We start from the raw sequence: 123,412 nt of genomic DNA, 5'->3' as shown, positions 1-123,412 counted from the left end.
CACCCACACACACACACACAAATAGAAGCAGCCACATCTTGCACGTGTTTCGTACCGTTGCTCCGCATCGGGGTGAAGTGGAGACGCATAGCGACACTGCTTGACCATGCCCACTCTTGAGCACGTTCTCGCGCATCACCCGACCGCAGGGGCACCAGCAACACGCCCGCGTGCGGCTGAAAATGAGCGCTTCCAGAGTACCGGTCCACACACTTGGACCTACACGGAGACGCGGCCACGGCGCACCGTCCTCCTCGTCTCTCTCCCCTTTTCCTTCTGTCCCCCGGTGTAGACGAGCCTCTTGCGGGGATGCAGGTGGAGTGCTCGCTATTAACAAGGGATGACGGTGCACGTGGCCAGCGCGCACACCAGCTCAGACTTACTATCTAACGATTGTTCCGTACGGTTGCTCATCACCCACGCGTGGTGGATCAGTTTTCCCGAGTTACATTGGTGAATAAGGATTGTCATCAATGGTGGTGTGCAACAATGGCGCGTGACTCCAGGGCGGGAGCTGCTCCGCCTTCACCCCGCAAGCTCTAGGATCATGTGTTGAACCGCGTATGAGGGATGGGTGTGCCCTCCGCAGCCTGCCACGTTCCGGCCAGGAGGTGCACCCCCGCCTTCCCCCTCCCCCCCCTCCCCTCTGCATGGGGGCTGCGCGCATGGGAGCAGCGAGTGTGCCACCGCGGTCATGTCAGTGCCGTTAAGTAGTATGTGCTTCAGTGTTCAGACTCGTCTTCCAATTGTAAATGTTGTGTACATCTTAGCAGACTCATCATACCGACCGCCCTTTCCCTCGTTTTTTTTTCTACTGCGCGCTTCCACTCGTTCGCACCAGCACCGTCTTCCCCCCACCAAACACATACACACACACACACACACACACACACACACACACACCATCCCACGCTTCCCGAGCTCACGCACGCCGCGCACACTCAGCTGTTCTTTCTCGATTGTTGGTTCAGTTCGCGTGTCACTCAGGTCGTGTGAATCAGCGTGTCGCGATGCGAATAGAAAGATCATCAGCGTGGCGCACTGGCGCGCGCAGCGGCAATGCCGCTGCCCTCCTCGTGCGTGTCTCGCCGCCCTCCCACGTACGCCAGCTGCGCGTGGGGGTGGTGGTGCTGGTCGCCGTGCTGACCCGGCCGCGCGTACGCTTCAGAGCGTTTTTGAGTAACAGTAGAGGATATGCACACCAATGCACGTTGTCCGCAGAGTACGCGGCGCACGCGAGGCGCACCGCGCAGGTCGGCAGTCAATTCCAAAGCGTACGTCATCACATGCGCATGCGCGGCCCCAAGACGCACACCACCAACCCCCACACCCACACACACACACACAAATAGAAGCAGCCACATCTTGCACGTGTTTCGTACCGTTGCTCCGCATCGGGGTGAAGTGGAGACGCATAGCGACACTGCTTGACCATGCCCACTCTTGAGCACGTTCTCGCGCATCACCCGACCGCAGGGGCACCAGCAACACGCCCGCGTGCGGCTGAAAATGAGCGCTTCCAGAGTACCGGTCCACACACTTGGACCTACACGGAGACGCGGCCACGGCGCACCGTCCTCCTCGTCTCTCTCCCCTTTTCCTTCTGTCCCCCGGTGTAGACGAGCCTCTTGCGGGGATGCAGGTGGAGTGCTCGCTATTAACAAGGGATGACGGTGCACGTGGCCAGCGCGCACACCAGCTCAGACTTACTATCTAACGATTGTTCCGTACGGTTGCTCATCACCCACGCGTGGTGGATCAGTTTTCCCGAGTTACATTGGTGAATAAGGATTGTCATCAATGGTGGTGTGCAACAATGGCGCGTGACTCCAGGGCGGGAGCTGCTCCGCCTTCACCCCGCAAGCTCTAGGATCATGTGTTGAACCGCGTATGAGGGATGGGTGTGCCCTCCGCAGCCTGCCACGTTCCGGCCAGGAGGTGCACCCCCGCCTTCCCCCTCCCCCCCCCTCCTCTCTGCATGGGGGCTGCGCGCATGGGAGCAGCGAGTGTGCCACCGCGGTCATGTCAGTGCCGTTAAGTAGTATGTGCTTCAGTGTTCAGACTCGTCTTCCAATTGTAAATGTTGTGTACATCTTAGCAGACTCATCATACCGACCGCCCTTTCCCTCGTTTTTTTTTCTACTGCGCGCTTCCACTCGTTCGCACCAGCACCGTCTTCCCCCCACCAAACACATACACACACACACACACACACACACACACACACACACACCATCCCACGCTTCCCGAGCTCACGCACGCCGCGCACACTCAGCTGTTCTTTCTCGATTGTTGGTTCAGTTCGCGTGTCACTCAGGTCGTGTGAATCAGCGTGTCGCGATGCGAATAGAAAGATCATCAGCGTGGCGCACTGGCGCGCGCAGCAGCAATGCCGCTGCCCTCCTCGTGCGTGTCTCGCCGCCCTCCCACGTACGCCAGCTGCGCGTGGGGGTGGTGGTGCTGGTCGCCGTGCTGACCCGGCCGCGCGTACGCTTCAGAGCGTTTTTGAGTAACAGTAGAGGATATGCACACCAATGCACGTTGTCCGCAGAGTACGCGGCGCACGCGAGGCGCACCGCGCAGGTCGGCAGTCAATTCCAAAGCGTACGTCATCACATGCGCATGCGCGGCCCCAAGACGCACACCACCAACCCCCACACCCACACACACACACACAAATAGAAGCAGCCACATCTTGCACGTGTTTCGTACCGTTGCTCCGCATCGGGGTGAAGTGGAGACGCATAGCGACACTGCTTGACCATGCCCACTCTTGAGCACGTTCTCGCGCATCACCCGACCGCAGGGGCACCAGCAACACGCCCGCGTGCGGCTTGAAAATGAGCGCTTCCAGAGTACCGGTCCACACACTTGGACCTACACGGAGACGCGGCCACGGCGCACCGTCCTCCTCGTCTCTCTCCCCTTTTCCTTCTGTCCCCCGGTGTAGACGAGCCTCTTGCGGGGATGCAGGTGGAGTGCTCGCTATTAACAAGGGATGACGGTGCACGTGGCCAGCGCGCACACCAGCTCAGACTTACTATCTAACGATTGTTCCGTACGGTTGCTCATCACCCACGCGTGGTGGATCAGTTTTCCCGAGTTACATTGGTGAATAAGGATTGTCATCAATGGTGGTGTGCAACAATGGCGCGTGACTCCAGGGCGGGAGCTGCTCCGCCTTCACCCCGCAAGCTCTAGGATCATGTGTTGAACCGCGTATGAGGGATGGGTGTGCCCTCCGCAGCCTGCCACGTTCCGGCCACGAGGTGCACCCCCGCCTTCCCCCTCCCCCTCCCCTCTGCATGGGGGCTGCGCGCATGGGAGCAGCGAGTGTGCCACCGCGGTCATGTCAGTGCCGTTAAGTAGTATGTGCTTCAGTGTTCAGACTCGTCTTCCAATTGTAAATGTTGTGTACATCTTAGCAGACTCATCATACCGACCGCCCTTTCCCTCGTTTTTTTTTCTACTGCGCGCTTCCACTCGTTCGCACCAGCACCGTCTTCCCCCCACCAAACACATACACACACACACACACACACACACCATCCCACGCTTCCCGAGCTCACGCACGCCGCGCACACTCAGCTGTTCTTTCTCGATTGTTGGTTCAGTTCGCGTGTCACTCAGGTCGTGTGAATCAGCGTGTCGCGATGCGAATAGAAAGATCATCAGCGTGGCGCACTGGCGCGCGCAGCGGCAATGCCGCTGCCCTCCTCGTGCGTGTCTCGCCGCCCTCCCACGTACGCCAGCTGCGCGTGGGGGTGGTGGTGCTGGTCGCCGTGCTGACCCGGCCGCGCGTACGCTTCAGAGCGTTTTTGAGTAACAGTAGAGGATATGCACACCAATGCACGTTGTCCGCAGAGTACGCGGCGCACGCGAGGCGCACCGCGCAGGTCGGCAGTCAATTCCAAAGCGTACGTCATCACATGCGCATGCGCGGCCCCAAGACGCACACCACCAACCCCCACACCCACACACACACACACAAATAGAAGCAGCCACATCTTGCACGTGTTTCGTACCGTTGCTCCGCATCGGGGTGAAGTGGAGACGCATAGCGACACTGCTTGACCATGCCCACTCTTGAGCACGTTCTCGCGCATCACCCGACCGCAGGGGCACCAGCAACACGCCCGCGTGCGGCTTGAAAATGAGCGCTTCCAGAGTACCGGTCCACACACTTGGACCTACACGGAGACGCGGCCACGGCGCACCGTCCTCCTCGTCTCTCTCCCCTTTTCCTTCTGTCCCCGGTGTAGACGAGCCTCTTGCGGGGATGCAGGTGGAGTGCTCGCTATTAACAAGGGATGACGGTGCACGTGGCCAGCGCGCACACCAGCTCAGACTTACTATCTAACGATTGTTCCGTACGGTTGCTCATCACCCACGCGTGGTGGATCAGTTTTCCCGAGTTACATTGGTGAATAAGGATTGTCATCAATGGTGGTGTGCAACAATGGCGCGTGACTCCAGGGCGGGAGCTGCTCCGCCTTCACCCCGCAAGCTCTAGGATCATGTGTTGAACCGCGTATGAGGGATGGGTGTGCCCTCCGCAGCCTGCCACGTTCCGGCCACGAGGTGCACCCCCGCCTTCCCCTCCCCCTCCCCTCTGCATGGGGGCTGCGCGCATGGGAGCAGCGAGTGTGCCACCGCGGTCATGTCAGTGCCGTTAAGTAGTATGTGCTTCAGTGTTCAGACTCGTCTTCCAATTGTAAATGTTGTGTACATCTTAGCAGACTCATCATACCGACCGCCCTTTCCCTCGTTTTTTTTTCTACTGCGCGCTTCCACTCGTTCGCACCAGCACCGTCTTCCCCCCACCAAACACATACACACACACACACACACACACACACCATCCCACGCTTCCCGAGCTCACGCACGCCGCGCACACTCAGCTGTTCTTTCTCGATTGTTGGTTCAGTTCGCGTGTCACTCAGGTCGTGTGAATCAGCGTGTCGCGATGCGAATAGAAAGATCATCAGCGTGGCGCACTGGCGCGCGCAGCAGCAATGCCGCTGCCCTCCTCGTGCGTGTCTCGCCGCCCTCCCACGTACGCCAGCTGCGCGTGGGGGTGGTGGTGCTGGTCGCCGTGCTGACCCGGCCGCGCGTACGCTTCAGAGCGTTTTTGAGTAACAGTAGAGGATATGCACACCAATGCACGTTGTCCGCAGAGTACGCGGCGCACGCGAGGCGCACCGCGCAGGTCGGCAGTCAATTCCAAAGCGTACGTCATCACATGCGCATGCGCGGCCCCAAGACGCACACCACCAACCCCCACACCCACACACACACACACAAATAGAAGCAGCCACATCTTGCACGTGTTTCGTACCGTTGCTCCGCATCGGGGTGAAGTGGAGACGCATAGCGACACTGCTTGACCATGCCCACTCTTGAGCACGTTCTCGCGCATCACCCGACCGCAGGGGCACCAGCAACACGCCCGCGTGCGGCTTGAAAATGAGCGCTTCCAGAGTACCGGTCCACACACTTGGACCTACACGGAGACGCGGCCACGGCGCACCGTCCTCCTCGTCTCTCTCCCCTTTTCCTTCTGTCCCCCGGTGTAGACGAGCCTCTTGCGGGGATGCAGGTGGAGTGCTCGCTATTAACAAGGGATGACGCTGCACGTGGCCAGCGCGCACACCAGCTCAGACTTACTATCTAACGATTGTTCCGTACGGTTGCTCATCACCCACGCGTGGTGGATCAGTTTTCCCGAGTTACATTGGTGAATAAGGATTGTCATCAATGGTGGTGTGCAACAATGGCGCGTGACTCCAGGGCGGGAGCTGCTCCGCCTTCACCCCGCAAGCTCTAGGATCATGTGTTGAACCGCGTATGAGGGATGGGTGTGCCCTCCGCAGCCTGCCACGTTCCGGCCACGAGGTGCACCCCCGCCTTCCCCTCCCCCTCCCCTCTGCATGGGGGCTGCGCGCATGGGAGCAGCGAGTGTGCCACCGCGGTCATGTCAGTGCCGTTAAGTAGTATGTGCTTCAGTGTTCAGACTCGTCTTCCAATTGTAAATGTTGTGTACATCTTAGCAGACTCATCATACCGACCGCCCTTTCCCTCGTTTTTTTTTCTACTGCGCGCTTCCACTCGTTCGCACCAGCACCGTCTTCCCCCCACCAAACACATACACACACACACACACACACACACACACACACCATCCCACGCTTCCCGAGCTCACGCACGCCGCGCACACTCAGCTGTTCTTTCTCGATGGTTGGTTCAGTTCGCGTGTCACTCAGGTCGTGTGAATCAGCGTGTCGCGATGCGAATAGAAAGATCATCAGCGTGGCGCACTGGCGCGCGCAGCAGCAATGCCGCTGCCCTCCTCGTGCGTGTCTCGCCGCCCTCCCACGTACGCCAGCTGCGCGTGGGGGTGGTGGTGCTGGTCGCCGTGCTGACCCGGCCGCGCGTACGCTTCAGAGCGTTTTTGAGTAACAGTAGAGGATATGCACACCAATGCACGTTGTCCGCAGAGTACGCGGCGCACGCGAGGCGCACCGCGCAGGTCGGCAGTCAATTCCAAAGCGTACGTCATCACATGCGCATGCGCGGCCCCAAGACGCACACCACCAACCCCCCACACCCACACACACACACACAAATAGAAGCAGCCACATCTTGCACGTGTTTCGTACCGTTGCTCCGCATCGGGGTGAAGTGGAGACGCATAGCGACACTGCTTGACCATGCCCACTCTTGAGCACGTTCTCGCGCATCACCCGACCGCAGGGGCACCAGCAACACGCCCGCGTGCGGCTTGAAAATGAGCGCTTCCAGAGTACCGGTCCACACACTTGGACCTACACGGAGACGCGGCCACGGCGCACCGTCCTCCTCGTCTCTCTCCCCTTTTCCTTCTGTCCCCCGGTGTAGACGAGCCTCTTGCGGGGATGCAGGTGGAGTGCTCGCTATTAACAAGGGATGACGCTGCACGTGGCCAGCGCGCACACCAGCTCAGACTTACTATCTAACGATTGTTTCGTAGATTCTTGTTCGCTTCAGCAGCTGTCCTGAGGGTTCTGTGCGGAGAGTGGTGCTTCTCTGACGGAGGTAGGGATGATTTCGATGTGCGCAAGGCCGAAAACTCTGCAGCCGCGCGCTGGTGGACAAGGGTGGAGCCTGGAAAAGCGTAGGTGATTGAGGATTCATAGTGGTATAGTTAGAGGCGTTTGCATAGAACGGGTTTGCATGAAATGGTTGGGCGCGGAGCATGAGGGAGAGGGGGAAGTACGCTAGGGGCTTGAGGCTTTATATCCGGTGCACAACACTTTAGTTAGCGGCCCCCCTGGTGAAGAATACCTGTTACTGCGGGTACGTTTTTTTTCTGCAGAGGGGGTATCCCCTACGGCGCCCCCCCCTCCCTCCATCCCATCCCCCCTCCCCCCGTGTGGGGCAGGCCATGTCATTTCTGTTTTTTTTTCCTTCCGACCCCTGTCACGGAGAGGGAGGTGTTTCTGCTTCTCTCGGTGTTTCGAGAGGGTGTGAGGTCATTCTTGCGGTCTGTCCCAGGCGATTGCTTTTCCTCGTGCTTGCTGCGGTGTTCCCAGTAGGTATACGTACATTGGGGGAAGAGCAAAAAAAAATAATGGGGGAATCGTGCGGGGCGCATTACTATTTTTTTTTTCGTGAATGCCACAAAGGAGCGAGGGTAAAGAACATGGAGAAGCGGAGATAACGCACAGGCTCATGCGAAAATGGATTGGCAATCAGAGACATCCCCCCCAAAAAAAAAAATCACACACCAGGCATGTGTCAGGGGTGTTGTGGTGAGCTTTTTGAGTGAGGAGAGCCAATGACCAAGTCATTTCTCCGCTATACAAAAAAAGAAGAAAGCAGAAACTATAGTGGAGTGCACAAGCCTGGGCAAAAAGATGGACGAGTGAGGTTGGCCCCCCCCCCACCCTTGCGGTGTGGTCGCAACCCATTTTTCTTCTTCGCATTTGCTAGCAAAAGGCGTGCGATACCCGCGGCTGCATGCAACTCAGTGTGAATGCAGTGTATAAATCCGAAGTCTCTGCATTTGTGAATGAGGACGAGGGTCTTACTGACGAACATGTCTTTTCCTTCTTGCAGGTCTGTGATCTGCCCTGTTCCTACTTTTTTTTTGATATCATCGAGATGAGAGACTGGTCGACTAGTGCCGATGGGACCCGCCGAGGAGGAGGAGGCCGCTCGTGCGACCCCAAGACTTACCGTGACGCTGGTTTAATGTGTCAGCGGAGGCCGCTGATAAGTGGTGCGCTGTCTTGGTTCGTCAACGCATATCATCTAACCCTTCGTGTGTTTCCCGACATGTTGGCTTTTCGCGGGCATGAACGCCATGAGATGCGGCTAACCGGGGCCCTCTTCCTCGAGTGCCCGCCTCTGCACTTGTTTTGCAGCTTGTCGAAAATAAAATGATGGCGGCCTCTCAGTGCGTGGACGTGTACAGGATGAGATCCAGCACCTTGTGCGAGTATCCCGTTTCGTTGTCGTACCACGACACGAGTTTCACAAAGTTGTTGTTGAGCGATATACCGGCCTTGGCGTCAAAGACAGACGTTAGCGTCACACCATTGAAGTCCGTCGACACGACCTCATCGTCTGTGTAGCCAAGGATGCCTTTCAGTTCGCCTTCGGCAGCTCCTTTGATAGCAGCACAGATGTCTTTGTAACTCGCCGGCTTCTCCAAACGCACAGTCAGGTCCACGACCGACACGTTGGGCGTCGGGACGCGGAAGGCCATGCCAGTGAGCTTGCCGTTCAGTGCCGGGTACACTTTGCCGACCGCCTTAGCGGCACCTGTGGAGGAGGGGATGATATTCTGTGCCGCGCCCCGGCCACCGCGCCAGTCCTTTAATGAGGGCCCATCCACTGTTTTTTGTGTTGCCGTCGTCGCGTGCACGGTGGTCATGAGACCCTCAACAATACCATACTTCTCGTTCACCACCTTCGCCAGCGGGGCAAGGCAGTTCGTTGTGCATGATGCATTCGAGACGATGGGCTGCCCTTTGTACGTCGTGTGGTTCACCCCCATCACAAACATTGGTGTGTCGTCCTTTGGTGGTCCCGTCATGACGACACGCTTTGCCCCTGCTTTGATGTGCTTCTGCGCGGTCTCCTGCGTGAGGAACAGACCGGTGGACTCCACCACCACCTCAACACCGATGTCATCCCATTTGAGGTTTTCCGGGTCACGCTCACTCGTTACACGAATGATCTTGCCGTTTACCACGAGCGCACCATCTTTTACCTCCACAGCGCCGTCAAAGCGGCCGTGCGTCGAGTCGTACTTGAGCATATATGCCATGTACTCCGCATCCAGCAAGTCGTTGATGCCCACAATCTCAATGTCGTTGCGCCCTTGCGCCGCCCGAAAGACGACGCGGCCGATGCGGCCGAAGCCGTTGATTCCGACCTTGACCATTACTGCGCACTTATTTTTGATTTGATGCAAAAAAAAAAAGCGATTACAAAAAGAGTTCGGGGTGGGGTGGGGGGTGATTGGACCGGGGGTGAAGCAGTAGGTCAAAAGGTGTAGGCTTAGAGTCAATGCACAGCGCTTTGAATTGGGGATGAGAAAAGACTAGAGGTGTGTATGTGTGTGTGTTTCGTGGTGGTGGGAGGGTGAGGGGGTGGGAGGGTGAGGGGGGGAGGGAATTCCTGCTCGAGGACAAGGGAAAAGGAGGGGGTACGTTTCAAGAACGCGTCATACACACACACACACACACACACACAGACTTTTGCGCGTGGGCGAAACGCATTGGAGAGGTGTCGTATTAAAGGTGCGATGATCAAGCACGCGCGAAGACCCAAAGGGAGGGAGAGAGGGGTAGTGCAGTTCCTCTCCCACCATTTTTCTTTTGGTATTCGCATCGGGGGTTGTGTGTCTCACGAATGATCCACACACCCGTTTTGTCTTTTTTTCCCTCCCCCAGTTGTTTGTCCATCTCAAGATATTTCACGTTTGCTTTAGTAACAAGTGCACATGTCTCAGACAAGTCGAAGTACATATTTTTTTTTCACCTAACGCCCCCCCTCCCTCCCTCCTTGCTCTCTCCCTCAGCGCACTCCAGCCTTCTCCAGTCCTCCTGTGTTGCACCCATCCGGGCTCTTATTTCTGTGGCAGCTGCCTCTCCCCGAAAGCATGCGTGAGCAAGTGGGGGTGTAGATGTGAAGCGCAGAGAGGTGAGAGGGGGGGGGTCTGCACCTCTACTAGAGGAAAGAAAAAGAATACAGAGATACACAACAGAGTTTTCAGAGAGCGCCATCTGGAAACGACCAACAACCAACAACCACGAAAGGGAAAAAAAAGCTCAAGAAAGACTGAAATATATATATATATATATATATATGTATGCGCCACACACAGTGTAAAAGTTCTTCTTCTGGGTAGAGGGAAGGGGGGGGGGCAAGCAAGATGGCGACGCTGTGGGAGGGAGAAAAGCGGTGATGTGCTTACTTTATCGGTTTTGTTCACGCTCACACAGGTACGGACACACTGCACACGCACCCACTCATTTCCCCGCAGACGCGGCCTTCTGTGCTCCCCCCTCTCTCATCCCACCGTAATCACTCGATCGCTGGATGCTATGGAGTTTTTAGTTCATGAGGAGGCATCACTCACAGCTACTTTGAGATACCCTTCTCGCTCTGCCGCTTTGTGGCAACATCATTCTCGGGCGAGTGCAGCCGGGCCCCAACACACTCGGTCTCCTTGACACCACTTCAAGTGCCTGGAACTCCACCAAGCCCGTCCTTCCTCCTCCTCTGTCTTGGCGCACTAAGCCCCCCACAGCCAATATGGATGGCAGGCAGAGGTGCCCGGGAAGGGGGGAGGGGGGGGGGGGAGAGAAGAGAGAGCAGACGAAGAGGTATACGAATTTATATAGCCGTCACGATGCTCGGAGAAAGGGTTGCATCAATACAGGGATACCATTCGTGTACGCGCAGAGCAACGAGACCACTCGAAGAACGAGAAATCGACAGGCACGCAATCAGAAAGAAATGCTTCCATATTCCACATAAAAAAAAGGGGTTTTGTGCAGATGTATATGTGTAGATACAAAAATGAAAAGACGTACAACAAAACTGGATGAAAATATTGGACGGACTTACACATCGGGACGGACACGGAAGAGATGCCCCGAGGGGCAGCCTGTATCCCTCTTGCACTTATTTCCTCGCGTGTGTGTGTCTTGGGGGGGGGGGGGAGGGGGGGGGGAAGGGGGTTAATCTACGTGATTGCTGGTGAAGTATGTGTTCATATAGGTGCTTACTCTTCTGCGCACCGGCGGTGCACCACCGGAAGGGGGTGGGGGGGGGGGGGGTAAAGTACGCTGGTGTGATGTGCAGGTTTTTCGTCTTGAAATTTGAGGATGTCTCTTGTGACTTTCTTGATATCATTTATTTTGTTTTTTTTTGCCCTGACCTCAGACACCTGCGCTTCCTTCGTTCCCCCCCCCCCTCCCCCCGCCCGCGCCCACCAAGACGTTTTGACACCAACTTTTATTCTCTACTTGCTGTGGCGCGTGCAGAAAGCGGTCAAGCGCTCTAGAGCCTCTTCAATCACCTTGCGTTCACGCACGAAGCTGATCCGGAAAAAGCCGGGCATCTGCATGTATGTTCCCGGCACCACCTGCACGTTCTCCTCGTCCTCAAGCGCCAGATTAAATTCGACGTCGGTCGTGATGTCCTTGAATGCGTCAAAGTGGAGTTTCACCATGATGTACAATGCGCCCTGCGGTTCGTTGCATGACAGGCCGTGGCACTTGCGCACACCCTCAGCGAACAGCTTCGCGTTCTCCTCCAGCTCCCTCATGTTTCGGGCGTAGTACTCCTTGGTGGTCTTTAGAAGAATGTCTGGCATGCAGTGTTGGGCAAGGGCGTTGGGCCCGAGAGTGTGCATGGAAAGGTTCTGCATGCCCTTGAGCACACCCGTCGCGTAGCCCTCGGGGTCCACGAGCAACACCCACCCCACTCGCCACCCGGGCAACATGAAGTTCTTGGCCAGACCACAGATGATAAAGCGCGGCACAGGGGATTTGAACTGCGCCACCGAAGTAAAGACCTCACCCTTGAAGACCATACCGCAATATATTTCATCAGCGACGATGGGTAGCTTCAGTTCCTCGCAAAACTTCATGATAGCCTCGATGTGCTCGCGGCTCCAGTTGCTGCCGCATGGATTCGAGGGGTTGGTCAGTAATATGGCCCTGGTACGGTCATCAACGTGGCTGCGCGCCTCCTCCAGGTTGACCTCCCAGTTGCGGTCCGGCATCAGGTTGTAGTACCGCTTCTCGATACCAAAGAGATCACAACAGAACGAGTAGGCAGGGAATCCTGGTGCTGGGATGAGCAGGTTGTCGCCCTCATCACAGAGCGCCGTAATGGTGTTGACGATGGCCTCGGCGCCACCAGTGGTCAGGACGACGTTCTCGCCTTTACAGGCTTCGGGGTTCTCTGATGCGAAGTTTGTCGCCCACCACTCCGCCACCGCACTGCACGCCGCCACATTGCCCCACGAGCGCTGGTACGAGTATTTGGTTGGCATATGCGTGTACCCACAGAACGCATTTACAGCCACATCGGTGGTTTTGAAGTTTCCATCGAAGGTCGGGTCGCCGATGGAAAGCTTCAGCTGTGCCTTGTCCTTGCACTTGGACTGACGCATGGAGGCCATGATCATTTCATTCGTACCAGCCAGCGACAGCGCTGACGCGGGGTACTCGCACGGTGGGTGAACATCCGTCATGATGCCGAGTTTGCACGGACAAAGGGCGTGGGGCAAGTGAGGAAGCACGGCGGAAGCAAAGGAGACGAGTGAGCCAGCGGGAATGCTTGACAAACAACAAGAGGAGGAGGAGGAGAACGCGGTGCTATGGAGGGCAAGTCGCAAAATATTCAATCACGCGATGCACACGTTTTGGTGGTGCGTGACTGAATATGTTACACACGGGTCTTGATGATAAGGCACGGATTCTCACAGATGAATATGCAGAGGGGAGACGGGGGGGGGGGGGGACGGGGGCAAGCTCTCGATAACTCAGACAGACGGCGGGGTGGGTGTTAAAAGACGCTAGAAGACTTTGATCGCTGTGCTTCTCGTGTGCATGCGTGAGTGGGTGTGCGTGCGTGCCCGAAAAAACCAAAGAGATGAAAGACCAGAAGAGGAGGAAGGGGCAGTGATAGAGCAGTTGGGTGCGCAGAACAGAGAAAAGTGGACACCACGTGGGGTCTTCCGTGACCGCACCGCTGAAGAAAGGTGGGGGGGGGCCCTAGCCTCGCCTGCGACATGAGTCACTCTGCGATCCGACGCGTGTGTGTGTGTGTGTGATTCCGCTTTGCAGACATCGCGGCTCTCGCCGCAATCACGACCAGAGATGTCCCCCCGTGCCCACCTGGACAAAAGTCTACTGCAAATACACCATGTTTGTCGTCAACGAAAGAAGCTTGGAGAGAGTCCGAATAAGGGAGGAGGAGGAGGTCAGACAAGCCCAAGGAAGAGCGGGATCCAACAGGTAAGATACAAGAAAATGTTTGGGTGGCTACCACGCAGAGAGTAAAGAGGGGCATCACCAACGCCTTTAGTTCTCTGTCGCTGCAGTTGGTCTGCGTTGCATCCAGCGTAGCAGACGAGTTGCCCAAGGTACAGGACACGCGATCAGGAGTGGGTAGACGATGGTTGACGCCCAGGCCGACGTGTAGCAGTAGCTCTCCTGTCCTCGGCATATGGCATTCACACAGCAGATCGCCGCCTTTTCCAGCTCGGCGTTGCGCTTTTGCACGACTTGGATGTAGGAGTCGCTGTAGGCCGACGCCGACCACTTCCGCGCACCGGTGCCGCCATCTCCGTCACGCTCGAGGCTTTCTGGCGATGAGGATTGCGTTGTTGGCGATGGCACCCGCACAACAGTTGTCATGCCGGACGAGCTCGACAACGGAGAGCTCATCAATGTCGATGCACTGTGCTGGATTTCGTTCAAGTAAAGAAGCGTCGTCCGAACCTCTCGTGGCAGTCGCGGTGGAGGAGAGGTCGCCGCAACCATCTTTTTTTTTCCTGACGCCGCGATACTCACACCGTCAGTCATGTACTCGTTCCGCTGCTGGGCAATCCACTCTCTCATCGAGTAGTGCATGCCTACCATGCCCCACTGCGACGCCGCGTACTCTGGGCTGTGTGGGGAGAGAGAGTAGCTGGCGGAGGCAGAGACAACGTTCACAACCTGGGCGTAGTCGTCACGTCGCTGCGTCGCCTTGAGTAACCCCCCGGCATTCGAAGAAAAGTCCCGCGCGAGTAACAGCGGTAAGAGCTGCCGCACCACCATGAGCGGAGAGAGCAGGTTGGTCTGAATGACGCGCTCTGCAGAATCGTCGGTGCGACCACTGAGCCCCTTGAGAGGGTACATGTGAGCAGCGTTTACGATTATGTCAACCGGGCCGTCTAGCTCCTTGACGGCACGTTGCACCTGCAGTCGCGAGGTCACATCCACAGCGATGCAAACAAAAAATCGACTATGAAGCGAATCGGCAACGCGGTCATCATCCTGCACGCTCGCGGAATCAAGGTGGTCAACTCTTTCTGTGGTCTTGAGAACCTTTGACTGCAATTCTTGCAGTTTTATTTTGCTGTAGTCCCACGCAATGACACGCGCGCCGCGTGCGTAGAGCTGCAGGCAGAGATGCCGTCCTATATCGCTGCAGGCCCCCGTAACCACCACGGTTGACCCGCTTATCTGGCGGGGGCGGTACATGAAGAAAGAAGCAATCGACCATACCATCCACAGCATCCCACAAATGAAGATGAGGAGAATCATCCTCAAACCTGGCCGGAGAGAGGGGGTGGGGTGGAGACGTGGGTGTATGAGTGAGTGCGCACTACCGCTTGATGTACCCTGCTGCTGCTGCACCAGTAGCTGGACCTCTCGGTTACTTTTAGGGGGCCCTCGGTTCTGTGTAGGTTGCGCCTCCTCTGTCTGCCTTGTGTGTGTGTGTGTGTGTGCGCGCGCCTGTCACATGTGGGCTGGGAAAGGCGATGGGAGGGGGGGAGGGAAACAGTGAGATTGTGTGAATCAGAGGGAGAGAGTGGAAGTTAAAAGGGTAGAGAAATATAAGCAAAGCCGTCAGAGTGTAAAGACGGGGGGTGGATGGCATGCGCGCCGGCGTCGAGAGAATCCTTCAACGCAGCATCACTAGAAGACGCCACCAAAAGTCATGGCGCTTACCTACATACTTGGAGATATGGGGCTCGCTGCTTGCGTGTTGATCTTGCGGTGGTCAAAGCTTCATGGTGAGAATAGAGGGGCACCTTGGAAAGCGAGGAGGAGGGAAGGGGGAGGCAGAAGAAAAGTGGAGCGACAACGCAGAAGTTGTGTGTGCGTTTGTGTGTGGGTGTTGAGGCAAAGCGAAGATGTGGCGCAACAGCCCTCTATATTTCGCTGAGCAAACGCTTCACGAGCGTTCTCTTTCTCATCTTGTGCACCATCATGTGCGCTCCAAGAAAAAAAAAAGAAGCTCTGCAAATAGGCGCGCCATAAAGAAGTATTGGCGTCCCTCCTAAGTAGATAGTTTGCTGATGAACTCCCGTGAGGCGAGATCGGCGGCGCGGATCGGCTCCGGTATCCTATGGCGCAGCATTGTGATGACCAAAGCAGTGGCAACGGCAAATCCGATGCAGTGGCCTGGTGAAACGTAGATGCACTTCTTTACACTCCCCAGATGGCCGAGTACGGCGTAGCCGTATAGCTGAGGTGGAAACGATACACCCTCCAGTGGCATCAGACGAGGGAGAGCGGAGCTGCACGGTGCTCCCTCGCTTGGGGTCTCTAACGCTGCCTCCACCGCACCCCGCGTCAGTCCATCAACCTGGGGCATCTTCTTCGAGCACCCTATCGTTGGAATGTCCAGCGCAAGACCGAGATGCGTTGCCAGTCCACACCTACGGGGGTGCAGCACCCCGTTGCCGTCCACAACAAGAAGCTGGGGCATCGTCTGCGTCGCCAGCAACTCTGCTCGCACTGAATTGAAGAGCTCACAAACGGGCTGAACCTCGCGGAAGGCGAGATATCCAGACACGTATGGCTCTTTCAGTGTGCACCTGTGCATGTACACCTTGACGCGCTCCATAGATGGATAGCGCAGGATGGCTAGGCAGGCAACTCCGTCGTCCGTGTTGGGGATAAAAGAAATGTCAACTCCACCAACAAACGTAAGCGTCGGCAGCTGCCGGCCGACCGCAGAGTTGGACAGAGCAGCAGAGCTTTGCTGAGTCATGTCGAAGCGGAGTTGACACTGCAAAGCCTCCCGAGGGGAAATGAAACTTGATTGGGAGCACTTTATCGAGTCGGCATCGGGCGTCTTGCTTCTGGCCCCCGAGTCCGTCTTCGGGACTGGGGCCAAGACAGCCTCCAGATCTGGCAAAGTAAAGCGCCGATGCACGAAAGCATGATCCGGAGCTGCTCCCCCGTTGGATTGCGCATCTAGCTTTACTCCACTGCTGCCGTGTGTACTGATGTAGGGGCGGTAGTAGTATTCTGTGCTCGGTACATCAGCCATCAGTGCCATGCGGAGTTGCTCCTCCTCCCACACCGCCCTCCTCTCGTCACTGATCTGTGCAGGAGCGGCTGAGCCGCCATGTCCTTGCTGCGAATGTATTTGCGAAGCGATTTTGCTCTCCATTCATTTGGTTGCACGCAGCGTCCCGCCAATCCGAGCGAGCAACTAAGTGTGGATGTTTACGTGTACATGTGTGTACCCGTGTTAGTACGTGTGTGTGGGGGGGGAATAAAAGAGTTGTGAATGACAGACATGGGACGCAAGGACACATCAGCTGCAGTATGTGTTTCTTTTTGTGTGCGCTTGTATTCTTGAGAGCAAGGGGGAAGAGGAATCGGCGGAGACAAGGGGGGGGGTCTTCTAACCCTCCCCCCTCCTCCTCGAAGCAAGTGCAGTATTTTATTGTCGCTCCGAGCCCCCCCCCAAAAAAAAAGCTTCCATGGAGACCTTTTCGTTGGACAAGGATACGCAAGCATCTTGCCATGTACTCCCCTCCTCCTCCCCTGCTGCGAGGAAAGGGCTTTTATCACGAAAACTGGACCCGCTTCTGCACCGCCGATCCCCTTTCCCACCTTTTGTTGATTTCATTTACTTGCGTTTTTTTTCTTTGCTCGTGCGCATGAACACTCCGTTTCCATGATGCATAAAAAAAAACATTTGCATATAAAATAAATATAAACAAATGTATATAAAAATATATACTCCCCCCCTCCTTGCACGCACGCAAACGGCGAGATGTGTCGATCGGTATCCGGCCTGTGCGTTCCCCCTACAACACGTCTATATGGGCATGCTCCAGCAGAAGTGTTGACTCCACACACCGCTGTGGTCTCTCAAGGTCCACCAGTTCGTGCGATGCGGTGGGTAGACACGGGGATGCAGCAATACACTACCAGAGTTGGTTCGCCAAGACCCCTCTACCTTCAGCGTCCTCTCCCCCCCCCCCCTCCTATTCACCTCTCGTTCTCACGTCGCCACGCGGTGTTTTCCTCCGTGCGGTTCACAACCTCTCCACCAGCAGTTCGGCCCAACCCAGTTAGATACACTTGGGTCACCCTGAGATCTTGCCTTTAGTTACCCCTTCAACGTAGGCACAGCCCCCTCCCCCCCCTCACTTCGCCATCACCTATGGCTAAGGTGTGGGCCCCTCTCACCGGAGGAGGCGGGTCAACATGTTGCAAGGGAAACGAAATGACAAAGGGCACAATAAAGAATTCACACGGTTTTGGTGGAAGAACGCCCACTCGCGTACCCTCTCCCCATAAAACACTGCAAACCGCCGACACATTCGGCAGAGAAGACACAGTAAGGAGGAGGGGGTGGGAGGGAGGGAGGGGTGAACAGTGCAATGAAAGCGAGCAGTCACTCTCATTCTCCTTCATCGCCGCTGTTGGCTTCCCTTATACGGGCCACAGGTACAGCGTGCCTCGACCACACACACACCAACACAGACTCTACTAGTGGCAGTAGTAGACAGGTGCCAATAAAACGGGTCGCATGCGATAGTTTCTGGATGCCGTAGGTCGCCTCTATCCACCCTTTGCTTATCCGCACTCAACAACCTCTACTCGTGAAGATTCTCCTCGAGGGTAGCGCTCCCTCTGTCGTTCCTTCCCCAGGAATCGCATCACATGCGCCTAAAAACCTTGCACATTGACACACACACACACACAAAAAAAAAATAGTACAGGATACGTCCCCCTCCCCCCCCTCCCTCCCCCCTCTTCTCAGCACACAGGGCTGCGTTTTAGCCCTTTTCCCCATCCTCCTCTTCGTGCTCACAGACCCTGCCATGCCTCACTGCCCACGTATACGAGAGAAGGGCACGAGGAGGAACACCATCGCTACTAACAGCCGTGGCATGTAGGTCCGGGAGTAGGGGGGAGGGGGGGGGGAGGGGGGCCACATAGGCACAAGAAGTCGTTAAAAAAAAAGCTGAAAAAAATAGACGTGACGTTTTGTTTACTTCTTTGATGTTCCAAGATGGACACAAAAAACGGTTTATGTTCGTGTATGTGTGATCCGAGTGTGCAGACACTTGAAGAAACCATAATGGAACCAATAGAGAGACACACACACACACTTTTTAAAAAAAAAAATCAGAACAGAGTATTCGTTGTTGTTTCACCTCCGTTGCAGAGGCGAATGTGTATGTGTGTGTGTGTGGGGGGGGGGGGGGGAAGGAAAAAAACTGCTGTATTTCTGCGAAGGCGGCAAAGCACGACGGCCTTTATGAGCGCTCATCAGCACAGTGGAGAGAGACACCCCCGCGCTTCACACGATGGTGCCCCCATTCTCGAGCACATAGCTACCTAAATAGTGCCTCGGCTTTACAGGGAAGGTGCCCCTCCTCCTCCCTCCCCCTCCTCTCCGCAGCGTCGCGTCGTGCTTTCTTCGGACTGACTTCAAGGGCATGAGCGGCATGGTCAGTACATATCCGCACCTCCTGCTCGTGCCCCCCCCCCCTGGTCACAATACGCCCTTGCCGTTTCACAAGTGTGATTTGGTCGGCGCTACACGGTCTGTCGCGATGGAGCGTTGGCTACCAAATCCAAGGCAGCCCAGCAGGTTGATGTTCACATTGCGCACCTGGCGAAGAAACGTGGTGCGGCTCAAGAGCTCGAAGTTCCGCTCCATCGAGTGCTCCTTCAAGCGAGCCCGAAGCCTGATCACGTTCTCCGGTCTATCGAAGTAGAAGCTATTCGCGACGATGCTGTCACCCATCAGTACACAAGTTAGGGGCAAGAACTGCATGGTCGTCTCCGCCGCAAGACCCATCAGGTTCTTGTAGAGGCGATCCATGGCGGCGACGGCGGCCGGGTCGCCGCCATCCTTGGCGAGCTTGGCCACCTCCGGCGCGGATTTGAGTGGGGCAGACGCCTTCGGGCCCTCTTTTTCGTACGCATAGTTGAACTCCAGCCCGCTGCCGTTCGATGCCGCCTCCCAGATTGGAGCGACGGTCGAGTCCAGGCTGCCCGGCACGCGGGCCTTGGATGCCATGTACCCCGCAAGCGCCTGCACGTACTTGGAGTCCTCGTTGGCGCACCACGTCATGGAGAGAGAGCCACATTCCAAGGCTAGCACAGAATAACTGTCCGAGACACCCGTGTAGTGGATTAGGGAGGACCCGACACCTGTGCCAGGGGCCACGACCATGCAGCGTCCGCGACCAATGGTACTGCCAGCAGGCTTACCGTCAGACAGCGCGTCCCACTGAGTACCTTTCCACATGACCTTGAAGTACTTGGAGAGGAGGCCCGCGTTGCTCAGCGCCAGAACGCCATAGGCCCCAGCCTCCAGATCGTTTAGAAGTGTACTGCGGCCCTTTGGAAACAGCTCAACCGGGTAGTCCGCTAGCCTCGCAATGCCATTTAAGTTGTTGAATGGGCCCGCGAACTCCCCGTTAGTGACTGGTCCCGGCACACTGACGGCACCGGACGCAACACGACTCAGGAAGGCGGTGGCTCCGACAGAGAGGCCCGCCTTCAGGTGCTGCAGTACCTGATCGAAGAACTCGACCAGCTGACGCACATCCTTCTTCGTAACCGTGAAGCGCACGTAGACGATACGCAGACCCCTGAACAATTCATTCTTTGCGGCTTGAGCGAAGCCGACGCGCGCGTTTGTACCGCCAACATCGCACACTACGTAGATGGGACCGGTGGACCAGGAGATGTCGCACTTGATGGTCGGAGCCAGCTGCTCGAGGGCGACTTCCACGGTAAATGACATTTCATTGAGCAACTATACGCAAGGGAGGGGAAATGCGTGTGCGTGTGTGTGCGTGTGTCTGTGGAGAGGGGCAGCCGAATCCCGGTGGCTGGGCAGCTCTCTCGTGGCCCGTTCCCGATTCAAGTATTTTGTTGTCCTGGCAAACTGCAGTTGGGGGGGGGGGGGGGAGGGGCAAAACGAAAGGTGGGGCGCAACGGGATCGTTTTATGCTTGTGTAAGGTGTGTACAAACTGTGTAGGAGCAATTATATATACGTATATATATATATTGAAATAAAGACGACGACCGAGCAGGGCGTTGCTTCGCCTAGCGCAGATGGGAGAGCGAGCACGTTCCTGGGGCGTATCGTTGCCAGGTGCGTGGATACACACCGCAAGAAGCGATCCGTAAATGCAAAACATTTGAAAACAGCACGACACGACCCCGCAAATGCGGCAAATCATCGGAGCCACATCGGCAATGGAAAGAAGGGAAGGAAGGATGCGAGTAGGTGAGAATGTAAAGATATGGTGACCACGTGTAGACAGGGATGACCGTGCGCAAAAGTCCGCCCACTGCCGCCCCCCCCACTACCTTTCTCCCCCATGCAGAAAAGGAGTGTCGAACATCCGTAGGGAAAGTGGAGGAGGCTTTGAAGTGAGAACACGAGCAAGAGGGATAGAGATGGCAGCTACTTACCCTTCTTTGCTTGCGAACACGATTCCGGGAGGCGGTTGCAACCGCCAGGGAGTTGCTGCTTCATCTGGCAGGTGGCGTTGGGGACAAGATTGGGGGCTCAAAGGAAAGACGCCAAGTCCCGAGATCGGCTCCTCGAGGGTGCTCTGAACCTTTCTTCAGCCTGAAGTTAACACTGTGAGCCCTATGCACGGGGAGAGGAGTGGGTGGGTAGGAGGGAAGAGGAGGGGGGGGGGAAGGGGAGGAGGAGGCCACTACGAGTCTACTTGGTTTCCTTCCACACCAAGCTACCACGCAAATACCTAACATGCTCGGAGAAGAGTTCATTTGGACTTTATGGGGGAGCATACACGTGCAGGGACGAGGATTGGAAAAGAAAAACGCACCGATATTTTCTTTTGCTTTATTGGATGCACCGACACAAAAGTGGGAGCACCAGAGACGTCTCGACTATGCAGACACAAAACAAGGACCATCGTCCTTCTCCTTCCTTTTCAAGCTACCAAAAAAAAAATGAGGGAGGAGAGAATCCACACGGACAGCCTAGCAACACACACATCCACACATCCCCACCCACCCTACACACACACACACACACACTCCCACACGCACCGACGTACCATGTACCATCAAAGACAACCCGCTACCTTCCGCAACCATCAGTGCAATCACCACCACCCACCGTTAGACCTTTTTGATGCCCAACGTTGGATTCGGGAAGCCCATTCTCTTTGTCGAGGTGGAGGAGTACAAATTGTGAAACTTTTTCTTCATGCCCTTCGTCGACATCAAGCCAGGCACAGTGGGGTTCTTGATGGACCGCTCCACATCGGCCCTGTAGGACGGGGCATTGCGGTGCATCTCGATAGACATGTTATCTGGCGCGTATAGGTGACTCTGCTGCTTGTGCTCACTGGTCACGCCGCCACCTCCAGAACTAGCAGTGGAGCGGCGGTGCTGGTGGAGCTCCTCCAAACCCTTGAAGTACTGTCGAATCCGATCTGTTTGCACCCAATTGTATGCGAAGTGCTCCATGGTGTGCTTCGTCGAGTAGGTGGTTGGGTCGTAGTTCTCTTGGTACGCCTTGGGGCGGAAGCTCTGTGAGCGGAACCAGAAGGGATTGCCAAAACGAGGGTACAGGCCGATGCGGATTGCCTGAGCCTTGGCGACGCGCAGTTTTGCCACCGCCTCGGGGTTGAGAGGCATAATATCCTGCGGGTACATGTGGCCTGTGCGAGTGAGGAACCGCGAGATGGTGGCTGGGTTCTTGTAGTTGAGCTTCATGTAAACATCCGGCGCCGGTCTCTGAAATCCCTGTGGGTCCTTGTCTTCAATGTCAAAAGGCTGGGCATTGCGGAACTGCTGGATGGCAATGTCGCCTACGGTGTCACCCATCCGCCAGCGCGTCAGGTTCGTAAAGAGTTGCTCATCGGGGAAGCGATGATAGTGCAGCTGGACCTGCTGACCGAACAACCATCCTTCACGCCCGCGCTTGCGACCGCGGTATGCCGGCTTTTCCTGCGGCGTTGTATGAAACGGCTGCGTATCCTCCTTGGTGAGCAGGTTGAGATACTCGCTCCAGGGCTGGCGGCATATAGCGAACTGTGACATGGCTGTCGCGTATACAGGCGCGTTGCGCGCCGAAGCGGGAATGCGGTTCATTTTATCCAAGTTCAGAATAAAGTATAAATAAACGAGTTGACGGGCGCACTTCCCACGGCCAGTCGTGAGTGCGTTGTCTGCGCGTTCCCTTCTTCAGCAGCACGGCAGCGAATAGACACACACACACACACAGAGAGAAATAGTCTCAGGCAGCCCTCTGACGGCTTGCACGCATTCCGCAGGACCCTTCGTCTTTCACATAACAAGCATGTACAACGGAAGAAAAGAAGGGGGAGGTGTAAACAAGGAGTGGTGTGTGTGTGTGTGTGTGGTGTGTGTGTGTGGAGGGAGGGGGGGGGGAGGGGGGAGGGGAGGAGTTAAAAGCGGAAGCATAAAAAGATGAGGAGAGCGCGCGATTCAGAACTCGAAAACAAAAGTGGAAAGGCGCCAGAAGCCCCTTCCAGCTGTTCACGTGCGAAATGTGGAGATCGACGGGGAGGGGAGGGGGGGGCGTGCGCCTCGCGTCCGTCGACTTTTTCGTCGTTGCCGCAAAAATACGGCGGTGTGCGTGCAGAGTTGCATTACATTAGTGTGGTCTGCCCCCGCCTTTTGTGTCTGTGTGTGTGTGTGTGTATGCGCATATCAGCACGGCGCAAATCATGGGAATGAGCAGCAATTAGCCATACGCATGACCACCGCTGATAGGGATGAATGACATCCTTTGTTGCCCCCCCCCCCCGGCGTCGCTAGAGGGGTAGGGAGGCAGGCAGATGAGAGATGAGGTGCAGCAGCAGCAGCAATGTTGGCGGTGGTAGTAGTAGAAGCGAGGGGCAATCGGGGGAGGAGGGGGGACATGGACACACGCACGCAAAAGAAAAAGAGAGAAAATCTTTACTGAGCAGCGAGGACAACGATCGCAGAAAAGAAAAAAAAACGTTGTGGTGGTGGTGCAGGAGGTGCCTTCGAGTACAGCTAAACGCGCTACACAGACCCCACACAGCCCACTTGACCAAGAAAAGGACTTCCTTGACGCTAGCGGCCGGCACACTCTCACTCCCTTTGCCCACACGACGTATTGGTTGCCGCTTCTTTCACCTTTTCCAAGCGCGGTAATGTGTTGCGGCCACCGCCAGCGGCCTCTTCCTCTCCCGTCGCCGCCGCCGCTGACGCTTCTTCTTCTTGAGTGCCGTGTAAGGCGCAATGGAGAGGCACTTCAAATTCCTTACATGGGCTTCCTGCCTGACCGCTCGCGATGCAGCCTTCGCTCACCATCTCGGCGCCTGATCCAGGTGCGACTGGATCACCGCCGCACTGGACGTCTTCACTGGCATCACTCGTCGCCGCCGCTAGTGTAGCATCATCTCTGAAGTCATCTTGTCCTCCTCCCCCTTGAACCAAATCCAAACACCGCTGCCGCTCTTGATTAGTTGCCTGTGCCAGTGAGTTTGTGAGTCTCTCCATCACCTTTTCTTGCCAACGCTGACCCTCAAGAAGCGCCACCACCGCAGCGTCGGCGCACTGCTGCGTGGCCTCTGCTTCTTGCTGGGCCAGCCAGCGCATCAGAGAGTCGTTCTCTTCAAAGTACGGAAGACTTGCGTTGTAAATCTGCAGTAGCCGAGAGGAGTAGCTAAGAAGCCAGAGAGCCACCCCCAACACGGCGCCGCCAATCATGCTCCACAGGTAAACTATTTTGATCTGCTGCATGATTCTACGTAGCCCGACAAGCGGGGCTAGCAAGTTCGATTGCCACGCAGAGACGACACTCAAGAAAGAAGTTGCGTATTCCACTAAAGGAGTAGCGGCTCCTGTCGGAGATTCGCCAGATGGCCACCATACGCACGACGACACCCACGCCTGCACCTGCGATAGCGAGAGCATCCAGCGCTGAAGCACGTGCCACAGCACCGTGTCCACCCACACATGCATGGTTAGCAGACCCAGGATCAACAGACACGCCACTGCTCCGCATGCCCCGACAGTCCACAGCAGGGTAGCGTTGATACCGCGCTGGGCAGCGTCGGACCAAATGAGTGCCTCCACCACTCGGGCGTTATCAAGCCACGAGAGATGGGCGCAACAATGCGATGCGATCTGGCGAGCGCGTAGGCGCGGTAAGGTGGTCGCGCGCACCAGCCTCATCAGCATCCGCCACGCAACGAGGAAGAGGAGGACTCGCAGAAAGACCCATGCAGTGAGCTGGACGGAAGCGGTGGGAAAAATGGACCTCGCCTCACTAACAGCAGTTGTACGTCGCCAGACGAATTCTTCCAGCGGTCCATAAACGCTTTCGTAGTAACGGGTGAGGACCTCCACCGCGATAGCGTGACGACCCGCTTCATGTTTGCAAGTCAGGTGCTCCTGCGCAACCTTGAGCCACTGTGCTAGTGAGCTCAGAAAGACAAGAACGGATTCGTAAGACGGTGGTTGCGACGCTGTCGCAGTGGTGTGCCCATTCTCTTGCATTCGCGCTGAGCCCAGCAGATGAGTATCAGTTAGATAAGTTTTCTTTACGTTCGCCGGCTATGGGGGTATAAATGGGCTGATAGGTGCATTGGACCATCACACCATGACACGTACTGGTTGATGTTTGTGTGTGAACGATTATCGGTTCGTGAACTCAGCGCTGCCTGCACACTCAGAAGCACTGCAGCATACAAGAGCCGGCCCGTAGGTAGGTGAGAAGGTCTAATCTGACCTTTGTAGGGAGGAGGGAAACACAGATAAGGGAGTTCAAACATCATCCTTCTATATGCAGCAGTGGAGGGGAAAAAAAAGCAAAAAAAAAAAGAGCCCGTCGTTGTCCACGGCGGTGCGTGGATATCGTGCACCCCTCCGAAACTTCCCCCTTTTTTTCGGGGGAGAGGGAGGGAAGGGGAAATAGTCTCAGAGCAGCTGGGCCGCCTACTCCTTTCATGTATAGAATGAGTGACGGAGATAGAAAAGGGTGTCGTGCGTGCTTTTATGGGGACGCATTCACCTGGAGGAGGGGAGAGGGGGGGAAAACACCCTACCTGTGTATACATATATATATATATATGTACATATGTATGTATACCCACGTGTGTGTGTGTGTGTGTGTGTGGACTAACACGGATGCGACACTTCATGATTCCCGTCACCCCCACCTCTCCCTTCCTGTAAAAGCGGTTCTATTTCACTCAACTCCGCAGAGAGGGGCTCGATGGATATGAGGAGGGAAGGAAAAAAAAATATTAAGTAGTTGTCTCCACGGGGTGTCATTCGTTCCCCTTAGGAGCAAAACAAGCGAGTGCGTATGCACGCACGTACACACACACACACACACAGCCGCAGCCTATCCGCTTCTGTTGCACGGCGGCTGATATCCCCCCTCCGCCGATTAGGACGAGCCGCCTGTGCTGTCGGATCGGAGCCACGCGGTTCACTGGCTCTGGCTATCTTTTCCCGTCCCCTCCTTCCGATGCGTGCTGTGCGATCGACGCCAGACAGGGCTTTTTTTTTTGAGGGGAGGGAGGTGGAATGGTAAATTGGGTGCCTTCAACGAAATGGGCTACGCTCAGTGCCCTCGTCGAGGGCAGGGGCAGTGACACCCAACCATGCCGCTCATAGGGGATCGTGTGCCGGCGTACGACAGGTGACCAGTCTTTTGTTGCATGCAGGTGCTGTCAGTTCCCCTAGCATCTGGCAGCTTTATCAAAGCGATCGTTCCCCATTATAATTCGGAAGGAACAGAGACAGACTGTTGGCTCGAGGACATGAGCCCTTTCATGGATCGTACGACGGCGCCCTGCATTCTGGCAGAGGCCTGCGCATCGAGCGCCATCGAACGCGAGAGAGAATCTGCACCATCATCTGCAATGTCGTTGCAGCGCATCGGTTGCTCGAGTTGACCACACAGTAGTTCAGGTCAGATTATATCGGTCTACGATAATCGCAGAGCACTGCGGCCAGTGCTCATCTGATGTGTGTCTGTGCTTGCCTCCCCCCCCCCCCCCCCCAACACTCACACCGTTTCCTTTAGAGCGAGTAAAGAAGTTCAAAAAAGGGGGAGAGCTGTTGTTCGCATGCCGCTTGATATCATCTCGTCTGGAGACTCTGCCCGCAGTGGCGCGTTGGCGTGCACGTGACAACCTTTTTCATGGAGAGAGCGAGGGTCGGGGGAAGTGAAATTACAAACGGGTCGATAACTGCCTACGCTCGTGTAGAGGAAGCTGCCGCAATGGTGTCAGAACACCGTGATTCTGCCAGTGCACACACCGCGGTGAGCATGCTCAGCATCCCACCTCGCATGATACCGGGAGAGAGCAGCGGGGCGGCGCGGCAGTCCTGTTAGGAGGTCTCTGCTGTCTACAGACGTCAAGAGATCCACCAAGTCTGCAGTTGCATCGGCGTGAGAGCGTTCAAGAGCATTCCAGGAGCCGTGGCTAGCGGAGCTGTTGTTCCTTGAAAAAAAAAAGAAACCAGGGAGGATTCTTTCACGGAAACTCTTTACAGGAGCAGACTGCCCCCCCCGCCCCCCCCCCTCAGTCGAGTAGAAAAAAAGAGTTTGAAAAAAAAACACAAGGGCGTGGTGTTGGAACGCCGATGTCCATCGACTTCGATACCGAGTGTTATGGGCGTGGGTGCGAGTGCCCCCCTCCCTTCGCCAGCGTCAAAGAGATGAGGGTAGAGGGAGGACCAGTGAGGGTGCGCTGAGAATAACATAAGAAATCTAATTTGCCATCTGCATACGTATAGCCGACATAGTCCATTACGAGCGCTTATGAGTGTGTGTGCGTGTGTGTCAGCGCGTGCACCTCACCTACACCGAGACCACGATAGCGCGCACACAGAGCAGCGTAAAGGAGATCCACAGACGCCCGCGTCTGATGTTTTGGGATAGTGATGAGAGGGATGATCGATGTGCCCTTCCAACCTCCCCCTTTTGCCCACCGGGTGAAGGCATGCTGGGAGGTGAGGTGGGGAGGGCAAATGATTCGCATGTACTCTGAGGATATAGACAATAGCGACGACGAGAGGGGAGGATCCAATCAGGCCACGCTTTGGCCCCCCCCCCTTTCGCAGAAAGGGGAAAACGTGTAAAAAGGAAAAAAAGAGAAACACGCCGACCTGTAGAATAAACAAGTCGGCCGCTTTTGTCAATAAAATCGAGCCCCGTATCGTCCGCCTATTCTCGGCACATGGATCATGTCTCGAGAAGGGCATACGAAGAAAATAAACTACAAAAAGGTTTATATATATATATATATATATATATTTGTGTGTGTGTGTGCGAGAGGTGAAGTACATCTGCCGGGCATTCGTGCATTGACTGCCCAATCAGCGCGTTTGTCAGCGTGTTCTTTTCTGTTTCACGTCTGCGTCATCAACAACAACTGCTCCTCTTCCCACGCGTCAGACGGTTAGCACTCCCCAGTGCTCACAGAGCCTTGCAGGCATACGAAGCCGTGCACCACAAACAGAAACCCCTGCGCGAGATTGTTTTGCTGTGTGCTCAGCCGACCGAGGAGCACCCATAGCATTTTTTCTTCTTGTACTGCTATTGCCGCAAAACCGCGGCGCTTGCAGGGAGGGTGGGGGTAGAAAGGGAGAGGGCATCCACGCCGACATCGTCAGAAGAGGTACTTGAGACACCCATTCGCCGGCAGGTCAGCAAAGCGCTCCTTTGGGCAGGGAAGGGGGAGGAGGGATGCTCGGGTCTTAGAATTCTTTCTCAACCACTCCTTTTACCAGCGCCTCGAGGAGCGGGAGGAGGGGAGATGCACGAAACAAACAAACAAAAAAGAGAGAACGATGACCATTATACTAAAAATAAACACAGGAGCGAGGAGGGTTTCTTTTACTTGGAGACCAGGGGGTATACAGCGTGGAAGAGGTGGGGGGGAGGGGCTGCTCATCAACGGCGGGCATGGCGCAGCGTGTGCCAACGCGAAAAGGACAAAATAAAGATACAAATGTCAAGGCAAGCGTCATAGGCATCGGTACACATCGCTCACTTGGTCGTGTCACTCAGTTCCCTACCATTCTTTCTAGAATTATTGTTCGTTCTTCTGTCCTCGTGGATACGTTGATACACGTCACTGAGGTCCACATGTACGCGCCAAGCTCCCCCTTTCCTGTAATTGTAAAAAGAGGGAGGAAAAAAATAGGACAGACTGAGTGTCTCCGCCACTACATCGCTATGCCTGAAGGAGGAAGGAGGCGGGGGGGAGGGGGGGGTGGAAGGAGATCTCACACTCTCCAACTGTTCTCACACGTACATAGTTAAACATAGGCCACAGAGAGGAAAGCTAAATCGGGTGCGGTTCCACATCTACTTCAGTCTTTTCAAATCTAGAAAGCCATGTCTGTTCAGAACAGAGAGCGCGCAGAATCGACGGTTACACGCGGGGGCAGGGGGGCGAGAAAATAAAGAAAAACAGAAAGAGCAAAAATACAAGCAGAGACAGAGCACAGAGGAATTTGCTTTGGAAAAAAAAAGAGATGCGGGGGGGGGGGCGCACACCCACACACGCATATAAATAAATATAAATATATACGTACATATATATATATGTGTGGGGGTGTGGGTGTGCTTCGCTCTCTCGAAATCAGTCACACCCATCGCGGCTATGTACACCAAAACGCTGACATGAGAGCAACATCATGAGCACACGCACATGGATACGCGCGCGCACACACGCGGAGCAAAAAGGGGGAGGGGGAGGGATATGCGCGTCATTCTGACTGGCACGTTTTTTTTTGAAGGGGATAGGAGAATAGAGAGAACAAGGGGGAGGGGGAGAAAGGGACAAGGCAGGCTTACACGCACAAGCGAGCAAGCGAAAAGGAACGCAAGGATCCGATCCTGTCACAGACATATATATATACATATATATTTATACATATATATATATATATATTTTGGGGGGGAGGATAGCACGACAGTAACTCTTAACCATTCGCAAACGAGAGAGGAGGACAGGAGAATCAAGTTTTTCACGGAGCTGCAACGAAAGTAGCCACCCCTCCCCCCCAAAAAAAAACGAGAAAATAGATACACCGCTGCGGCGTGATTACCGGCACGCGTGTGTATGCTATGTTATCCTGAAAAGGGTGTCATCGAGAGAGCAGGTGAGAGAAGAGCAAAGAAGCCAGCCTGTATCAGAGTAGTTCCTCCCCCCCCCTCGCCATTCTGCGCCCTGTCCCTGCCTCCCTCTCCCCCTTCCCGCCACTCTCTTTGCAAAGCGATGCGACGTTACTCTCAAGTGTCCGTCGTCTAGCAGACCCTTCTTGATATCTTGAAGGGCCGTACAGGGGGTGCGCGGATGGGGGACGCATACGCGATTCCAGAAGACACCATGGGAGCGAGACAAAGCTGAGGGGGAAAAGAGCGAAGTCCTCGAGAGGAAAAAATTCAGGCAGATTAGACCAACTCCAGCGTGCACACCTCCCCTCCACTCCCCTCCTTCCCCCCCCCTCCTTTTCCAGATGAAACAAATTTATTAAGACGCACAGAGCAAAAAAAAACAGTCCATTACAACTGTGCAAAGAGTAAAAAAAAAGGCAAAGGAAAAAGTAAAGGGGGGGGGAGAAGGAGGGAAGTGGGGGAGAGGGGGGAGAGAAGAATCGAGACGTTTTTTTGTTTTGTTTTGTTTTTACCCAATCTGCCTTCGCGTAAAAAATAGGACGGCAAAAAGGAGAAGGAGAGAGAAGATACATCAATTATTTAGTAGGCAGTGGTGCTCATTTGAAGGGTGTGCGTACCTTCAGAGAAACAGACATGCCGAATGCAAAAGAAAGAGCGAAGAAGAAAATCCGGTGCGAGATGGCGAAACTCTGACCAACTAGCGCACACAAACACGCACACACCGGATAGGAGAAGATCGCTTGTAAATGTGTGTGTGTGAGTGTGTGTGTGTGTGCGCGCGCGACTGGAGGCGTGTGTGGCGAAGGCCAACAAAAAAAAAGCAGAAAAAAAAACAAAAAGCGTCTCGATTGGGTCAGAGCAGATGGAAATCACCCGACTTCAGAGGTGAGCGTGCGTGAACTAAAAAAAAAGGGGGAGAGAAAGAGAGTACATGTACATACTAGCCCACGCACACAAAGAGGCACAAACACACAGAGACACGCCCAGTTGTGGAGGGCGACACGATGGGGGAGGGGGAGGGGGGGGGAAGCATTCGCAGGAGAAGTAAGAAGATACAAGCTGAAGACAACAACAGAGAAACACAAACATCAAGCCAAATCAACTCAACAAACAGAGTGGGTCGATATGAGTGATAAATCAATGTTGAAGCGGTAAAGTAGAAGCAGGAGAAAAAGAGAGGAGGAGGATTTTCGTATTTTGTGCGCTTATAACCGGAATGAGGTGTAATGGCACGAGTAGCGGCGGCACGAAAGCCGGTGTGGTCCTCCTCTCTTTAAAAAAAAAGAGTCTCTATAACCAGAGAGCGGGGAAATAGAGGGGATTTTGGGTTGTTGAACGGGAAGAAGCCCGAGAGAGAGCTCCTTGACATGGTCACTCGCACCGTAGCACACACACACACACTCGTTTCGCTCCTTTACACTTTGTATCGTGTGGGGGGTAGGAGGAAAAAAACTTTTGCTCTGGACCTGATATGTCGGAGCCTCTTGTCCTTGCTTCGATGCCCATGTCATTCTTGCCTTCTGCCCTCTCTGCGTCTGGAGTAGTCAAAAACGACAAAAAAACAAAACAAACAACAAAAATACACACGCGTTCGGTATTTTTTTCCTCCACTGCCGGAAAGCTGGCATGGAGGGGAAGGGGGGGGGGAGGAGGGGGCAATCACATATTGTGTTTGCACAGCATTAAAAAAAAATAGATTTTCCATCAGTAAACAAGCACAACTGAGAATACATTTATATATGTGTTTTTGTTTTTTTTGGAGGGGGAGAGGAGGGAAAAGAGAGAGAGGTTTGAGGCACCACAAAACAACAACAATGGAAAAAATGACCCGGTGGGTGAAGTGTGACGACGTTTACTTGACTCAGCCGAAATGGGGGAGGGGAGGAGGGGAGGAGCAAAAGAAAGTTGAAAGGAGGTTTTAATTGACTCTCGCACGAACACCTCACACACAAATGCAACAAGGGGTATGAGAATTCAAAAGAATGCGAGTGGGGGGAGGGAGGGGGAGGAGTACAGTACAGTGAACGGAAGATATAACAAAAAAAGAGAGGGCTTCGGCAAAAATTATATTCAGAGATAAACAGATGAGGCTCAGATGTGTGAGAGTGGCTGCCTTCACCTCGATGATATGCAGCACGGCGAGAAGAAAGCCTTGATGAGGAAAAAAAAGCCTACAAACCGAGAAAGATAGAGTAGAACAAGATCAAGAGCCCCCCGTCTTTCAGCGACTGGTCGTTTATAAAAAATCACAAAAATGGGGAATATTTGGCAATAGAAATAATGATGAAGCAGGGTGGCGAGGAGTGGGGGGGGGGAGAGGGGGAGAGGGGGAAACTACAAAAAGGGGGAGTGGGGTGGAGGAGGACACCTGACGAGAAAGCAGCAAAAAGAAAGCGGCGCAGAGTTCACGAATTCCGAAAGTGGAGGATAACGGTGGTCCGCTTTGCCCCCCCCCCTCTTCCGCACTTCAAATTGCTGCTTTCATATTTGAGGAGGGGGGAGAATCGCCTAGAGTCAGCGGTATGTGTCAAAAAAAAAACGAGAAAATGCATTAACTGTAGCAATAGAGCGAGATGGAGGGGGGAGGAGAATGTAGCCGTATCAGATAGAGTCGACCCAAAAATAATTGGCATCCTTCCATATAAACATATATATGTATATATATATATATATATTCTTTTCTTGTTCCCGGGACCATCCACTTAAACTTTGGTGTAAACAGAAGAACCAGGAAAAAAGACAAGTGAAAATGCAGGAGAGGGGGTGATTGGCGCGATAACCGAGTCGCAGAGAGAAGAAAAACGTTATGAAGGAACAAGACGTCACTGGAGCGAAGTCGCACAGCCACGAGAGACACACACACCCACAAGCGTACACACATGGAGGTGTATGCACACACACACACACAGACAAGTTTATATATATCGAGCAGGGAGAAGAAATAGAAGACCACCGGGGGGGGGGGAGAAAGCATCAGCCGCTATTCATCTCTGAATCAAGCGTCTTTTCTGTGTTGTGCTGCGACTTGGGGTGTTGTGAGCGCTTGTGGTGGGGGAGGGAGATATTCAGGTCGATGAAGGCGGAGGGAACCATGGGGAGGGGGGCATGGAGGAAAGAGAGTGCCGAAGCCACTGCGGACATCATCTTTCCCTCCCTCTAGAAACGTTGTTTAGAGTTCATCTAGACGTTTGCCGCACCCCTGTTCCCCCCCCTTTCCCGCGGCCCCTCTTCGCGCATCTACTTCTCAGTCACGTCGCCAGGCTTTCTCTGTGCGAAGGTGGGACGGAGTGGAGGGAGTGTTGCTGAGAGTTTGCCCGCTTTATGAGCAGGCAGAGGGGTAAAAACAAGCCGACCAAACAATCACGCAGTGAATCACATGGCGGAGACCATAAAGGCAACAACATTTAAAAAGTAATCCATGAGCCCCTCCCCCCCCCAAAAAAAAGTAGATAACAGAACATATAAGAGGGGAGAGTCGAAAGTAAAGAGGAATAGCAGATGCTGAGCGCACTAGATAACCCCCATAAACGCGTTTAAATGGTGGAGGAGAACAAAAAAACTGTATAACGAGTACAGCAGCAATGCCCAGTAAAACATACAAGCCGAAGGTGTCTGTGAGTGTGTGTGAGTGTGTGTGGGGGGGGGGGAAGGGGGGAAGGGGGAATACATCAAGAAAACGAGCAGAGATAGACACACAGATATGAGCAAATATACACACGGAAGTGAGTGGGGATTGAAAAAAAGAAAAAATATAAAGAAAAGGGCAAATGTGTAAAACTTTCGCCTTCGTCCGCCTATAATCCTTTTTATAATATACCACTCGTAGAGAGCAAGTATATTTTTTGTGTACGCATATATGCATGTATACACGATACACAGACGCACAGGCGCCATCGAGAGAAAATGTGTCAGGGAGTCTAACTGACGGGGGGGGGGGGCGAGAGAAACAGAAGAACGTTGAATAGATAAACGAGAGCACCTTCAGTCCACTGCAGATGAAAACAAAAAAAGAAGCAACAGAGCATCTGACATACACGCTTGTAAACGTTTTTGTCTCTCTCTCTCGATGACTTTATGTTGCATATGGCCCCCTCCCCCGGCATTTCACATCCCCCACACCCGTACCCCCCGGATCGATCGCCACTCTCTTGTAGAACTTTCTACCCCTCCCCCCCCCTCCCTCTTTTACTTCTCAACGCGCTATGTACTCGTTGACCTTTGTCTCCCTGAATTCTGAAAAGGGGGCTCCTCTTTTTTCTTTTTCCCGTTGCACCGGACATGCACCTTTGTCAAATAAAAATATACTTTGAGTATGAAGAGGGACATGACCGCAGCCAACCCAGAAAACACGTTTGTGTCAGTGAAAAAAAAAATGCTGGGACTTGCCGCCTCTCGCCTGTTGTTAGATCAAAATATTGCTTTTACAAAACCGACGAGCACGAGTGTACAGATTCGCGACAAGTCGCACGATAGGCTTTCCGTAACGCGACCTTCCAGGGAAATACCGGAGTCTTTTTGTGTACCGTTGCTCCCTTCTGTGGGTTCTGCTGCGCCAAATGAAATGTGATGATGGAGAAAGATGGAGGGGAGAATATCGGACAATCGGTGACGAACCGTTCGCGTACCTTTTTTTTTCTTCGTCAACAACAACAAAAAAAAGGTGCAGAGAACACGGAGAACGAGCACATGCACACACACAGAGAAACCATGCAAGGGTGAAAAAAAAAATGCGAGGGGTATGGAAAACGTGGCGTGTGTGTGTGTGTGTGTGTGTGTGTGTGTGCACAGAAAAGGGATCGAGAGCGCAGAGGGGAGGTCGAGAGAGTTCGAGGAGAAAAAGAGGGAGGGAGGGAGGGAGGGAGGTGAGACACGACTGAATAAAACAAAATACAGAATCACAGGAGGAAGAGGAAACGAGTAGAAAGAAAAAAAAAGGAGATGTGACGAGGAGAGAGGCGATACACACTCACACACACACACACACACGCATTCACAGAAGACATCTCCCTCTCTCCCTCCCCAAAAAAAAAATTCTAAGCGGAAAACGAGAGAAAATGGAGAACAAAACGAGGGGGAGAAGAGAATACGCTGCTGCTGCTGCTGGGTGGGGTGGAGGTGGGGTGGGGTGGAGGGGGTCAGAAAGGGAGGGGGGGATGTAGAGATAGAGAAGAAAAAAAGGACAGCTACACCACTAACCGCACGCATGCGTACCTGTCAAATATCCAAAGGTCGAAAGGGTAAGAAGTGAGAGTGGTACATAAAGATGGATGGGGGGAGGGAGGAGGATCACGAAGCGAAAATTTGAGAGAGGCAACAGAAGAAAAAGGATGGGGAAAGGCAATAGAATGCAGGCCTTGTGAAGAAGAAGAGAGATACAATGGGAAAGGAAATAGAGAAGTGGCAAAAAAAAAAGCGGAGGAGGGAGGGAAGAGGGGAGGGGAGGGGAGGGGGGGGGGCTAGAGAAAAGAAGAAAAGGAAGTAAAAGTACAAGAACGAAAAAAATGCCAAGCAGCGATATAAAAGAGTAATCATACATCAACATAGTAAGCGAGTGTACTCACAGCAGGGGGGGTGCACAGCTAAAACACACACCAAATGCCCGAAGCCCATACGCGCGCCAAGATTCCTGAGGAATCATGCACAAAATAAACACTATTTTTATTAATTATATTGGTATATATTGATATACATTATATGTCAATATAAACATAAAGGCGGCACTCATTCAAATATGTGGAGAGAAAATACGCCAGCCAAAGCAGATCAAAAAAAAGGGAGAAGAAAACACACAAGCACGAATAATTTAAAAAATATATATAGAAAACTAGGGGAAATGCAATGAAATGGGTAGAGAGGAGAAGGGAAGCGACGTAGAATGGGGGAGGAATAAAAAGACGGGCTCAAAAACAAGCGAAAAAATACATATATGAAAAAAATTTCTTGAACGTGCGTGTGTGTATGTGGGGGGGGGGGGGGGGGCACCTTTGGTGTGATCATCGGAGTGACTTGGCGGGCGGAGGAAGGGGGGGAAGAGAGGCTCGCGCGTGTACGAGTTCCAAACTCGGACACGAAACGGATACAGACAGCGGTACAATGCTGGAAATTTACCTGCGGGCTCTTTTTGTTGTTGTTGTTGTGGGGGGGGGGGGTTTACACTTTGTCCTTACATGGCACACAAAGCAATACGGGGGAGAGGAGGAAGAGCCACTAAAGACAAATAGAGGGAGACCCCGAATGCTAGGGGAGGGCGGTGGCAAAGACAAGCCCGTGACCCCCTTCCCGAAAAGAAAAAAAATACAACGAGAGGCGCCCAAAAGAAAAAAAACGCAGGCGAAGCACTGACCTACAGGTGCATCGTGACGCACACAGACAATCATCCATGACGAAGCAGAAATACAAATACGTAAAAATACATAGAAATATGCAGAAGGTAGCTACGAACCTTTAGTTTTAGGCGGGGAGAGGAGAAAAAGAGGGGATGGGAGGGGAAGGGGAGGGGGAAATACGACGAGGTTTAGTCCGAAAAAAACAAGCACATCAGAGAGAGGGGGGAGGAAACAGAAGACCCCCGCCCCCCACGCAGACGGCCCCTGAGAGTCCGATACGGTCCACTTGGTGAGAGGAGGCGCACGCACACACGTATACGCCAAAGAGCATCACGGTAAAAAAAAAATATGAGTCATCAGACAAGTATTGTAGGACGTGATATGGGGAGAGAAAAGAGCTCGAAAGAGGTCGTGCCTGTCGAAGCAGCCAAGTAAACCTCACACACAAACACAGCTACCTAAGGAAGGCGAGAGATGCCCAAGAACCCTTCTTCATTACCCCCTACAGATATAAAAAAAATTGAGCACGCCCTGCTTAAAGAGAAAAGGCACTAGAAATCGAAAGACGAAGGAGCGACAAGCGTGATAACACAAAACGCACATTGCTAGAGAGAGCAATGTCTGGGGAGGAGCTTGGCGCACGCCCACAGCTTGGTGCAAAAAGAATTGCTAAAAAGAAAGAAAGGATACACGTGTTGAGTCACGCACAGAGTCGAATGCAGAGACGTGGGAGAGGATGTGATGAAACATATCAGGACACCCCTATCGCACCCCGCGGAAGACCATCCACGCCGTACCGCCCTTCCCCCACCCACCCACTCTTCAGTACACACTCGGAGGTTCGTGCCAACAGCGCTATCGCCGCTGGACTTTCCAGTTCGCTGCCTCTGGACCTCCTCGTTTGGGTCTGGCACTGCCCTGAATCATGAGTCCTACTTTTTTTTTTGCACCTTCTGCCTCATCCGGGGTTGAAGTCGGCTGCCACTTCTTTCAGATGCGGCGCAATACGGCGGCGCAATACGGCGCTGATAGAATGGAAAGTAAAGCCCTTCTCCTCGGTACTCATCTTTACGGAGCACTCTGATATTCGACGCAGTGCGTTGAGCTTTTCACGCAGGTACTCGTTGTCGTGGAAGAGGTCACTCGTGGAGGGGCGATGCTCGGGGGTCAGAGTGAGCAGCTGGTGGCACACAGACCGCAGCTCATCGGAGTAGAAGACCGGCAGCGTGGCGTAGTTGGAGTGCTGTATTTTGGCGTGCAGCTCCGAGCGCGTGGCGGCAACAAAAGGACCCGTAAGCGCCAGGAGTTCGTAGAGAATGACACCCAGGGCCCACATCTCGCTCTTGAGAGAGTACCGCTCGCCTCGGAGGGCCTCTGGACTAAGGTAGTACGGCGTACCGCACCCCGTTGACGCAACACACTGGCAAACCGGATCAGTGTATTTCTTGGCAAACCCAAAGTCACCCAGCTTGACGATGCCTGTGCTGCTCAGAAGAATGTTCTCTGGCTTCAGGTCATGATGGAGGATGTTTCGCTGATGCAAGTGATCGACTGCCATACAGAGCTGCACGAAAACAAAGACGGCCTCCGCTTCGGTAAACGGTGTGGCCGAGGCGGCACGCCGCCGAATCTCTTGGCGCAGGTTACCCCCGTCCACGTACTCCATGAGCAGCAGATCCTCACCGTTGTCACCCTTGTCAGTCCCCTCAAGGCGGATGATAAAGGGCGAGTTGCACTCCTGAAGACACATAGCTTCGTTGCTGAGGCTCCATGACTGAGGAGGAAGCGGTGCTGCGGACTGGTCCGCCACCTGAGGCGAGTGCGGCGAGAGAGCAACCTTGCGTGCACAGTCGCAGGTGCTCTGTGACTGCTGGTGCTGCCTCTCCTGGGCCCTCTTCCTCTCACGTGAGGCGGCCACTGGCATCGGATTGTATATTGCCTTCACAGCCAGAAGATGGCGCTGCACACACTCCTCAACCAAAAAGACACAACCGTACCGGCCACGGCCGAGTTCGCCGCGTAGTTGATAAGTCGGTGCCACAGAGCCGCAATTCATGAATAGCCCCATTCCACCATGCGCAGCTGAGCCCGCAGTTTGCCACGCCAACCGCGGTGAAGTCTTGTGCAGTCCATGTGAAGTAGCGACGGGGGTCTCCCTGCACGTTTCACTGCCACTCATCCCTGCAGTTTCGGCGGGCGTGCTGTACACGGTCGCCGCGCAGACTTCGGGGTCATCCGGGTACAGAGACGGGGCCGTAAACACTGATGACATCTTCATTCGTGGTGAAAAGTTTCTGTTTGTCTGTACGGGGGAGGGGGGTGCAGAATAAGGCGGGCGGGGAACGAGGAGGATTTTGAATTTGATTGATATATATTTGTGTGCGTGTCTGTAGAATCTTCGACCAACAACAACAACAACAAAAAATACAACCACCCCCTAAACGGAGAGAAGCCAAAATAGAGAAGGGGGGGGGGAGGGCGGAGGCAAATGATAAGACGCGGAAAAAATCGTCAGACCGATACCGACTCAGCGGGGGGGGGGGGGACGAGAGTTGAAGGACTCAATAAAAACTTTGAGCCCCGAAGAGAATGCACAACAGAAAAAAAAAAGCAGAAGAAAGAAGAAGGGGAGAATAGCAGGACAGATACAGAAGGGAGGTGGTGTGCGCGTGCCTGTTTGGGTGAGACTAGGCGGACGGGGAGGGCGGAGACGCACAGGCGTACCCCAAATAGATCAGGAGTGGAATGATCTTGTACGGGAAAGAAAAGCGAAAAAAAAGATTTAGATAGGTACATAAAACAATCTTTTTTACATACACGGACACAGCAACACAGACTGGAAGCAGAGGTGAAAAAAAAAAGAGAGAGGTAGAATAGAAAGAAAGACGTCAAAGGCCAAGCGAAGTGCGAAGCAGACTTTTGAATAGCAAGAGCAAACGGCGGGCCACGATCACAATGTGAAAGTGTAAAAGGGGGAGTGAGAGTTCAAAAAAAAAAACGCGCGATAGACAAGGAGGGGGAAGAGGGGATGCGAGGAGGAGGGGGAGGCAAAGAGATGGAGAGACAAGAGGGGGGAGGGGGATACACCAAGCCAGAAGGGTTCAGGAAGAAGCAAAAGTGATCATCAAATTGAAAGAGTGAGGGGGCAGAGAAAGACAAAGACGAGGGCGAAGAAGTACAAAAAAAAAGACGAGCAGGGGGCTAAAAAGAAAAAAAAAACACCCAACCACGAAGACGGGTGAGGGGCGGGGGGACGAAGTATCCGGGAAGGGGCGGTGGCGGCGCCGGCGAAAGCACAGAGAACAGCAGCGAAGGTACCCAACGCAGGTTTGAAAAAAGGCTGATCAACACAGACGGCACCTATCGTCAAAGGAAGAAGAGGGAAATGGGCGGGGAGGAAAAGCATGCACACACCCCAAAGAGAGCGCGTGTGTGTGTGTGTGTACTTCTGGATATCCTCTTTTTGGGGTCGGTGCTACGCTCTCGAATACAAATGCCCTCGAGAGGAAGCACGAGCCCACCGATCTTCCTACGCACACTGCTTGAAACAGAGAAAACCACACCCCAAATGGCCCGAGGGGAGTAGAGGCGGGGGTAGGGGGAGTAGCACAAAAGAACGCCCACAGACTCTCAGAAAGGCGGAGGCAAAGTCGAATAAGTGATGGATACGCAAAAAGGGGGTATCAGGGACTAAAAGAAACGGGGAAAGCAGCGTGGAGATACGGAAGTAGTTGGGGAGGGGAGGGGAGGGGGGGGGGGGGGCAGACGCGCCGCCACTACCAAAAACAAAGCAAGTAAAGTTACTCAAGGAAACCCAGAAGAAAAAAATGCAAGAAAGAAGCAAAGGCAAGGGTGTTTAAAAAGATAAACACAGAAAAACTCGCACACACAACCAGGGGTGAGGCAGTGATGAAAAGAGGCACGGTGAAGACAAAAAAAAACGGTCACGGAGAATGGTACTTCGTTATTCTGTTGCTGTGTTTGCTGATTTTTTTGTTTATTTGTTTCTTATGAGCTCTTCCCCCTCTCAACGCATCACGTATAGAAGGGGAAAGGAGGGAAGGGAAAAAGCACGTCTACACACAGAGGCACAGACACACAGGTGAACACAAGGTGCAAAGATGTACTTCAGAAACTAGATAAGAGGCGAGGAGGCAAGAGAAAGGTGATGGAGCGTGTGAGCTTCAAAAAGTAAACATAAAGATGCGTCGTCGTTTCTCTCTTTTCGTCTTGCTCCTATTCGAAACAGCTATAGCGCTTTCCCTCCCCTCGGGGTTGATCTGTTCAACGCTTTTTCTTTTGTTTTTTTGTTGGCGTATGGCGTTAGCGTCCACGACGAACAAAGGATATGCTGTGTTGAGCTACAGTGGGGGGGGGGGAGAAGAAAATAACCAGAACACTCATACAAGAGATACGAAGGCAGCGAGTAAAAAGGAAGGAAAAAAACAGAGACAAAAAATGTGTATCGGGGGGGGGGGGGGCACGAATCGAAAAAAGAAAGGAGGGGTGAAGGCGCGGCGGTAGGACGTTTTGTTCTCTGTTCCTCCTGTTTCGCTCGGCGGCTCACTGCAGTGATGCCAAAAACACAACACACAACCACAAAAAAGGGAATATTACAAACAAAAAAAGTGAACCTAGCTGCTGAGATAGACAGACGCTATTCCGCTCCCTTCTCTGAAGTTTGATTTCCCCTTTTCCCCCTTTTTTGTGAAAGTTGTGTATCGCTGTGAGACACAAACTCAATCTTATTGCTCTCTTCCTTTCTGCTTCCGTTGAGTTCTATGTGTAGTAGAGCAGTGGTTCTCGTTCCGCTGTTTTCGAGAGAATATCCTTGCCTCTGTCCGCAACTGATTGAAATTTCTCTAGTGATGGTGCCCTCCCCCCCCCCTCCGTCACGAAGGACACACTACCATGCACAGAACGGGGGAGGGGCGCGACCGCAGTGTGCGTGTGCGTGTGTGTGTGTGTGGGGGGGGGGGGGGGGAGGAAACCTGCAATGAAAATCCAGAAAATCGAAATAGAAGGAAAGGATTTTGGGACAGGAGGAAAAAAATGTCAAGTACAAAATACAGCTGTAGTGGCCTTGTCAGGTTTTGCGGTACACAAACTCCTTTAAAAATATATATTGCGTTCTGAAGCGGGGGAGAGGGGGGGGGGGGGGGGTAAACACGAGCAAAAAAGGAGTAGAAAGAGAGAGCGAGAGAAGAGCAGTCAAGATACCGTGTGACAACGGGGCTGCTGATCTCTCTTTTTGTCTCCAAGTATTTGGTCTTCTCGCTGTCTCGGTGCACAACAGAGAATCCAGCGCGCGGAAACGATTCGAGTCAATGCCCAAACCAAAGATTAAAGGGGGAGTAAAGGGAGAAGGGCGCAAGACGGTGCGGAATGGGGGGGGGGCGGCGAGGGATTTCGTTAGATTCAGTATTCACCTGGGTTACAAGTGAGGGGAGGGAGGGGGGGGGGGGGGGGGTCGGGAATATAAACAGGCGAAGAAACACACGAAGAATATGTTTATCGGTACGTATATGTAGAAGGAACGCATATATGTGTACACACAAAGAGACACACTTTGCTCTTTGGGTTAGAGTATGTTATCCCCCCTTCCGTTTGTTTGTTTTTTTTTGGGGGGGGGGGGTTGTAGGCCTTGGGATATAATATGCGCTTCTTCTGTGTGTGTGTGGGAGGGGGGGGGGGATTCGGCGATGAAAAGCGGTGTTATAGTGGTTGTATGCAAGGGCACGTGGGTGTGCGTACCGAGACGTTTTCTGAGAAAGGCAAGAACCGTTAAAAAATAAACTATATAAACAAAAGAGAGAGCGGGGCCGAATTAGGGGGGAAGTCTCTTGAATTCGGGAAGATGAAGTAAATGAGAACACACAGGAGCACAGAATATACATAAATATAAATATATATATTTATATATAGGAGAGGAGGGGGACAGCGAGAAAAAGAGAATGACGTTGTCCTAGGATAGCGGTAGGTGATGTTGCACGGGGAGAGATGACGGGGCGAGGAAGGGGGGAGGGGGGCGGAAGAGAGAAAGATCCGAGTCACGCCGAGATCTTTGGTGCCATGTGGGTCGCACAACCGTGCTCACCTGTCGCAGGTCGCCTTGATGCGACGGCATTCAGGATCTCAACCCAGACATCGGCAGCGATATGTCGCTTTGAATTCCCTACGTTGTGGGCATTTTGACCGTGGCGCCTCCAGGTGTGATTCAGTATTGCCAAGGACGCGGAGAGAGTTGACTGGCTTTCCAAGAGAGTCACCACTTGATCGCTTGAGACTATAGTGGTGTGTCTCAAGTGCGGACCGCCCACCACCACCCGCAACAAAAAAAAATAAGGTAAAGCAACCACGCTTGCAAACGCGCGACCGCTGAACCACTCACCCACACGACAATCAATGCGTGTGTGGGTGGGGATTGAGGGACAAGGCAGAGAAAGAGCAGAAACAGGAATGGGGGAAAAATGCGGTATGCAGCAGCAGCGGAAAGGGAAGCGGGGACAACTTCGGTAGTGTCCGTTCCCATCCATGAAAGATGAAACACTTCGCCACATCAGCAGATGTTGACGAGCTTCCCCCCTCCCCCCCCCTCCCCTACACACCCCACCTCTCCACACGTAACAAAGCCTTCGTGTACACGTATGGCGATAACACCACATATGATGCTTCTTTCTTCGGCACTACACTTTCTATTGTTCCAACGGCTCCGACTTGAGATCCGATGCTGGGGCAACAAAAGCCCTGGTGCTGTCTACCGGCTCGCCGGCGGAGGCGAGCGTCAGCGGCGGCGATGACGCCAGCAAGTCCTCCAGCTCTCGAATGACCCCGGGAATGCGTGGGGACTGCTCCCGGCGCTGCCCTGGTTCGAGCTTGTCCCAGACACTGCGGAAGACACGGAACTTCGCCTCCGCCTCTCGCACAGCGCCACCCTTGTACAGCGTCACGGCGTAATTTAGGTAGACAAGAAAGTCGTCCTGCATTGCAAGAGCGTGCTCGTAAGCACGACATGCGTTGGGCAGGTCCTTCATCTCGCCCAGACAGATACCGATTAGCATAAAGGCTGGTGCGTGTTCAGAATGCAAATACACGGCCGAGTTTAGGCACTGCAATGCCGAGCAATACCGGCCAATCATGAGAAACGTAACGCCCAGGTTGTAGTGGCTAATCCAATCAAATGGGTATAAAAAGACGGCTTTGCGCAGACATGCAACAGCCGCATACGTCATCTTTTTGCCCATGAAGCAGGCACCAATGTTATTCCACACCTGCGACGCGCCCGGCTGCTGCGCCACCACAATTCGGTATTTGGTCAGCGCTACATCGTAGTCACCGTTGTCCTGAATAATGCTGGAGGCAGCAACAAGAGCATCGACGTGAGTGGGGTGAATGGTGAGACAGCGACCCAAGTACTCAAAGGCAGCGCCGGGGTTGCCTTGTTGGAGGTGCAGGTGTCCGAGCATCGCGAGTAGGTCTGGATTTGTCGGTGACATCACCACAGCCTCCTCGTACACCTGCAGTGCGGTGTTGTAGTCGTGCGCCAGCAGCGCCGCTTTCCCCAGATGCAAATAGGTGCAGTCGTGACGCTGAACTGCGATAGAATCCATGAAGGAGTCGATGGCGCGACGGTATTGTCGTCGATGGAGATGGCACAGGCCGATGCTGTACAGTATCTCCCAATCTGCACCAAGGCCCTTGATATAGCGGATGCTGGCCGCCTCCTCAAATGCCCCAATGGCCTCCTCGTGGCGGCCAAGGAGGTAGAGCGCGCGGCCGAGTTGCATGCGAGTGGCCGCATTCTCTGGGCTGATCATCACTGCAGTTTGCAGCAGCTCCAAAGACTCGGAGAGAGAGCCCTCCAGACGCTTCAGCAGCCCCTTGACGTAAAGGGCATACTCACACATTCCCTCCGTCTCGCGGAGTTGCGCCTCGATCACTTGAAGACAATTGCTATACTCCTGTCGGACGTAAAGCACGTGGATGAGCCAGTTGCGCCGCTCGCGAATCAAGCGCAAGTCTTGCACAAATTGCTGCTGCACGTTTGAAGAAGGGGCTGTTGCAGCCAATTCGGTGTCAAAGCCCCTCCCAACCCTGCCGTGCGCAGAAGACGGCGCCACGTCCGGCGCGCGATCGCCAATCGACTGCATACTCGGAGCTGTGAATAGGAAAATGACGAAGGTCTTCAGAGGGGGGAAAGGAGGGGTAAGAGTTATGGGGGTAGCGGCGAGGTGATGTCACACGGCGCCCTCCGCGTGCGCCTTGTAGGGAATGGGATGTATCCAAGTTAGCAAGTAGCGGGACTAACAGGGAGTGCCCTTCCTTCTCAAACACAAGAGTTCAGACACGTACGCCGAGGCCAAGGTGAGCTTACCCTAGGAAGAGATCAAAAGATCGAGAGATGAAGCCAACGTTTTCTCTTCCGGCACGCCATACTTGCGTCAGCGGCGCGGTTCAGGAGTTTCAAAGAGGGAAGGTGGAAAGGGAAAAATCGGTAGTGCGCTCCAGCATGTTCCTGTCAGAGAAGCTCCAGACCAGCCCCCTCCCCCCCCCCCAAACACACACGAACACACTCTACATGCAGAGAGGGCAAGCGAAGTAGAATACCTGCTCGGCTCAGCATGCAAAGGAGGGCACACAGGGAGGAAAAAAATCCGCAGACACTGTGTTCTGTTTTGTTTTTAAGGGGGGGGGGGGCGCAGGATGGCAGAAGAGACACGAGCTGCAGTAGCGAGTCTCTCTTGGTACTCCCAAAAAAGACACCACACTGCCTATCCGCCAACGTACGCGCTATCCACAGGCGAGGTGGCCTCTGAGGCAGGACCAAAAGGAAGGGAGTGAGGAGAGCATGGTTTCGAAAAAAAAAGTGAGACGCACGACACGAGCAACAATAGCAAGTGACAGAGGGTTTAAAAAAAAAGTCACGGTGTCTGTGGCAGCCGCTGGCGGTTACGCTGGATGTATTTTCGGCCGCTTGCGCACACTTTTTCTTCTTTTTTTTTGCTCATCATCTCCCTCACCTCCTTTCCCTCTTATAGATTGATATAAGCGGTTACCAGCTCTTTCCAGTTCAGCTGAGGGAGCTCTGCTGTAACAGCAGCATACGTGTCTAGCAGATGCGCGCACACACGCTGCTGGGCTTCCGCAGACCCCGGGTCACCCGACCGTACACCTCCGCCTTCCCGGCACGCACTGCTGTACGTGAGGACGAGAGTCAGTGAGTCAAGGAACCAAATCCACTTGTACAGGTGCGCGTACGCTGGGTCGACGGCGTCGTCCTCAATACCGCCCGTTGTCACATAGCTGAACCGGTGTTGCAGGAAATTCGGAAACGCCTGCCGATATGTCTCCACTGCGTTGCGTGCCATCAAGATCGCCCCCCGAGGCGTCAACATACACACACCCTTCAGCGCTGCACTCACGCGATCGTGAGACAGCGTCGCAGAGGCCTCACCCTTGCGTTGTGGAACGGCAGCCGTAGAGCTCCTTTGCAGGCCGCGGCGGAGGATGTCAAAGTATACGTACTGGGCAAAGAGATGATTGACAGCGTTTGGCTGATGGGCCAAGTGAGTGAGCCAGTACACGGCGGCGACCGCTGGTGTTGGCGCAGACCAATCGACGTTGGCAGACCCTTCCCCAGCTCCGCTGGCCTCGCTGAAGATGCTCATGCGGAGAAGCTGCGCTGCTAGCGTCAGGACAGGCAACGGCGGCGAGGGGGCCGGGGAACACGATATTGGATGGGCCAGACGGAGAGAGAGGAGGTTCTGGTATGACAGGAACAGGTTCAGTGACCAGCGGGAAAGTGCGTCAGTGTTGTTGGGACGCTGTGAGAGAAAGACCGCTGCGCGAGTAGCAAATTCGAGAACCACGAACTCGACCCAAGGCGCAACTTGCTGCTGTTGCGCCGCAGTGACATCCACACCACCGTCATCTGCCTCCGTATTCCATTCCACGACAAGTGGCAAAGGACCCGTCAGCGTGTACGTGCATGTGGTGGCGCTGACGAGCGTGTCAAACACACGCTGCAAAAAGCTCGCGGCGAGAGCGTCAAATGAGGGCTGAGACGCTCCGTCGTCCCCCAGACCGGCCACTGCAGCGCCCGGGCCCATCATTGCAGAGAAGTGCTCCATTACTTGAAAGAGCACATCACGGAACAGCTCCTGCGCCAAATCGATGCGCAGATATGTACGCAGCACCCGCGTCAGGGAAACAAGCAGTTCGGCGCAGTCCTCGAATCTGCCTTGCGTTTTGGTGGAAAGATAGCGGCGCTGCACGACCGCTTTGGCTGTAGTCCACGCGCTGTACACTTCTGCACCGCTTGCGCAGACCTCAGCCAAGTTACGCACCACCTTTGCCTCTGCCATGGTGAAGAAGAGAGCGAATGGGGGGGGGGGGATCGAGGGAGGCCAACACGACCAGGACCAGCACCACCACCCTCACGGGAAGAAGGGGGGAGAGAGGAGATAGAGCGCAGTCGAGAAAAATCAGCTACGGACGTGTGCGAGTTAGCATCGACGATCCGTGTTTTTTTTTTTAAGCCGCCGGTGGTAAACCAGAGGCACACGTGCACCGAATGGAGGGAGAGGGGGAAAAGGATCGAGCTAAGAGTACGCAGTGGAGAGCAGAAAACAGGGAGAATCCGTGCATAAGTGCAATGCCAAAACAACCTGTTGTATAGTTGTAGTGTGTGTACCCGAGACTGCTGGTGTCGTGCAGCAAGTGCAAACGTTTCCCAAAAGTGGATCTTCCTGCAGTGCACCTGCATATGCCAGTGACTCTCCACGAGTGCACAGCCGCAAGTCTTTCTTTTTCCTGCAATTCGACTTGATAAATCCGTTTTGGGTTTCCTAGTTGGTGTATCCTCCACCATACAACACCACTCAAACCATCTCACGCCTACACACCGGCGAGGATGAGTGAATTGGCAACCAGCAACCACAGTAAAAAAAAAGTGAGAGCACACTTACACTCCACGCTCCTGCCCCAAAGACCGCGTGCATCAAACGGACACACTTCAATCCCCAGGGCCAACACCCCCTCGATAGTGCGACAGCGGGATTCTTTTTTTATATCATTCCCCCCCCTGGGCGAGACACAACTTGCACCTCTCCCTCTATTTCTTTTTAAGGATGCTCTTCTGCAACGAGTCGACAAGAAAGCGTGCTTGCACGCAGCCACATATTCGCCGCCCACCCGCCTCTGCGGCACCACAGGCTGAGATCCCAGTCGTTTGAGCAGAGCCGCACCCCTGCCTGTCGGAGCTGGGCCGTGCGGCTCACCGGCGCTTCTTGCGCCCACCTGTCTCCTCTCCCGCGTGCGTGCCTGCGACATCAGCGCCAGAGCTGATTCCACCACACAGCGTCCCTCACGCACACCGCGCACAGCCTCGCTGGGTCAACACAGCGTGGGGGGGCAGTGGGTCTCTGTCGTGTGGGGGAACAGGGGGGGGGGGAGGGGAGAAGAGGGGGGCCTTCCAGTGAATCCGCAGCCGGGGCTGCAGTGTGTGCCTCACTTCAACCCAAGTGCCTTCGACGGGGAAGGACTTGAGCAGCGAAACGGGTGTGTGTGCACAAGCACATGTCACCGCACAAAGAGCCCTTAGGAAACCCCCCCCTCCTCTCTATAAATGTATAAAGTCATCGACACTTTCCAGTGAACTGATACAAATGTGAACCAAGCTCGCGAAGATCGAGACGACACGAGCATTAAGACCTGCACACCAATACCGGGAAGTGTATGCCACCATTCTCGTGGGCAGCCTGCAGGTTATCGGCCATCACAGAGGAGACTTTCCAGATCCCGAAACAGTTGTTGCATGGCCTGCCTCATAACTGTGACCAATTCAAAGAAAGCGTGGGGGAGGATACGAGTCACGATGATGCCTTCGTGTGAGGTAGGGAAGGACTCCAACCACGTACACGAGTGTACGCGCACACATAAGCCCATCAATCACAGAAAAATTCCGAAAACACGACACAACACCACACACGGGCGGCGAGGGAGGAAGGGGGGAGGGAAGCGCGGGTCAGAACTAAAGCGGGGTGGGGGACGAAGAGAAGAAAAAACGACGAGGGCACGATCCCCTTCATACACAACGGCGGTGCAGATCTTGCAGAGGAGATACAGCAAATATACGTCTAAGGGGAAGGGGGGGAGTAAAAAAAAAAGACTATGAGGAGAGGGAAGAGCCCATGAGCAAATCTCAACAATACCACCGCGCCAGCGATTCCCAGTAAGCCATGCCATGGCTTGTTGCAGTACAGCACACCGATTTAAGGAGACAAGAAGGAAAGCAGTAAAAAAGAAGAGGAAGAGCAGCACAAAAAAGACTAGGGTATCACCCGCCCTTTGCCTGGCCCCTCTCACTCTGGCGCATCTACCTGGGATGCACTTTGAGGATTTTCTCTTGTTTTCTCTCCTGGACATGAACAGCTTCACTCACTTTCCCCCCTCCCAACCCGGCCGTGCCATTCGCACGAACATATCGCCTTGTTTCAGAGAGAACTCTCGAACGTAAGCACCTTGGACCGCACAACGCTCTTCACTTTTGCGTAACATTGCTCGAGGTCGTCATTAACGATGTAGTAATCGAAGAACGACCGGTTCTCTGTAGCCCATTGCATCCACTTCCAGTTCAGGCGCATACGCAGTTGTATCGATGCTTCGGTTTCACTCTTGCGCTCCCGCAATCGCTGCTCCAGCGCCTTCATACTGGGCGGCGCTATAAAGATGATCATGCAGCGCAGCGTGCGCTCGACGTCGTGTACTGCATAGGAGGGTGACGATGACGTCGCTCCCTTCGATCGAGCTTCACCTATGGAGACCACAGAATGTCCACTCCCCAGGGATACAGGGGTGAGCCGAGATGGGGAAGCGGCCGGCGAGGCCTGCGCGACGGGTGCAGTGCCGCTACTCTGCTGCACCGGACAGCGCTTCGTTTTCAAGGGGGTCACACCTCTTGCGCTTACTACTCCACGAGCGCAGTAACACCTAATATTGATTGCGCCTCGTAGGTCCGTGTCCATGAGCACGACACGATTGCGCTCCAGCACCGCGTGCAGCGCCTTCTTGCTAGTCCCGTAGAGGTTACCATCTGCGTTGTGCGGCAGAGGTGTCGACGACTTGAGGCTAGGCGTCGACGGTGTTGCTTGGAAGTGCATGCACGAGTGCTCAACCATGGCGCCGGCGTCGACGAGCTGTTGGAACTCTTTTGTGGTGACAAAGTGGTAATGTTGCCCATTCACCTCCCCGCGCCGAGGAGCACGGGTGGTGTGGCTGACGCTAAACTCAAACAGTGTCGGCCATTCCTGTTGCAGTTTGTGAATAATCGTGGACTTGCCGCACCCGCTCGGCCCGACAAACAAAAGTACGTCCACGAGGCGCTTGACGGTCAGAGTCTCCTTGAGAGGACCCATTGATTCCTGTAAAGCTTTGTGAGCTACAGATGTGGGAACAGCGGATGATATCGCTGGCATCAACGATTTTGCACTTGAGCTCATTGGCGTCTGCTCTGCTAGCGAAATCGCCGTACTGCAAAGGTGTGTGGAGCCTCTCACTAAGGGAAGGGGGGATGACAACTAGACCACAACCAGAGGGAAGCCATCAGTAACTGTTCAGGCAGCGGAAAGGGGTGTAGAGAGAGAGAGAGCAGCAGCAGCAGCAGCAGCGAACCTCGGTGCTCTAACGATACTCAACTCTCTTGACCTCTAGCGAGAAAAAGTTTGTATTTGCAAGTTCCGTTTTTTTTCCTTTCCCCGACATAGAGAACGGGTAAGCGGTACTGAAAGCGAATTTGTGTCGTTTTACTGTGCGTAGTAATGGAGGCGCGAGCAGTGACCAGGAAAGAGCATGCGCACACGCATACAGAGAGAGAGAGAAGCGAAAAAAATGCGTGAGGGGGGGATCAATGAAAAACGCTTCAATATATTTAGTTAAAACACAATAATATATATATATATACAAATATGAATCAAAAGAAGCGGGGATGTCTGAGGGAGATGCAGAATGGGAGGGAGATGATCACTTCTTGTGACCGTTTGATAATGCCTCCGTCGGGGGGGGGGGGTACAAAAAAGAAAATGAAGGTGGTCGAAAAGCGCTGAACACACCGAAAAAAAATGAAAAATGTGCGTGTCTATACGACAAGTAGAGTTGCCGAAGGTGAGGGGGGGGGGGAAGAGAGACACACACACACACACACGAGAGCGCGGGAAGACGATGGGAGACCAATCCGTTGCAGTCCTCCTTTTCTCCCTCCCTCCCTCCTTTATGAGAGAATCTGACACTCTGTTTGTGTGTGCTGGGAACTCGGCAGGGTGAGGGTCCTCTCTTTGTTTGCGTGTTTTTTTTTGCTTTGGAGGGAGGAAAGTGGAGAAAAGAGACGAAAGAGGTGCAAAGAAAAAAAACTTCTTTTTTAAATCGCCACGTGTTACGTTCCTATTAGGCCCGGAATACTCATAAAAACTTCTGCACACTCGTGTTCACAACAATCGGGGAGGGGAGGGGAGGGGAGGGGAGAACACAGGGACACGCCACTTATACAATCTAGCACAGTAGGATCCAAAGCCTAAAATATATTTGTCCCAAAGGTGGGCACAGACTCTTCTTTGTGGACTCGCTACTGTGTGTGAGTGATATACAGTATAGGTGATCGGAGCTAGTCCCTCAGCTCTCTCAATTAATGAGGAAACGTTTTCTGTTGTTGTTGTTTGGTCGCAGTTGCGGATGTTTTTTTTTGAAGTGGGTGTGCTTAGGCTTAGTGTAAGTGAGGGAAGCGCTGGAATGTCTGTACGGGTGTGCCGTCGCTCTTCCACTCAAGATGCCGGATTTTTCTTTTTTCGAGTGCAAAACACACAAGAAAAGCGTGTATATGGTATGGTGAGAGGTTCTGCACACACACACACACACACACACACACACACACAAAACAAAAAGGAGTTGCAAACGAGAAAAACGCGGAGAAATATGTGAGAGAGAGAGAGATGCAAAACGGGATTTACAGAAAAAGTGAAGCAATGACGTCACCATACAGTGACTGTTTTGCAAAAAGCAAAAAGACGCTGTGTGACTGTACAAGTGAGGTTGTGAATGGTGTGCACACCTCTTGTGTGACAGGCCAACCTTTCCCGGCCCATCAACACACACACACACACACACACACACACAATCATTCCCTTGGTACACGTGAAATGAACTCCCCCAGCAGCACCTGTGCGAAGGGTGGCAGTCGCGCACGACTGCTTCCCATAATTGTTAGAGTCAAGACAGTCTTTGACGGAGCGCGTGTCGACACGCTACAGTGTCGAGGGGGTCGGTTTGGAACATATCAGTGCGGCATTTTCTCTTTTGCTCTCCTCTGGGTTTTACCGTCATTTTTTTTGTGTTTTAGATTGAGAGGGGAGGGGGGGGGAGCGCACACATGAGGGAAAACAAAAAGGCTCTCGTGACCGCTGAAGTGTAAATTTTAGGCTTGATCACACGCAGACAGACGAACACATACACACACAAAAAAAGAAAGACACGCGACCCAAACACACAGGCAAACACGCCACACATCAAAAAACAACAACCAGAAAGCCACGCGTACAGAGGAACATCGAACCTTCTACCGAGGCCCTCACGGGGGTGAGGGGTCGGGGGTGGGGCGCCAACTCGGCTCTTAGAGACGGTTCTGACTGCGAAAATGCGTGCGTCTTTGACACAGCAGCGACCATTCGGATCACAGCAGTCGCTTACAAAACGCAGGGAGACTAGGTGAAAAAAATAGTGCTAGCTCTCCGAGGTGAGCCCGATTTGGTGGTGGGGGTGGTGGGGGGTGGTGGGTGGTGGTGTGGAAGTGGAGAAGGTAACGTACGACCCCGCAGAGAGGAGCACAGCGAGAGATTGGAAAAATTGAAGCATGCGTACGTGTCGAATAAACGTGCATGCGCATGACGGGGGTGGTGGTGGGAAGGACGTCTTTTTTCCCCCACCCGCACCGTGCGAGAGTGCGCACCACATCAAGACAGCCACGCCGAGAACATCCTTAGGCGCTTCACACACTGTATCTCCCCGCGCGACCACGTCTTCTGGAACGCTATCAGACCGTTTGATGTTCCCTTTCATCTCCACTGCTCCTATCTCGAGGAACCAAAAACTCGCACGACCTTCGCGCAGGATCCCACCAGTGGCCCTCACTGTCCCTCACTGGCTCGTAGCGGAAACATCGGCGCAGGGATGCAACATCGCTTTCGTTTTGAAGTAGTCCAACTGGAGAGCTCACAGTAAAGACCACCGCCCACACACAAGCGATGCCGAACGTAGTGTTGGAGCATCGCTCTGTGTGAAAAACGGAAACGCAGAGTCGGTGAGACACGGACGAGGTGCACGTCCTACTTCCCTGATCCGTTTTACACCCGGTCCTGTGTCTACTCGAGTAAGCGCACATGTGCGGGAGACCCACTGGCGTTTTCGGTGTGGATAACGCCGTTTGCCAAGTCATGCATGCCGGCACCTTTGTCACCTCTGATTGTTCAGTACGGGCGCATACATATATAAATATATATATATATATATATATGTGGGTGCCCGTGTAAGTTCCTTGTTTTCCTTTCTACACCTTCTTCACGACTTGCACGACATCCTCGTCATCCAGCGGGTGATCCTTGCCTACACGCTGCGGCTGATGCTTCACAGATGAGCCCCATACCCAGGCGTACTTGTAGTTGGCCATCAGCTGCCGGTGGATTCGGTTGCAGAAGGCCTCGATCGACGGTTGCGGTACCTTCTTGAGAATTACTGGCGCCGTGTAGTCTGGCATTTGACCTCGTGGCTTCGTGTACACGCGAATAAAGTTCAGGTGATCCCAAATGCACTCGAGCAGCCCATCGAGGTTCCACTCGTGATGGGCGGAGATGGGGCAGTTGTGCGGAATGCGGGCAACAATGTCGAGCTCCTCAATCGAAATTTGGTCAATCTTGTTCAGCACATATATCGCAGGGATGTACGCGCGGTTTCCTTCGATCGCATCGATGAGCTCGTCCTCCGTATAGTCACCACGAAAGGTGACGTCGGCGTTCGACATGCGGTACTCGCCTAAGACTGTCTTGATCGTGTCATGATCAAGGTGTGTGAGCGGACATGTCGAGGAGATGCTGATGCCACCGCGATCCTTCTTGCGTATCACGATATCCGGCGGCGACTGGTTCAACCGGATGCCGAACCCGTCCAACTCACGTTCGATGATGAGTTTGTGTTGCAGCGGCTTGGCAATGTCAAGAACGATGAGGATGAGAGAGCAGGTACGGGCCACCGCAATGACCTGCCGACCGCGGCCCTTACCGTCCTTGGCACCCTCGATGATACCGGGCAGATCCAGCATCTGCAGTTTGGCGCCGCGGTAGTTGACTACACCGGGCACACAGGTTAGTGTCGTGAACTCGTACGCAGCAACCTCGGAGTGCGTGGAGGTCATCTTCGACAGCAGCGTCGACTTGCCGACAGAGGGAAATCCAATGAAGCCGATGCGTGCGTCCCCGGTCTTTTGCACATCGAAGCCTTCACCCTTGCCGCCGCCCTTCTTGGACTCAGACGCGATGAGCTCGCGCTTAAACTGCGCTAGGCGGGCCTTCAGAGTGCAGATGTGGGCCATGGTGGCCTTGTTCTTCTGAGTACGGGCGAGCTCCGCCTCAATATCGTTAATTTTCTGCAAGGACGACATTACTGCAGTGAGGTAACACGTAAAACAAAAAAAAAGACAACGGGAGGGAGGTGAGCTGTGTGCGTGCCTGTGCGCGGCGTTGAGTGTATATGTGAACAAGAGAGAGTGAACAAAAGGAGGCGGCAGAGTTGTATCTCGTCCCCGCCAATCCGGATTTTTGCTGCTGGAGTCGAGAATGGTACGCAGAGCGTACCCCACAGTGATGGGAAAGGATGGCACCAATGGAGAGAGTTGATCCAAGAGCGAACGAGAGGGAGAGAGAGAGAGAGAGCAAGGGGATGTTAGGAAGATCTCTTTTACGTTCGAGGCACGACACATTGCGTATAAAAACGAGCCCTCTCGTTGTTTGTGCGACGATGCTGTGTTCTTCCTTCGACTGGGGGATACGAAAGGTGAAAGAAAGAGACGTCGACACCCCTTTTGAAAACAGTGCGAGGTGAGGGCCAGGGAGACAGTTGAAGTGCAGGGTGCTGCTGGAATAAAGGATGGCGTTTCTCGAGACTTCTACAGGAAAACCTGTCGCCACAGACATCTACGCCCATTCAAAACAGCGAACCGATGACGTGTGTCTATGCATGTATGCGAGATGGCGGGGGCTGAAGGAGAAAACAAAAAGCGCTCCGTGTGCACTCTGGTGAGGACGAGTCACTCTGAAAATGGCGAGACAGCTGCCGAACGTTACAAGCTCATCACGCGCCCCCACATACCAATATATATATATATGTGTGTGTGTGGGGGGGGGGGGGGGTAGAGGTCAAACTTGGGAAGCCATCACTTCAATCAACGCATCAAGACGTCGGAGTATGGCGGAGATGTAAACATATCGGCTCATACGCCGCTGCTGTGCCTTGTGCAACTCCCTGATCGACTTCAGCGACGCACCATCGGCTGAGGTGGCGGCGGCATCTGCACTGCTCTCGGCCTCCATGCTCTTCACGTCCTCCCCCACCATCACCTCTGCTAGTGCATCACGGAGGGTTCGTGTGAGGGATGCAAAGAGACCGAGCTCACGGGAAACCATATCGCGCATCAGTCGGCGTTGATGGGCCACCTCCTCGTTGATGTTTCGCTCCGCAATGGCGTGCAGTTTGGCGCGTCGCTCTTTGCGCTTCGTAGAAGAAAGCCGTTTTCCACCGCAGTGAGAGCGGCGAGGTCGCTTCATTGCTGGAACTGCCGTTTTTGAAACACCCGTTTTCGTTGTCGGCTCCGGCGCCGGAGGCGGAGGCGGAGCGACGGGCTGCCGCGTGGTCACGCCAACACTCCGGCTGCGCTTCTGGGTTTGTGGGTGCCGTACAACTGTGGAGGGCTGCGGCGTCTTAGTCCTTAGTGCTGCTGTGTTGGCCTTCTGTTGGGGATCACGACCTGGCTGGGTACCTTGGCGGTGGCGTTTCCTGTGTGGAGTCTCGGCGGAGGGTGAAGGGCTTTCGTAGTGTGTCGTCTTCTCAGCACCAGGGCTTCTCGATTCCACACCCGGGGGCTTGTCAAGCATGGGAATTGTGGAGTGCGCTGCCGTGGCGCCGATGAGAGCCGGGGACAGAGTCCGCTCTGCTTGCGCGGCTCTCCCTTTCGTTCCCTTTTCAGCGCTCCGGGGAGGTGTGCGAGCGCTTTGGACGTCCGACTCCGTGTCATGTGTACCCGCATCGATCGGCCCACTGCCAGTCGCTGTTGGTGGGGTGAGTGTCTCGAAGTGACGTGCCAGAGCGTCTTCAAGAGGCTGTAGGTACCAAGGGGAGGCCTGAGGAGCACCGCCCCCAGCGTGCTCTTTATCCCAAGCTTTCCCAGCCACGGCCCGCCGAGACCATCGAGAGGGAGTAAACGTGTGCCCAGGTGTGGACGTGGCCGGTGGCCGTACTTTGGTTTGCCGGGAGGAATCGTCTCCCGCTGCACCGTCACCGTCACCGTCGCTATCGCTGTCGGAGCTGCCTCCACTGCTCACCATGGAGCGGAAGGTGGCCATGCACTGCCGCCGTTTGAGGCGTATTGACACCTGCGCATACCGCAGCGCGCGCTCCGCCTCCTCGACGGTGCTTACCATTGCCTGCAAGACAGGGTAGACGCGGCGCTGGAACTGCGGACCACAGAGCGTGTAGAACTCGCACTCGCGCAAGAACTCGGCGTGGTCAATTGTGAAGCTTTCGAGAGCACGGTAAGTGTAGAGCACGCCCGCTTCAAACTGCAGACTTTCCCGGTACGCCGCCGTGAGTTCTGCCAGTCGTGCCCACAAAGTCTCCTGGAGACTAGACACCAACACTTGGCGTACGGTCGTGCAGAAGAAAAAGACACCAGAAAGGCCGCTGTCCATGCCGGCGCGCCACGTGTGCAGCACGATGCGCTCCGCACTCTTCCAAAAGAGAAGACTGCGGAAGATGGCGCCGGCGCAATGGAGTATATCGTCAGGCAATAACCAGGCCCCGTTGCACCATGGGCTCACGGCTGTCAGGCTCAGGGAGGAGACAAAAGACTGGATGGAAAACGACTTTTGTGACGCCGCCTTCGCAGAGTCCTGCGATAACTGCGTTGGCTGGAGTGGTATAGAGAAACCTCTGGAGACGCCTCCGTCGCCTGACTCAGCCGCCTCGTCGCCCTCTGCGAAGCCCCCATCACCCTCGAAGACCTCTCCCGCGGAGCCGAGTCGCTCATGACCCTCTCCAGCGTCCGACGTAAGTCGCCACTCCAGTTTCACCGTGGAGTCGCCATCCGTGACACATGTCGCCCACTCACGCTGGAAGGAAGCATTGAGAGAGGAGAGCACCTCCGCTAAGTCAAGCCCGTGCCGGTTCTCCCTCAGTGCTGCCAACGCCGAAAGCTGCGCTTCCTCGCGTACAATTGCTTGCACCATCGTAGCTTCTTCGCCCTCTGCTATCATTTCCAGTGCGGCGTCCACAGATGACACCCAGACATCCATGAGGCGCACGGCAATTGGCGCGCTTTGCAGCAGACAAACGTCGAGAAACTGCGTTGTAAGGCGGTAAAGAGAGCCATACGGCGGGAGCAGGGTGAATTGCAGAGCCTTGTGAGTGAGGAAGCTGGCTGTGTACTGGCCGAGCGCACGATAGTACCCGCTGCAGCGCTGCAACGCCTCGACCTCGTCGTAGGTGAGGGCAGCGTCCATGAGAAGGGCGCGGTCCACCTCGCCTCCAGTGAGAACCCGGGGCACCGGGATGAGACCGTCAAAATACCAGCGATGCGCCTCCGCCGCTGTCCACGACCAGAGCTCGTCCGTGCAACTTTTCCCGGTGGCTGCAGCGCCTGCAATCGCTGTCTTTGCTGCACTGGAGCCTCGCTGCGGGTCATCTCGCTGCCACGCAGAATCCAAGGACCGGGGCAGATACACGTTCCCTTTGTAACAGCCTGCACTGTCGCCAGCCTCCACGTCCTCCTCGGCGCGGCAGCCCAGCGCTGCAGCATCCTGTGTGTTTGTGAGTGAGAGACTCTGGCGCCTTTGAGACGAGCGACACAAGCTCAGATATTCAGTGTTGTCCTCGGGGGTGTTGCAGGAGAAGCCTTCCCCAGCTGCCGCGGCAGCGGCAGCAGCAATCAGTCGAAGGTACACCGGGTCATCGACTGTGCAAGCGGCAAGTTGCTCCTGCCGCTCTGAAAGCTGTGTCAGCGCCGCCTCCTCTGCCTCACGACGCGCGTAGCTTTTGGGACCAGTACGCATGAGAAGAAACTCATCGTCGTTGATATCTGACACTCTGAAGAGCGCATCTGGGTGGCGATACCCGAACTCGTCGCGCCGCACTGCCGCAACGTGCGCCGCATCCGCCGAAGCGGCAGCAGCCAGGGCTGCGTGCTCCCTTGGCAAAGATGCCTCAACTTTCTGACGGTGCCCGATCGCCGATGGCGACGGTTGAACTGGCAACAGGGTAGATGTGAAGGGCACATCAAACGTTGCGATTGCAGCTCGTGCCTGCTCCGGAGGGCGGATCCCCTCCTTGACTTCAAACGTTGATAAGGCGGCTGGAGCGGCATCGCGCAAGGGACTATTCATTGCTGAGCTCGCAAAACCGCGTTGGGTGCTCTGCACACAAGTCCTAGTCAGCGGCGTACTGATGAACGGAAGAGCCCCAGTGCGCGCAGAGGCGGCGGGCACCCGTGTCGTGGTGCGCACAGCCAGCGACGGTGACTCTAGCGTTCTCGGCCACTTGCTGAGGACTAGTCCGCTTGCGCTCGCGGCACTGGGCTGCGGCCCACAAGGAAAACGATTGTCGCACGCACCTGCCCGCGGCATCTGCGGCAGGCCTGTCGGCAACAGCTGTGAGAGCGGCGATGTGCAGAAACGCGATGCCTCGGGGCGACGTGTCGCTGTGATCGTAGGCGCCTCCACGATGGTCGGATTCGCCGCAAAACTGGTGCGACGCGAGCGGCCGTCAAAGGCGCGACTGCCACGCCTCCCTCTAGGCAAGTCACCGACGCTGTCGTCGCCTGAAACAGCATATAAGATCACCGGCGGCGCAACTCGTGGCGGCGGCAGCTGGCGAGGGGGCACCACCACGCGCATCTCCGCCATCGCGGAAGTGGCTAGAGATGGCTCTTGGCCCGCCCCTTCCTCACACCGGCTTTGATGGGCCAGGGGGGTTTCCTCGATGGGGTGCGACGCTGGTCCTTGGATTTCTGCGTGCCCAACAGCACGGATGATGTATACATCCCGCAGCTCATCAACGATGTTTTCCATCGCGCGCACTCGCCGCAGCCGCAGCGCTAGCCGCTGGGCTTTCCAGTCATTCAGTCGACCCTCACGGCGGCGACGCCACAGTTGCGCGTCAAACTCGGCCCGGAGAAGGTGGCGGGATTGCCCGAGGTCTGCCTCTGTCTGCTGTTCCAGGAGTGAAACTTGGCGCAGCTCCTCCGTAATGGCGCCGTAGAGAGCCATGGTTCCGCGCGAGGAGGCCATTGACGTCAGTGTGGTACCGGTCGAGAAGCGAGAACTGGCGATGCGGCGTAGGCCAAGGACGCTCGCCGTGGTCGTAGAAGCGCGAGGAGACGAGCAGGCAGAGAGGTTGTCTCCCGCCTGTTGCCCGCCTGCTGCTCTTGCCATGTCCCCGTGAAGGCCACGGTCCTCGTCGTCATCAGAGTTCATAAAAACGGTAATGAATGACGGCCCCTCGCTTGTCGGCTCCATTGGTGAGAAAACTGTCATAACCTGAGGAAAGGCCGAATAGCAGTGATCGTCTGGCTCACCCGCACCTGGACAGCATGCGGCTGCCGCAGTAGCAGGGGAATGGGAAAAGGACAGCTCGCCGCGGCTAGTGTGCGTTCCAGAGGAAGCAACACCATCTACCCTGTCCTCCTCGGCTGTAGCGGCCTCCACAGCACCACGAAGCCCCTCGTCCGCATCCTCTCGCAGCCAAACCAACGGGCCAGGTGCGGCCTCTGCCCAGTCCTCCTCATCACTACCTTTCCCAGGACTCGCGGCTTCCCCTACCACCTCTAGCATCACCCGTGTGCAGGCTTGATAGTGCTCCTTCCACCAACCAATGGCGCCGTACGACGACAGCGCATCGACACGCGGCGGCAGCGGCGGTGTCGGCGTGTCGGCGGCCTCGTCTTGGTGAAGCGTGCCCTTCCCGGCGCACCCCCTAGCGGTCACAGCATCCTCTGTCGACCCACCGCGCAGCAGTCGCTCAATGAACTGATCCACCGCGCGTCGCAGTGTCTGCGTGTCCAGCATTTCTCCCATGTAATCCTCTGCTGCGGCCTCGTTGATTTCCGCCAAACACTCAAGCCGGCGTGCGTCCTTTTTGGCACTGAGCACGACGTGCGCCGCAGCTGCCCGAAGCACTCGCAGGCTCACCCCCGCATGGAGAATGTCGGTGGCGGCAGCGGCCGAGAGAAACACCGGTAGCCGTTGTGGGGACAAGTCCAAGGTGAAGCCGCTGTGCGTCTCGCCGTGCGACGGTACAACGAAAAACTCGTCGTACGGGTCCACCAGCTCACCTGCCGTGAGCCAGCGATTGAGCATTGTGTTCAAAGGACGTAGGGTTGCGCGAAGCAGAAGTCCAATGGCATCGATCGAGGTGCTGAGCACCTCCTTGCGCTGCTGCTCCCACGCACCACACTTGTAGTCAGCCCCTGGTGGAAGAAATTTCATTGCGGGAGCGGTTTTTCCGGATCCAAGGACAGCAAAGACATCGCGACGCGGCAGCCACTGCTGATCCGGGGCGCCGCTCCGGGTCTTTGCCTGAAAGGGCATCGTATCAGCACCTTCGTCGGCCCAAAAGGCGAGCATTTCAGCAAGCCGGTCCTGTTGCAGCTCGTGGTGGCGGGTGGCAGCGCTACCGTGCTGGCCAAGCGCGTCGGCGTGACGTGAAATGAAGCACTCATATAAGCGTGACAAGAGCAGCGCCGATGAGCAGCGCTGCTGGAAAATGCGCACGGGGTCCCACGTCTCTGCCGCTGATGAAGACGCACCGTCACCAGTTGATGGCGCCACTGCAGCTGCCGAAACACCAAAAAAGACCGCAAGGACATCAATCTGCACCACTGCTCGCTGCAGCCGCTGGTGTGCCGTCAACAGCTCTGCGAAACTCAGTCGGTGCGGCCCACCTGTTTGGTCCCCTAATTCCCCGATCTGCCGCTGGAGCAAACACAGCAAGAGGCGTAAGGTGCTCATGGCACAGCGGCCGTAGCTACCGAGCGTGCCGCGCTGCGTGACGTCGTCAGCCAAGTCGCACAGGCGGTAAAGGCAACGCAACAGCGTCCCATAGCCGCAGCCCCACTCCAACAGAGAAGCCAGACCACTCGTGGCAACCGCGGCGGAGGGTGGGCCGACACCGTCGTTTGTCCGGCGCCAGTTGTGGTAAAACTCTTTCCGAACGCGGAGCGCCGGCAGATTCGCGCCCGCTGTGTCATCACAGTAGGTGAGACAAAAGGGATCAGCAAAGCCCGCGGTGCACCAGTGAAGAGCGAGGTGCACCTGCGCGTACACAACGTCGTCGTACAACGGGTGGCAGGTCACAAAAGGGGTGCGACACGCAGGTAATGCCATCGCCGTAAACTCCGTCTCTTGCTGTTTTGCCAGTATCGCCTCTTCGTTTCCGGGGCCACCATGTGTTTCGCTGCCGCATAAGTTGATGCAGCGAGATGGGGTGTCCGAGAAAAGGGCTTCGACAGCAGGGTCTTCCGCTGCGCCCGTCACCGATTCCCACTGGAAACCACCAGAGAAACTTCCAAGTTTCGCCTCATGACCCGCGTTCAGCGCATCTGAGGTCGACACGCGGGAAAACGAAAACCCGCTGTCGGTGACAAGAGCTGTCAAAGTCGCGGCATCGTCGCTCTCTGCCATACCGGCGAGAGGTGCCCATGAGCAACGCATGCTATCGAGCAACGACAGAACAGCAGCGGATCGCGTGCCAGCGCCGCCGAGCAAGTGGCTATTGCGGGTGCATGAAGCCTCTCTAGCTATAGTGGCCTCGATCACTGGATCGAGGTCGCACGTCCAGCGCTGCTGTCGCCGCAGCGCCTGTGAGCGCTCCACCAGCGCTACCGTGGACGGCGCTAGCCAGCAATGCGGCTGGTACGGCAAAATAGCATCTGAGCGTACACTAGCAGCACTGCTGCAGTGGTGGTACACTGATTGCCCACTTCCTATAAATAACGCAGAGTGGTCGTCGTCCCCGAAGCCATCCACTCGCGGCTTCTTGTGTGTCAGGCGGTCAACCACGGAAGACGAAGCAGTGGAGGCGAGTTCCGAAGTCAGGCCCACGACACCCGCAATCTGTTGCGGAGGAGGTGTACGGAGCCCATCCGCTAAGTGCGCGGGCGCATCTTCACCGTACACAGTAAACGACCGCCGTGGCGTGTTGGCTGCAATGCTGGTGCGGAGAATAATGTAAAGCAGTTGTTCCGCAATGGTGGTAGAAGCGTGTAGACTGGTCGCATCATCTTGTTTGTGGCGCGGCGATGCAGTGACCGGTGCGGATGCTGAGCCACCGCGTGCCATGATACCGCGAAGCTCAGACACCGGCTTTACCTCCTCACTCGTCGCAACGTTCAAGGGCGATGCCGATCCTGGTGCATGCCCATCTTCTGCGTCAGGAGCCTTGGGCATTCCCTGAAGCGTATCTGCCCGAGGGGCCCCTGTCGCAGCGGAACCAGAGCTGTGCGCACCGCACATAATTTGGGCGGCGAAGAGGTCAACCAAATACGCCTGCGTTGGCGAGATGACCGACATCACGGTGCGTGCGTGGAGCAGCAGACCTGCCACGGCCTCGCGCACCCCATCCCCGCCCTCAGGACCACACCCGCGGCGCTGGGAGATACGAGCCGACAGGTTTGGGCAAAAAAATGAATCGAGTGCGAGCTGCCGAAGACGCTGCCGCCTCGCATTCCACGATGGCGTCCCGCGAGCATTAAGTACCGCACGCACCGCAGCGGTAGCAGCATCAGAAGGGCACACGGTCCGTCTTGTCACCAGACGAAAGGCATTACCACGCTGAGGGGCTGACACGGTGCAGGTGTCACGCAAGATCTCTTGCCCGTTATTCAGGGCCGCAGTGTAGTGGGAACGGTCCAGCGACAAGAGAAGCGGCAGTGCGGTGATGAGGTTCAACACACTTACCGGTGTTCCCTGCTCAACAGCTGGGGGAGGGGAAGATGCCCTGAAGGCGGGGCCCTTCGGCGGCAACGACTCTGGGAGCCGTGCGGAAGCGCAATGCCATGGTTTAGGGCTTGATGCACTTGAGCCAAGGACACCATCGTCGCGCATACTGCGCAATGAGGGAAGCACCACTGGATCAACTCTATCCATCACCAGAGGGGGAGACAACGGGAAGCGGGCGAGACCGGCGCGCAATAGGGCGAAAAACAAAAAAACAGCTACGCACACAGACCACCCGCTATGCCAGTGCCCCTCCAGTGCGTGAGCGTCGCTGCTGCTGCTGATCAATATCTATTGGTGTGAGAATATATATATATATATGCATATACAAACTCAGACGCTTCTTTAGCGTGTGTGTGTGTGTGGATTGTCCGCGCAGAAGAACAAACGTTCGACAATGTCACGATGTGCGTGTGTGTCTGTCTGCCTCTGTGTTGTGCGTGTGTGTGTGTGGGGGGGTTGAGGAGGAATATTGGCCGCAGAGATTGCGAGAAGTCGGGAGATTGGGGCTCACCGCTCCTGCGGGTTGACGGTATGCGGATGTGCGTCGGAGAAATAGAAAAAGATGTGACAGCATGGCATGTCAAAGGTCTTACACACTACCGACAGGCGGTCCACACAGGAGAGCACGCCTTCTCCTCATGGCGGCATTTGTGTTGTCCTCCCCGACAACATGTGCACAACACCGCAGCAGGGGAAGGAAGTGCAGACTGTTTGCTCCCCCTTGCTGCTTCAGCGCCCTTGTGCACAACCGCACACATCATTGCAGCCAGTAAATCTTCTAGCCCCCAAGGAGATTTTTCCCTCTCTCCCCCACCTCTTTTACTTGAAGGTCTTGCCCCCCCCCCCCAAAAAAAAAAAGCGAAAACACCGGAATCCCAAGATGGGGGAAGACGAGTGGAAAAGCAGAGGAGGAGGAGGAGGAGGTCCAAGCACTGGCCAGCGAGGGTCACTAAGGAGTTTTTTTCCCACTTTCTTTCGTCTCTTGATCCCAATAATATAGCTGCATTATGACCTCATCCTATTCCTCTCCCCCTCCCGCCGCCATGTAGCACTGCAACTGCACACGAACCCTCTGATGATACTCTATGAGTGGCAAACAAAGCCCGAATCGCGGGGGTGCGGAGAAGAAAGGGGGAGCGCGAGACGGTATAACACTCCGTGAGCGTCGCAGTGCAGCAAAAGAGTTGGAGGCGGGGTGAGAATGCGCGGGAAAAAGTTCGGTGCACACACGCGAAATACCCAAAGCGGGACCCCTCACACTCGCTAGAACTAGCAGTCGACACACCTGCGCAAGCCAATACCAACAAGTACACCCCATTCAGAGAGAGCAGCCTCTCCCCTGAAAAATATATATAGAGTACAGCAGCAAAAGCAACGAGAAGCGAAGCTACTGTGCACGAAGAAATGTTAGCCTCTCAGCTTACTTTCCTTTTGAAGGATGCTCTTCTACAACGAGTCGACAAAAAAGCGTGCTTGCACGCAGCCACATATTCGCCGCCCACCCGCCTCTGCGGCACCACAGGCTGAGATCCCAGTCGTTTGAGCAGAGCCGCACCCCTGTCTGTCGGAGCTGGGCCGTGCGGCTCACCGGCGCTTCTTGCGCCCACCTGTCTCCTCTCCCGCGTGCGTGCCTGCGACATCAGCGCCAGACAGAGTTGATTCCACCACACAGCGTCCCTCACGCACACCGCGCACAGCCTCGCTGGGTCAACACAGCGGGAGGGGGGGGGGCAGTGGGTCTCTGTCGTGTGGGGGAACAGGGGGGGGGGGGGGGGGGGGGGTCCCGTCTGGGCGAGCCCAAACGGCAATTTTTGGCCAGCCCCGGTCCCGGTCCCTTCGAGGCCCCCCCACCCCGTACTCCGGCCCGTGTGTGCGCTAGGGCTTCACCTCCCCCCTCCCCGCCTTGAGTCGCCCGAGAGACCCGCCTACACCCCATAACGTGGTGTGCAGACTCGCCCCATTGCCGTCCGCGCGACTCGACGGCGTAGTTCGGAGTGGTTTCGTCACTGCTCCAGGATGTGTGCCTCGACAACCCACGTGGTTTGATGTAAGTGGTGGGGCGCACTTCGCGGGCATGCACATATTCAGGATATCTTGGCACGGTGCTCGGCGCGCCTCCCTTTCTCCACTACGCTGGCTCTTCCGGTCTCTGGACGCCGTGTCTGGCCGTGGCTGAGACAGCGGGTACGCACTGTGTGTGCGCCCCCTTCCCTCGGGAAAAAACAGCAATGGGAAGAGCACATGTACAGACACGGACACGCGCGCAAAAAAAAATGTGTTCCACAAAAGCACAGCCGTGTTCGGAAACACAAGTCATTCGATTGTGGTAGCCGCGGGTGCTAAATCGAAGGGGGTGGCGAAAAAAGTGAGGGAAGCGAGGATACACGCACTGGAGTGACTCGTGGCCACGATGCGAGCACACAGCACCTTTTTTTGTTTCGCAAGAGCGGGCGCTACCGTTCAAAAATGTTGTAAAGGGCACACCACTTCGCGGAGTCCCGCCAGCCAGGCCCGGCCGCTGCTGCTACAGCGCGTCGAGTGTCGCTCAAGACGCCGGCAGCTGGTCCAGCAAACTCAGAAACGAACGCGTGTTAAGAATGGCTTCGCCGCCGATGGAAGTATTGATGTGAGCTCCGCCCTCTGCAAACAAGGCCGCATCAGCTGGCTTATACGCAGTGCGGGCATTAATGTCGCGCACCAGCGCCGCCTCCGCGAACGTGTACCCCCCACACATGTACACCATCGTCTCTTTTGGCTTGAATTCCGCGCTTGGAATGCCACCGCCGCCAGAAGAGGAAGTGGGCTGCTCCAGGTAGGGGTAGGAAGCAGTGGCGAGCTGGCCACTGTACAACTGCTGCAGGGTGCGCTTCAGCACCGGCTCATGTTGAGTGTAGATGTTGCCAACATCCACAAACGTTTTCACAATCTTTGCCATGACACCGGTATCGGCAAACAGGCGATTGCTGAGTTTATTGTGGCCATAGTACTGCCACAGCTTTCGGAGCAGCAAGGCATGGTTAGAGTTGACACGGTCGAGGTAGGGCGCCACCCGCGACGGACCGCCGGGTTGTTCATAACGTAGATGGTAGATGAGACAGAGGCGAGTGAGGTCCTCCTTGCTGGTTGTTGCGCACGCCGCGAAGGATTGTAAGCGTGCGAAATGATTACTCTGATCTGAAGAAGCGATCATGTCCTGCTCCAGAAGAGAGATTTCCAGCAGATTGCGCTCCTTGATGACGGTGGAGAGATACGAGGTGACAGTCGTGTGCTTGGTGACGGAGCCGGTGAGGCTCTTTGTCTGGGGAATTTTCTGCATAAATGTTTTCAGCTCCTCGAGCGTGGCGGTGGGGCGGTCGAGGTTCAATGTCTCTTTGCAGTGGTCGACGTACTTCTTCACGTTGTTGCAGAGGTCTCCCCAGTTATGGAACATGTTGCTGGCGAAGAAGGCGTCGTCGTGCTCAGAGAAGACGTAGCCCTCCTTCTCGGCACCTTGAACGTCAGGCGGCAGCTTAAGCGTGTTGGAGCGCAGCCCAATGTGTTCGTGAAGCATCGCTTGGTAGGTCCACGGGATAAGAAGCGGGGTGAGCGGGTCGTCGCTGCGGTCCAGCAGCAGCAAAACTGTGTCCCGAGTTGGGTAGTCGTACAGGCCTGGATCGCTCTTCAGCAAATTCACTAGTTCCGCGACGAGGCGCTGCACATACAAGCTATCCTTCTGGTAGCGAATGCAGGGCCTGCGGCGCTGCGCAACCATGAGCGAGGCAAGACCCTCCGCGAGCCGGCGTATTTGCGACGCGGACGCGAATGAAGCCACCAGTGACTGCGGCGGTGGCGTTTCGAGCACGAAAGCGTCTTTATTGATGGCGTTGAAGTCGCAAAACACCTCCTGCACCTGCTCCACGAGCGAATCGTTGTCGGCAAGCGCCAGACGATCCAACATCTCCGTGGTAGCCGCACCGCAGAAAAAAATGTGATAACTAAGGTACTTCGCCATCCGCAGCTCCACACACACCGCATCCACACTGGCGAGGCTGGGCCGCAGCAGAATATAGCATCGCAGCATCTTCATCAAATTTCGTTGCCGTGCAGCGCTGTTCAGGGACTCGACGAGATAAACTTCGTGCTTGAGGAGCTCCGTCTGGGAGAAAGCGGTGGCGATCATAGGCAGCGCACCGTCGTCTACAAGAAGTATCTTCATCTTTCGATCGTGTGGGAGGATGCGATTCATGTAGGCAATCACTAGCGAAAAAAAATCATTCGATGTCGCAGGTGCTGAGGAGGAGGACGAGACAGCTGGAGTCGCGAGGTGGGCAGCCCCACCGCCCGCTGTCAGCAGCGTGCTCGGGAAGTTTTTGAATGTCCCCTGTGCACTCATCGCTATTGCCACCGAGACAGAATAGGCGGTCGAGTACCTGCACTAACGCAGACGAGACGAAGCACTCTCCGTCCTGGGAAGTGAGCGTGAAAAAGGGTGGGGAAAGGGAGTTGAGGAAGCGTGCAGTGTGCTCAAGGGCAGAAGAGACAGCCGATGGCTAGCCACCACGCACACACACACACACAAGGCAGGAAGTGGCCTCGCCTCACAAGCGAGTGACGCAGAAACACAAAAAAAAATCGAGAAAAACAGAAGACTTGTGCGCCAGCACGTAAAGGTGTATTCGGAGCGAAGTGTGTGTATGCGTAGATGTGCGTGGGGGCGTCTACGTGCACAATCGATGTAAGAGATTTTGAACAGAGCGGGTGTAGCGTAGAAGGGGGGGAAGTGGCGGGCGGAGTGCAATCTGTCATCGTAAGTCGACCAGAGAGCCGCGCGCAACTGTGTTCGGTAAGCTCAGCACACGGGATAAAGACTCGAAAATGAGTGAATAACCGACGCATCAAGAGAAAGCGGTAGAAGCGGAAAGAAGAATATACGGTGCATCGGCCACTTACCCCCCCCTCCCATTAATCAGAGGGCAGGGAACCTGTGGAGGAAGAAGAGACACCAAAGAGGCAGCTCCGAAGAGTGGACGGAGGGGAAAGCCAAGAGAACACACACTATTCAGCATAAAGGTCTCCTGAGCTCCACAAACCCATCTCGTCTGGGAGGGAGGGAAGGAGGGGAGAGAGAAGCGGCGCAAAGAAAGTGAGTGTCAACACAGTCTCTTGCGAGTGCATTTTACTCTTCCAGACCCCCGTTCCTTTTCCCGTCTCCGATCAGAGTGCATGCGCTTGCACGAAGAAGGCGGAGGAGTTGACTGAGATAAAAAGCCGTACAATAAAGTGCAAAAATACACGCACCAAACCAAGCGAACGACAGTCCACCTCGCGCAGTTCAAGAGGGCTTTGTGTGTGTGTGTGTGTGTGTGTGTGTGTGTGTGTGGACCCCACCTCCTTTGTTGTTTGGAAGAGAGAGGGAATTCCAGATATGAATGCCAGTTGGCACGAGAGAGAAGTGACTCACCAAGTAGACCTGCAATCCGTCATTCAAAGGGCAACAGTGTAAATGAGCGCGACAGGGAAACGATCTCAATGACGTCCAAGAGGGAGTTGGGAGAGAGAGAGAGGGGGGGGGCAAAATACCTCGGTGTATACCGCGATGTGTGACAGAAAAAAGAGTCGCGCGAGCAACAGCTGCGCAAGGAGTCGTTTGCATGACCCCCTCTCCCGTCCGTCCGTCCCTCCCGCCCTTCGTTTTCCCTATCGGATCTTTTGCCAACCACCTCGCTTTGCCGATGCTGTCTTTTGTATGGTCAATGCTTGTATGCGCTGCTGTGTACCTATGCATCTATGTCAGATAAAAATATGTATGTATGTATATATGTATATATGTGTGTGTGTGTGTGCAAGTGTTTTGCGTGCGTCTACCAGAACCGTTGCATGGAAAAAAAACTCATCTGTGTTCTTGCTTGCCTACTCTATATACCATTTTTTTTCCTTGCGGTGTCATCCATCTCTACTCTCTTATTCATTCGTCTTTATAAGTCGGCATGCCATGTGAGAGTAGTTCAACGTCCGGCGTTGCAGGAGGGGGAGGAGGGGGGAGGGGGCGTTCTGTCAGCATGCGCGGCGTCGCTTTCGTGTCTTCGAAGCCAACGCACCCAGGGGGGCTAGCTGGGCTGCCAGCTTGAGCGCCTGACACACCTCTTCAGCATCGTTATTCCCCCTCGGCTCCATGCACGGCGACAGGCTGCGGAGATGTGCTACACACGCATCCGTGGCGGTGTCTCCAGAGTGTGGGCGAGCGAAAGCCGGCATGCTCGTCCGTACTTCGCCGATCCATCGATCGATCTCCTCTTCCTCACGGCGGAGCTCGCCAGCATCCACCTGCGCTTCTGTGCTGAAGCTGGGGACAGGAGGCGACGGTGTCAGAGCAGGAGGTGCATCAGTTAGCGTCGACCCTGGCGGTTGCAGCCCACCAGTGTTCAGACATGACTGCACCCATTGTGGGGTCACACACGGAATACCGAGACGACGTGCAACCACGAGCTTCGTCAGAGATGGCTCAGCGGCCTCAGTCGGGTAGGCGACGCACGACTCCGGCGAGAATCGCTGTGGTGTGCTGGCCTTTGCAGCCTCGCTTTCCTTCGCGGGCGACAGCGCCTTTTTATTTGGCCCATCTGGAACGATGTGTGGACGTGCAGGGGGGCTGGTGACCGCGTTTTTCACGGTGACGGGTGAAAGACTCATGTGGCTGTACACTAACAAGTTTGTCGTGTCCAGAAGGTGGGGGTGGTAGGTGGCACCGTAGAACTGCATGAGTGCGACAATGTTCGCCTTCAACTCCAGCGGCAGCCGAGTCGTTGTGAAGTGCACGCCAGCGAATAAGTGCGGATCGTACGCAATCGTGTCGGGATAGTCTCGGCAGGGCAGCAAGAGACGGTTTTTGCTCAGGCATTGATGCACCCACTGCTCGTAGACTACTGTGATGCGATTGGCACGGACGTGGTCCTCCATGGAGGTAGGCAGTGCATTCGCCACCGCCCAACCACGCCTACAGCGCACCGGAGTGCCCGTTGAGTTGTTGCTTGCGATGATAATGCACGTGACAACATTCGTGCTCAAGTCATACACCACACGGCCACCGTTCTGCGTCAGCTCTGCGACTGTGAGCGGTGACGCTGCAAGAGAGACCAAGAAAGTGTGACCGCGAAACATGGTTCGAGAGCTAAGGGGGGAGGGGGGGACCCACTCGCTCGGTGCCTTTGTGTGTGAGTATGAGTGTGTATCTGTTGGCGTATATTCGTGGTACCCCCCTCCAAAAAAAAAAAAAAAATATGATGACGGTATCGTAAAGGGTGGGGGAAAAAAAGCGACGGTAGCACTCGGGCGTGGTACCGCGACACGGAAAAGAGGGCCTTTGAGGGGGGAAGGGAGGAGTTGGGTGCCGCCTGCGAGTTTCGCTCTTGAGAAAAGTATTTCAGGGAGTGGTTGTCTGCGAAGTGAGGGAGGGAGGGAGAGGGGGGGGGGGGAAGAAAGTGGATGTGGGGAGACGACTGACTCTGTCAGAGGCTCAACAACCCATGCCATATCGCTGCTCTGTGTGACCAACATTAGAACAGGTCATGAAAATGATATGGCGGTTGTCCCTCCCTCTCCGACATCCGCTGTGCTCCCCCCCCCCCTATGGACTGAGAAGCGGATGTGCAACGTCATCTTATTTTTCGTCCTTCACGTTCTTTTTTAATCTAATCAGCCAAAAAAAACTCAATAAAGCACAGTAAGTCGTTTTTTGTTTGATTTCCATGGGGACAGACTGACAGAGGACGAAGGTCAGCAAACCCCAACGAAAAAACGCTTCACCAACAGAGCCTGTATTCGCGAATAGCGCTTGTGTATGTGTGTGTGTGCGTGCGTGTGTGTGTGTAGGGAGTATGAGAGCCCAAGTGAATCGTCGTACACTGGACTCTACCCACACGGTGAACCTACTAGACGTACTTTACTTCCTTACTTACCTCCATGTGCACTCACACACCCACACACAGACACCAGCTGAGGTATACCACACACGTATTCAGCAAGAGGTGCAGCACACAAAAATACCCCAACCAGACTCGTTAAAAAAATATATATTTGATGTATGTTCAAAACAAAGTACATATGAACGCATTCGGAAGCATTTACGTTAAATCAGGTGCACGCGCGCAAGGAGGGAGGGAGGGAGGGCCGGAGGAGGTACTGAAGCGGGTGCATGCGCAAAAAAAGTAAAGAGGAGAAAAAAAAGAGCATGAAAAACGCTCCTCAAGACGAGGCGAAGAGGATCGGGGCGGCGGGGAGGAGGAGGAACAAGAAGCGCGGGAACGTCTCCTCACTGCACAGTACGCACCAATCTGGGAAGCCGCTATGCGGAACTGAAAAAAAACTGCTGAGAGAGAGGTGGCAAAGAAGAGTCGTAAGGCCTACCGGCAGATGTATGTGATGCGAAGGACACTACAGAGCAGCAGAATAACAACACTTGGTAAAGAAAAGGGAGAAAAGGGGGAGCGAAAACGAGCACTGGAGGGGAAAAAAGCAAAATGGGGTAATAAGCAAATCGACGTCCACATCCCGCGTGTGCACGAGCCTTCGTGGGCCTACCGCATTGTTCACGTGCTAAGCATCACTTTTCGGTAACGGGAGCGGTCACGCGGAAAGGGAGAGGGGACACTTGTACAACGGCTATATATATATATATATCGATGAGATACAAACGCAACGAAGAGAAACAAGATGAATGGAGGCAAGGGAAGAAACGGCGACGACGGAGACACTGCCTATCTCTGCGGATAAGGCACCTCTCTTGCATCCCATCCCCGTTGTCGCACGGGAGGACACACACACACAGACACAACAACAACTAACAAGAAGCAAAGAAAACCTCAAATCACTATTTTTTTTTTTTAGGGGGGGGGGGCTGGCGTCCGTACTCCACTTCACCTTTTCAAATATTGGTGCGGGTTTGTTCGTTTTGCGCTTAATTTCCTCACAAGATACTTTTTTTAAATTTTTTTATTCCTCTCCATGTGTGTTTGTGTAGCACACACTAAATCGGTGGCGGCGCGTTGTTATTGGTTCCGTTCGTGTCCGTGGCGTAGATGGTGTCGTACAGTTGCGGGTCCGACTCTCGAAGGGCCTCGGGGGCCTCCGCGAAACACACGAACACGGTTGCGACGGCGCTATCAACGACTGAAAAAAAGAGCCAGTGCACAGTCACCGAGATGACAAACACAAGCACGCCAAGTGGCCACGACTTAGTAAATACGCCAACAATCAACGCATAGAGTATAGATAGGGTCAAGGCAAGCATGGTCAACGTCGGGGACACAAGGCACTCATTGAATAATCCAGCACAGAAACACTGCTGGCAGAGCTTGAAGGTCCGCTTCGCACCCTCGATGTAGCTGCAGCCGTAGATGGCGACGTGCACAAATGCGTACTTGTTGAACATCTCAAGTATATGCTGGAGGCAGCCCAGCAGGCAGTCACCCAAACAACGCAGAAAGTTGTCCTCGTTTCCGCTTTCACCCTGACTCAAAAGGAAGCGGAGAAACTCGACGATTGCGACGACGAGGGAGCCGAAGCAGATGGTGCCAAAGCTCGTCGTCGTGGCGCGCTTAAAGGAGGCCAGCGTTGGGTTGCGGGGCATATTGGCAAAGCCAGCAAAATACCAAGTTGCGACCAAACCACAGGTCGTTACGTGCATAACATTTGGTATCACCTGCGACACCCACAGAACCGAGAAGACGAGCAGGAACATCGCAGCGATGTAGCCGCCGTTGCCCGTGCCCTTCTGGAAGCGGTCAATCAGAGCAAGCACACCGTAGCCCCAGAGTATGACGTATCCGCATGACACTGCACCCAAGATGAAGCTCAGTACATAAGTGAACTTGAATGCGTTGATAATTCTCAGCGATGTTTTGAGTAGCGCAGCTGCGAACGGGATACGGTTGCGGGCGAGAAAGAACCAAATGGCCCGAAAAATGCCCACGACAAGCAGGACAAAGCCCATAACTATGTTAATCCGTAAAAACGCCACCGTGGCAGAGACCAGAAGAAAGATAATCGAGGCAATGTTCCCAATGTAGATGATTTGGATGGGAAAGCGCTGCGCGACCTTGAGTATCACACTCGAGCTTATGATGGAAGCACCCACAGCTGCCAAGCAGGTCCAAAAAATCCAGTGGAAGTCGAGCCTGATCACTTTTTTATCCGAAGAGGGTGATTGGCTGGGGACTGACTCGATGGGGTACGTGATGAGTTGCAGGATGCCCCATACAATCGGAAACAACGCAAATGGAATGAACAGGATTGCGGCCCAGACGTCCTTGAAACCCTGAAGGCGGAAGCGACTGAGCTTCGCTGCCTGAGCTGGGTTGACCCCTGCATCGGTGTAAAGCGGGGTGCCCTCTACAGATGGGCCCTCGATTGGTGAGTAGTTCACCTCTGCCTGTGGATACTGACCGTTGGCATTCCAGTTGGCCATTGGTGCTCCTGCTTCTTGGTGCGTGGGTTTATTTACACCCATGAACGCCTGACCATTGCCAGACCCCCCTCCATACATGTCCTTACCCCCATACATATTGCCCCTTCGCGACAGGGGAGAGGAGCGCACACACAAAAAGAAAACACCCCTTTTTTTCTGATGGAAGGAATATATTTAGATACAGAATACCCAGGACAACTCTCGTAATAAAAACGGGGAGAAGTATGTGTGTGTGTGTGTGTGTGTGTGTGAGGAGGGCGCGCGGCTTCAAACGGAAGCCTCCCACTATTTTTCGATGTGTCAATTTTTCTTTACGTTTGTGAAGTGGGGCCCAGCTTTTAATGTCTGTCGGCGTTTTTTTTTCCTGTGGTCTTCGTAATTGAGGGCTATATATGGGAGCTGCCAAATAAAGAGGGAGAGCGGGCAAGAAGGGGGGGGGAGGGGTGGGAGAGAAAATGATTGGAGAGCAGGACATGAGCCAAAGCGGGAGGGAGGGAGGGAGGGAGGGGGGGGACGTAAAAGCATGCTGGGCGATTACTACTACAGAGGATGTACTGGAAGCGAGAAGTTGATACCGTAGTGCGCCGGCAAATACACACGACGGAGCTGCGGTTGTTCGGGGCCCCCGGTAAAGCCTTTATTCGGTAACAAGGTTTATAATAGTGTAACCCTCACTTCATTCGTCTAGACGTGCGTGTAGGGGGGTGAGGGGAGGCGGTTAATCCTTGGGCATCAATTGTCATGACCTCGTCAGACACCGTCTCTGTTAAACGAGATATGAGAAACGCGGAAGAAGAACAACGCGGGCACGCGAGGGGGGGGTCAAATGTTGCCCCCCCCCCCTCCTCAGTCTGCGTAGACAGACTACGCACATGAAAACACAGCTGACGGAGGGCACTCCACTTGGCGGCGCAACAGCAGCAGCCTAGTTACTTTGGACACCAGCATCCACATCCTCGCACCAAGTGAGAGCCGTGTCCATGGTCGGTGTTAAACGGCCTAGCACCTCATCTGTCCTCTGCTGCTCCTGCGGTGGGGACGACACTTGAGTGGCACATGCTGATGGCTCGTCAGTCCCGCTCGCCAACAGCTCCGCTTTGTGTTTTTTTCTTGCCGTGGGGGGTGCCGCTGCTCGATGAGCCCGTTCAACCGCCCGCATAAGAGCGCGCTCCGAGTCAGGACTACTGACCTCAGCACGGAGCCGCTTCGTCGGGCCCATTGAGGTCTTAGCGCGTGGACGGACATGCTCGCCTCGTCTTCCCTTCTTACACACACGTTGGCGTTCTAGTAGTCGCAGCTTTCGGGCAAGTGTCCTCGCTCCTCGCTCCGCAAAGCTGTTGCTTAACGCGCTTGGGTTGCCACAGGCCACCACTTCGTGTTCGGTGCCGGTGGGATCAGAGGAGCAAGGCAAGGTCACCTGCACCTGTGCACTTTGAAGGGCAATCTGTCGGTGCTGTTGCTGAGATGCCTGGCCGGCGGTAGCACGACGTCGCGCCGTGCGCACGAACATGGCCGCCTCACTATACACGTTTACAGCGTCCTGGCCGGCCAGCACAGCAAACAGGGCGTGCACGTCAACGAGAGAGCGAGTACACAGAAGTGCTGCATCGACCGCCAGGTCTCCCTGGCCGATGCGACCACACGTGTGCACGAGCCGGCGCCGCAAAGAGGAGGAGCTCCCGCCATAGCTCAGAACAACACGCAGGAGCTGCGTGCGGCCCAGAGAACCGGATTGACTGGCGTTGAGTGAGGAAAGCAGGCGACGAATGAGCACATATGTCGCCATGAACGCCTGCTCGTCTACGCCGGAGAGGTCGCCAGAGCGAGCGTTACAGCCCCACCTTCGCCCCGACAGACCTTCACCTGCGCGCCCACTCATGTTTACGCCGTCACCGCTAATGTTATTACCCCTCCCCCCCACCGCATGTGGGTGCAGCGAGGCCAAGAGGGTGTCGTACGAAAGCCAGACTGCGCAGCGGCAGTCCCCCTTCGGCAGTTTTAAAGAAGGCTGCACGTCTCTGATAAAGATGTCGCGCAATACCGAGTTGCTCACACCCTTGCCAGATGGGGCACCGTTAGTCGCGCTCGCACCCTCACCTGTCGACGCCATCCACCACGAAAGATCCATGAGGAGGCTCTGATGGGGAAGGAGGAGGTTGTCGAGGTGACAGCGCACCGGCCGCTCCGTCCACGACAGCAGTAACGATGGGGCCCCCAGCGATAAAGCGATGAAGCTAGCGTGGCGCAGTGGCGAGAACATTCGAGTCGCTCTCGATGCGGCACCGCGCCCTGCCCCAGCAGCCGGCACCTCGGCGCACATATCCGCACAGCGCTGCCAGCTCTCATAGACGGTGAGGTCGTCGCGCGTTTTCGGTGCCAAGAAGGCCACGGTAACGACCATGGCCCTGGTGACAGGCGACCCTGCGCGCGCAGCACCGGCCGTTAAGGGTCCAGAAAGGCAGCCATCTCCGATTCCGAGGTGGATCTCCGCTGCATCCTCGGCTGCCTGTCGAAGGCGTCGGTCAGCCTCCCAGGAGCACCATGCCAGTTTTTGCGCAGTTCGACTCCGACGAGACACCACGGGAAGTGATGTTGAGGTCACTGCAGCCGCTTTGCCTGCCGTAGCGCCTCGCGCCGCCACAGATGTACCCTCGCGCGATGCAGAGGCGCTGTCAGTGGTGCGGCTGCTGCCAAGACTGGGGACGGCCACCGCTACAGTAGACGGCGTCGGAACGTGAACAAAGAGCGCGACGACATGAACGGCCGATCGTGAAGTGGCATCTGCTAGAAATGCGTGAATGGCCTGACGAAGATGTGCCCGCCGAGCTATCGCGCTGGTGACGGTGTGATCGTAGAACAGGGCCTCCATGGTGTGGGATACTTACCATGAAAACACAAAGCAAATGTATGCATACATGTATATTTGCATATATGTATATATATATATGTATATATGCACACGGAGGGGGGGAGGGGGGGTACGATGCACAGAGGTGAGGAGATAAATAAGCTGGTGAGGCGGCCAAGAACGAGAACAACACCACGAGCGGTCGGTACTACGGAGGCAACAACAGTCGCAGTGAGGCCAAGACAAAGTCACGGTGACAACGACGGGAGTGTGTGGGGGGAGAGGGGGGAGAGGGCGAAAGGAGGAGGAGGGAGGGGGGGGGTAGCGAAGGAAACTGGGTAGAGGAAAACCACACAAGAGGGAAGGTGGGGGGGGGGGGGGGGGGGGAACAGGGCAAGCATGCGGTGTACAAGCGAGGCCCAGACACATCATCATCAAAACTGATTTCTTTCACGATTTCTTTCGACTACGGGATACATGACTTGTAGACGTTGCGCGTCTACCATGTACTTCTATAGGTGTATGCATATATGCGCGCACGGAGGGGGTGGGGGGTTAGTGGGAAGAGCAGTAACGTCCCCGAGGCACGTCTCTTCACTTCAGCGCACACCGCCCGTCCCGTCCCGCCCCACCTCTCTCTCTGTCTCCAAAGCATTGCAGTCCAGCCGTGATGACGGTGGTGACGACAGGGGTCAAGGAAAAGAAAGCGCCACCACATGACGGGGGCAAAGTGACAGAGAACTGAGTAAAACAAGGAGGGCTACGGTGAGAGATGCGGGGAAGGGCCAAAAGTTACTGGAAGGGTGGCATAGAACACGCGTTGGCCGCCTTGACCAACTTCTTGAGACGCTTGCGCTCTTTTCTGCGCATCCCCCTAGGCGTATCCCACAGGCCAGTAGGGGATTGGTGATGCCTGGCCTTTTTGTGCTCCTCCTGCGGAGGTTGCAGCGCCTGAAGCGGCGCCTCCATCCGTGGTCGCCTCTCTGTTCTCTGCGCCACCCGGTGACGGTCCAGCTCGCGCTTCAGAAGCATATCGTAAGACTTTCTCCACGCGTCCACGGTGGCTTCGAGTCGCTGCTCCGCAACTTGCGCGGCTTCTGCCTTCTCGCGGCGACTCGCCGCCGCGCGGCGGACGACATCCGTGAATCGCTTGTGGGCTGCGACAAGCATTTCCTTTGAGTCCGTTGAGGTCGCATTACTGGCCACTGGCGTCTCTCTTGTGTCATCCACAGTGGCGCGCATAAGACTGAGCTTTTGATCAACCACCGCCTGCAGCTCAGCTAGCTGCTCGCGCTTATTGGAGTCCAACACGTCACCCTGAACGCACACCTCGTCATCAGCGTGTTGGCACCGCTCTGTTTTTTCAACCGCCATCTTCGACGCTGACGAGTGAGACTTTGACTTCTGCTGCTGCTCTTGACTTAGGCGCTCCTGCATGACACATTGGGCGTAAGCCACGACATCGCGCACATCAGTCGAAAGACCCCTCGAGAGAACTTCGACAGCTCCCTCAACCTCAACAACTTTCCGCTTCTCGTTTGCACCCCTCCGCTGCGTGTCGCTACAACGACCAGAAACAGCCCTGACTTGCTGCGGGGGCAGCGCAGCAGGGGCAGGGGAGACAGGAGGCAGCTGCACATCGCCGATTCGGCCGTCGCGCTGCAAAACAATGCGCGTCGTGAACCTCTGTACACATTTGTGGAACTCCTCGTCGAAACCGCTGCCCGCGGCGCTGGAGGGACAACCGCTTTGGTCGTAAATCGCACGACCCGGTGCGGTGGGGAGATGCTGAAGTAAGGAAAGAAGAAGCTCTGATCGTGGCGCAGGTGCGGTGGCCGCTTGCGTCGCACGACGATGTATGTCGGCCTTTGCTCGCTTCTCCAAAAGAGCACGGGCGCTCACGGCTTCACGCGTGTCACGATCGGTGCAAAGACTGTAACTTGTCGTACTAGTCTGCTTCGCGTGGGGATGCAACTCACTCTCATCCTGGGTGCATGCGAGCATCGCTTCCTCCTCCTCCGATCGATGAACAGCGTCCTCACCACTGATAACGGGCGCACTTTTCGTTGTCGCGCGCGCTGCAATCATGCGCACGTGAGCCAAATCCACCGCGAAACGGAGCGGGTCACTTGGCACCACACTCCGGCGGCCTCTAGCCCCATCGTCCTCTCCTGTCTCGTTATCCGTGTCAGTATTCCCGCCTTCCTCAGTGTCTAAGTCAAGAGGTGTCTGTTCAACATCTTCGTTCGACGCCCCGGTGATGCTATCCGGCGGCGGGAACGTGGGCGGAGGTGAGCTTGCATGGTCTAGGGGATGCTGCACCTGCGGAGCGGTGCCTAGATCTTCTCTACCAGGGCGGAGTAAAAGGCCTGTCGGGGTGGCAGTGCGATACGCTGCCAAAACGCTGCTGGATCCTTCGCCAGCCTGCGTCGTATCCTCACCACCCCCTGCAAGGACACGAGGTGGATCAGCTGCCACACCGCTGCTCAAGAAGGACGGCACCGATTCCTTATCGGCGAGGCAAGAAGAGGAGGAACGCGAAGATGATGATGAGTAGGCGATGGTGCCTCGGTGTTGACCATCACCACGATCGTAAACGTCGTCATCATCATCATCGGATATTGGAGAAAAGGCACAGTGGCGCGGCCGCTTGAAGTTCTTTTGCCCCACCGGTGTCAGTCCCACTGCGTCATTGCACCTAGTCTCGTCGCCGCCCAGCCCCAGGGCCTCTCGGCACAGCTCCAACGCCGAATGGGGTCCATCGAACGGGGAGGGAGTCGGCGGTGACGAAGATGGCACAGCCTTTAGCGAGTGGTTTGCGGAAGCGATGGTAACAAGGCGTGGCTTGTGCCCCTCCCCCGTGAGGCTACTGGCGAAGGGGACGGTGGACAGGGGTCGCTCCAGAGGAGGTGCTGACAGCGGCCACGTTTGCTGTCCCTCGGGCGGGGACCTGGTAGCCACCTGCCGCAACGAGGAGAGCGAGATACGCTCCGAAGATGAGGGTTCGCTAAGGGGAGCGACGCCGGCTGTCGAGCAGTTGCTGGTTTGGTTTCTAATCTTCAGTAACGTGGCCGCCGCAGCAGCGGCGGCAGCAGAAGCAGGAGCTATCGATGAGGCAGTGGAAGACGCCAGCGGTGGTGCAGCGTACGATCGAGGGCGTGGAAAGGGGAGCGAGTCATCCCTGTGCGTGCGCAGCAGACCCGTGGCAGCGGACGCCGTCGTTGCGGTGGTGACACTGCGGAGGGGCGCGTCACCCTTCGGGGAAGGAGCAAAAGCCGCCAAGCCCTCCGAGCTCGTGTATGTAGTGGACCGCGACATGCCTGTTGTTGCTTCTTCTGACCCTGCTTGTGCGCTCTGGGAAGAGTGCGTTGGTAGGGACGATTCCGGCGGGAGCGCACTGCTCCGAAGGCTGATGAGCCGCTTTCCGGAAGTCTCAGCTGCGGCTACCGCAGCGTTCGCGATAGGGGTGGGGGCCGGCGGGCCTTGAAGGGCTGGAGGCACGTACTGCCTCCGCTTTCCATCCATCATAAGTCGGGTGCGTTTTGGGGCTCGTAGGTGCGGATGGTGGTGTTTCTGCCGCAACTCAACTGCGGCTTCCCTTGGCCTTTGATCGTCCGCTTAGGCGGTATTTTCCTTTTTTTTTCGTGCACTCGTGCCACTATTGAGGTGTGCTTCTTGTGATTCAGTGATAGCGGGGGGAGGGGGGCGTGTGTGTGTGTGTGTGTATTTGGAGAGGGGGCGAGAGAACAAAGAGGGTGGCCAAAGGGGTACGGCGAAAAAGATCATATAACGCAGTGAGGCGGGGTAAGCGGTGGTGGTGGTGGTGGTGGTGGTGGTGTGTGTGTGTGTCGGGGGGGGGGGGGGGAAGAAGGTTTGTAGGTTTCAACAAATGGTTGGCTTCTCTCGGAAGCCGGTCAGGACTGGGTGCAACAGCGAATATCTACACACACTTCGCCTACCTACCCCTGACACACGACGCAAGCAACCGTGTGGGGACCGTTCGAGGAACATGCGTAATGAGACGGCGCTCCAGTAAAAAAGGTACGGAAAACTCCCCCACCACCACCACCGCCCCCGCCTGTCTATTCGCATGCTGTCGTCTTGGACAAATGCGAGGGGGATGGAAGTGGATGTGAATGCCTTCTCACCCGGTTTTGTTAGAGACCACGCGGCGAGAACCACGTGTCTCTCTGTTAGTAGTGCCACTGTGATTACTTCCTCTTTGTTGTTTCGGAGATGTTTTCACCCATGGTGTAGAGCGGCCCCAGCGGCTGTTACATACGCTGCCGCCCCCGCCCCCGCCCCCCCCCAACACACACATGCACGCACGCATTCATCTGTCCGTCACGATCACCCGACTGTTCCTTTTCTCTTCTGGTTGCTTTTGTTTGTCGTGTTGCCTTTAGCTCTTCCCCGCACGGGCAGAGCATGAGACTTTGTGTTTTGCCCCATCAAACGCATATTGTACATGTCCACCCGTGGCTGTATACGTGCCGTGAAGTTGCGCGTGTCTACCCCAATGTACTGCAATACGATCATGTAGAGAAAGAAGTACTGTTCCAAGCGCTGCACCATGCCAAATCGGGCCTTGCGCATGTCCATCACGATGTGCCGGATGCTTGTGTCTGTGAGAAAACCCGCTTCTGTCATTTTGAGGGCGGTGTAGGCGCCAATAAGAGTGCCAGTGCGACCAATGCCAGCACTGCAGTGCACAAAAACTGGGGGCATTACTTTTTCATCCCTTGTATCATTTTCTGTATTACCGGTGCTTTTACGAGTGCTGGGGTTGTGGGCAGCACTTGCCGGTTTATCCACTGACTCACCTGTGGCGGATGGATTCTCTACATAATGCCGAATAATATTCAAGAGCTCCTGGAAGGACTTGGTGCTGTGGGGCACGCCATGGTCAGGCCAGCCCACATACTGATACATGACGACCCTGTGTGCGCGCGCTGTGGGCGAGGCAGAGGGGCGTATGTAGAATGGTCTGCGCACGATATCGTGCGCAGCATTTTGTGTGTACGGATCTTTCTGATCCCTGTACACGACCATATTTCCAAAGGACTCAATCTTGTCGGCCGGTGCGTTGTCGGCCGGCCAGTACCTGTCTGCTTTCACAAACCCTGCTTCCATCAACTCGGTTAGCATCAGCACCAGGGTAGCTCCACAGTCGTAGATAACAGAAAGAAAATCGTCGATGCACTCTTGCACCGGCGCCTGCGACGCTACAAAAATAGGTTTCACGCCCATGTCTACCACGTTGGCATTAATGTACCACTGGGGATGTTTTGTGGCATGGCAGACAGTGGTGCATCTTTTGTTTCCCTCGGCATATCTTTGTGAGGGACCGCTGCGAAATACACCCAGGAAGTGCCGCCCCGGAGTCAACCACGTCCTGTTCGCTGCAGAGCTGGAAGCCTTCAGTGATGACGGCAGTGCTGATGTCTTACAAGGCGAAGAGCCAGACACAGAGCGTCGCGAACTGCCCGTTTTGGGTGGCATGGCTGTCGAGCACGGTGGGGGAAAAATCGTCTCCTCATTGGCGAGTACGTTGATGTAGCGGTTCTTCGTTGGGTGGGCGTTGGATGTTTTGAAATTGTACAGGCGCGGGTCCATGGTGCTCGCCTCGATTACGGAAAACTCCTTCTCGATCCAGTCGAACTGCTCCTCGATCGGCAGTTTGTAGACGCCAAATCCAGGGTTGCGCTCCTTGTGGGGGCCGGATGCGGTGACAGAGGGCTCAATAGCGTTGGCGGTGGCGCCGGTGACATTAACGCTGTCGTTCGGAATAATCAACGACGGCTGCGCGAACTCAACCACTGCTGCATCCATCGGCGGTGGCGGCGCCGAGCTAAAAGATTCTCTACGGTTGCTCGATAAACTGTCAAGCGGCAAACTCGACCTATCGCCACGCGATACATCATTACTCATCTCTAGTTCGCACACCCGCGCGCGGCTGTTGTATCTAGAATGTTACAACGATAACCCCCACGCAACTCGCAGAGACGGATGCAATAGCCAGAAAAGGGCGAGTGGGGCAGAGAAGAGTCTGCGATGAGCACGCCAGAAATGCGGGTTGGCGTTTGACGTTTGGTACGTATGGAGAAAAAAAGAAGATACGAATTGAAGGAAGGGGGAGGGAAGGGGGAAGGGGGAGCCGAGCGGTCCTCTACAACACCAAGTGAGCGAACGAGTTTTTGACTTCTTGTGGGCCTAGGAAGATGACAGGAGCTCCCTCACAAGAAACCTCTTCATATATCTCGCGCGCGAAGAGCTGATGTGAACATCCACGCAGCCAAGAGGTGTAGAGAGGAAAGGGGTATGCAAAGGCCTGCTTGTTGCGGGAAGCGAGCTCACCCAAAAGGCCAGTGAACCCCAATAGAGAGTGAGAGTGGAATGGCGTGATTCGACAAAGTCCGGAAACACTCACAGAAGCCAAAACACAAGATAGACGTAGGTATACTTTTGTGGACAACACCGTCACACACTGTCGGTGCATGCGCACACAAGTGGAAGAAAAGAGACGAGTCGGCAGGAACCACCACTGGCGGGAGATAAGTGAGGGGTTTCTTTCTTGTTTCCCAGAGGAAGAGTAGGGGGGGTGAGCTGAGGGAAATAGCCTGTGGAGAAGACGTGCCCCTCCCTCCCCTCCCTCCCCGCGAAAGGATTTTGATGCATTTCATAGCACCAAAAAAAAGAGAGGAGAGAAAAACGAGCGGTGAGGCATCGGGAAGGGGGTCGGGAATGGAAGGTGGAGATCGCCTAATTCTGAATAACTGCCGAGGCGGCTTGCTTTGACATCTCACCAAGTCTCAGCGAAAGTGGGCACGAAAGCAAGAAGGTGTGCGTCCGCGCGCGTGCGTACACCTTTCGTATACCATGGAATGCGGGGAGGATAGGTGATACTCGGAGCCACAGAACCCTGTCCGCACCACATCACACACCCGTGTCGTGAACGGTACGCCTACATGGAAAACAACAGAGAGAAACCTGCGCAACCACAAGGAATGCCTCATTCACCGCGGCATCCAGGTTGTGCACGCCGTCAGCCTCCGTCGGGGAGGGAGGTTGCATACAATGCATCCCTCTCCTCCCATTCAAACAGTTTCCGTTTCTTTTGACAATGTCGGGGACGCTTAGCTCTGTTGTTAGAAAAATCAGATATATGTGTGTAATATTAGCGGTTAATCTTCAGTTGATGCCAATGCGCGTCCTTTTTTTTTTGAAAAGGGGGGGGCTTCTTCGTCGCCCACCGACACCGATGGGTATGGCATCATTCCTCCAGAACGGTAGCGGGGAGGGGTACCCCCTATGCGGTCTCTGTAATCAAGACGTTTTCTGTCATGAGTCGTCTCCGTTCCGCATCCTTGGGCTTTCGGCTGGGGCTACTGGGTCTTCGCCAAGGCGGAGCTGCATGCCTTCCAGGTCCTCGTGGTCAACGAGGAGCTGAAGGCGCGAGCGAGCGCGCAGCGCAACCGAGTAGAATAAGCCCCCAATTGCCTTGGGCGCCTCGATCTCTAGCAGGACGGCGCCAATCGACAACCCCTCGAGCCTGCTGCGAAGCTGAGTGTCCTCAATGCTCTCAAGAAGCTTTTCCTTGAGCTTCCCACCATTCGCAATCATGTCTTGAACGAGAGAGACGGGGACGCGAATAAGGCGCGAGGAACGACGCATCAGCTTTGCGAAGAGAACTGCTGATTCGCTCGCGATGCGCCAGCCCTTGTCTAGAGACTCAAATGCGATCACACGCAGTCCAGCAGAGACGACAACGACATTGTCTGTTTTATGTCGGAGCACCTGTGCCGCTCTGCGAGAGACGATGCTGCACACCGAGCCGGGCGACAAGCGCAGCTCGCGCTCGCCCTGGGCAGTGCGCACAAACAGAAACTGCATTGGAAACGCTGGGATCTCGTAAAAGTCGGCAATGGTGCTCTGGATCTCGGGTGGTGCACTGACATACTGTGGGGGCAAAGACTTGGGCTTCATCGGCACAGGAGCAGCATCCAGCTTTACCTTCAACCCCTCGGCACTGGCGTTGGCTGTCGCCGCCGCGTCATCAGCGGTGGTGGGGTGTGTCTCCTTTTTTTCACGCTTGGGAAAAACGGTGCACGTGCTGGTGGCCTCGCACTGTTCGGAGGTCGAAACCGCACCCGTTGTGTCCGCGCCTTCCTCCTCCGCCCTCAACTCCACCAGTTTTTTTAGCCGGAACTCACTCACTTTGTCAAGTACAGCCACGAAGAAGCCGCCGCCCTTGCAATGGCTAGGGAAGAGACGCATGCAGAGCGACAAGTCTAGCGTGTCGACAGCGGCAGAACTATAGCCACCCGGTGTGTGTGGCGGGAACAGCGCCTCGTGCATATTGCCCTCCGGCGTTGGAAACACGCGTCCCTTGGCATCTGTGACTGTCCACGTTGTCATACCAGGCGCGCAGACGAGCTGAGGCAGAAGTGCTCTGGCGTCCACGAGACGCATGGCGCCACGAGTGCGATGCACAATCTGCGCCACCACAGCCTCGTTCTCAACTGGGTTCAACGAGCAGGTGCTGTACACAAGGCGACCGCCGATGCGGAGGAGGTGGCACGCGCGCAACGCAATTTCGATCTGTAGCTTCTGTAAGTTGATGGCTTCCTTGGGGGACCAGAGCTTGAAGATGTGTGGGGCCTTGCGCAAAGTGCCGTCGCCGGAGCACACGACATCGCAGAGGATTTTGTCGAAGCGAAGCACCTCACCAACGGCCGCTTTCACCCCATCCCTGTCACCAGGCTGCGATTGGAGCGAAATCTCGGGAAAGTAGCGCGCATCGTGGTTTGTAAATAAAGCAAAGGGGAAGAGTAGACGAAGTCGCTTCACTTGATGCACCAACATGTTGGCCCGCTTCGTGTCTAACTCGTTAGCGATCACGAGGCCATCGCTGTCGTAGTGAAAAGGAAACGGCGATGCGTCAGATTCACACGGCACGATCTTGTGGCGGCCGAGCGCCACCAGCATCTGGGCGGTCTTGGAACCGGGAGAGGCGCACATGTCCAGGCAGACGTCACTCGGTTGAATGTCGAGCAGGAACGGCGGAATCATCGAGACTTCTTCCTGTCTGCTGATCGTGCCGAGAGCAGTCTGCTTGATCAAGTACTGGCGCAGCTCCTGCATTTCAGGGCGCTTGCGGAGCTCTGTTTTGTCAGCAAGGATGCGCCAGCCCATACCAACGATGGGGTACCACGAGATCGGCTCCACCAGCGATCGGTCAAGAGATTCCATGTAGGCGCGCACCTGAACGGCGAGTGGATCCGTGTCATTAACCCAGAAAGTTGTCAGCAGCGGTGTGCGGAACAGCTCCATCTCCCTCATCCACAGCGACGTCGCAACATCTGCAGGAACTTCCTGTACAGCAGCCGTCCAAGAGTTAACCGAGGAGGTGGAAGTGCTCGTTGAGCTGGGATACACCGTTCGAGCCACCACACGCCCTAACTGCTGTAAGGTGTCGTAGTAGTTATCAAACATTTTGTTCACCACCAGTCGCATTCTGTCCTGGTGCGGTGTGCCTACCCAGTTTCCATTCTCATCGTAGGTGGTTGTCACCGGACGCGACACGCGTCGGTTCTTTCCAAACGACTTGAGTTTGCTTTTAGTTGCCGGCATCAGAGAGTTCAGTGGCAGCGCGCGCGCGCGTGTGTGTGTATGTGTGGAGTGTGTTCAAACGAACAAGTGGGATGTGCACACGTGAGTACCCCCCTGGTGCGAAATATGATGAGGCGAGTCTTTATTCTGTTTTATTTTTATATAGCTGCAGTGCCTCTACTTCCCCAAAAAAGAAAATAAAAAATAAAAAAATGGGTGAGTCAGGAGTCACTCGTGGAAGAACGAGGCGCAAAGGGAAAGACACACACACACACATGCCTCCATCATCACAGGCGCACAGCCAAAGAAAAAAAAGAAAGGAGAGGAGAGGAGAGAGTGAAAGAAGAGCGAGCAAGCATGTAGAACAGACCGTATGAATAACACAATGAAGACCGGAAAAAATAAAGGTGGCGGAGTAATACCGCAACAGCGACGATGCATCAAGAATTCACTGGCTGCTGTGGTACGCAGGCCGTCGCGCGATGCAAACACAGCGTTCAAGGGAAAGCGTGAGAAGCCACACCACCTGAGTTTACTCGGTCACATCACTGTAAGGCCGCCCATGGAAAATTGAAACGAGCGGCTTCGTCTGAAAGACGTGACAATGCCTCCTGCTCCACAGCTATCATTGGCGCGTGCGGGTGTCATCAAAAATGCGCGCACACACACACACACGCACACACACAGAGAGACATACATAAGTGCATACACATCCTGAAAGATGGAGAAGGACAAACAGAAGCTGTACATCAAACTGAGAATGCCTATACGCTGCGAAAGAACAAAATAAGGGCATGAGAAGGTGACGCAGCGGGAAACATAAGGCGCAAGACGCTTCTCCATACAGAGATAAGCGGCACCGCCTTACATATAGCGACGTGTTCCTCTCCGAAGAGTCACATCGTTCCTCCTCTATGCAACCCCCTTTCCCCCTTTTCAAATCAATTGTCTTCTATGGGGTGTGTGGGGAGACTCCCAGACCCCCTTTTCTTCGCATGGCCCTTCTACGCCGTAACGGCCTCATTCCCAGCGCTTTCGAGTGGCCGGTCCGGTGGACCAGAGCGCATGGCTAACAAGTAAACACCATTGATCTTCATGTTGATCAGCGTGTCATCGTCGTTCGTGACGTTGGCACCGAAGTGTTTTCCAACAATCACATGCCAAGTGCCACCGTACGTACTATCTAGCCGACACTTCAACTTCTCCGCTATGTCCTTATAGGTGTGCTCGACTGGCATGGTGTCGAGAACGCTCTGCGCGTGCTCCACCATTTCCTCCGTCAGCGTCCGGTTTGTGTCATGCTGAAGGACGTCGATCACCCTCTCCGGACGTTCTACCCTTTTCGTCTCGCTCTTGTGCACCTCAACATCATAGTCCTCCTCGTCCGCCATGATGACCGTATATATCCCCCCTTCCTTTACGGCTCCCCTCCAGTGGACAGTCAAGGAAACGAGGACCAGCCAATGAGCACGAGTAACGGAACAACAACAGCGACTGGAAAAAAAAGCGAACACCTCGTCTCTACTCGTCGGGAGCGCACACGAGCGGTGGAATCTGCGTAGGTGACCAGCAGAGTTCACTAAGAGTATGTCCTCAGGAAACTAACAGCGCGCGTGTGTGAGTGGTGTGCACGCGTAGGGGAGAGGATAATGTATGTGTGTACGCACTCAACCAGGGAACGGGTACGGTCCAAGACCTTCAGAGAGCAAATGAACAACCCGCTCACCGCCCGAGGCAGACATTATGAAACAAAAATCAGTCACGTGATGGGGAAAAAAGAGAGAGAATTTGGAAGACAGACTGCACGACATACGTTTTCTCAGACAGCTACAACCCTGTGAAGCTCACCACGCAAACCCCGATAAAAGGAGAGGTGGGGGGATGAAAAGGGCCTAAAGACCCGATGAAGCCACTGCATTTGAATTTGTCACTAGACACACACTGGTCGCCTATAATATCAGCGCGTCTATCTCATGTCATTAGGAACGGGAAAAAAAATTAGACTTCATCTCACATCATTCGCCGCAACTGACGAACGCGAGATCGCCTCACATGATCGCGGGGGCTTACAGCGCCTTCCGCAACACGATATACCATCCGTTACCTCTCAACGTCCCATCCGTTACTCGTTTGTAACCCACACCAACATCGTTGAAAGTGTGACGTGAGATCTGTACGCCGTCCACCCCCCGCGCTGCTGTCGGGAAAGTTCTCCCCGAAATTCGAAGGGTGAAGGGCAGGGTACACACACACACGGCAGCACATACGCACAGTCATAGCAGATCTTGGTTATTGGAATCAATGGTTATCGTCAGCGACCGTGTCCGGTAACGGAAATACATTGCGTTGTTGGAATCATTCTGGCACGCCACAGCCGGCACGCGCGCAGCACACGCGGCCAGCAGCCGCCCGCACACTCTCGCATCTTCGCTGTGCATGAATCGTCTCGCGTACGGGGCAGATGCGCGGCACGGGATTATAACAGCGTCGCACGACAGAGGCCAGCAGCGCACCACATCTCAGCGCAGCACCAGCAGCCCTCCACCACCACCACCACCACCACCATCACCATCACCGCCACGACCCACAACACAACACAACACCCCACGCGCAACCGGTAACCCTCAGAGTGGAGTGATTTGCGATATGTTCGATTTCTCAGCACGCGTACAGCTCAGCGCACACTACAATGAAACATCTTTTGTCATCCTGCGGGTGAGCCGGCGCGCACACAGAAACACAAGTAAGGGGGCACGGCGGGAGAGCGGGGAGGAAGGGAGGAAGGTAGGGCACACACACACACACACACACGCACACGGCAGCACACGGCAGCACATACGCGCAGTCATAGCAGATCTTGGTTATTGGAATCAATGGTTATCGTCAGCGACCGTGTCCGGTAACGGAAATACATTGCGTTGTTGGAATCATTCTGGCACGCCACAGCCGGCACGCGCGCAGCACACGCGGCCAGCAGCCGCCCGCACACTCTCGCATCTTCGCTGTGCATGAATCGTCTCGCGTACGGGGCAGATGCGCGGCACGGGATTATAACAGCGTCGCACGACAGAGGCCAGCAGCGCACCACATCTCAGCGCAGCACCAGCAGCCCTCCACCACCACCACCACCACCACCATCACCGCCACGACCCACAACACAACACAACACCCCACGCGCAACCGGTAACCCTCAGAGTGGAGTGATTTGCGATATGTTCGATTTCTCAGCACGCGTACAGCTCAGCGCACACTACAATGAAACATCTTTTGTCATCCTGCGGGTGAGCCGGCGCGCACACAGAAACACAAGTAAGGGGGCACGGCGGGAGAGCGGGGAGGAAGGGAGGAAGGTAGGGCACACACACACACACACACACGCACACACACACACACGGCAGCACATACGCGCAGTCATAGCAGATCTTGGTTATTGGAATCAATGGTTATCGTCAGCGACCGTGTCCGGTAACGGAAATACATTGCGTTGTTGGAATCATTCTGGCACGCCACAGCCGGCACGCGCGCAGCACACGCGGCCAGCAGCCGCCCGCACACTCTCGCATCTTCGCTGTGCATGAATCGTCTCGCGTACGGGGCAGATGCGCGGCACGGGATTATAACAGCGTCGCACGACAGAGGCCAGCAGCGCACCACATCTCAGCGCAGCACCAGCAGCCCTCCACCCCTCCACCCCCACCACCACCACCATCACCGCCACGACCCACAACACAACACAACACCCCACGCGCAACCGGTAACCCTCAGAGTGGAGTGATTTGCGATATGTTCGATTTCTCAGCACGCGTACAGCTCAGCGCACACTACAATGAAACATCTTTTGTCATCCTGCGGGTGAGCCGGCGCGCACACAGAAACACAAGTAAGGGGGCACGGCGGGAGAGCGGGGAGGAAGGGAGGAAGGTAGGGCACACACACACACACACACACGCACACACGCACACGGCAGCACATACGCGCAGTCATAGCAGATCTTGGTTATTGGAATCAATGGTTATCGTCAGCGACCGTGTCCGGTAACGGAAATACATTGCGTTGTTGGAATCATTCTGGCACGCCACAGCCGGCACGCGCGCAGCACACGCGGCCAGCAGCCGCCCGCACACTCTCGCATCTTCGCTGTGCATGAATCGTCTCGCGTACGGGGCAGATGCGCGGCACGGGATTATAACAGCGTCGCACGACAGAGGCCAGCAGCGCACCACATCTCAGCGCAGCACCAGCAGCCCTCCACCCCCTCCACCCCCACCACCACCATCACCGCCACCGCCACGACCCACAACACAACACAACACCCCACGCGCAACCGGTAACCCTCAGAGTGGAGTGATTTGCGATATGTTCGATTTCTCAGCACGCGTACAGCTCAGCGCACACTACAATGAAACATCTTTTGTCATCCTGCGGGTGAGCCGGCGCGCACACAGAAACACAAGTAAGGGGGCACGGCGGGAGAGCGGGGAGGAAGGGAGGAAGGTAGGGCACACACACACACACACACACGCACACACACGCACACGGCAGCACATACGCGCAGTCATAGCAGATCTTGGTTATTGGAATCAATGGTTATCGTCAGCGACCGTGTCCGGTAACGGAAATACATTGCGTTGTTGGAATCATTCTGGCACGCCACAGCCGGCACGCGCGCAGCACACGCGGCCAGCAGCCGCCCGCACACTCTCGCATCTTCGCTGTGCATGAATCGTCTCGCGTACGGGGCAGATGCGCGGCACGGGATTATAACAGCGTCGCACGACAGAGGCCAGCAGCGCACCACATCTCAGCGCAGCACCAGCAGCCCTCCACCCCCTCCACCCCCACCACCACCACCATCACCGCCACGACCCACAACACAACACAACACCCCACGCGCAACCGGTAACCCTCAGAGTGGAGTGATTTGCGATATGTTCGATTTCTCAGCACGCGTACAGCTCAGCGCACACTACAATGAAACATCTTTTGTCATCCTGCGGGTGAGCCGGCGCGCACACAGAAACACAAGTAAGGGGGCACGGCGGGAGAGCGGGGAGGAAGGGAGGAAGGTAGGGCACACACACACACACACACACGCACACACACACACGGCAGCACATACGCGCAGTCATAGCAGATCTTGGTTATTGGAATCAATGGTTATCGTCAGCGACCGTGTCCGGTAACGGAAATACATTGCGTTGTTGGAATCATTCTGGCACGCCACAGCCGGCACGCGCGCAGCACACGCGGCCAGCAGCCGCCCGCACACTCTCGCATCTTCGCTGTGCATGAATCGTCTCGCGTACGGGGCAGATGCGCGGCACGGGATTATAACAGCGTCGCACGACAGAGGCCAGCAGCGCACCACATCTCAGCGCAGCACCAGCAGCCCTCCACCCCCTCCACCCCCACCACCACCATCACCGCCACCGCCACGACCCACAACACAACACAACACCCCACGCGCAACCGGTAACCCTCAGAGTGGAGTGATTTGCGATATGTTCGATTTCTCAGCACGCGTACAGCTCAGCGCACACTACAATGAAACATCTTTTGTCATCCTGCGGGTGAGCCGGCGCGCACACAGAAACACAAGTAAGGGGGCACGGCGGGAGAGCGGGGAGGAAGGGAGGAAGGTAGGGCACACACACACACACGCACACACACGCACACGGCAGCACATACGCGCAGTCATAGCAGATCTTGGTTATTGGAATCAATGGTTATCGTCAGCGACCGTGTCCGGTAACGGAAATACATTGCGTTGTTGGAATCATTCTGGCACGCCACAGCCGGCACGCGCGCAGCACACGCGGCCAGCAGCCGCCCGCACACTCTCGCATCTTCGCTGTGCATGAATCGTCTCGCGTACGGGGCAGATGCGCGGCACAGGAGTTCAAGAGTGCTACAGGGGGGATCGGAAAGAGACGGAGGACGGCAAGAAGCACAATAGGGCGCAGTTGACTGGTCATGAAAAAAAAAAACTGACGACGTGAACTGCCTGGTATGTTTGGAGGGAGGGAGCCCCCTTTTTGCCCGTCTGCTTGGCTCCCAGGGAGTGAGTGTTTATGGTTTCTTTGCGTCTCACGACTTGTGGAGAGGGCATCTCGTCCATTCTGGAGCTGTTGGAGTACACCTCTTGAGTCTGGTGTGATCGCGGGTTCGATGACGAGTGCTGCCAGGAAATGTGTGTTTTGTAGAGGTGATAAGGAGGGGGTCGGGCTTGTGAAGTATTCAAGAAGCAGGCCGGAGGGCAATGGTGCAGCTTGACGGGCTAAGCGGCTACAACACGCACACTTATCGTCCTCGACACCAAGGGAGGGTGGACGGCGGTGGGCGGTGGACGTCTATGGGGATCATGTACAGTGATAGCCCAGACTGAAGGAGTTCCAGTGTGACAGTGGATTGGAAAAAGTCCGACGGTGGTGCTTGCCCACTGCCACTGCGTGTAGCATTGGAAGATAGAGGTTGGCAGCCCAGTAACACATCGACGACATAAAAGCACCGAACAAGAAAAATGAACAATCACACTCACGTTTCCCCGCTCTTGTGTTTACCCATGTGCGCAGCTTCATCTTTGCCATCCCACTCACATGTTGGCCCCAAAAGGGTTCAAAAGAAAGAAAAAAAATGTATTCGTTTCTATAACCACTTCCGGGAGGAATGGCGCTGCACTGTGAGCCAAAACTGAATGGATTCATGTTATCCGCGATCCATATATATATATATAAAAATCCTTCATCCAACTAATATATATATATATATATGTTCGGGATATTCGATTTCCCGCCTCATCAACTCCCGTCGTGTGGGTGCGTAGCCCGGGAACAGGTGAAGGTGGAAAACGGGAACTGCATCCTCAAAGCGTTCGTGAAGAGACCCATTGTCACCCGACAGAGGCTGCTGGCGCCCGGGTGTGGGCACACCCTCCAAAAACTTGCAGCTGTCCCTCACATGTGAGTGCCCTTCCCCCATGGCGGAAACAAAATGCACAGCTCAAGTGGGCAAGCGTTCATATCAGAAGCGACGGCGTCGGAAGTGACCGGGAAGGAACTGGCAAACGGGTGATGGCGGTAGTCCAAGAAAACGCACAAAAATAACCCGAAGAGAAGCACTTGGCCCCCGATTGTGTAACGAATATACACGAAACACAAGTGCTACCGCCTGGTGGTGTGGAGTGTACAAGAGCTCCTTGCCTGCATATCACACCAATGTCCGAATCCCGCCATTCCCATGGCCATCATATCAACGACCCACTTTACAAAGACCTCCCCACACGCACACATAACGAGAGGTCGCAAGAAGCACAACTTGAGCACCGCTCCGAATGCCACGCTGAAAAGTCTTCCGCCATACTCCTCCCTCCCTCCCTCCCTCCCTCCCTCCCCCCCCCCCCCCGCCACTGCCAAACAGACAACTTAACCAGAAAGAAAAAATACGGAATAAGAAAGCCCAACACCAAGTCCCTTTGGTATCTCCCCACCCCTTCCACAGACACGCAAAGAAAGAGAGAGAGAGGCGGATGCGCACACGCACTGCGTCATACTTTCCGAGCTACGCTGAAGCGAGGAATGTCATGCGTCTTCACATAGCAAAAGTGTCGCTGGAGGGAAGGGGAAGGGGCACAGAAGAGGGGTGAGAGAAAAAGAAAAACGATGCTCGACACGCAGCACCAGCGTTACTCGGCAGACGCACAAAGAACCAACTCATGCGAGCCCTCACTCCTATCGGCTTTACCAATGTACTTCTGCCCCCAGCTACATTCACAGCAGCTTCTTTTTTTTGAGCGTCGACTTGAGGAAGTGAAACTGCATCCAGAGAACACCAGTTATGACGCCAATGAGCAGCAGTGCACACACCCACACACGGGTGAAAGTGCTCTCCGAGGTGCTACGCATGCGGCCCTCCCTATCTGCAGAGACAGCCAAATCATCCGCCACATGGGCCAGCAGCCGCTCTGTCACCCCTAGGGCTCGCTCGACGGCCTCCAGGTAGACGCGCGGCTGCAGGATATCCTTCAACTGACCTCCTGCCTCCTGGTAGGTGTAAACGTCAAGGCCGTCGATCTGTCGCCGCCTCTCCAATTTCTCGACAACTTCCTTCATACGGTTGACGTCCTCCTTGAGTTCACGATCCAACTCGATGCGCACCTTCACTGCCCTGTCCTCTGTGGTGACAAAGCTCGAGGAGGGAGTAAAACAAATGAGCTGTTCCCCGCTCATTACATTGTTGTTCGGCATCACCGCGAAGGAATGTTCGCCCTCCATCATTTCCTTGTCGTAGTACACGTTCCCTGATCCATCTTTCACGGAGAGCCGAAGCTGCACTTGTGAGGCTGGAGACGTGGCGCTGGCCTTCCAGTCGTACGTCCCGGTTATCTGCTTTTTCTTGACGTTTTCAATCGTCTCAGAGAAGCACAACGGCTTACCGTCCACAAAATGATACGTGAGCGCGTCTGCGGGTGTGATAACCAGGAGGACCGAAAGCAACAACACAAGGAGGAGGATAGGCCAAGGGCAGCCCCTAAAGAGCGAGGGCACGCAAGCCCCTTCTGTGAACGCTGACTTCATCGGTTGTTCTGGTGGCCTCGCTTTGCGCGCACCGAGATATCCTACTCTCTCAAGAGCTGCTGAACCCCTGTTTTTTTTTTTGACAGGGGAAGGACCACTTGAATCAAAGTGCGCGAGATACAGGTTTAAGAGAAATGATGCCCTTGTGTGGGTTTGTGTGTTTTGTGTGTTTGTGTGACTGCGTGAGCTTTTAAAAAAAAATTTTGAGGAGAGGGTGGGGGTGGAGGTGCTTTAGTGGGAAAATAGTCTTCGACCTAAGACAGCACGTCAATTCAGGTGAAGCGGCGCGTTTTATTATCTCCCAGTTAGCCGTGTACGTACATGTGAATGCGTTAATGTGAAGGGTTGAGATGGTTTGGATGTGTTCGCTCGTGGTAGGGACTGCCCGTGGCGACACCCACAATGCGTTTGCGTGCCAGCGTGGTCCGCCGCCGCAAGGGAAGGCGGGTATTGGAGGAGGAGGAGGGGAGGGGGGCACCAGAAGCATCAAACGCAGGACACACAGAGAGACCGGGAAAAAGCCAAAGAGTGTTTTTTTTTGTTGTTGGTTTCAAGGGCGACGGCGTTGGTGGTGGTGGTGGTGGTGATGACAGTCATCATGAAGGTGGGGGACTTGATATTAAGGGATGTTCATAGAGAGGGAAAGAATGTATTGAAGACTGTTGATCCTTCAATCTTCAGGGCGATGGCCTCTTGTGCGCTCTCTTGCCTCATACCTAGAAATATATAGATTTATATAGATCTTGAGCAGCACTCTACCTTGGTGATGAAGTCCGACAAGGAAACGCGTTGTAGCGATGGGGCACAAGGAAAAGGGACCACCCGCTTCAACTCAATAAATCAGCAGTGCGCAGCCGCCATTTGACTCATCACACATGTACAGCCCCACCCCTCTTTGGGGGCTTCCTTTTGGTTTTTCCCCCTCAAACCTCTTCCCGTGTCTCCAATGTCTCTCATGAGAGCCCTTGTAAGCTAAGACACGAGTCCACATACTCTCTCTTGACTTTTGTTCGTTGGTGTCGTCTTTTAGTGGGCCGGTATACACTTAGTCGCACCGTGCATGACCGAGAGAGAGAGAGAAAGTCATGCCAACCGCTCGGCACGTGTGCGCCAGCCCCCTCTTCCCCCACCCCCCCCCACCCTCCTCGGCACCGCCTCCCCCTGAGAGTCAAGACTCCTGCTCGGCATTTGCCTTGACGGTGCTGGAAGTAGAAAATGGTCATGGCGAGTACACGGCCGCACCATATATGAAAGGATGTACAGTACACGCCATTCCCTGAATGAGACATCCGAGGGTGCACACGCTGCTGTCATGACCGCACGAATCGCCACCATCATCACGCAATCACCTCACTCTCGATGACGTACTCCGGAGATTCACCTCGCGAATTCGATCCACCGCCGCCTTCAGGTCGAGGATGTTTCGCACCACCTGCAGACGCCCGGAAGCGAGAGCAGCAGCGTAGAGGGGGGCACTAGCAGACTCTTTAACGTCCGTTGGCAACTCTTGGGTGCCGTGCGCGTACCAGACAGCGTTCCAGCCAAGCTCGAGCGGTGCATCGACATTCATGAGGGAGTCGTCCACCATCACAAAATTCTCCGGGCGGAGACAGGCCTGCTTACTTTCGACCTCCCTCGCGTTGATGGTGTTGCGCAGCGCAGAGGAAGATGTGCCGGCGGGCCCACCCCCTGTTTCTATCGCTGTGGTGGTGGTTAGTGTCGCATCGTTGGCAACCTGCTCTTCAATCGCCCTGTAGATAGCTTCGTAGGCCTGTCGCATGGGCTTGTTGGCAATCTCCGGACTCGTTAGCCGCCACTGGTCCTCATACGAGAAGCCAAGCCACTCCACCTCATCCTCGAGGCCAGAAGGATCGTCAGCGCGATGGTGCTCCCTAACGGGTACCCCGGTCGGACGCCGTCGAGTGAATATGGAGCGCAGCCCTTGTAGGTCCAGGACTTTGCGTGCATGCGGGAAGTTGGCATTGGTGAAGTAATAGAGGTGATCCACACCAGTCGGGCATGGGCCATCGTGCTCGCCCGCATCCCCTGACACGTACTGCATGCTCAGCAACATGTTCACAAGGGGTTTATTATAATTGAGTTTGTCATAGGAGCACTGATGCACAAAATCGCTGTACTCCTTCGCGTCGACATTGTAATCCTTCACGTACCCGTAGAGAGAAAGGCCGTAACTCAGCCAGTACTTGTGAGAGAGTTGTTCTGCCTCCTCAGCAGTTAGACCGACCTTCTGCTCCGCGTAGGTAAAAATTCGCTCACGCATCTCCTCATGAAAGCCGGTTTCGCTGAACTCGTAGAGTGTGTTGTCGATGTCAAGCAACACAAACAGAGACTCCATCATTGATCAGTGCGTGTGAGTGCACCCCCCCCCAAAAAAAAAAATGTGAAAGAAAGTGGCAGACAAGAAGAAAAAATAAGCGTAAACCTGAAAAAAAAAGATTCGCCGTAATCAGTGGCGCCCCGATGACAAATTAAAATCGATATAGTGAAGCGGAGTGTACAGAAAATAAAACGAAAGAATTATATTTTAAAAAAAAGGGGGGGATAAAGAGCTGCATATATTTCCTCCGTATTTTCGCCTAGCTCAGTGATGCACGCGCGTGGCAGGGGGGGAGCACACGCACACGTCTGTGCACTTGCACTCTTCAGGGGAATTGAACGGTAGGACCTCTCCCCATGTACAGAAGTATCGCACAAAAGGGCTTTGAGAAAAACACCTATGGGAAGCTGAGCGCAATAGGAGAGGAGAGAGCACAACCGCTGCAAAGATGTGACGAAGGAAGCCTCGCAGAACGGGTAAACAAAAAATACGGACGCTGGAGAGCTAAGTGGAAGAAAATACGCGAGGAGAAAGAGAGAGACGAGAATGAAAGGGCTAGGCAATTGTCGCTAAAGGAGGAGCGAATAAGCGCAGCGGTGACATTTATAGGTCGTCACGAGAAGGCGTGATGGAAGTGTCTACAGCGGCACCGATCTGCGAGTGTGACAGCGCCCGGTGGGCCACATGTGCGAAGTAAATACACATCCCTCTGTCTCATCATTTTAGCCGGGTGATCAACGTCCTTTGATCCAAGACTTCGTGACTGATGATTGCAAACTTCTCCAAGCCCGCAGCTGCGATCGATTAGAATCGTCTCTTTTTTTTTCAAGAAGGGAGGTGGTGAAAGCTTCTCCTCTAGATTACTGTGTCTCATGCTCTCGAGGCATCCCCGCCTCGGGAGTGGAGAACGGCTGTGCTGCGGTGGCGCGATGAGTAGAGCCGACCGTAACTAGAAGCGGTGAAAAAACGAACCCAGCAGTATAGGTAGGCCACACGTGAAATCATGTTCACGTGTGAAAAAGTGTGCATGCGGATCGGGTGACGTGAGAAGCGAAACACTGATGGCTCCTTCAACGCCACTCTCCAGTGCACTGGCGGGTCAACTGAGAGGCGGAAAAGATCATCCGCGGGTCTCAGAAGAACAAAACCTTCCCAGTCATGGGAGCCACCGGCGATATCCATCAACAACACGACAAGGGCTGACGTTGCGTCTCAAAGTGATCTGCGTCTTTCGCCACATTTACAAGAATGCGTGCTTGCACGCAGCCACATATTCGCCGCCCACCCGCCTCTGCGGCACCACAGGCTGAGATCCCAGTCGTTTGAGCAGAGCCGCACCCCTGCCTGTCGGAGCTGGACCGTGCGGCTCACCGGTCCTTCTTGCGCCCACCTGTCCCCTCTCCCGCGTGCGTGCCTGCGACATCAGCGCCAGACAGAGTTGATTCCACCACACAGCGTCCCTCACGCACACCGCGCACAGCCTCGCTGGGTCGAGACAGCGGGAGGGGGGGGGGGCAGTGGGTGTCTGTCGTGTGGGGGAACAGGGGGGGGAAGGAGGGGTAAGCGGACCCTCGCCCAGGAGACGGGAATTGCCGGCCATATTCCAAAATCGGGCATGCGACGAGCAGCTTTGTCTGGTGACGGTGCCGTGTATTGAAGAGTGCGTGCTCCGGTGGCTGGGGGCACTAGCCTCCACATGATATGCTCCCCTGTGTGACGCCTCACCCTTCGGGGGAGAGGGGGGAGGGGGGGGGGAAGGAGTGTAGTGCGGCTGGCATGACACGCTCGTCTGGGAGAGATGCCAAGTCGTCAACAGAAGAAGGTGTGGCGCAGTTCGGGGACTCGCCCAAGATCCGCGCCCTCGGGGAGTCTTCTGAGGCGATGAGGGAAGGAAAGCCCGGGGCCGATCCTGGCGGGGGGGGGGGGGGCATCGCATGCGAGGCTGGTCATATTGGGTTTTGTCGCGTGGAGGCGAACGCACAGGCGCGATGATCGTCTGTGAAGGCCATGATTCATGGGGTGAAGTGCAGGTCTACGTTGAACCTCCCCGAGTACTTTGACGATCATGTCGTGATCCGCCGAGCCCCCACCGCAGGAGGGCAGCGCACAAAACCACGAAAAGAAACGCCCATATATTATGCACTTCAGTCGATGCTGGACGAGTTTCCCGGGAAGGGATGGCATGTCCAGGGGTTTGGGGGATGGGAGTGGAGGGGGAGGAAGGGTAAGCACCATACAGTGACATCTCATAACTAAAAACTTCAACACAAAAAGAGGCTGCGCTCATTAGAGAGGTCTCCGGCCCGCCCTACAAAAAAAAAAGACCAAAGCTCAAGAGACCCCACCACCACCACCAAGACTACCCTACGGAGAGAACGGGAAAAAAAAGACTACCTTTCATACAGAAGACACGGGGAGAGGACGGAGGCGCAACATGGCAAACAACATCGCAGCCCACCGCCGGTAGTGGTGGCGCAACGCGCCCAAGAAGCCATCCCCAAAACAGCGAGACATTTTAGAATGGAAGGAAACATAGACCTTCTTACACGGAGATCGCGCTTTATGTAGGAAACAAACAAATAAAAACGAAAAAAGGGCAAATCAATTACGATTGGGGGAAAAGAAAAGAAATCGTCGGGGGAGTTCGTCATCGTTGACACCACAGACACACACACACACACGCACACGCACACGCACACGCACACGCACACGCAACACGGAAGAAGTCAGTATTTTTTTTTGTCAAGTGAAACGAGTGGAAGAGATGAACATACGGGAATCGACAGGCACTCGAGGGGCTTTAGAGCTCACAGGGGGATCACATGGCGCCGTCAATGATGATCACCTGCTTTCACTGTCGCTCTAGAAGCACATCCACTACTGTGTCACACTGGCCGTGTTTACTGGCGTGCACGCTTTGTCGGACGAGAAGAGTCGTCATCATCGCTGCTGTAATCAAACTTCTTGTGCTGAATTGAGCCACTCTTCGCCCCGAACGCTTGGGAGCCCTTCGCGTGTGGCGCCAGGCCAAAATGGCCGCCACCACCACCGGTGCCAGAAGTGAAGTTATCGCCTGGCATGCGCATGCGGGGTGCATCGCGGCCGAAGTTGCCCATCATGTTCCGGTTGCGTTTTGGTGCGTGATAACCGCCACCCTGCTCCGCCCACTCGCGCAACCACCCAGGCACTTCCTGACCCGCGCGCTCTACAAGCTCCACAAGCTGGAACACTGTCGACGCGTTCAGCTGGGTCTCGTGCTTTGTGATCATTGTGAAAGACGCACCCTTCGCCCCGGCGCGGCCCGTGCGCCCGATGCGATGAACGTAGTCGTCGATTTGCATAGGGAAGTCGTAGTTGACGACCGTCTCCAACTCCTTGATGTCCAGACCGCGAGCGGCGACGTCGGTGGCAACCACACACAGTCGTGGATCCTTGCGGAACCGCTCCAGGATGAACTCACGCTGGCGCTGCTCCTTATCGCCGTGAATAGCCATGCAGTCTACACCGTTGCGTTTGAGCTGGAACTCGAGGTAGTCCGCCGTCTTTTTCGTCTTACAAAAAACGAGCACGCGCTGGTTGCGGTGTCGCTCCATCAACCGCTTCAGCTCATCGAGCTTCGCTCCCTCAGAGGTCAAAATGAAGTGTTGTGTGACATCCTTGTTCGCCAGCAGCTCCATGCTGCCGACGTTGATGCGCACCCAGTTCTTCTGGAAACTGGAGGCAAGGTTCTGGATCTCACGGGGCCACGTGGCCGAGAACATGAGCGTTTGCCGGTCAGGGCGAATTTGACTGCAGATAGCGCGCACCTGCGGCTCAAACCCCATGTCTAGCATGCGATCCGCCTCATCCATCACCAAATACGTGACACGTAGCAAGTTCACACGCTTGATCTCCATGAAATCGATCAAGCGCCCAGGAGTGGCCACGAGGATATGGATTCCCTGGCGAAGCAAGCCGAGCTGCGGACCCTTCGGGGCGCCGCCATAAATGCAGCCACACCGAATGCTCTGCGGCAGTACCTTGATCGTCTCCTGCTCAATCTGCTGGGCCAGTTCGCGGGTCGGCGCGAGGACAATGACCATCGGGCCATCCCCCATCTTCAGGGGCTCCTGCAAAGCGATGTGAGCCAGGGCCGGCACGATGAACGCCAAGGTCTTACCGGAACCAGTTTTGGCCACGCCCACAAGGTCGCGACCCGACAGAACGATTGGCCAAGACTGCGCCTGGATGGGGGTCGGGTTTTTGAATCCCTGGTCAAGCAGCTTCGCTCTGAGGTACTGCGGGACGGTGGTGAGCATGTCGAAGTGCGTGATCGGGTTCGGGCACTGGTCGGAGTCCGAAACCGTGATAGAGTTGGCCTGGCGCCACTCTTCCGCCTCGCCATCGGTGAGACTCTTCCCTTTGTTGGCGCCATTGTTATCCTTCACACTGGCAGCCTTGCGGATCGCGCTGGCGTCAACGACCTTCCACTTCCCAGGGACGAGGCTCTTTGTCGACCAGTTCACAGGTGTCAGCTTGCTACCCATCGCCCCTGAGCTGCTGTTGCTGCGGGCACCACCCCCACGGGACGTGGTGGTGAACCCAGAAAAGGGGCTGTAGTTTCGATCAGCCATCGGCAAAATCTGGAAGTGAAGAAAGGGATCGAGAAGATGGAGAAGCGACTACCCGAATGTGTACTTTTTTTGCGTGAGCGCCTACTATGTTACGTGTATGAGCTACACCGACTGAAGGGTAGGTGTGCACGTGCGTGGGATGGATAAGGACCAAGAGAGGCAGGGTGGAACGGAACAGAGGGGGGGGGATAAAAGGAGTGGCGGAGAGGAACGGTGAAGATGATTCGCGCAAGCATTGCGAGGCAAGAGGCGGTCAGTGAACAAAAAAAAGAAGAGGATAATAATCACCTTTCGTGCATGATGTTCCCTGAGTCGGCAAAGCCCGCGTGACCAAAGAGTCGACAATAGCAAGTAGCCGTGTTGGGGCATCCTCGCGTGTGTGTGTGTGTGTGTGTGTGTGTGTGTGTGCCAGGGTCTCGCCACAGAGAGAGGTGCTTTGCAGCCAAGTCTAACCATCTTTGATTCTTTTCCCTTCTTCTCCGTCTGACTGAGACGCTGCAACCCCGCGGGGACCAAGAATCATTGCCAGAATATTTCGTGCATCATCCTCCTTGCGCGTGTCTTCGTCGTCGTCTCCGTCTCACAAAAAAAACGCATCAAGACGGCGGAGAGGCTACAATTTAGAAACTGATAAGCTAGCGACGACGCATGAGCTGGAGGCTCGAAAGGGAGGGGGGGGGTACCTGGCCAATGAAAATAAAACACAAAAGACGAATAAGATAAAATTGGAAAGAGGAGGAGGGGGGAGAGAGAATTAGCGATCTATCAAAGACACATGCACACACTTACGGAAGCAGTGTCTCGAAAAAAAAAAAAGACAGATCAACACAAGAGGCGAAAAGCAAACCGTCTCTGTATCTAATGGGGGACTTTGTGCGAGGGAAGAAGAGTGAACGCGAGAGCGCCAGTGTCGGAAAGCGATTTGAGCGACCGTGCATCCGTGGATGTCTGTCCATGTAGACACCCACGCGCTTCCCTTCACTGGAGGAGTCCAGCAACAACAGCAACCCCCCCAAAAAAGGGCAGCAAATACATTATGCTAATGCCCCTCGCTTCCACCTATATTTGTGCTCATGTACATGTCCGTCCAGTGGAAAGCAGAAGGAGAACCAGTCAGAACAAGAGGTGTGTGACGTCAAATGGAGGGGGGAAACAAAAAAAATCTTTTTTTCTCGATCTAAACAACGGGGTGGTTCTCTTTGCCACTCACCGGGGAGCCATGGTGGGCACTGTGGTTGCGATTTTTCGGTAGCGCCAGTGTGGCTGACGCGGTTTCCGAGACAGTCGTGCCCATCACCGTCGCCTCTGCTGTTGCTTGTTGTTTGCTGTGGTTATTCTGCTTTCGCTTCCCTAGGAGAGCAGCAATTGTATTGCTGTCACTTTCCTGCAACTTCTTTGTTGTCACGGTGACGGCGGTGCCACGTGCTGGGCAGCAAAGCGAGACGGCATTGTCGACGCACGGCGCATGGGCTGGAGCAGGTGGGGTCTCCGAGAGCGTTGCGTCTGGCCGGTTGGCCTTAACGGCAGTGCCAGGAGCGTGCGCTATTTTGACGTGCCGTAACCGCTTCTCCGCCGCACCCACCAGCTCCTCCGAAAAAGGAGGCCGCATGCCCAACCGATCCAGCACCGCGAGCTGATCGGCCATGCTACTCTTGAGAGTGGCCATTTCGTGCGCAAGAGTGTCATAGCGACCTTGCCAGACCGAATCCTGTGCGAGTGTTGTTGTCTCCCGCTCACTGCATATCGTCGCAGAGAGCTCATTTGGTAAATTTGAAGACGACGACATGAGAGCCGCGATGGCAGCACCACCCGAAAAATCAGTGCAGGCGCCGATCTGGACCCCCACATCTGCGCGCGTCTTCTCGACTACCCGTTCCCTCGCCGCGAGCGCCACCGCCAAATCCGATCGCAAACGCTTCACCAATGCGTGGAGATGTATCGACTCTAGCTCTCGCACATGCGCCTTCGCCTCCGCTGCCACCGCGCGCGCCGTGGCAGATGCAAGCTGGAGAGACAGCGCCGCAGTTTTCGCCTCCGCTTGGCACCGAATTTCCTCGACGCAAGCCTGCTCCGCTCCAGCCCTACCGTCCTCACACAAGCCACACGGCGTCGCCGACTGCCAAGTGGAGTCGACGTCGCCGTCGTCGGCAGCGACAGCGACAGCGACAGCAACAGCAGCAGTCGCCCCGGACTCCACACGAGAGGAATTTTGTTCGTCGTAACAAAGGTGCGCCTCGTCGTCGTCACCGCTGTTATTCGGGTCCTCATGATGGCATCCAGCCAGCTCAGCACTGAGCCCGTATGAGTGGAGCGCCGGTGCCTCGTAGTGCAGCGGCTCATTGTCACTCGCGCTGCCGGTTGACGGGCGTATCGGTGACGGTGACGCAGACGACGAGGACCGGAGCATGATCTGCGCGTGAATGCTTTCGGGGGCAGAGGAGCTGATGTTCCGTGATGTCAGGGTGTCACCGTGGTGATCACGCAGCAAGAGCGAAGGCGACACCTGATCGGCGCTCCATCCGTTTTGCGGGAAGGAGGTTGTGCACAAGAGCTGAGTCTGCAACTTCTCCCCAGCGCCGACGTGCTGCAGAATGCTAGTCGGGTGGCAAACGGAGGAAGGCGAGCTACGGTCGCTATAATTAAGTTGAGGCTGCGATGACCCGTTGCTTACGCAGCACGGCGACACCTGACGTGACCCATCTCCGCTCCTGTCGGCGATGGAGATGTTGGTTGCCGCGCGTGACTCAGTTACCTCGCCCTCTTCATTCACCCCCTCTGCTTGTCGCACCGTTTCCAAACCGCGCATGTCTTGTAGAGCTCTCTCCTCAGAAGATCGAGAACAGCTGGTGACATTCACCACCGCACCACCCTCCACGACTGAAGTGGCAACCGTGGCAACAGCAGACGCTGTGACTGGCACAGTTGAGGAGGTCGGCAAAGGTGATTGGCATAGCGACAAGGTCGCTGAGCTAGCAGCAGCAGCAGCAGCAGCAGGAGTCATCATACTGGTGCACATGGTGTTGGACGCCTCCGCACTGACGTTGATCTTGCCTATGTGTGGTCGCGACTGCGGCTCGGCGCCCGGGGCCACTCCCGAGAAGAGGCTTCGCTCGAAGCCGTATGCATCATCCTCCTCACTCGTTCCGGCGTTCGGTGCTGCGATGATCATGACATCCATGGCGCTAAAGCGCGGAGGAGACGGCGACAGAGTCGGTGGGCACAACATTCGCGGCGGCGGCTTCTTGCGGCGCGGGGTGGACGGCGGCGTGCGTGACGGCGCCACAGAGGGGTCCACAACTGTGAGCTCTGAAACTGCTGTCACCGCGGCTGAGACTCCTTCAAACACTGCAGCGCTCGATGACCCTTCGATAACTGAGGGCTCCACGACGGACGGGTCAGAGGGACCGCAGCAACAACGCGGCCCCTCTGGCCCGCCTCTGAGACGGCGGCTGTCATCCACCGGCGAGTATGGAATCATCAAGTCTTGACGATGGGGTACATGACCCGCTCCCTGCGGGGGAGACACGGACGTGTCCTGCGACGAGGATGTTCCCATGTCGACAGAGCTGCGCATGGCATCGGCAAGAGAGAGCGACGTGGGGTCTGCGGCGCATGAAATGCCGCGCGGGCCTACGCATTGGAGGTCATCGCACGGCTGTTGGTCGGCAGGCGGTGACGCTAGCAGACCCCTACTTGCACCCGATAAAGTTGCATGGATGCCATGCCTGTGCAGGACCTTCGCGAGCTCATAATTGTCAGCGCGTCGCTCTTCCAACGGTGGTAGCAGAGTGGAGGAGAACGTCTGCGCCGCCCGTGTCGCGACCGCGGCCTCGCTCCCCAGGGCGCCTCCCCCGTGCTGAGTATCAAAGCCACCTGTATCACAAACTCCCACCTGACTGCACCGTGGGGGTACGGAGCAGTCACCATCTAGCGGGCTCTTAGCCCAGTGAGCCTCTGCCGTGTCGACAGTTTCGATGTGGTGGGGAGGGAAGAGAGTGGGGGAACGAGGGCGTCGACTCCCAATCCGGCTATCCTCAGTGCCCTGCGAAGATCGACTATAACCCCTGCCGAGAAATGACGGTGCACTCTGATGAGCTGCCGTGTCATGACTGTTGGCACCGTCCGCAGTGCCCTCGGTATGGTCACACCGCCGGAAAAGTTGCTCCGCTGTCTCCTGTGTGACCATATCCATCTCCACACTGACACACTCCACCTGAGATGGAGAAGAGACGGACGCCGGCGACGGCGGCGGTGGCAGACGCTGGTGCGCCTCCTTCGAAGTCTCAGCTTCCGTGGATTCCTGTGTGATGAGACCAGCAAGTGGGACCGCTTTTGCGTGTGCTGCAGTTGCAGAAGGAAGGAAGGCGCTACCATCCTGAGCTGGTGATGCCGGCAAAGCGCTGCGATAAGGCAGCAGCACGCCGTTCAAGGGTGCGGAAGCCAGCGCACCAGTAGTTCCAGACTCACCGCCCAGAGTCTTGAATATCAGCGCTGAAGCCGCGCCATCGTGTTCATCGTACACGCCAACTGATTTCGTTTGTGCCGTTAGCAGCCCTGTGGCTGACTCTACGTCTTCGAAGCCATCGTACGCTACTGTGGGTGACAACACCATGTCAGAGGTAGTGTACATGAGCTTTCGGCTGGTGTGTATGAGGAGATCCTGCTGAAGAGCGTGCTCGAAGCTCTGGATTGCTGCTGTGCGGAAACGGGGGCGGTACTCTTCACCGAGCCCGGTTTGAGGAGTATCAGAGGAAGTGTCCTGTTCCTCCTCCTCGTCGGTCTCTACATGATTTGCCGTTGCACCATCGGCCTCCTTTCGACCGAGAGCGACAGAGACGCTCTCAACTGGCGTCGACACATCACCTCTACTGCCGCAGCTCATGCTAGCATCAGCGCTATACGAACTGCAACCATGAATATCAATCCCCGTTCTGGAACACGGTTCAGGTGAGACACGCTGCCTCGCTAGGCTCACCTCCCCTGTCACCTGTTTGTCCCCCGCTTGGTTTAGCCTGCACTGCCGCCGGTGTTCGGTGTGCACCTCAGCCCAGTGGGGGGCCGACTCTAGGCCATAGTGGGCCTCGCTCTGCTCACCTTTCACAGAGGCACTATTGGCATTTTTATCGACAACCCCGTCATTGTCGCTGCGACCCTCAAATACAAAAGAGGTAAGCTCCCTGTTTTGCTCTCCGCAGCCGAGCTGCCACCTCCCACTCGCATGGTTGCTGTCGCTGACGTCGTGCTGGAGGTCGGCGACGGTGGAGTCGGTGGACTCCTTAAAAGAGAAGGAGTCCTGCAGAGGCTCAGGCCCAGAAGGGAGCCGCCTCAGTTGGTGGATACTCTCTTCCATTCCTTCGTGCTGACTGCAGCATCGCAACGGAGACTGTGACGGGTGCTGCCGATGCGAAACCCGCTGAAGAAGCTGACAACGCATAACGACCTTCACGCCAACATATATATATATATATATCAGCTACTTTCTTACTGCTTCACCACAGGAACCGCCGTTTTCCCGTTGCACAACGCCGCCTTGACCGTGTGTACAAGCGGGCGTGTATATAGCTGTACGCGCGCGTCGGTGCAGAGAAGCTAGACCCAAGCCCCCCCCCCAAAAAAAAAGGGGGAATACGTGTGCGGGGCGTTGGGGAGAGAGATGAAGATAAAACAACGCCCCTGTACAACCTCAGTTGCGTGTTCCTTGGGGGAGAAAGAAGGGGTTCAACTAGAGAATAATGGGGTGGGGAAACGCAGCACAGCATCGCTGGTGCGCTCGTATGAGCGTGACAGGGTTCTCCTGGGGTTTCGTCCCTGTCGATATCCTTGAGTAGAAAACAGGATCAAATCTAGTGAAGCGCTGGTCGTTTATTCGAGCTTACTCCACGCTTATGTTTCGAGATAGAGGACATCAGTGTGGAGATGAAAAAAATTGAAGGTGAAACGAAAGCGCAGCGAATTCACCTGCAGTAGAGGGCACCGAGGTTGTTCTCTTGTTTCCCCCCCCCCCCAAAAAAAAAAAAAAACACCAACACAAATGTGTATCTGTTTGTGTGTGTGCGTGTGTGGGGAGGGGAGGGGTGGGGGAAGGGGGGGAGACGAGAGTGTTGTATCTGCGTCAGATATCGGCCCCGCTAGAGGTATGCCTAGACTTCGTTTGTGTCAAAAAAATTCCCCCCTCGACGAGTGAATGAAGTGACGCTTTTGACGTGTGAGTACACGAGAAAAAAAAAAACGAGAGATCACATCAACACAAGAAGAGCGAGCGGGGCATAAACACAAAGTACGACCGAGGTCATAACAAGCGAAAAAAAAAGTTGTGAACACGGGCGACAACTATGCAAACTACTTGAGAAGATTCACTAGTGCCATCTCAACGACACTGAACGGAGATGCACGCAGACGCAAGCGCACACTAGCGCGAAAGACAAAAAAAAAACGAGAGACAAACGGGGAGCAGTGAAACACTACAACATAGACTGCCCATCCGCTACTTCTTGCGTGCCCTTTGGGAGCATCACCGCAGAGTTTGACCAACACACTTCACCGTTTTCTACTGTCTTTGCGTGTTCCGCGACGGGGGGTGGAAGAGAAGGGGGAAGCTCCGGATGGGTAGAGAATGAGCAGCAGTGACGATGGTGGTTAGCGATTCCCGGCATGCAAGACACAAAAAGTGTGTTTTTCCCTCCCCGAAAATCTCTACAGCCTCCCAACAACGACAGCCACCTCACATTGCGATTTCGGGGCCTCGTTCTCACTAAAAAGAAAAGTCGAGTGGCAGCGTCACATTCCTAGCAACCACGCCACGCTCTTTATGAAAAAACCGACAGCGTCGGGCTGCCGCTGGGCAGAATGCTGCTCCTGATCGTGGTCACGCCCGAGCTGACCCAGTACGGAATGTGTCAACCGTTCCACAAATGTTCACCAAACTACTTCGTCAATGGGGATGGGTGCACGTTCCGGGGAAGGTGGCAAGCGCCCGCTGCGACGGGCTCCTCGTGACGCCTCATCTGTGACGGCACATTGCAAGGAGACTACCCAGAGACGACGCCCCCCCCCCGTCCTATCTCTTTAGCCACCAGACAAGAACCTCGGCTTGCAAAGGACCACCGGGGTGCGAAAGTGCGAACACTGTGCATACTCGCTGTGCCAATCACAGCCGTCATGGCGTATCACGCCCAGACACGGCGTCCAGAGACCGGAAGAGCCAGCGTAGTGGAGAAAGGGAGGCGCGCCGAGCACCGTGCCAAGGTATCCTGAATATGTGCATGCCCGCGAAGTGCGCCCCACCAGTCACATCAAACCACGTGGGTTGTCGAGGCACACATCCTGGAGCAGTGACGAAACCACTCCGAACTACGCCGTCGAGTCGCGCGGACGGCAATGGGGCGAGTCTGCACACCACGTTATGGGGTGTAGGCGGGTCTCTCGGGCGACTCAAAGGGGAGGAGGGGGGAGGTGAAGCCCTGGCACACACACGGGCCGGGGTACGGGGTGGGGGGCCTCGAAGGGAGCGGGACCGGGACTGGCCAAAAATTGCCGTTTGGGCTCGCCCAGACGGGACCCCCCCCCTCCCCTCCTGTTCCCCCACACGACAGACACCCACTGCCCCCACCCCCCCCGCTGTCTCGACCCAGCGAGGCTGTGCGCGGTGTGCGTGAGGGACGCTGTGTGGTGGAATCAACTCTGGCGCTGATGTTGCAGGCACGCACGCGGGAGAGGGGACAGGTGGGCGCAAGAAGCGCCGGTGAGCCGCACGGCCCAGCTCCGACAGGCAGGGGTGCGGCTCTGCTCAAACGACTGGGATCTCAGCCTGTGGTGCCGCAGAGGCGGGTGGGCGGCGAATATGTGGCTGCGTGCAAGCACGCATTCTTGTAAATGTGGCGAAAGATGCAGATCACCTTGAGACGCAAGAAAACAGCACCGGAGGCCCTGTAAACGATGTCTTCCCCTTCCCCCTCTCCACAATAACACTTCGAAACTCCACACGCGGCATCACCAACTCGTCCTTCGAGAGGGAGGGATATGCTCTAGTGGCCCGGCTGCCGTGACAAGAAGTCGGCCATGAGCGGGAAGGAAAACAGGTTCCTTATCGAGGACGTGGGAGCACCAACTACACGAGCTACAGCCGCTTCGACATGGTCGCTGTCGTTTCAGCCACCTCTGCCCCCTCCCCCCCCCCCCTCCCCGCCCCAACGAGCGTGGTTGCAACAGGAGAGAGGGGTGGGGAAAGAAGCCCGCCGGCGGTGGCATAGAGCAGCGGCGTTTCTTAGCTCTCCGAAAGGAACGGCATCGCTGCCTCTGTCTCCCTTAAAAGCTGGAGAAGTCGTCCACATGGCGAGTCATCAACGGTGTTGACTTTGCGACTGCACACGTCGTTATTAAGATAACGACCTGCAGAACCTGAAGATGGGGTCATGGGCAGTGAAGAAGCCGACGACAATCTCCTCTCGGTGGGTAGGTCCACCTCGGTCCGATAGGCTGACGTGTCAGGGGCCCCACCGTAGAGACGCGTTCCGACACGTTGGAGCCGCTTCAGTTGTCGAGCCACGGATGTGGCAAAGCGCTCCGAGGACTGCTGAAACGACCCATGCATGTAAGAGAGGTCGTCAGCGGCCGTCGCTTTGTCCCAGCTGTATAGTCGGCGCGCCTCGGGTCTTGGGGAGAGAGTCACCCGTTTGGGTCGAACCACGGCGGCGGCGGTAGAGGAGGGGGAGGAGGAAGACAGGGCTTTTCTCTGTGCGACTTCAGGCACATCCCTTGATGCAACACATCCTCCTGAAGACGCAGTGTGAGTCAAATTGAATGCGGTAGTGTCACCGCAGTCCCCAGCGGAGGGACTCTCCAGTGGCCGCGGTGGGGTAAGGCAGCGACGCAGCAGCGGGCTGACGATGCGGATTTCGTCCAGTAAACGACGACATTCCTCCAAGGCTGGATAGACATGACGAGATGGACAAGACTGGGCAGAAAGGGAGGCCGATGATGCAGTCCAAGGAGCACCAGCAACACCATCAAAAAGCGTTGTGGCCAGCACCGGGCCCTTGGGAGCCTTTCCCTTCTTCTTTGGCGCTGACTGACGCTGTGGTCTAGCCAGCGTGTCTGGCTGTGTTGTTTGGGAGGCCTCTCTTGAAAGGCCATACGAAGCGTCAAAAAATGTGTTCTCCTCTTCCTCTCGTACCGCATATTCCTTTCCTCCCACACTGCCACCCGCGTAATGAAGGATGCAAGACCCTGTTTGAGACACTCCTGTCTGCGTCCTCCGGGGTACCTCTGATCGGGCAGGACAAAGTGGTACGCTAGCAAGTGCGGAAACGACTCGTGCCTTGGAGAGTCTAGAATCGCTGGAAGCGGGGAGGCCTGCAACTACGGATTTGCCGGCCTTTACCGAGGCCCGAGACGCTGTGATGGCAAACGTGTCGAGCTGGCCATTTCCATCACGTGTGGCAGCGTTGTTGTGGCATATCGCCGACGCAGTCGATAGAAGGGCGGCAGAACGCTTGCTTGGATCTACCCCGTCGCTCCCAGATGCCGTCGAGGCACCGTCGCCGGATGAGAGCGACGACGTGCGAGAGACTGCTTCACCTCTCCGGCAGCCATGTTGTGTGGAGGAGGGCAGGGATGATGTGCCCTGCAGCTTCCCCTGCGCCGAAAGATGTGAGTAGCAGCGTCCTCGTTGCTTCACCCGCTCACGAGACAAACCTTTAAGCAAGAGAGCAGCGCCATATGACGGCCATGCAGCTTCCAGCGCCGTCGTTGCCGCAGAGCGCAGCAGCGATGACGTTCCTGCAGTGGGCGCTGGTGCATCTGCCGTCCTTTGGGGGGCAGCGCTGACGCGTACCGCTTCAGTGCTGAGATACGGGTGGTTGTGGGAAAAACGTGCGGAATTCGGCGGCTGCGCGCGTCTCGGAGGTCCGAAATGAGACGCATCGCTCGCCGAAGGCCGCTCCATGGCACCTGCATCGCTGCTGAGGCGCGGCCTAGAGGGAGCAGAGGTTCCATCTGGTGACGATCGAAACCCCCCTGGAGCCGGGCGCTGCTGATCCCCATTCTGGAGCTGGGCAGCATAGCTCTCTCGCAGCATCTCCACACTCAGGGCATCACCCACCATGCTGTGAAACGTAGGCGCCAGTGCGTGAGTCAGCAGCGGAGGTAGTGCCGGCGACGGCATTGCCACAAGAGGTGCGTTCCCAGCATTGACCTGGGGGAGGGACGCGGCATGGCCGCCCTGCTGCCAGTTGGGAGCGAAAGACGAGCCCTGATTTGACGCATCGACAGGGGTCTCCAAGAGCGCTGCTGAAAAGGGCTGGATCACAACGCCGGCAAGAGAGTACGCCTCTGGTAGCGAAGGGGCGCAGTGTGTCTGCAGAGGGGACAGAGGGCGTATAAGCGGTGAAGACGGCATTCTAGTGTTTCCACACGACACACGCACACACACACACACACAAGGCGACGCAGAAAGACTGACAAATATATATATCTATATATATATATATATTGTTTTTCAAGTGAGACCAAGAAGTCGATACAGTATCAATGTTCTGCGGAATCTTTGACGATTTGCTGTGAGCCCGGTCGCGCATAAAAAAGACAGACAGACAGCCCCCCTCCAGCCCTCCCCTCCCACACACGCCTTTCTCTATCACCGATATGTCTTTACTGAAATGTGCGTACGCTAGGATTCCATGTAGACTGCCCTGCGCTCTAATGAAGAAGAGGGGGGGAATTATTTTTGTTCTATCGTCCGACTTGTACAGCGCTCCTCGCACAGCGATGTGTGTGTGTGTGTGTGTGTGTGTGTGAGTGTGCGCGCACACACAAGAATGAGAAAGTTTTGAATTCTGATAAAGAGACGAGGACCACACGAGATAGACTCTACACCCCTGCACATGTACAATACAGTGGCCGCAAAGCGAGTGTCGCTCGGTTGACAAAACCGACGTGCTCCTTCAAGATCGTTGGAGGGAGGCACAAGAGAGGCAGCACGATGCGTCACCACAGAGAAAAGGCTCCAAAGAGGACGAGGGGGAGGGGGAGGGGGGGAGGAGGGAATAAAGTGAGGAGTAAAGACCGGACCTCCAAATAAATGCACCCCATTTTCGGGAGAGGGGAAAGGGGGAGGTGAATATACAGCGCCCTGACATATGCGTGCATCTGTATCACAGTTCCACCAAAGGTGAAGAGACAGCGCACGCTGTCCTCGGAAGGCTTGCAGGGGAGAGGCAAGTGCCGTATCCGTGGACTGCAGATGACCCGTGTATTTAAGACTGGTGCCTTCTCAGGCACACCAAGTCCAGACGGCATTCATACGTCTGTGGGAGAGCAGCATCACACACGAGGGCTTTTCTTTCCTGTGCGTGCGTGTGTGTGTGTGCTTGAAGGTGACCAAGAGACCAGGGCAGATTCGCCCTATACACCTCTGTCACAATGTAGGGCCCTTGGGATGACTATAGCAGAGATGCCAGAGAGGAACTGCTACGCGTGAAGCACAAAGGGCTTATCAGTCGCACTCCCCGCCGGTGAGGCAGACAGCGTCAGCCGCTGCATGCACCCTGACGAGATTTCAGAGCATCGTAATCACATACCCCCACCATCGCCTGAGATGTGTGTTTGAGCACAACCACGTGATGAGTGAATCAGCGCGTGTCTGCACGCGCCTTCCCCCCAGCCGCCCTCCAGACAAAGATGTATGGAAGAACGAGCAGCAGACGGCGACGAACGCGTCTAGCGTTCTTGTAGAGCCGTGCCGCATACATCATAGAACTCTGCTTGGCTTGCGCGAGCGCCGCGTCTGCCGTGCGTGTCCGCCTTCACTTTACCTGACCAATCACAGTGATCCTTGCAAGAGCGCATGCTGCCGGCGCTCGGTTGCCCTTGTCGTACCGTCATCAGTGATCAACAGAGACTGTGGGCGATAGCCTGGAAACGACGGCGCTGCCGTCGATCAACACCGACCCCACTACTACCGGCTCAGTTTTGAGAGGGAATGCGGCCCCCCCCCTCTCGGCAGTCCAGCAGAGTTGACGACGCAGTCTCTGGCTATGAAGAGTCAGGACTCTGTTTTCACCGAATATGACATGCGGTGCTTTAGCCGAGACCAGCGCGACGGGCCAATGGGGAGAGGACAGCGACTGAGAACAAGATCCGTAGAGCTCACTCCACACTGAAAATGTCGCACTGCACGTGGCGACGATGCGCTACTGAAAAGAGTCGCACCCCATTCGAGCAGCACAAAAGTTGGCCATTAATCGCCGGTTGGGAGGGGGTCTTCCACTCCGTATTAGCGACAGAACCACTCATTGAATTTCGCATGCTGTGAGAATCGGATCGACTCAACACCGCAGTGGGAAGGACAAACTCATTCCCTAGGCCAGGTTGGTGTCTCACGCTGATGAGAAACACACGCACACAAAAAAAAAGGCTGACATGGAGGAGAATGAAACTCACAAACAGATGGCGAGCCTCGAGGTGGTTGACGCCCTACAGGGCATCATGTGGGGGAAGGGGTCGCTAAAACTAGAGATTGTGTTTGAGGTGCGACCCGCTCTGCACCTCAGGGGGTGAGGGGGTTCAAATAGCCCAGAAGAGGCCCCGCATGTAAGTACACAGAGAATGAGGGGAAAACGAATGGACAAAGAAGGATGGCTCCTTGTGCTTTGGGGGGCTGGGGGGGGGGGGCAGCAAAGAGTTATGAGGAGAAACAACGAGGAGAGGAGTGAGACGGAGAGAGGGCAGCCTTCCCTTGCCACCAGCAACTTGCGCGGCGTGCTGTATTGGAGGGAGAAGCGCCAGGTTCATCCCCCCTCCCTCTCCGTGAACAGTAGCAGTGTGCATGTGAGAGCATGTCACCCAATGCTTTATTTTTTCGTTCTGGAGAGAAAGTAGAGAGAATGTGATGGGCGAAGTTCTCTAATGAGTGGCGCCGCCACTCGTTGACTGTGATTGTTTGCATCTCGAGCCAATCCCCCACGTGTTTGCTGTTGACTTCCCCCCTTGGTGTGAAGAGATGGCGGGAGGGTGGGGAGGGGGGATGTCATAGATCGGCTTGTGCATGCAACATATACACCACCAAAGTGCAGATAAAGGTGCCAACGCTAACTAAACAGAACAACAAAAATTGAGGGGCGAAAAGGAGCAAGAAGAGGTACCAGGAAAACACGGACGCACATAAAGACAGGGGCCTGTCGAGAGGAGAGAACTCAACACACAAAAGTTGCAAACAACGACAATGATCAGCAGGAAACCAACAACAACAACAAAGAGAGAAACTTAATTACACCAATGCTTCATCTCGAAAGCTTCCACAGACATCGGTGCAGCAATAGAGGGGGATAGGTTAAAACGGATGTGGTCGTGCGATATTGTGGAAAACACACACACACACACACGCACACGCACACGCACACGCACGAGAGAGGGGAGGCATTAAAGGAGCGAGAAATAGGGCAAAAAAAATGTGAGCGACAATGCGACGAGACCAGTGGAAGGGGAGAGGGGAAACGGGAGGCGGGGTGGTAACGTTTACATGCCCCCCCCCCAGCATCCTCTTCTCGGCAAGAGTGCTCATGGAGGGGGGGAGGAGGAGGAAAGGACCAAGCGACACAGCAAAACCTCTCTCTACCTTCAGGATCGCAAACACATCCCGTCGCCGCAGCGTTGTCTCTGCTCGCAGGGGTGCACAAATGAGAGCGTCAACAAAAGGCACATACGCATGCAAAGAAAGACTTGGTTGCACACAGGAAACCGCAGAGAGGGCTGCCACCAACCACGAAACTCGCGCTTATCGCACGAAGTTACCACCCTCCGGACCACGTGAAACGCTATATATATATTTATCTATATATAGCGACATTTTAGAGCCCAGTTGTAGTCAACGGAAACAAAAGGGAAAAACAGACAGAAACACACGAAAAGAAAAATGTGAGGGAACGACGCGCAGGCGCACGCGCGCGCGGTCGTAGCAGCTCGGTGTACGCGAATCGGCAACAGGGGACGCGCATTAGGAAAAAAAAAGAAAAACAAGTGAGTGAAGAAGAAAACCGCGGTGTGGAACACATCCTTTAGCATGCACATGCGGAAGCAGCTTTCTTCGCTACCCCGCGCCATGAAACGGGCCCCTGCCTCCTCTCCCCCGAGTCTTCCACCGCTTGCGATGCACTTGCCACTTCTCGCCTCGCCTCATCGTCGATCCATTCCGCAGCCCCCTTTTTTCCCCCTCAAGCGACCCAGTCCCTCTCTCCACCGCCCCTTCTTCCAGGCATCTTCTCAGCCCCGGCCTTCTTGGATATACTAGCCCGATGCGATGACGAGTGCTTGGGTGTCGCACCGCCTCAATAACCTCCCCCCTTACAATGAGCTAGTTACTACTGACGTCAACTTGCGCTCAGCCGGGAAACAAAAGAGTGAGCGCGGCCAGAGTCTGATCAACCGAGTGTTCGCTGGAAGTGCTGATAGTCAGTGCACACCGGTGGTACCTCCTTGCGGCCGCGCGAACGGTACTTGAACGACTCCGCCTCACAGCGACGGCCTAACGAGTTCCGCCAACTCTCCAACACCTTCTGCTCCATTGACAAGTACACATCCTTTCGGCGGTCCATCATCTCCGAGATGCGAGGCGTCGTGTAGAACGGCACGCGCAACCCGTATAAGGACGTCATGCGCTGCACAACAAACCCTTCACTCTGTGAGGCCGTGAAGCTAAAGGAAGTACCGGCTGTGCTACCACTACGGCGATTCCCACCGAACAGCGGATTGGACGCATCGACGTCGGTGTAGGAGCTTGACAAGAGCATCGCCAGAAGCAGAAAAATAATGAAAGGCACAAGCAGCAGTAAATTTGGATTGATGTTCACTTCAGCCTGGTAGTGCGCGCCGCCGGTCCCGGGATGCGGACCCCGACCGTTCGCCTGATGGACGTTACCAAAAAAAAACTCTTCGAAGAAATCGCGCTGCATAGCTGGATTGCGGCGATACATGCCGGCCCTGTTTGCAGGCCGACGCGCACCGACACTCTCGTGCCGCTGTACTCCCTCCGCACCATGCTGGTCGTAGATATCACGCTTGGTGGCATCCGACAACGTCGCGTGTGCCAAACCAACTAGCTTGAAGGCATCTGCTGACTGTTTGTGCTTGTTCTTGTCTGGATGACACTTGAGTGCCATCCTTTTGTAGGCTACCTTTATTTGCGCCTCGGTTGCACTGCGCTCCACCATGAGAATTTTATAGAAGTTACTCTTGTTTTGGAGCACATACTGCACCACCTCCGTATCTGTCATGGAGTTCATTGTTGAAATTATGACCTTCTGTTTTTTTTTAGGTGGGAGGGGTGTTCGCGAGTGACGATACGTGGCAAGGGGGGTGGGGGAAGGGGAGGGAATCCTGGAAAGAGTGCTACGCCGTGTCACATGAGTAGCCCAGTGAACTCCAGATCCTACCGCAATCGTGACCGCAGCTCTTTTGGTGTGGTGGTGGTGGGGAAACGAAGCGAGTGAATTTGACTCAGGCGCACCCACCCAGTCAGACGGACGGGCGCAGACGCACACGCTTCACGCAGGGAGTTTTGCTCCCACTTTTGTTTCCTCCTTCCCTTTTTTCCACTCTGTTGTGGGGATTTGGTGATGCAGAACCAGAGGAGAAGAAAAAAAAATATTTGAGAAGGGAGGCAAAGCGCGAGGGAGTGAGAGCGGTAGAAGAATGTAAAACGGCAAACAAAACCCAACAAGCGACAGAAAACGAAAATGATGCAGCCCCCGTAATCGCCCCCTTTTTTTCTCCCCACGAGGAAGCTGAAAATCAAAGGGGAGACACCAAGGGTACGGAATACGTTGTACGTGTGTACAGGAGGGGAAAAAGGGGGGGGAGGGGAGGGGAGGGGAGGGTTGCGCCGAGGAAGAATGCTGAAGGTGAGAGAGACGCAGCTGATGGGCAGAAAAGAAGATGAAGTGGCGACAGCAACAACAACGGAAGCGTAAAAATGTCGCAAAGAGCTACCCGAGGCACGAAGCTGTGCAGCACCCAACTAGCTGGGAAAGGGGGATGGGGGCGGCAGTAACTATAACTGGAGAAAACTCAAAAATGAGGGAGGTGAGAACGGAAGGGAGGAGAGAGGGGGGGGGGCCACCAAGAAGAGAGTAGGCCAAACCTCCAGAGCAAAAACGAGGGAAAACACCGCGACAAAAAGAGCACCGAACAGGGCTTCACCACCACCTCTCGTACTGAATCACGAACGCAGTGATGAGCGCAATGGTGCTGGTGTGCGCCTCTTTATCTCGCCGTGCGTATGCGCGTGAAGTGAGAAGGAACAGTGAGCTTGGCGGGAAGGGGAGGAGAGGGGGGGGGGGGCGGTTCTAAGATTCAAGAAGAAAACAACGAGGGGGTGAGAGAATAAACGATGAGCAGAGCGAACGACCAAGGCCTTGAAAGAGAGAGAGAGAGAGCCGGGAAGGGGGGAAGGACAACACGCACGTACTGAGGAGCCAGTCGCGTAACTGTGAATTCAAAATAGAATCCAATAACGTGAAGGACACACAGGGAAGCAAAGGCGGGGAAAAGGGAGAGGACACCCCTTTTGATGAGTTATCTCCACTGCGTAATGCTCCGAGTACGCCGGTACGGGAAGCGGGGCGTGCACCGCTCCATGAGTGTCTCCTTTTTTTACGAGATTTTTTTTCTCCCCCCTTCTTCTTGGGCCATTAGCTGAACTACTCCTGCGCCAGCATTGACCTGTTTTCTTTGTTGTTGCTTGTTGTGGACGGTTAACAATTTTTACCCACACCTCCACTTCCCCCCTTCCTCCCGACACACACACAAAAAAAAACACAGAGCACACACACAGGCGCATACCTCTGTTTTAGCTGTTGCCGCGTGCTGTTTTTGGGGCAGAAGGGGGGGGGTCCACTGTGGATGTACAGCGCATAGCAGAACGCACATTCGTATTGCACATGTTCGCAGTGGCTTCTCCACACAGAGAGATAGTTTTGAAAACGAAAAAAAAATACAAAAATAATGACAAAGAAACCGAAGCCGCATAAATATCAGCAGGCGGCGTTTCTCGGGCTGGGCCTCAGATGGCTCCACAAAGCACAGTTCTTCTGTGTGTGTGTGTGTGTGTGTGTCGCGAGTAATGGCACCGCCTCATCGCGTCGAGTGTGGCTGGTGTATTTTGCTTTTTTTGTTTTTGTTTTTTTTTCTGGGGGGGGGGGGTTCAGGCCTACTCAGTCGGTAACTCGGCGGAGCCGTACAAAACAAACCGCGGTAGTTTAGCCAAAACCTGAGCGACGCTCATCTGCAGCGCATTCTCAGCGTCGCCGCTGTGATTAGCGCGACGACGCGTGTCACCAGAAAGGTTACCGCGTCCCTTTCCAGCGTTGCAGTATCCAATCATTGTCTCCACGTCCTTGAACTTGCAGCAGTCATGCTGATAAAAAAAGTCCATTCGGTTCTTCTCCCCCCGCGTCATGGCTCGATAGCCCAAATGGCGCCAAAAGGGAATCGCCTGCATATCAGCAGAGATCATCACGAACTCCAAGCCGGCATCTGAGCACCAGGCCAAAAGTGCCGCATTCAGTAGTCGCCCAAAGCCATTCTTTTTGTACCCGACACCTGTCGCAAACAGAGGCATCTCGGCAAAGCGTATTGTCTCCTGTTGATGCACCGACACTGTGACAGCGCACACGAGTTCTTGCGTAGCGAGGCAGCGCAGGTACCACGAGTACGAGCCACTTACTCGCTTGCGGGTACGGGTGGAGAAGCTTCTGGGGAGTGTGACAATGCGGTGCAGCTCGGGTGGATCGGGGTGTAGAAACTGCGAGGCGTACAATTCGATCACCTCCTGGCGAGTCTGTTCAGACTGAACACACCCGAACTGCAGCGTGAACGGCCCAGGACCGGTAAGCTTGGGAAAGTGCTCTTGGATGGTACAGCGGAGCAAGCGCTGGGCGTGCGTACGGCGTGGCGCGTGACTCGCCGCCGCGGTTGAACTCCCAGCTGTGGAAAGCGATGTGGGGGTCAACATCTGGGAAGAGTTACTGCTCTGCTGACCCGCAAAGGAGAAGCCTGTCCCCGCAGCTTCTCCCGCTGGTGACGACGGATCCGCACCAGCCGCCGTGGGGGACATGTAGTAGTCATGGAAGAAAATAAGTCGCTGTACAAAAGTGGGGTCTACAAAAGTGTGGGCGTACACCTTAGCGATCTCTCCCCGCTCCTCACGCGTCGCTGCCCAGTAGGTCTGGGCAAGCTGGTCTAACTGCGTCTCATTGAGCTTCACCGTGGAGTAGTACTTGAGCAGTGTCGCTCGCTCCTCCTCCGACAACATCCTGCCTGTGTGCGTGCCGTGTGTGTGCGTTCCAAAGAGTGTTAGCGTCCCCTCCACCACTTTGACCGCCTAGACCCATTAAAGGGAGGTTAGGATAGAGTGTTTGAATTCTATAGCGGGCCAGTTCTCTAGTGCGCGTGTATGTATATGTGTATGTGTATGTGTGTGTGTGTGTGTGTAAATGCCAGAAGAAGGTGGCCGTGCTGCAAGGGGGGGGGAAGGGAAAAGGGCAGAATGTCGTTTGTCTATTTCGCGTCCAGTTCTTGCCAAAACACCGTTGGAGGTGGCAGCAATAAGAAAATCTTCTGCTCAAGACATGTATATATATATATATATACATAACGACTTTGTACGTGGTAGTGGACGCACCGTGTGTGCTGACCACGATGTGTGTTGCCGACGAGACGATTTACCCAGCCCAACCGTACAGAATGGGGAGAAGAGCGAAAACCAAAGTAGGGCTATACAGTCAGCAAGAAACACACGCGTCATTCGCGAGACGTCTCTGCGTAACCCATGTATTTTTTTTCCCTCTCACACCCACGAAACACGAGGGAGGTGACACCCGAAGGAGAGAGAGAGAAAGAGACGAAGCGTGGGCGGGGATGTAAAACGCCACTTCTGCCACGACGCGTGGGTATCCCGAAACAGAGCGCAGGCACTCTACTCCGCAGTGCGCCCTCATTATCCTCACATCGCACCCTTTCACAGAATAACGACAGCGGATCCTCAATGCGAGCCATAGAAACCCTCGGTTACCCGTGCGGTGACGTGTGCTTTCACCTACTTGACGTATTCGTGTTTCAGTGACCTTCACATCACCTTTCAACACACACACACACACACACACACACACACAATGTACCCCCCCCAATTGCTCGCAAAACACACCATCCTCACACTCACCACGTGTCACAGCTTCAGCTCTCCGATCTTCAGCATAAATTGTTCTCGATGCGGCTGCTGAAGAACCACCGCCATGCTGGCCAGAACCGTTGTGGCAGAAGTCACAAACAGCGCGTCTGGGTCGAGGGTCTCGTTCAGCTCCCGCTGAACTGTATTGTACAGGCTAATGAACAAATCTATGCGCTCCGCATTGGAAGGTACACGGGTAACCCAGTTTTCCACCTGGAAGTCTTCTATTGCCTGTCGCAAGCTCCCGTTCACGAGCTGGCGAACGTAGGCTTTGAAGAGGCAGCCGTTGGCAAACCGCTCGTAGACCACCTTATACGTTTTGTACGAGTGCCGCCGAGTCCACATGTACGGAGCCGTGGTGCGGTGATGCTGCGCAAAGTCTTTGAGAAAGGCAGAAGGGGTAAGAAGCGTGTCGCACAAGTCGCAATCACACAAGTGGAAGAATGTGTAGGGTGCAGTAACCCTATGGAACCACGTTGTGACCGGTGTGAGAAAATCAGAGGTGAGGGATGTAAAGAACCTGCGCACCATGTCATCGGCGACAGTGAAGTACGAGCACGAGGTAACCCCGCTCGCCGTGGGATCCGGGTAGTGATGGGAGGAGCAGTCGCCTGTCGAGACGGAAGATGGTGGTGGTAGCGAAGAGGCACAACATGAGGCATTCACACCAGCGGCTGACAAGGGTGTCCTTCGCAGATTCCCATGCCATTGAGCCAGGCTCAGTGAAACAGATGTCCGCTGGGCATCGGCGTCAAGCAGAGAAACCATCTGTAGCCGCTCCAGCAACATCTGCGTCTGCTCCGCGTGGCTCAATAAGAATTCAACAGAGGAATCGAAGTGGTTTCGAAGGCGCTGCTGCAGGCTGCTGCGTAAGTTTTCCTGATGAGCGCCGCCGCGCTTCTGGTTCTCTGCCGAGCGCACCGACTCTACCGCAGTTTTGTAGTGGTCTGTAGTGAAGAGGGTAGCGGGGGAGACAACAGGCGACGACAGTGTCACAGGAGCCACCGGCGAATAAGGAGCACTCTCCACGCTGGCATCGCTGCCGTCGGGGAGAGCACGGCCTCGTCCATGTGAAGTTCTCTCTGGCGAGCTATCGACACCACTGCGGAGCTGCGTTGATAATGCCCCACGGGCGTTTGTAGACACCTGCACCTCAGCTGGAACTCCAGCTGCAGCGCGCTGCAACCAATGCACTGCCCCTCCGCGGACCAGGTTACGCGATAAACACGGGGCAGATGATGATGGGCTTCTCGGTGGCTCCGCATTGTCTTTATCGTGCAGATCCGCAGTGTATGACGCCGCGGAGAAGACTACCGACTTTTGACTCATAGCATCGACGGGAAAACTGGCGCCGTCGGTACTGCTGGAGCTACTCAAGCTCGGCTGCATCACCATGACGGATGTGCGTAGGCCGGTGTGGTGAAGCGAATTGGTCAACTCACTAGTCTGGGACGTGGGTGAGGTGAGGCTTTTCATGCTCAAGAAGAAAGACGCACACCCAGACGTCGTTCGCGTGTGTGTGTCTCTTGAAAACGGCAAAGGTGGCGTTTCGGCGCATAGTTCATCGGTCATCGCAGAAGCCGGTAGATGGCTAGCCACCGACGCTGAGGTGTGGGCATTTGGCTGCTGCTGCTGCTGCTGCTGCTGGTGGGACAGACTGGGATGCGGCGGGGTTGAAATCGCCTCGGAGGTCATATGGGCGCCGAAGCCTTCCCTGGACGATGCTGGTGACGCAACAGAGCCGTTCACCATATCTGACGTGTTGTTGTCCATCACGACCAACAAGCTGGGCCATCCACTGAAGCTGCGCAACAGAAACGGGTTCGTGCCGGCCACGATGAGTCCGCAGTTCGAGGGAAAAGAGAGCGCCTTGCCCATCCGACTCAGCCGTGGGAAGTCTTCGTTTTGAACTGTGAAGTACGACCGTAATATGCCATTGAACTCGATGGGCAGCACAAGTGAGGCGATGCTAAAAGCCGCCGCGGAGGCCATGCACGGTGTGTTGCTCAGGATCAAGAGCGGCTCGTGGCGGATGAGCAGCTCCCACACGTACGTAAGGTGATGCAGCTGATGGCCCAAGAGTTTGAACAGAGGCACGAAGTCGCTGCCTAAAGTGCTACCGCGGAACCGCGCGCTGCCCCGCGCCGCCTCCATGAACTCTGCCCGGTAATCCACAGACATGGCACTACGCACTGAAGCGCAGCTGCTGCGCGTGGCACGATTTAGCTGCCGATGCGAGCGCGCCGGTGTAACGAAGACAAGAGTTTGCTGAAGCAGTGTCACCGTATAGCGCACCTGCGGGTGAGGCGAAGGCCACTGTGCCAATTCCATCATCGCATCACGAAGCACGTCCTCTTGTGTGTAGTGCTCCGCGCTGTAGGAGTGGGCAACCTCGAGGTAGGTCTCCGGAACGGGCGTCAGTAAACTGAATATGGGAACTTTGCCTGTATCTGGGGAGAGTGAACAGCATTGACAAAAACGTGGCGCCACGACGCGGAGGATAACATCATGTACATTATAATAGGGCAAATGAGAGAGGAGGACCACGACCTGCTGGACGTAGTGCCGCGGTACATTGGGATCGTGTTTTTGCCGGTAAAAAGCTGCGCCGTACAGCTCTGGTACCGTGTTTCCAGTCGCGGGCGGCGCCACAGTCTGCGAGAATCTCTGCGCTGCCGCTGTAGTGCAATCGGGGATTGTGAAGTAGAAAATAAAGTTGTACCCGCAGTCGGGGTTGCAGTCTGGAAAGGCGCATTGCAGGAGTTTTATCTTTCCTTCCTCGGTGATGGCATCTGGCGGGGAGATGGATTCTATCTTGGGCCCGAGGTCGAGGTCGAAGCGTATCGACACAAAGCAATCTACCCACAACGATAGCGACCCCATTGTTGCTTATCAATATAGAAGGCACACGCCTGCGCAAGGAGCTAAAAGCGATAAAAAGGGGGAGGGGAGGTGAGGGGGGCAGAGAAGGCGGGTAGACTCAACAAAAATGAAAATGTACATCACCCAAAAAAAAAACTTTCAAGAACAAAAAGGAAGCAAGAAAAACACAACGGAGCAGAGAGCAGAAAACGCGTCAAAAATGGCTTCTACGTGAGGGAGAGGGAAGAGCTCCTCCGTGCAGTGGCAGAAAGATGGAAGGGAGGGGAGAGGATGGAGGGTGAGTTGGTGCGGAGAGGTTACCGATTTCAAGCGGGGAAGGAAATAAAAAATGGCACAACAACGGCCAGGATGAAACGCCAGGTGGCCTTCCCGTGGGGTGGCGACGTGGTGGGAAGGGGGAAAACGGGGGGGGACTCACACTAGACAATATGCATGCAGCGCCGGTGATTTCCTCTTCTGGGGAGACAACAGCAGCGTCGGCGAAAAAAAAACGAGGAAGGATGGGGTAAGACGAGGTAAGTCGAGGAGTTCATAAGTGAATGGCGATCACGCTGAGGAGGGGGGGGGGGGAGGAGGAAAAAGAAGCAA

At 55.4% G+C, this 123,412-nt stretch overlaps 29 protein-coding genes across 29 annotated transcripts; all 29 read right to left on the bottom strand.

The window, feature by feature from the left end:
• Window positions 1–8,434: 8,434 nt before the first annotated feature.
• JKF63_00231 (uncharacterized protein) lies at window positions 8,435–9,430 on the bottom strand (the record flags this gene model as incomplete). Its single annotated transcript, XM_067896283.1, has 1 exon — window positions 8,435–9,430. One exon carries the CDS (start codon window positions 9,428–9,430, stop codon window positions 8,435–8,437), a length of 996 nt encoding a protein of 331 aa, XP_067752440.1.
• Window positions 9,431–11,518: 2,088 nt separating this feature from the next.
• JKF63_00230 (uncharacterized protein) lies at window positions 11,519–12,757 on the bottom strand (the record flags this gene model as incomplete). Its single annotated transcript, XM_067896282.1, has 1 exon — window positions 11,519–12,757. One exon carries the CDS (start codon window positions 12,755–12,757, stop codon window positions 11,519–11,521), a length of 1,239 nt encoding a protein of 412 aa, XP_067752439.1.
• An 832-nt stretch (window positions 12,758–13,589) lies between these two features.
• JKF63_00229 (uncharacterized protein) lies at window positions 13,590–14,819 on the bottom strand (the record flags this gene model as incomplete). Its single annotated transcript, XM_067896281.1, has 1 exon — window positions 13,590–14,819. The coding sequence occupies one exon, from the start codon at window positions 14,817–14,819 to the stop codon at window positions 13,590–13,592; it is 1,230 nt and encodes a 409-aa protein (XP_067752438.1).
• A 739-nt stretch (window positions 14,820–15,558) lies between these two features.
• JKF63_00228 (uncharacterized protein) lies at window positions 15,559–16,680 on the bottom strand (the record flags this gene model as incomplete). The annotated part of the gene is made up of 1 exon (XM_067896280.1): window positions 15,559–16,680. The coding sequence occupies one exon, from the start codon at window positions 16,678–16,680 to the stop codon at window positions 15,559–15,561; it is 1,122 nt and encodes a 373-aa protein (XP_067752437.1).
• Window positions 16,681–19,047: 2,367 nt separating this feature from the next.
• Window positions 19,048–20,289, bottom strand: JKF63_00227 (uncharacterized protein; the record flags this gene model as incomplete). Its single annotated transcript, XM_067896279.1, has 1 exon — window positions 19,048–20,289. One exon carries the CDS (start codon window positions 20,287–20,289, stop codon window positions 19,048–19,050), a length of 1,242 nt encoding a protein of 413 aa, XP_067752436.1.
• Window positions 20,290–21,648: 1,359 nt separating this feature from the next.
• Window positions 21,649–22,626, bottom strand: JKF63_00226 (uncharacterized protein; the record flags this gene model as incomplete). The annotated part of the gene is made up of 1 exon (XM_067896278.1): window positions 21,649–22,626. One exon carries the CDS (start codon window positions 22,624–22,626, stop codon window positions 21,649–21,651), a length of 978 nt encoding a protein of 325 aa, XP_067752435.1.
• Window positions 22,627–23,616: 990 nt separating this feature from the next.
• JKF63_00225 (uncharacterized protein) lies at window positions 23,617–25,029 on the bottom strand (the record flags this gene model as incomplete). Its single annotated transcript, XM_067896277.1, has 1 exon — window positions 23,617–25,029. The coding sequence occupies one exon, from the start codon at window positions 25,027–25,029 to the stop codon at window positions 23,617–23,619; it is 1,413 nt and encodes a 470-aa protein (XP_067752434.1).
• Window positions 25,030–36,958: 11,929 nt separating this feature from the next.
• Window positions 36,959–38,278, bottom strand: JKF63_00224 (uncharacterized protein; the record flags this gene model as incomplete). The annotated part of the gene is made up of 1 exon (XM_067896276.1): window positions 36,959–38,278. The coding sequence occupies one exon, from the start codon at window positions 38,276–38,278 to the stop codon at window positions 36,959–36,961; it is 1,320 nt and encodes a 439-aa protein (XP_067752433.1).
• A 4,417-nt stretch (window positions 38,279–42,695) lies between these two features.
• Window positions 42,696–44,150, bottom strand: JKF63_00223 (uncharacterized protein; the record flags this gene model as incomplete). The annotated part of the gene is made up of 1 exon (XM_067896275.1): window positions 42,696–44,150. One exon carries the CDS (start codon window positions 44,148–44,150, stop codon window positions 42,696–42,698), a length of 1,455 nt encoding a protein of 484 aa, XP_067752432.1.
• Window positions 44,151–45,032: 882 nt separating this feature from the next.
• Window positions 45,033–46,364, bottom strand: JKF63_00222 (uncharacterized protein; the record flags this gene model as incomplete). The annotated part of the gene is made up of 1 exon (XM_067896274.1): window positions 45,033–46,364. The coding sequence occupies one exon, from the start codon at window positions 46,362–46,364 to the stop codon at window positions 45,033–45,035; it is 1,332 nt and encodes a 443-aa protein (XP_067752431.1).
• A 2,130-nt stretch (window positions 46,365–48,494) lies between these two features.
• Window positions 48,495–49,499, bottom strand: JKF63_00221 (uncharacterized protein; the record flags this gene model as incomplete). The annotated part of the gene is made up of 1 exon (XM_067896273.1): window positions 48,495–49,499. The coding sequence occupies one exon, from the start codon at window positions 49,497–49,499 to the stop codon at window positions 48,495–48,497; it is 1,005 nt and encodes a 334-aa protein (XP_067752430.1).
• A 3,092-nt stretch (window positions 49,500–52,591) lies between these two features.
• JKF63_00220 (uncharacterized protein) lies at window positions 52,592–53,698 on the bottom strand (the record flags this gene model as incomplete). The annotated part of the gene is made up of 1 exon (XM_067896272.1): window positions 52,592–53,698. One exon carries the CDS (start codon window positions 53,696–53,698, stop codon window positions 52,592–52,594), a length of 1,107 nt encoding a protein of 368 aa, XP_067752429.1.
• Window positions 53,699–54,452: 754 nt separating this feature from the next.
• Window positions 54,453–62,405, bottom strand: JKF63_00219 (uncharacterized protein; the record flags this gene model as incomplete). The annotated part of the gene is made up of 1 exon (XM_067896271.1): window positions 54,453–62,405. One exon carries the CDS (start codon window positions 62,403–62,405, stop codon window positions 54,453–54,455), a length of 7,953 nt encoding a protein of 2,650 aa, XP_067752428.1.
• A 2,440-nt stretch (window positions 62,406–64,845) lies between these two features.
• Window positions 64,846–66,672, bottom strand: JKF63_00218 (uncharacterized protein; the record flags this gene model as incomplete). Its single annotated transcript, XM_067896270.1, has 1 exon — window positions 64,846–66,672. The coding sequence occupies one exon, from the start codon at window positions 66,670–66,672 to the stop codon at window positions 64,846–64,848; it is 1,827 nt and encodes a 608-aa protein (XP_067752427.1).
• Window positions 66,673–68,333: 1,661 nt separating this feature from the next.
• On the bottom strand, window positions 68,334–69,434 carry JKF63_00217 (uncharacterized protein; the record flags this gene model as incomplete). The annotated part of the gene is made up of 1 exon (XM_067896269.1): window positions 68,334–69,434. The coding sequence occupies one exon, from the start codon at window positions 69,432–69,434 to the stop codon at window positions 68,334–68,336; it is 1,101 nt and encodes a 366-aa protein (XP_067752426.1).
• Window positions 69,435–71,298: 1,864 nt separating this feature from the next.
• JKF63_00216 (uncharacterized protein) lies at window positions 71,299–72,816 on the bottom strand (the record flags this gene model as incomplete). The annotated part of the gene is made up of 1 exon (XM_067896268.1): window positions 71,299–72,816. One exon carries the CDS (start codon window positions 72,814–72,816, stop codon window positions 71,299–71,301), a length of 1,518 nt encoding a protein of 505 aa, XP_067752425.1.
• Window positions 72,817–73,663: 847 nt separating this feature from the next.
• JKF63_00215 (uncharacterized protein) lies at window positions 73,664–75,607 on the bottom strand (the record flags this gene model as incomplete). Its single annotated transcript, XM_067896267.1, has 1 exon — window positions 73,664–75,607. One exon carries the CDS (start codon window positions 75,605–75,607, stop codon window positions 73,664–73,666), a length of 1,944 nt encoding a protein of 647 aa, XP_067752424.1.
• A 771-nt stretch (window positions 75,608–76,378) lies between these two features.
• On the bottom strand, window positions 76,379–79,111 carry JKF63_00214 (uncharacterized protein; the record flags this gene model as incomplete). The annotated part of the gene is made up of 3 exons (XM_067896266.1): window positions 76,379–78,135; window positions 78,166–78,484; window positions 78,515–79,111. The coding sequence occupies 3 exons, from the start codon at window positions 79,109–79,111 to the stop codon at window positions 76,379–76,381; spliced, it is 2,673 nt and encodes an 890-aa protein (XP_067752423.1).
• Window positions 79,112–79,936: 825 nt separating this feature from the next.
• On the bottom strand, window positions 79,937–81,517 carry JKF63_00213 (uncharacterized protein; the record flags this gene model as incomplete). The annotated part of the gene is made up of 1 exon (XM_067896265.1): window positions 79,937–81,517. One exon carries the CDS (start codon window positions 81,515–81,517, stop codon window positions 79,937–79,939), a length of 1,581 nt encoding a protein of 526 aa, XP_067752422.1.
• A 1,410-nt stretch (window positions 81,518–82,927) lies between these two features.
• On the bottom strand, window positions 82,928–85,219 carry JKF63_00212 (uncharacterized protein; the record flags this gene model as incomplete). Its single annotated transcript, XM_067896264.1, has 1 exon — window positions 82,928–85,219. The coding sequence occupies one exon, from the start codon at window positions 85,217–85,219 to the stop codon at window positions 82,928–82,930; it is 2,292 nt and encodes a 763-aa protein (XP_067752421.1).
• A 983-nt stretch (window positions 85,220–86,202) lies between these two features.
• Window positions 86,203–86,589, bottom strand: JKF63_00211 (uncharacterized protein; the record flags this gene model as incomplete). The annotated part of the gene is made up of 1 exon (XM_067896263.1): window positions 86,203–86,589. The coding sequence occupies one exon, from the start codon at window positions 86,587–86,589 to the stop codon at window positions 86,203–86,205; it is 387 nt and encodes a 128-aa protein (XP_067752420.1).
• A 6,375-nt stretch (window positions 86,590–92,964) lies between these two features.
• JKF63_00210 (uncharacterized protein) lies at window positions 92,965–93,771 on the bottom strand (the record flags this gene model as incomplete). Its single annotated transcript, XM_067896262.1, has 1 exon — window positions 92,965–93,771. The coding sequence occupies one exon, from the start codon at window positions 93,769–93,771 to the stop codon at window positions 92,965–92,967; it is 807 nt and encodes a 268-aa protein (XP_067752419.1).
• A 1,345-nt stretch (window positions 93,772–95,116) lies between these two features.
• On the bottom strand, window positions 95,117–96,130 carry JKF63_00209 (uncharacterized protein; the record flags this gene model as incomplete). The annotated part of the gene is made up of 1 exon (XM_067896261.1): window positions 95,117–96,130. One exon carries the CDS (start codon window positions 96,128–96,130, stop codon window positions 95,117–95,119), a length of 1,014 nt encoding a protein of 337 aa, XP_067752418.1.
• A 2,879-nt stretch (window positions 96,131–99,009) lies between these two features.
• On the bottom strand, window positions 99,010–100,722 carry JKF63_00208 (uncharacterized protein; the record flags this gene model as incomplete). The annotated part of the gene is made up of 1 exon (XM_067896260.1): window positions 99,010–100,722. The coding sequence occupies one exon, from the start codon at window positions 100,720–100,722 to the stop codon at window positions 99,010–99,012; it is 1,713 nt and encodes a 570-aa protein (XP_067752417.1).
• A 1,177-nt stretch (window positions 100,723–101,899) lies between these two features.
• On the bottom strand, window positions 101,900–105,604 carry JKF63_00207 (uncharacterized protein; the record flags this gene model as incomplete). The annotated part of the gene is made up of 1 exon (XM_067896259.1): window positions 101,900–105,604. The coding sequence occupies one exon, from the start codon at window positions 105,602–105,604 to the stop codon at window positions 101,900–101,902; it is 3,705 nt and encodes a 1,234-aa protein (XP_067752416.1).
• A 3,381-nt stretch (window positions 105,605–108,985) lies between these two features.
• Window positions 108,986–111,118, bottom strand: JKF63_00206 (uncharacterized protein; the record flags this gene model as incomplete). The annotated part of the gene is made up of 1 exon (XM_067896258.1): window positions 108,986–111,118. The coding sequence occupies one exon, from the start codon at window positions 111,116–111,118 to the stop codon at window positions 108,986–108,988; it is 2,133 nt and encodes a 710-aa protein (XP_067752415.1).
• A 4,018-nt stretch (window positions 111,119–115,136) lies between these two features.
• On the bottom strand, window positions 115,137–115,997 carry JKF63_00205 (uncharacterized protein; the record flags this gene model as incomplete). Its single annotated transcript, XM_067896257.1, has 1 exon — window positions 115,137–115,997. The coding sequence occupies one exon, from the start codon at window positions 115,995–115,997 to the stop codon at window positions 115,137–115,139; it is 861 nt and encodes a 286-aa protein (XP_067752414.1).
• A 1,925-nt stretch (window positions 115,998–117,922) lies between these two features.
• JKF63_00204 (uncharacterized protein) lies at window positions 117,923–119,026 on the bottom strand (the record flags this gene model as incomplete). The annotated part of the gene is made up of 1 exon (XM_067896256.1): window positions 117,923–119,026. The coding sequence occupies one exon, from the start codon at window positions 119,024–119,026 to the stop codon at window positions 117,923–117,925; it is 1,104 nt and encodes a 367-aa protein (XP_067752413.1).
• Window positions 119,027–119,938: 912 nt separating this feature from the next.
• On the bottom strand, window positions 119,939–122,824 carry JKF63_00203 (uncharacterized protein; the record flags this gene model as incomplete). Its single annotated transcript, XM_067896255.1, has 1 exon — window positions 119,939–122,824. The coding sequence occupies one exon, from the start codon at window positions 122,822–122,824 to the stop codon at window positions 119,939–119,941; it is 2,886 nt and encodes a 961-aa protein (XP_067752412.1).
• Between the last annotated feature and the right edge of the window lie 588 nt (window positions 122,825–123,412).

This window comes from Porcisia hertigi, chromosome 36, assembly GCF_017918235.1.
Source record: "Porcisia hertigi strain C119 chromosome 36, whole genome shotgun sequence".
NCBI classification, from domain to species: domain Eukaryota; phylum Euglenozoa; class Kinetoplastea; order Trypanosomatida; family Trypanosomatidae; genus Porcisia; species Porcisia hertigi.
Note: the sequence above shows the minus strand (reverse complement) of the source record. Positions and strands in the feature narration are given on the sequence as shown.